A 114,205-nucleotide genomic window follows, 5' to 3' on the forward strand; every position below is an offset into this window, starting at 1 on the left:
CGTGAAGAGATGGAGGGCTAAGGCCGCGGTCATGAAACAGAAGCCGCTTGAGCAAGATCAGATCCGAATGGTGATTGGCAATACGTTGCCGTACATTAAGAATGAGTTGAGATATACGCCGTTCACAGATTTCAATCAGATGTATAGTTGTGCCTTGACTGTCGAAGGCGATGGGGAGCCGAAGAAAGCTTATACCAAGTGGACAAAGTCTGGATATAATGCCGGAGGGCCTAGCGCGAGTGCGGAATCTGCGACAGTGAAAGTGGTTGATCTTAATGCTATCGAAAAGAGGCGGTTCGCCAAATTCGATCAGACTTACGCAAAGGTTTTTGAACGTCTGCAGAAGAAGGGGTTGTTGAAAGCCCTTACCCCGTATAACAAAGCTCAACCTACTCCGCAGATTCAGGCTAGAGGGTATTGTGAATTCCACAGCAGCTATGGACATACGATTGAGAATTGCGAGAGGCTGAAACACGAAATCCAAGATTTGATTGAGGAGAAGAAGATAGCTGATCCTTCGTCAGCAAACCCTTCCGTTAGGCGCAATCCATTGCCTAATCATAGGGTGAGCGTGATCGGAGTTGGTTTGATGGAAACTGTAGTGATGGAATCTTTTGAGGAAGATGTAGAGGAGTTGTTGGACTCCGTCGAAAGAAGCAGTGTGGGAAATGGTTTGTATGTGTCCTTCTTGGGTGAGGAACAAGAGGACGAACCAATGGAGGAAGGATCAGATGGTGGAGCACCATATGACGAGGATAGTGCCGAAGAGACCGGAGAAGGGTCGTCTCGGACTATCGTGCCTAATTTAGGTTTGTTCAGTGGAGGAAGGGATCCCGAAGTGCACTTGCGTGAGTATATGCACGACATGTTTATTGAATCCTTCGGGGTAGATGAAATTGCTCAGTGGTTCCACCATTCACTGGTAGGTGAGCCTTTGCAATGGTTCCATTCATTGCCCGACTCTTGCAAGCACGATTGGGATCGGTTGTCGGATTTGTTTCTTGAAAAGTATCAGAGAGCTGAGGATAGAACCGCAGAGCACTTTGCAATGCAGATTGGACCCATCAAGCGTCCATTGCCAAGGGTGAGCAAGTATAACGGCAATAAGGACCCTATGGAGCATCTTCACTTCTATTTGTCAGCTATGACAGCCTTGAGTTTCAAAGAGGAAGAGATCACTAGCTTGTTTTGTAATTCATTGATGGGTGAACCGCTGATGTGGTACATGTCGCTGCCGATGTATGTTAAGACCGATTGGGCAGCTATGACGAAGAGATTTATTAAGGGATATATGGTATGGATGCTAGCAAAGCAAACTCCTGATTCCCCGTCTTACCAAACACCTGATGCGGTGTTAGCAATGCCTAGGTATGGTGGATACCGGGATCCTGTAGAGCATGCGAGGATATTCCGCGATCATATGTATAACGCTGGATTCCCATAGTGTGAGTTGCATGAACATTTTTCGGAAACCTTGATGGGAGAAGCCTTATTGTGGCATCAGGTTCTGTCAGAGGAAGAGATGTGTCATTGGATACCGCTCCGAAATGCCTTTGTGGCGAGATATGAAATGTACATTCCATGGACGGAATCCCTGGATGATCTGGACAGGATTAGGCAATTCCCCGAGGAACATTTTGTAGATTATACTAGAAGGTGGAGGCACCGTTATGAGCAGTGTAATGAGGCAATGAGCGATAAGGTGCAGCTTATGTGCATACAACGAGGTGCTATTCCGTTGGCCGCAAGGAGGATGAGCCGGGTGTCCCTCCGTGACTATGATGAGTTGATAGGTTGGGCCTTGTATGGATCGGCGGATCCCTTTTTCCTGAATCCGAGTGTTCCTCACGTCATGGATTTGATGGTCGTAGACATTTGGGCGAGTTCCTCGGACGAGGAGGATGCTAATCGAAGGGTTCCTATTAACATCTGGGACGAATCAGATGATGAGCCGGAAGTTGCGGTGATGACGAGATCAGGTCGTGTGGCCGAGGGAAAGGCACCAATGGTAGAGATTGAGATCGGAGAAGGTTCGGCTCCTAAGCCCGACGACTAAGTTCTTGAACAGTTGAAGAAGACGCAAGCTAAGTCTACGGTCTGGGAAGTTTTATGCCATTCTAGGTACCATCGGGAAAATCTGATGAAAGAGTTGCAGAATTTGGTTATTTCCACCGATACCGAGCCGACAGCGCTAGTAGGGGCAATTATGGCTCGAAAGAAGACTGAAATTACATTTACCGACGAGGATCTCCCAGAAGAGGGGAAGGCTCACAACAAGCCATTGTATATCCGAGCGGAAATTAACGGGAAGAAGACTAGCTGTGTTATGGTCGATGATGGATCGGCCATTAATGTTTGTCCTTTGAAGCTCTTGTCCAAGTTAGGGGTGGAGAGAGGAGATTTGACAGCTTCTGAAACAGTGATCAGAGCATACGATGACAGCCGTAGGCATATTGAAGGAGTTTTCAAGGCCAAGTTGAAAGTGGGGCCGCACGAGGAAGAAACTGAGTTCACAGTGTTGGATATCCCAGTAACTTTTGCTGTGTTGTTGGGACGCCCTTGGTTCCACAAGCTGGGAGGTGTGCCCTCCACGCTCCACCAAATGATTAAGTTCCCCTTCGGGGAGGAGATAGTTACAATTAGAGCTGAAAAACTGAGCTCTGTGGCAGCATTGGGAATTGAGCCTCAACTTTTCTCCGGATTCCAAGTCTCTGGGATTTACGAGTCGAGCATGACCACCGATGTGGTGAAGATGATGAAAGGAGGTTTCATCCCGGGAATGGGCTTAGGAGCACGCCATCAAGGGTTATCGGAGTTTCCGGATTTTAAGAGTCAGAAAACCCGGAGGGGTTTGGGATATGAGCAGGGGAGTCCATCCAACATGAGTGCAGAAGGAAAAATAGGCTTGAGGAAGCATTTTGTAAGCGAGGGGCATGGAAAGCCATATTCGGGAACCTCCGAGTCGTGGACTAGCACGGAAGGAAAGATTCTGCCAGGGTTTGAAATCTTCAATGATGTCGCCGACTGGGGCAAAGGAAAGGCAAGCTGCTTTGTCGAGGAGATCATGATGCTGGATTCAAATGCCGAGGAGTAGGTCATTACCATTGAAGCAACTGCAGGAGCGAGAGATGAGCCTAGTACCTCCAAAGTTCATGAGAAGTCCGAAGATATTGAGGATGAAAATTGTATTACTGCTTTGTTTGAGTCAGATGATGTAATCACCCACGCTATCAATGAAATGAATTCTGATTTTGCTTACTTGCTTGATGTTGATCATGATCATTCCATGCATTCTCATTCATATAACATGCCTACATTTGAAATCAATACGATAGAAATGTCAACTTTCAATCTTGGTACGGATGAAAATCCTAAACTTATACAAATTGCTCAAGAATTAACTATTGAAGAGAGAAAAGAATTTGAGAGAATAATTAAAAAATACGAAATTGTATTCGCTTGGACATACGAAGACATGCCTGAAATCGATCAATCAATCGTAACTCATCGCATTCCAACATATCTCGAGGCGAGGCCCGTAAAGCAGAAGCTCCGACGTATGAGACCCGAATGGGCAGATAAGATAAGAGAGGAGGTGAAGAAGCAGTTAGAAGCAGGATTCATCGAAGTGATCGACTATCCCCCTTGGGTCGCAAATGTAGTGCCCATCGCGAAAAAGGATGGCAAAGTAAGGATGTGCGTGGATTACAGAGATCTTAACAAGGCATGCCCCAAGGATGAGTTCGCCTTGCCTCATATCGATGTATTGATCGACAGTGCAACATCAAGCGTCTTACACACAAATGTGGATGGTTTCATGGGCTACATGCAAGTTCAGATGGCCGAATAGCACAAAGCGAAAACGTCGTTCACAACAGAGTGGGGAACATACTGTTACAGAGTGATGCCATTTGGTTTGAAAAATGCCGGGGCAACCTACCAGCGAATGGCCACAGCCCTGTTCCATGACATGATACACAAGGAGGTAGAAGTCTACGTGGATGACATGATGGTCAAATCAGAGACAAGAGAAGGGCATTTTGCCGCACTCGAGAAGTTTTTGGCCCGAATTGCAGAATTCAAGCTAAGGTTAAACCCGAAGAAGTGCTTTTTCGACGTTTCGTCGGGGAAAATCTTAGGCTATGTAATCGGAAATAAGGGAATCGAGGTGGATCCCGATAAAGTGAAGGCTATAAAGGAAATGCCGGCGCCAAGAAATGAGAAGGAAGTGAGAGGGTTTCTGGGGTAGGTTCAGTATATCAGCCGGTTCATAGCAAGACTCACCGCAATCTGCGAGCCAATCTTTAAGTTGCTAAGGAAAGACCAACCCGTCGTTTGGAATGATAAGTGTCAACAAGCGTTAGAGAGTGTCCGAAGTTACTTGTCTAATCCGCCAGTGTTGAGACCGCCTAAACTGGGAAAGCCACTTCTCCTCTATGTAGCAATTGAGGAGCGATCTATCGGAGCAATGTTGGCTCAAGAGGGAGACACCGGTGTGGAGCACGCGGTGTATTATTTGAGTAAGAAGTTCATGGAGTATGAGCTCAAATACAACATGATCGAAAAGACATGTGTGGCAGTGGTGTGGTTGACGAAGAAACTGCGGCACTATTTCCAATCGTATAAAGTGATCATTATTTCCCGGATGGACCCCGTGAAGTATCTATACCGAACTCCATCCTTGACGGGGAAGTTAGCCAGATGGTTGTTGCTTTTGTCCGAGTTTGACATTGAATATGTGACGAAGAAGGTTATCAAAGGAAGGGCCGTGGCAGAGTTTCTGGCTAACCAACCCCTGAATGCAGAAGAGGAAGAAGTAAGCTATGATTTCCCTGATGAACATTTGAATGCAATCGAAGTCATACCATGGAAAATGTTCTTCGACGGAGCGGTTAATTCGAGTGGAGCCGGAGTAGGAGTGCTACTTATCTCACCGGAAGGAGAAAGAATCCCGATGGCGAAGAAGTTATCCTTCCCCCTTACCAACAATATGGCCGAATACGAAGCATGCATTTATGGTTTGGAGTCATTAGCAGCATTGGGAGCGTCATATGTCGAAATTTGGGGTGACTCCAAGTTGATCATCGAACAGGCACAAGGAAACTGGGAAGTGAGAGAAGAAAGGCTACGTCCATATCTAGATCAGCTAGAAGGGTTGGCACGAAGATTCAAGGAATGTCGTTTCTATCATATTCCTCGAGCACAGAACCAGGCGGCGGATGCCTTGGCCACTTTGGTGTCAGTTTGGGACAACCCCCGGAACCTTGCTTCGAAACCATTGGTATTGAGAAGATCTCACAAACCGTGCTACGAAGACGTAATGCTGTTAGGGGCAGATGAAAAACCGTGGTATTTCGATATCGTGAACTTCATGAAAGATGGAACATATCCGGCAGAGTCAGAACCTAGGGATCAAGCTGTGATTAGAAGGCTAGCTCGTCAGTTCGTCATCCATAACGACTTGCTTTACAAAAGGCACATTGACGGATTACAACTAAGATGCTTGGATGCGGGGGAAGCCCGCGAGGCGATGGAATCAGTACATTCGGGAATTTGTGGAGCCCATATGGGAGGAGCTGTACTAGCTAAGAAAATTATCAGACAATGCTTCTATTGGCTCACCATGGAAAGAGATTGTAGCGAGTATGCGAAGAAATGTCACGATTGTCAAATCCACGGCGATTACAGTCATCTTCCGGCCATGGGACTACATGTGCTAGCACCTATTTGGCCATTCGCTGCCTGGGGCATTGACATCATCGGCGAAGTAAGGCCTAATGCTTCAAATGGACATAAGTTTATGGCAGTCGCCATCGATTATTTCACCAAATGGGTAGAAGCAGAGTCGTTTAGCAAACTGGGATCCAAGCAGATGAGAAAGTTTATTGAAAAACACTTGATCACCAGGTTCGGAGTACCTCATCACATGATCACGGATAACGGAGTCCAGTTTCAGGGGGAAGTAAGGAATCTTTTCCGAGAATATGGCATTGAACATCACAGGTCTTCTCCGTACCGTCCACAGGCTAATGGGGCAGTAGAAGCAGCTAATAAGAACCTTAAAAGGATCCTCGTAAAGACGGTAGAATCACATCGGAACTGGCATGAGCACCTCCCACTCGCGTTGTGGGCTTATCGCACGACAGTCAGAACCTCGACTGGGGCAACACCATTCTCTTTGGTGTATGGCACAGAAGCAGTTTTGCCGATTGAGATTGAAAAGCGATCGTTGAGAATCGCAGTGGAAGCAGAAATTCCCGAGGCGGAATGGGTGAAGAAGCGATATGAGCAGTTGGCTCTAGTTGATGAGAAAAGGATGGAAGCCCTTTACCATGTACAATTATATCAAAGAAGGATGGCTCGGGCTTTCAATAAAAAAGTCAAGACCAGCCCTATCAAAGAAGGAGATTTGGTGCTGAAACAGATCCGTGTGACGCACACCGACCCGAGGGGGAAGTTCAGGCCTAACTGGGAAGGACCATTCGTCGTAAAGAAGATACTAAGCAAAGGAGCGGTGAAGTTAACCACAATGGACGACATGGAGTTCTCCGAACCTACCAATCTGGATAGGCTTAAGAAATACTTTTCGTAAAAAAAAAAAAAAAAAAAAGAGAGAAAAAATAAAGAAAAATTCCCGATAGGTTGAAAACCAGCAAAGGGCGACCTATGCAACAATAAGGGAAATCCCAATGGTGAAAACCCGAAAGGGCACTTATTTAAAAATTCCGGGATAGTAAAAGGAGAGGAAAAAATCGCCAGGATCCGAAAACCGAAAGGCGGGTCCTGGTAACAATAGTTATAACTTGAGCAATTACCAAAAACAATGTATAAGAGACTAAGTATTTCTGTTGTTTGTAAATAAATAAAGGCATGAATATATTTGACGAGAATGATTGGAATCATCACAATCTACTGAATGCATGGTAATATGAATCACGAGTTATACATTTCCTATCCTACTTTTCACAAAAAGCCTACCTACTATCCACCCCACTCCCTATACATCAGCTATACATCGGAGAAACCCTAATAAAAGCTACAAAGCAACAATGAAAGCTACGAGCCTAATACGGAGGGAAGTCCCAATAGTTCTCAAAATCTCTCAGGTGAGATGCCCGCTCCGCAGATAGTGTCTCCTCGGCAGCACGCGCTCTCTCATCAGAAGCTCGCGCTCTCTCATCAGAAACCCGTGCTCTCTCATCAGCAGCTCGTGCTCTCTCCTTTGCAGCAAGGCGTCTGATCGACTCATCACGCGCCCTCTCCTCGACGGCAAGGCGACCCTCAGTCTCCTGTCGCATCACCCCCGACCAGTGGTCGTTCCTCTCTTGATACACACGACCAACTCGGGCATCAGCTTCCCGCACTAGCTCACTCTGTCTTCGCTCATGGGCATGAAGATCACTCTACAAACAAAAAAAAAAAAAAAAAAAAGAAAAAGGAAAAAATTAAGAGGCAGCATAGCCAAAAACATAAATCATACATACATGCATACATTTCACTACACTAAAGTACAATGATGATACATACCAGGTGGTCGGTGCAGCGCAAGCTGAGGCAATCTCGTAGGAAGCCGGATAGATCCACGTAGTCTGTACAGGTCTCCCTAGTGGTCAGTGAAGCGTCCGAGGGATCAAACGGGATCCTCGAGGAGAAGATAGGAGGGGCCGCCTCAAATCCCGCATAAGGTGTCCCAGACTCGTCATAGCGGATCGTAGCATAATCCCTCCCGTAGCCTGGTATAGGCACGCCTATGGACGATCTCTCCGGTCGGGCTGCGCTAGAGGACTCGCCGATGAAGTAGGGCTGCTCGCGCGCTGGTGTCTGAGTCTGAGTGCCATCGAAAAAATCAGATAAGTGGGCACTCCTCCAAGATCCCTCCTGCAAAAAAAAAAAAAAAAAACACACAATAAAACCTCCGAGCATATCATGAATAAAATGAAAAGAGGGCGGAATCACTTACCGGAACCTCCGCCTGACCAAAGATGGCCTCGACCGCCTCTCTCGAAAACACGTCCGCCACTGGATCTACCTCCATCGCTGCCGCCGGGGCATCCCTCGCGCTCAGTAAAGTAGACAAATAAGGCTCGCGGCCCCCGGCATGAATCCAGACCTCTCTACCGACAAAATGGCGGGTCAGATCTCGACGAATAGTCGATAAGGGCAGAGTCCGTACAGCAAACATGGAAACGGGAATCTCCCCCGGCATCCAGTGAACATCACTCACTCCGGTGATGCCTCGATCTCCCAAATACCACGCCCGCACACAAGGGCCGGTGAGCACGCACTACTGCTCCTGGATCATCGATGCGTATGCATAATCAGGGCCGAAGTCCAGATCATCCCAACTGAACTTAATCTAAAGAAAAATTCACAAGGAGAAAGTCAGAGGGACTCAAGCAAAAATCTAGCTTGATTAGGCAAAATCTACCTGTCCCAGGGTCAGCGAGTCGATCCAATCCAGAAGCCGCGACACTGTCCGACTCCTCTCAGCGCTCAAGTCGAAGTCCCTCCATCGAGTCATAAATGGCGGCCTCGGCACTCTCGGTCGAGGTCGAGACCGGCTAGGAAGGATGTGTCTCTCGTATGCCCACACCTGCGGTAAAAACAAGGACTAGGAGTGTGAAAAATGCGAAAAAGATAAGACGGATAAGTCAAGAAGGCGCCACGTACCAATAGGGCAAAGGTATAACCGCCGAAGTCCTTGCGCTTCCGGCAAGTCAGATCCAAGAATTTGTAAAGAAAGGCTAAGCCTGCCCCTGCCCAATCATAAGAAGCCGCTGCATCCAGATCACTAAGTGCCTGAATGAGACCTGCGTGTACCTTCCCGCCCTTCATGCGGAAGATCGTCTCACTCAGAGCATATACTAAGAAACTACGAACCGCCAGGTCGGTAGCGTCAGTCTCGCAGAAATCACGTCTGCTCAAGAGGCTCGCGGTAGAGACAAACTTCGCCGGAGTAGACTTGGCGCATAGACGAACTCCCGGTCCAATCAAGGCGGCAAGCCTAGCAGGGTCGACCCGTGGTCGCACCATACCAAAGTGGAAAGGGACGGGAGTGTTGCTCCCTCGCAATCCTGTCAACAGCAAAAAATCTCGAGGCGAGATGGTCATCTCCCCAAAGGAAAGGTGGAAGGTGTGGGTCGAGTCAACCCACCGCTCGCATAAGGCCCGTAGGCCGAAAGGATCACACACCCCGTTGGTGCGGGGCAGCGCTGCAATAAAGGGCTCGAAGCCCAACTCGCGCACGTGGGCTCTCACCGCGGCACCTAGCCTATCATACCATGAGAGAACCTCGGCGGTGGTCCCCGAAATCTCAATGAACTAAAAAGGAACAAGACAAGAAAATTTAAATACAGCTCCTAAAGCAGGCAATTGAAAAGAACGCGTTAAGACCAGGTATTCTTCCATTTTCTAACCTAGAGACATCCGGTCAGTTAGGACCAATTTTCTGCAAAAAAATCTCTCATGTATGGTCCTTCACGTAAGGTTGAGTCAATTCTTTGATCCACTCTCGTCTGCGGCGACGAGGAGCGTAGATTAGGTTTTACTATTCACGTGCACTATTCACGTGCATTAGCTAAGTTTTTACTATTCACGTGTCACTATTCACGTGCATTAGCTAAGTTTTTACTATTCACGTGGTCACTATTCACGTGCATTAGCTAAGTTTTTACTATTCACGTTGTCAATATTCACGTGCACTATTCACGTGCATTAGCTAAGTTTTTACTATCCACGTTGTCACTATTCACGTGCTCTATTCACGTTTTTACTATTCACGCGGACTATTCACGTTTTTACTATTCACATCATTTTTACTGTTGACATGCATAAATTCGTAGTGTACTATTCACATGCATATAGCGCGCATTCTTACAAAAACAAACAGGTGTTACGTGTAAATAAAGGAATTCACGTTTTCTAGTTAAAGTCCTCTAAAGCAGCCTAAGAGTTAGCATGCAAATCATGTTCGTATAGGAATGTTAAAGCTTAGAGTTCAAATCAAATAAAAGTGAGAAACCACTTACCTCGTTGCAGCGTGTCCTGCTCAAGTGTGTCGTAGGATCGTGGAAGGTATCCACTCTATCCAGGTTTACGTAAACCTCGTCCATGCCTCTGGTGCCATCCCATTCGTCTAAATCCATCCCGAGAATAATCTAAATTGAAGTCTAGTGAGAGAAAGAGGAGATAGAAGGTGTGGGGTTGAAATGAAACCCCACCACCTTATATAAGAAAAGGGAATGGCATTCCCATAAATAGTGAAAAAAGTACGATTTGACATAAAGGTAAAAAGTAAATAATTAATTGCCAGGTGCACAGACCTCCGATTTGCAGTCCGTTTCAGCCTGCATTTCTCCCAGACAGTGACTAACATTGTCAAAACATCAATTCCAGACAACAGCTAATTTTTACAGAACAGTGACACCAGTCGAAATACAGACGACAGTCAACAGAAAAACAATCAGTAGTCTATTTTATTTCGGACTCAGACGTGTGCCCATCGAATCGTCGAGATGATAGTTCTAGTGAGAAAGTACAGACAACCGTGTGGTAAGAAAATCCAGAAACAGAACCCGCTTTTTTTGGCCATTTGACTCACGGTCGCAGACCGAAGTTGCTTTTGAGCCATTTGACTCTCGGTCGCAGACCGGAGTTGCTTTTGAGCAATTTTACTCACGGTCGCCGACCGGAGTTGCTTTTGAGCCATCTGACTCACGGTCGCAGACCGGAGTTGCTTTTGAGCCATCTGACTCACGGTCGCAGACCGGAGTTGCTTTTGAGCCATCTGACTCACGGTCGCAGATCGGAGTTGCTTTTGAGCCATCTGACTCATGGTCGCAGACCGGAGTTGCTTTTGAGCCATATTTACCTAAGATCGTAGACTAGGGTAGCGGTTTAGCCATTATCCCCACAGTCGTAAATCAGGGTAGCTGTTTAGCCATTATCCCCGTAATCTTGAAATAGGGTAGCTTTTTAGCCATTATCCCCGTGATCTTGAAATAGGGTAGCTGTTTAGCCATTATCCCCGCGATCTTGAAATAGGGTAACGGTTTAGCCATTATCCCAGCAGTCGTAAATCAGGGTAGCTATTTAGCCATTATCCCCGCAATCTTGAAATAGGGTAGCTGTTTAGCCATTATCCCCGCGGTCGTAAACTAGGGCAGCTATTTAGCCATTATCCCCGCGGTCGTGAACTAGGGTGCAGCCCGAAGCAGAGTCTGATGCAGTCAGAGAGCAAAGCCGGAGCGCGCAGCGCAAAGGTCAGGTATGTTTCCTCCTACTCGTTACGTGTCTTTTACTTTTATATGTTTTACATTGCATGTGTTACGTTAGCAAAAACGTTTTCGAACCACACACATCACTGTCAAAATAAAAAAGTAGGGGCAACTGTAGACACCGAGTCGGAGGACCTATGACGAAAACCTGAAACAAGACGGTCGAAGCGATTGATTCCGAAAGTTTTGAAAAATATATAGAGAATAATAAGCTGGGGAAAATTAACGGCACGGCGCGGGCACACAACGGCATCCCGCACGCGGACGACGATGGTCGAACGCCCGCTTGACGGCTCGAGACGTGCGCGCGGCGTCCGTCGGACGCACCGCGAGTGGCACGCTCTCGACGCCCGAGCAATGCCTGGGACCGCTGGCGGTACGCGCCCTTGTGGGCCGTTGAGCACACGTGCCTGGCAGCGCGGAGCGCGCGTTCGGCGGCCGCGACCACGGAGCTGCGCAGAACGCGCGTTCGGCGACCACGGAGTGCACGCGTCCGACGGCGCGGGGCACGCCCCGAGGGTCGCCGGGCGGGCACCCAACCGCGTCGGGCGAACGCCCAACGCATCAGGCGGACGCCCGACGAGGGTTGGGCGCGGGCGCCCAACCTCGCGTTGGGCGCTCGCCCAACGCCGTTGGGCGATCGCCCAACGAAAGTTGGGCGATCGCCCAACATTGTTGGGCGGCCGCCCAACATTGTTGGGCGGCCGCCCAACAAGGTTGGGCGGTAGCCCAACACTAGGTTGGGCGACCGCCCAACCACAATGGGCGACGCCCAAATTTTTTTGGGCGTCGCCCATTGTTCCGGGATCCGTTTCCCTATATAAGGGCACGGATCCCAAGGTGAAAGGGAGGCCTTTTTTTGGGAGAGGAAAACTTTCTCACTCTAAACATTTTTAGAGAGAGAGAGTGGATTTTTTTTGAGAAAAATATTTTTTTTCTCAAAAATTCCAAATTTCCTAAGTTCAATTTTTACTAAATTTTCATTAAAAAACGGAAGCTCGCGGTTCGTGGAATCAATCGGCTTCGACTGTCAGATACCGAATTAAAGGTATTATCCGAGGACTAGACTCTTTATTTAATTTATTTCTCTCCTTCTATTTATTTTTTTTATGTTATAGTTTTTTATTCCTTTAGTCATTTATTTATTTTGTCACGTCTTATTTAGTTAGCATATTTATTTAATTTTCGTTTCGTGTTAAATAAAATTCGGTTTTGTTTTAAAATAAAAACCTCGTTTTGACATCCCAATACGAACCGTGATCCGATAAAAAGGTAGTTCGGGTGTCGAAAATGTTGTAATTATAAGTTTTTTAATTTAAAAGAAATTTCCAAATAATGTTTTAAAATAAAAACATCGTTTTAGGAACTTCCGTTTTCGACTATGATCCATTTTCGGTAGTTCGGAAGTCCAAAACGATTGAATTAGATTTAATTTAAGGCTTTTGAACAAATCTGGAAAATATTAGAGTGCTGCTGTAATTTGCCAATTCTGTCACTAAAGGCTGTTTACCGACGGATTTTCCGTCGGTAAATCTGCCAAAATGTCAAAAATGCCATTTCAGTCCCTTTTTCTTAACTTTTAGACTTTTAATCCTTAGTATATATATATATATGATTATGTAATACATGTTTTCCAACTTATTTTAGAACTTTAGTATATATATCTATTTTAGAATATTTGTATATCTCTCTTTATTCTATTTTGTAATATAAGTATAAATATATATATATGTATTTCCCTTTTTTATTAACTTATGTTATATTTAAATATTAGTTACTTGATATTTTGAGAGATAATGAATAGACATTAGCATATGGTATTTTTGATATTTAAACTATATTAATTATGTATATATATGTATAGTTTTTTAGAATATTTGGGTTAATTTAGTGATTATTGAGTTAAATTATTTTTAGATAAGTATTACTTTCTTAGTTATAGGATTCACTTATTATTCTCACATTTCAAAGTATAAGATATATTGTGTTTATTATCTTCATATACATATAGTGATTTTTGGTTAAATCTTATTTTCTTATCTTCCTTTTTTTTGATTTAAATGTATACATATATATATATATGGTCTAAAACCCTTTTTCTTTATTCTTTTGGCCCATTCATGGGTCCATGTTTCAAAAGGGCTTCATTTGAGTGTAAATGTTAGTTTATTGTAATTATAATAGTTAAAGAGTCCATTAAAGTAAGTGGGGAAAATAAATCACCAAAAAGAGAGTTTTCAATTGAATTATTTAAACTAATGTTTTTTTTAGATTTGTAATGTAAATAAATGGAGTCATTCTTGTTAATATTTCAAATCGTCTTCAAAATACCAAGTTTTAAAACCCTAATCCGTTCCAAAGGCGGATTAAAGGATCATTGTAATTAAAATCGTTTTCTTTGCGAATAATAGAGTTTTGAACCATTTTCTTAAAGAATTTGTACAAAATAAAATTGACTTGTATGTTTAACCATGTTTTCTTATTAAAAGGCTTTTACTTTAACGTTTTCAATTACTCGAGTCGTTCCAACGGCGATTCGGGTAAGCTTCATCGAACGGGGTTTTAAAACGCACCTAAATCGTTCCAACGGCGATTAAGGTGCGAACCATGTAATAAACATCGTTTTGGAGAAATAAGTTAATGTAGAATAAGCACACGACATAATATTTAACACGGTTGTAAATAAACCATTTCTTTCTTCCCCCTCTCTGTGTATGTACAAACATCAATGGGTGATTCTTTACTGGTGTGGCTTTTCAATATCATATGCTCAAAACGGTTTCTAAAAAGAGAAAGAAAAGGGTTTCAAATGAATTTTAAACTTGAAAAAGTATACGATTAGTCCGTTATCGCCTAACATGCTGAGTAGGAGGCCGGTGGTTCATAACCGGGCGATGTCGGGGTGCCTAGTAGCCTTTCTCCGGAAAGGAGCTAGCCTTCTCGGCTCGTACCTAAGTTTCCCGAACCCACACCGGTCTCCCGCAAGGGATCGGTGTTCATTTTCCCATTCGTGGGTGGCGACTCTTCCATATCTCCGAGCTCCGGTCCTGCCGAGCAGCTTGATTCCACGATTGGTTGCTTTCGGCGCCAATCACCGCTTACGTCGCCGTGAGGTTGTCCACCCTCCCGGTCCGTCCGGGAGATTAGACCGCGGCACCTCGTCTAACAATAACAAGAGTACCTTCCTCTATACCTCTACTCACTCCTATATCTACCGCTGAGTACTATAACCGAGTACTCAGCCTCTCATTTCTATTCTTCTAGAAATGATAAAGTGTTTGCCCTAAACAACAATTGCTAAGACACTTTAGATGATTGAAAATCACTCTAGACTTTTACACAATAATATAGAAATTGGTGTAAGGTATTTGCTTTGCTTTTCTCACAGAAACTTCAAGTATGAATTTGGTCAGCGTTTTGACTAATTGAAGATCTGCATCGATTGAAGCAAATGGATGGCCTTTATATAGTGACACTTGAGGCACCTGGTCATTTCGAATTTCGAAATAACCGTTGGAGGGAAACAGCTTCATGTCGTTGTCACTCTGGGCGTGCTCAGCGTCGTTGGCCAATAGGATTCTTACATCTTCTGTCTTCGTCAGTCCATGGCAGAATGTTTCAACATTTAAGCAAAAGTCCACGAGACAGCTTCCTGCGCCTTCTGAACTTTTCCCAAAGTAGAAATACTTTGTCTAGAAGTTGAACATTGTTTGCCGCTGTCCAGGCTGCAATGTCGTCCAACTCAGCAACTTCTACTTGAAGCTTTTGCTTTGAAGACTTCTTGATCCTTCTTATGTTGAGTCATCGTTTTGCTTGATACGACTTCGTTTTGAACTCTTGGGCCGAATGGTCTTGATGTGTTGACTTGGGCTTGACTTCCACTTTAAGGGCCTTTGGGCTTTGTAATCTTAATGTCCTGTAAACAATTAAACTCAACATTGAACAAACACATTAGTGTAATAAATCAAAGCATTTAAATTTAATGTGTTAGAATATTTTTATCATTACTTAAATACTTTTGTCAAATCAAAATCATGTGGAAAGGTGTTTCAACAAACTCCCCCATTTTGATGTTGGCAAAAATATTCACCTCAAGAACTCAGTATTGAGCTCCCCCATGATTGTTGACCTTATCTTACTTAGTATACTCCCCCGCAAGGGTTGAGCGGCTGACTTAGATTTACTTTAAATATTTCAATTAAGTTTAAGGTCAGTTTTTCAGAATTAGGTCAGCTCATGGAACATATTCTATTTAACTCAGTTTATGCGGAAGATTTATATATCAGAGAGCGCTGAGTATTTCTTTGTTCAATGGTTTAAGAAGACATGTAAAAGCGGTCAACACAGCATGCAGTCATAAAGCAATGTAGACAAGTAGCACCGTTGATTTAGTGAAGATGCGATTAACTATTCAATACAAAACCTAAGTAAGCATCACATAAGATTGGTTAATTAAAAAGGATAGATGCATCAAAGTTTTGTATTCAGGTCAGCACAACAAAAGTACACAAGGAAAGGACTACAAGTTTTAGCAAAAAATAAATCTAGTCAGTCCTAGTAAGTAAAGCTAAAGCTATTTCTTCTTGTAGTTGAGTTGTGCTTCATGCTCTTTAGCTTTACCCTTTCCCTTTTGTCTTTGCTGACTACCTGAAGCTTATTCTGAATGCTGGGTTCCTTGAGCTTGTACTTTCTCCCCCATTTTGCCACCATCAGCAGGAGGAGCAATGAAAGTGTCTTCAATGGCAGCTTTAGTTAGCCGTTTAGAGAATGCCTTCAGCTTGTGTGTGCTTGTATTTATGCCATCAAAGATGGGAACACCATCATCCAAAATAGGGCGAGGAATCCTGACATCAGCAGCACTCAGCATACTTAGAACATATGCTTGACCCTTTGCAATCCAGTGTATGCTGTCCGTGAGCATTGCAAAAGCTTGATGAAACATCTTTAGCAAAGATGAATCAAAATACTCACGCTGAGCGTTGGTATGGCGCACGTGGTTGAAAGTTACTCGAGAGTACTTCAGAATCTCATTGGTTTTGAGCTGGTCAGTTACCATCTCTTCCCTGCTTAAGTTTAGCAGACGCACAGCCTCGCTAATTTGCTCAATGGAGCATTGGGAGGAGGAAGAGAGTTGGTGATTGGTTTTCTCTTGCTCAGTATGAAGCTGGCTGAAGAGATGATGTACTTCGGCAGAAGTGGCATATGCTGAGTTCGCAGCTGACAATTGATGAATCTGCCCTTGCAGTGAGTTCATGTGGTGTACCATGGTCAGCTGGAGTTTGGCCAGCTTTGTTATAGAGTCCTACATGGGCTGTTGAGATTGTAATGAAGTCATGACACTCAGAAGATCCTTCAGACCTTTGATCTCAGTAAGAAGCTGAGTGACAGACGAAAGCTGAGTAGGCTCAACATTAGTAGACCCATCGGCATTGGTGTTTGATTGATGAAGATCCTGGATAAGAGCTTGAGCTGAGTCAACGATTCTTTGACCAGACTCAGAGGCATTGAGATAGCTAAAGGATTCATCATTTGTTGACCCAGATGCCGGAGGAGGAGTAGAACCGAATAGAGGCGTTGTTTGGTTCTGCTCAACATTTGAAGTGCCAGCATTATTAGTGGCTGGTCTTGAATTAGGATCTCCAGTAGAAACTGACTGGATTGGATTCTGCACTTGGAGTTGTGGAAGTGGAGGATCGGCAGAATGTGTTACTTGCTCAGGGTCATGCTGAAGCTAACTAGTTTGTGGAAGCTGAGTAAGTTCGGTGTTCACCTAAGCAGGTAATTCCTTGGCTTGCTCAACGTGTTGAGGAGCGGAATCTTCGAGCACTTGCTCGGCATTACTTTGGTTTGGGGAAGCGGTTAAGTCGGCATGTTCCTTCGGCTGAGAAACAGAGGCTTGATTTTCTTGTTGCTCTTGTTGAGGCTCAGGAGGGTTTGCGAAGAATTTAAGATGCACATCAGTAAGGTCAGAGATCTCATCCCTCAGCGGTGAGTCACCCATTAAGTCAATGACGGGTGCTCGAAATGCCTTCTTCTTCCTTAGTCTCTTTAGCTTTGGAGGAGTAGGGTCACAAGGAATGGACTCAATAGAGTCAGTAGGTGAAGCTTCCCTTTGAACAGCGGGAGTATTTGCTGTTTGCTCAGTTTCTTCTTCCTCAACCAACTCAGTGTTGATTGGTTCAAGGTGCTCATCATCAGCTGTTTCCTCAGTATCAGCTGTCTCCTCAGTGTCATCCTGACCACTTTCTTCTTCAGCAGACTTATCATCCAGTTCTTCTTCCTCAAACTATTCATCCGGTTCTTCTTCCTCAACAAACTGACCACCCAATTGGTCTTGTTCTTCCTGGTCATCCATCTGTTGCTCAGTGTCAATGCTTTGACTCTGTGCATAATGTGAGTTAGGAGGAACGACGACATCAGTCGGAAGTGCATCTATAGGTCTTAACTCAAAATTGAGCTTCTTCTTCTTCCTTAATGGTTGCTCATCATCCTCTCTTTCTTCTGCCTCAGGCTCAGCTTGCCTAGGTCTTTTCTCAGCTGACCTAGATCCACCATGTCCTTGTTGAATCTGAGGCTTAGTTCCTCCGCATACAGATTTGAGCTTCTTTGGGGCAGAAGCAGCAGCTTTAGAGGTGCTCTGGACAACCTTCCTCTTTCTTTGAGTTCTTCCCTTTCGAGTCACCGCCCCCTTAGCGTTCTGGACAGCTTCCCCTTTTCCTTTCTTCGGCACAATAGGTTGATCATATGCCAAACCGAATAGGGCAGCAACTGTAATCTCGGTTCCCCAAGTGTGGATTTCTGCAGCCATGTCCACATTGTGATCCTTGAGGATTCGCGTGATAAAAGAGCCTAACCTAAGGGTTCCTGTACTTCGTAGAAACCCACCGATTATGAAGACGGGCATGTTTATCGGTGTGTAGGTCATCATGTGCCATATAAAACACTGCTCAAAATTGGTTGCTGAGTTGGTGTAGTTGATTTTAGGGAAAAGGAAATTAGTCAGTATGTAATGGGCCATCTTTTGATGCTGACCCATGGAGGTACTCGAGATTTCATCTACATGACCAGCAGGTTTACAGAAGGTGTGAACGTAGTCAGTTTTATCTTGGTCACCTGATTTACGAAGTATAGCTCCTTCGTTTTTCAGTTTGAACAGTGAGGCAAGATATGCAGGGTTGATGAAGATGTCCTTTCCTCGAACATGAGAAGCCAGGTAGTTCCGGTTATCATCGGCGATCTTTAGGTTGGCGTAGAATTCTCTTACCAACTCAGGGTAAGTAGCATCATTAACTGAGAACAGCTCGGTCCAACCATTATTCTTGATCCAGTCACAAAAGGGTTGCTCGGCTTCCACGAATCCCCTTGAAAACCATCGCGAGTGATCAATCTTACACCCCTTCACACTCTCGAAAACCTGAGAGTAGGTGCGTTCCACAACTTTCTTGCCCTTGTCCTTTTGCTGTTGTCTTCCCTTCGAAGAGGTGGCTTGGACAGCTTGAGCTTTCTTGCTCGGCGTTGTGATCTTAGCGTGGTCATGCTGGGTAAAAGATTTGGGAATTTCATCGGAGCGGTTATCGGATAAACCGGCACCGAAGATATTCAGAGAAGCGTTCGTCATATTTTCAGAGAAGTTTTGGGAAGTTTGGGGAATTTTTAGAGAGAGTAATTGGAATGCCAAAGTTTTCTAAGCGTAAAGAGATAAAAGTGGGAATTCATCCACTATTTATAGAGGTATTCAGTTGATCTAAAGCGTTGGGTTGTCAATTTGACCTCGAGATTCTCAATCGACAAAGATTCTGGCATTTATGACACATACGGCGCATGTGTTTTCTAATTATAGCGCATACGTCATCCTAGGTGGCTACTTAATTCGCGTGCTTGCATTAAATTTTGCAACGGATCCTTACTCAGTGTTAAGAATTTCAAGCGTTTAAACTTCTGAGTAGTCAGTGTTATGCAAAGAAGTAGTTCTTATGCTTAGTAGCTCAGCTTAAGATAAACACTCAGCATATATATATCTACTCAGCAAGCAATAGCATAAATCATTCAGCATGGTAATTCACTCAGCATTCATACTATACTTGGAATTTATTGAAGAGGATTAAACATACCAATGGCTTCTCTAAGTATGTTGAATTGCTCACGAGCCAGTGGCTTTGTGAAGATATCAGCAAGCTGCTCATCCGTTGGGACATAGGTCAGCTTGATCTCTCCCTTGAGTACGTGATCTCTGATGAAGTGATGTCTTATGCTGACATGCTTCATCCTGCTGTGCTGGATTGGGTTCTTTGATAAGTCAATGGCACTTTTGTTGTCACATTTGACTTCAATTGTTTTGGTACGAACGCCATAATCTTCAAGCTGTTGCTTAATCCATAGGACTTGAGCAACACAGCTTTCAGCAGCAACGTACTCAGCTTCAGTGGTTGATAGGGCTACTAACGCCTGCTTCTTGCTGAACCAGGATACAAGACAGCTCCCAAGGAAGTGGCATCCTCCTGAGGTACTTTTTCGTTCAAGCTTGTCTCGTCCGTAGTCAGCGTTAGTGTATCCAATGAGTGTGAAATCATGAGTGTTGGGATACCATAAACCTGCATTCACTGAGCCTTGCAAATATCTAAGGATTCTTTTTACAGTTATATTATGAGATTCCTTAGGGTTAGATTGATATTTAGCACAATAACATACTGAGAACTGAATGTCTGGCCTACTAGCAGTTAAGTAAAGTAGAGAACCAATCATACCTCGGTACAACCTGCTGTCTACTGACTTACCATTCTCATCAGCGCAGAGGACAGTGTCAGTGCCCATTGGGGTAGATATTGACTTACAATTCTCAAGTTTATACTTCTTCAATATCTCCTTAACATACTTAGTTTGACTGATGAAGATGCCATTTTCCCCTTGTTTGATTTGAAGTCCAAGGAAGAAATTGAGTTCTCCCATCATTGACATTTCAAACTCAGTCTGCATCTGCTTACTAAATTCCTTGCACATTGACTCGTTAGTGGCACCAAAAATAATGTCATCAACATATTTTTGAGCCAGCAAGGTATCTTTACCCTTCCTCTTAATGAATAAGGTTGTATCAGTTTTACCTCTGACATAATTTCTAGTCAGCAGGAAACTGGTCAGCCTCTCATACCAAGCACGTGGTGCTTGCTTGAGACCATACAGAGCCTTTTGAGCTTATAAACGTGGTTTGGGAATTTAGGATCCTCAAACCCTGGAGGCTGATTAACATAAACTTCCTCGTTTATAACTCCATTAAGAAATGCACTCTTAACATCCATTTGAAACAGTTTAAAGTTCATATAGCTTGCATATGCACATAAAATTCTAATAGCCTCTAGCCTTGCCACTGGGGCAAAGGTCTCACCGTAGTCAATACCTTCTTGCTGACTGTAGCCCTGAGCTACAAGTCTTGCTTTGTTTCTGACCACGTTCCCTTATTCATCCAGCTTGTTGCGGAAGACCCATCTTGTTCCTATGGTCTTCTGGCTTCTTGGTTTTGGCACTAGATCCCATACTTCATTTCATCTGAACTGATCAAGTTCTTCTTGCATTGCATTCATCCAGAATTCATCATACTCAGCTTCAGTGAAATTCTTTGGTTCCTGGATAGAGACGAATGCTACGTTGCTGAGGTATCTCCTGAGTTGATTCCTTGTCATCAGAGTGTTCTCAGTGGCATCAGGAATGGCACTCTCTGAGTGACCTCTTGGTATCCTAATCTCCTTTGGTAGATTGATGTCTTGCGCTGGTTGTGTTTCAACAATCTCTGCAGGTGTAGATTGTTCAGTGAAAGTAATTTGAGTTTCACTTTTACCTTTGGTCAACCCTTGAGGAAATGACTCAGCGGCAGTTTCTTGGTCAGCGGGTGCTGAGTGTGGATCATCCTCGGCCAGCGGCTGGTATCTTCCTGCAGGGTTAGTTTCATCGAACTCAACGTGTACTGACTCTTCTAAGACCTGAGTTCATTTATTGAAAACTCTGCATGCTTTGCTGTTTGTTGAGTAGCCTAAAAAGATAGCTTCATCAACTTTTGAGTCAAACTTAGCTAGGCTGTCTTTGGTATTTAAGATAAAACATTTACAACCAAAGGCACGAAAGTATCCAATGTTGGGCTTTCGTCCTTTCCAAAGTTCGTAGGGGGTCTTCTTTAGTATAGGTCTAACTAGAGCCCTATTAAGAATGTAGCACGCTGTGTTAACAGCTTCTCCCCAAAAGTACTTTGGAAGCCTATGCTCACTCAGCATTGTCCTGGCTATTTCAACCAAGGTTCTGTTTTTCCTTTCAACAACCCCATTTTGTTGAGGCGTTCTAGGAGCAGAAAAATTATAGTCAATGTCGTTGGTTTCACAGAATTCAACAAACTGTTGGTTCTTGAATTCTCCACCATTATCACTTCGGATGTGAGCTAACTTAAGGTCTTTGTCATTTTCAAGTTTTCTTACCAAATTTGAAAACGTCTCAAAGGTTTCATCATTGCTACTTAGCAAGATGATCTAAGTGTACCGAGAAAAGTCATCTACAATGACCAAGGAAAATATTCTTCCACCCAAGCTCAGCGGCTGGACTGGACCGAAGAGATCCAAGTGTAGTAACTCTAATGGACGCTTAGTTGAGACAATGTTTTTACTATGAAAAGATTGTTTGGTTTGTTTTCCAGCTTGGCAAGCATGGCATAATTGATCTTTTTCAAACTTAAGTTCTGGCAGTCCCTCAACCAATTGCTTTCTTGCTAATTTGGCCAGAAGGTCCATGCTTACATGACCAAGTCTCCTGTGCCATAGCTAGGAATTTTCTTCCTTTGATACTAAGCATACAGTTTTTGAAAACTTCTTTTCTAAGTTCAGCATAAAGACATTATCAATACGAGGTGCAGTTAAAATTAACTCATTTGTTTTACCTTCGAATATTTTACATCCAGTGTCATCAAATATAACTTTTCTCCCATTGTCACATAGCTAAGCTACGCTGAGTAAGTTATATTTGAGTCCGCTGACTAGGGAGACTGACTCAATAGTAGGATTACCACCAATGGTTCCTGGCCCTACTATCTTACCCTTCTTGTTGTCTCCAAAACTTACACTTCCTCCTCGTTTACGCACAAACGTGATGAACTGAGTTTCATCACCAGTCATATGCCTCGAGCATGCGCTGTCAATGTACCACATCTTTGACTTCTCAGCACACCTCAGGCTTCACCTCGAAGTTCTTCATTGATATCTCGTGGGTCAGCAGCGAGCCAATGAGTTCACCATACTTGTAGGTGGTTAAGTCTTGAGCTTCCTCAACAGCAGTTTTCTTTGCTTGCCAGCTTTTAGGAAGACTTCTAAGAATCTTCTTGACTTGCTCTTCCTTAGTGAAGATCTTTCCAAGTCTCTTGAGATCGTTGATTATGTTTGTGAACCTTGCGTTCATGTCAGAGATTCCTTCATTATCATCTCAAACAGCTCGTACAACCTCATATGCTGGTTGACCTTGGATTCCTTCACCTTGTTGGTTCCTTCATAGTTGACCTCCAGCTTCTTCCAAATCTCCTACGCTGACTCACAACCTGAAATCGTGTTGTATTCTGCAGCATCTAAAGCACAGTGAAGCATGTTTATAGCCGAAGCATGATTTTGTAGCTTCTTGAGATCATCCTCTATCCATCTAGTCTCAGCTTTGACAACCGTTTGGCCATCGATAGTTTCAACAGGAACAAATGGGCCTTGGACTATAGATAGCCATGCACTCATATTTGTTGCCTGAATGAAATTTTTCATTCTATTCTTCCAGAAGGTATAGTTAGACCCAAAGAATAGAGGAGGCCGAGTTATGGACAGACCCTCAGGTAAAATCTGAGTTGTCAGATTTCCTGGGAGAAACCGAGTGCTATTCTCAGCCATAGTGGGGATCAGCTGAAGGTAGTTAAACCTTGCACAGTGAGCTTTTATGCTCTGATACCACTTGTTGGTCCCTTATAACGTGACAAGTTAGTTCCAAGGGGGGGGATAAGAACTATTTAAAAATTTTGTCTGTTAAGGCTGACTTCTTTTCTTATGAAAAGGTTTACACAACGTCACTAAGTAAATTCAAGACACAAGCTTAGTCAACATGTGACTAAGTCTGCTTCTTTACTTGAGTCAGAAAATAGCACCTTGAGTCTATTCCTGAACTCAGCTTCTTAGTAGACTTAACTCAACGTGAGTTCTTTACTTAGTCAGTTTTATAGCAAGCAATATATATTAAAAGAGTTTAAGAGTTAGAAAGATATTACTCAGCAGACTTATCCTGGTTCGGCCTCTCCGCCTACGTCCAGTCTCCGGAACTCGTTCCGAGCTTTTTGAATTCTCTACTGAGCTCTTTAAAGGTAGAGCACGAAACCTTTTACAGATAGAAGCTGAGTATAACAAGAGTACCTTCCTCTATACATCTACTCACTCCTATATCTACCGCTGAGTACTATAACCGAGTACTCAGCCTCTCCTTTCTATTCTTCTAGAAATGATAAAGTGTTTGCCCTAAACAACAATTGCTAAGACACTTTAGATGATTGAAAATCACTTTAGACTTTTACACAATAATATAGAAATTGGTGTAAGGTTTTTGCTTTGCTTTTCTCACAGAAACTTCAAGTATGAATTTGGTCAGCGTTTTGACTAATTGAATATCTGCATCGATTGAAGCAAATGGATGGCCTTTATATAGTGACACTTGAGGCACATGGTCATTTCGAATTTCGAAATAACCGTTGGAGGGAAACGGCTTCGTTTCGTTGTCACTCTGGGCGTGCTCAGCGTCGTTGGCTAATAGGATTCTTGCATCTTCTGTCTTCGTCAGTCCACGGCAGAATGTTTCGACATTTAAGGAAAAGTCCACGAGACAGCTTCCTGCGCCTTCTGAACTTTTCCCAAAGTAGAAATACTTTGTCTAGAAGTTGAACATTGTCTGCCGCTGTCCAGGCTGCATTGTCGTCCAACTCAGCAACTTCTACTTGAAGCTTTTGCTTTGACTTCTCGATCCTTCTTATGCTGAGTCGTCATTTTGCTTGATACGACTTCGTTTTGAACTCTTAGGCCGAATGGTCTTGATGTGTTGACTTGGGCTTGACTTCCACTTTAAGGGCCTTTGGGCTTTTTAATCTTAATGTCTTGTAAACAATTAAACTCAACATTGAACAAACACATTAGTGTAATAAATCAAAGCATTTAAATTTAATGTGTTAGAATATTTTTATCATTACTTAAATACTTTTGTCAAATCAAAATCATGTGGAAAGGTGTTTCAACACATCTGACATCTACAAGAAGACAAACCTGGCGTCTGACGAAAATAGAAGACATGATTGGCATGTGGCACTGAGTGCTGACCAAATGATGATGAAAGAAGAACGTTTCCCCACAACGGCTATGTTGGGATGCAAATAATTGATGCCTCAAACATCACAATAGAAAGGACACTTCATACTTGAATCATTACAAGACAGACAAGCAAAATCTTCATCAAGTCAATTCATTTGAAAAATCCAAAATAGAAGCTGTCTGAGAAGAAAAAGCAAGCTCTTACACCAACTCCTATTCTTGTGTAAAAGTCTAGATTGATTTATTCATCTAAAGTGTTCTTTGTTGTATCAAGAACAATTTCTTATCATTTGTAAAAGGTTAGAAAAGAGAGGCTGAGTACTCGGTTATAGTACTTAGTGGTAGAGAAAGGCTAAGTACTCGGTTATAGTACTTAGTGGTAGAGAAAGGCTGAGTACTCGGTTATAGTACTCAGTGGTAGAGATAGGATTAAGTAGACGAATAGAGGACGGTACTCTTGCATACTCAGTTGCTATTGTAAACGGTTTGTGCTCTACCTTTAAAGAGCTCAGTAGAGGATTCAAAAAGCTCGGAAGCGGGGACTGGACGTAGGCGGAGAAACCGAACCAGGATAAGTCTGCTGAGTAACTTCTAACCCTTTATCTTTTGATATATATATTTATTGCTTGCTAAATATCACTCAACAAAACAATAATCTGTATATGCTGTGTTGAGTAAATCTGAATGCTGTGCTGTGTAATCTGAGTGTTGAGTTGGAAACTGACTTAAGTGTTGCTTCCTAACTCACGATAGAAACAGCTCTAGTCAGCAGCTGACTAAAGCTGTCTCAATCATACTCAGCGGTGCTGACCTAAAAACTGAGTTAAAACCTTAAACATCAAAATAAGTCAACATTATTAACTTAAAAGTTATAATAGTTCCTAACCCCCCCTTGGAACTAACACTATCACGTTACACGGGCCCAACAGAAACAAACCCATAGAATTGTATTATGCTCAACTTTCGAGATTAATGGCAGGCTTTTTTGGAGATGGAGTACAAGATGGAATACAAGATCAAATGCCAGTGAGACTTTTTTAGAGATAGAGTACAAGATCAAATGTAAGTGAAATTTACTGCTATGATTTCAGTTACGAAAGGGTCTAATACACCCATATATGAAAGATCAAGGGCTCAATGTGTCTAAATGAAAGATCGAGGGCTTAATGCACCAAATAATGAAAGATCAGGGACTCCATGTGTCTAAATGAATGATCGAGGGCTTAATGCACTAAACAATGAAAGACCAGGAACCTCAGGATGCTTTTTGCCTTTGTGATAAGATTTGATTTCCACCACCAACATATAATGTTCTAATGTTCTAATGTTTCTAATTTACATTACTCATAATCTTTTAAATTGATTCTCATCTGAAACCCTAAAAAAGATCCAAATAATTTATTAGAGTCAAAGTACAGTAATGCTCATCTAGACCATGAATGACCAAATGAATTTGATCATTCACCGTTAGATCTAGACTTATTAAATTTATATCTTACGATGATTTAAATCTCCACCACATAATCTTAATAAGTTTAGATCTAACGGTAAATGACCAAATTCATTTGATCATTCAGGTCTAGCTAAGCATTACTTGGTCAAAGTAATATCAACTACTTATGGAACATGTATGCATTGACATTCCTAACCACAATTATCATTTTATAATAAAAAAATATCATAATCCTCAAAGTATCTACAATATCTTATTTAGGTTTTCCCTAAAAGAAGAAATAAAATCTAATAGATTAGACAAGGGAGAAAAAATAATAGAAGAATGATGGACAACCAAAAATGGAATAAAAATTGACAAATAATAGCACCCTCGAGCCCTCAAAAGACAATTGAGGATTCTTCCATAAAATCTTAGGTAAAAGGGAGCAGGTAATGCTTTGTCTTCTTATGTAAACTTCTCATTTTTTAGCTTATTTTCAAGATTGATTTGATTTGAACCCTTTTCTGTGCCCACCAAATTATGCTACCAAAATTAGAAATAATAATGCCAAAAATTGAGTCTGTAATTAGACTATAAATGTCATTTTAGAGGAATATGCTCTCTAATCATATGATCATCTAATAGTGAGACCTATCAACTAAGTCATGCCTCTATACACAGATTCCACCATAGTAATTCTTTCACCAACAATAAGGATTTCCACTCTCAACTACACCAGATGGTGCCAGGTTTCACCTTTGTACTAGCATTTCCGTGTTTCGTATCCGTTTGCATATCCGTTTCCATTACCATTACCTAACCATATTTTTCTAGAAATAACAGTTCCCGGTGTCCGTTTCTGTATCCATACAATATAACCAGTGTAGGGATGGCAACGGGTAGTGTACCCGCGGGTACCCGGCACTATCCGACCCTAATGGGACTATCCGTACCCTGTATAAAAAGGTATGAGATGGGTATGGGATCAAAACCATTACCCGTTAGGGTAATGGGACAGATATGGGAATACCCCCTAGGGTACCCGGTACCCGTCATAAAAAAAATTATATCAATAAATATCATTGTTTTTTAGATGTAAGACGTGAAATTTAAACCCTAACCATTTATTTTTCAACAATTGAGTGATACCACTAAGCTACTTTATTCTTATTAATTAAGGTTCAATTTATTCAATTTTTAGATTGATGATTTATTAAATTTATAGTTTGTTAAATTTGTAATATTTTTTTTTATTTATTGATTCTTAACGGGTAAGGGTACCCGCGAATTAATTGGGAAGGGTATGGGATGCAAAAATTATACCCGTTAGGGTAATGGGACGGGTACGGGTAATTAAAAAATAAAAGGGTAAGGGTTTGGGAATGGCATTACCCGCGGGTACCCTACCCGTTGCCATCCCAGTGGCGAAAACAAGATTGTTCGGTTGGGAGCTGATTTTACACGTGTTGTGTATTTTTTTTTCTAAATCGAACTTGTTCTAATTTTTTCCGTATATGTACGTGTTATAATTTGAGTGATCAAAAACCAATTTTTAAATATCAATGTAAAACTTCTCAAAAGTAAACTACATTATGTTTAAGATTCTTAACATGTAAATTTTTTTGTATCTAATAGAAAAAATCAAATTTAGGGAGAGCCTAATACGCAAAAAAAAAAAAAAAAAAAAAAAGATTTGGATTTAAGTAGGGTCTAGTAGGCCAAAAAATTAGAATTTTGGATATAGAGAGAGTAACAATAATAATAAAAAAAATTAGAACTTTGAATTTAGAGAGGACCTAACAGGACATTGACCAATTTTGGGATGCTAATTCAGCATCCGATCTAAATTTCTTGAAGACAAAAGACCAAAACTACCATAACCTCAAATTTTATGGAGACAAAAGGACCGAAACTACCCATAGTTATGTGGATCCGAAGCTGGAGGGGCTCAAACCCCTGCCCCTCCTCCTCTGAACATAGCTAAACATCCATTTTATTCAAAACTAGGCAAGACTATAATCTCAGCATCAAAAGAAAATCAATTCAGTTTAATTACTAATGAAATAAAAATTTCAGCTAAGTGAATCAATTTCTTTCTACAAAGATAATGTATAAATTTTGTCATGTAGTTATTGAAAAATAACAGGCTTAGTCTTTACATACAAAACAATATAATTTTAAGTTTAGTGCTTATTAGATGCTGCAATTTCAAGCATGTTGATAGAAGATAGGCTTTTTCATTAAAAGATGTGTGATTTCAATTTTTATTGGATGGTTAGAATGATGGAAGTTGGAAATTGTTACAACACGAAATTGCATATAAAAAAACTCATATTCCATTTATGTGACTTGAAATTACATCGTCTGGTAAATGTCAGACTTAATATTAATTGTGTACATAGAAGTCAAATCCATTCTCACTCAATAAGAGCATCTCCAACACTCCCAAAAGGAGTGCTAGAAATGATGATATGAAATCATTAATTTAATATATATTTTTTTAGTTTTTAATTAAATATAATATTTTATAAAAGTAAATATAAGTATATTTTAATTTTAGCATTTATTTATATATATAATTATTTTATATTTGAATCGTTTGTATCATTCATAATGTATATTTAATATTTTTTGGAAAACTAAATAAAATAATTAATGTATAATAATTCTAAATCATTAAAAATTTGGATATTGCAAATTAATAAATAGAATAGAATTCCTAAAATTAGAAACATATAAATTAACATTAATTAAAAATAATACATGTAATTAAAAATAAAATACAATCCAATTGATAATTAAAAATAATATAAAACAATAATAATTTTACATATTACAATGAGACAAATGAGACAAATATTTTATTCTCTTTAGTAAAACATTTTCCTAAGCAGCCCTACTCGATTACTTCTTACCATTTTGAAAACGGTAATCATCTACTACTTCTTCCTGTTTTCCGGTATTGTAACCAAACATCGAAAAATATGTTATTTTTCAAAAAAAAAATTCTCTTATCTAATATTTTCTGACAAACAAACGGACATATATATTAGCATGAACCAAATAAATAGGACATTCAACTTGTTTATGTTTGAGATAAGAAACTCGATAGTATTTTGCTAATCGACAAGATTCATACTCCGATTATTCTATGTGTAAGACTTCATTCATGGTTAAGACTATGACGAAGCTTTTGAAGTATTTTCCGAAGGAGGATGACCAAATTAATAGTAAAAATGAAGAGAGAATGAGAAGTATCGACACATGTTTTGAAAAGAAACATGAAGCCAAAATCAAGAGGGAGAAATACCAACCCATACCATCTATGAAGCACCGACTCGGATGCGGCCACGGCAAACGACATTTTTAGAAAATATAAGACACAGGTGCGGCGAGACACGACAAATTCTATATAATTAATTCTATATATTAGATGTAAAATATATATAAAAAAAACTTGTTAAATCACAAATAAGTCATTCTCTAATAGCAAGGATGAAATCGCAAAGATTTTGGTGCGGATGAAATCAGACAAGACAACGACAAGAAAGAAGATGAAATCACAGGAGAGTGGCTAAGAATCGTAAATCGCTAAACAAATCGAAGAAGGAATAGAAAGAAGCCCTAAGTGTTTATAATCGTGATATACATGTGAGAATTATATGTAGTTTAGGTTTTTTTTTTTTTGTCAAATTTTGTAATTGAACCATAGGTTTTAAAAGATTTAAAAAAAAACCCTAAACTTTTACATATTTTCACCATTAACCGAGTCCCTACCGTGTCACTACCGAGTCCCATCAGTGTCCCATGTCACCGCTGTGTCCCTGCCGAGTCCCCGAATCCAGCAAGTCCGACACGGCCACGACGACCCCGGGAAAGAGTCCGTGCTTCATAGCATACCATTGTTTTGAAAATAAATATGAAGCCAAAATCAAGAACATACAACCCATCGTTTATTGTCCCCCTACTAAGAACCTATTTCGTTTCAAGATCCTAAAAAATATAATAATAGAAAAGGAAAGAGGCACAAGAAAGGTTTTTGATAAGTTTACTAACGGATAACAAATTAGTGCAAGCTATGGTTACTTTGTTTTTCACAATGTAACCATTACTTTGTTTGTTTTCATCCACACTGATGACGGAGCCCCTTCTGTGGGTGTTCTTCCCATTGCCATTTGATGAGGGAACGCAACCTAGGATTGTGAGAAAAAGCAAATCGATTAGACTTGATCTTTGAGGATTCAATGCTTCAATTTGAATCGTGGTGCTTAAGGAATGCTCCTCTTGGTAAAATGCTGTGTTCGATTGAGTGAATAAGGGATTTAAAATCGATGGAATTGACCAGTTTTGGAATCAAGACAAGGATAACCCATATATGAAAAATGCCTGTTTCCTCACGTCCGCGATCATAACGAAAGCGAGAAATGGAAATCTCCTGTTCACAAAAATGTAACATTTCTTCAACATCTTTCACCAAATACATCGCTTGGCCGATGGAGATGTACAAGTCTTCGAATATCATTCTATAATTCGGCCAAAAAATAAACCAGAGATTATTGTCCAGGTAGACGAGGAACAAGAGAAAGAAAGTACTCCAATCCTTGATGTAATCATGTATCGACCTGGTTTGTTGAATCGTTGAAATTTGTTCATAGCAATTTTGAATCTCTAGTCTGTTGAATCGTCGAAGACGCTCATGTATAAACAACTCTCATGTCAAGCAATCAGACACCTCATTTACTACAATGAACCAATGTTGAACAACTTCAGTCATACTCAATTGTGCAAAACGGATTTGCATTTCCATTGAAGTTCCATGAATTTTCAAATACATCTCTACCTTAGACAATATTGTAAAAAATATAATCAGAGATTAGTCAGATTTGTGTTTTGTTTTTTTTATGTTCTAATTGTTGTTTCGAATAATCAATAATATAAGTTTTTCTCTTTTCAAGTTCCGTGTTTATATATATTTCCTGTTCGGTTTGGTCGAGTCCTTCAACAATAAGCAACAAGATACAATTTTCTTGTCAGTCGTAGAGTCCATTTTACAATTAACTCAATCACCCAATTAATATCAATCCCAATATTAATCAAGATCAGAAAATCAAAATCTCTCCCAAGAAATTTGAACGGTTCAGACCCAAATTATAGTATGAAATTGGCAGCAGCCACAAAATAAAGTTCCACAATAGTAAACCAGCATAGCAGCAACAAAATCCACTGCTATCAACTCAAAGATTAAGCTCGAGCTGATCGCAGTCACAAAAAAAAAAAAAAAAAAATTTAAGAGATCGAAAATGAAGTTGGAGTTATTGAAACCACACCACCCGGAAAATGGAGAAGACGAAAAAAAAGAGCAAGGGAATCAATGCTGGAAACCAGCGAGCCCAAGCAAATGCCAGAAAGCGACTAGTAAAACCCAATAAAAGAAAATGTCAACTAGAACTGAACAAAAATGTAATACTGACCCAAATTTCCAATTCTATAACCCTGATTTGGAAGCTCTCATATCATAATTAAATCAAAAGGATGGAAACTTTATAGCATATTTCTATAATAAATTAATAGACGTATATATACATGAGATTGTCTACTAAACTAGGAAGAAATAATTTGACTTTAATCTAATTCCTATGATTAAGCAAAATAGGCTCTATATATATGTAACAATCCATAAATGAGTATTGCTAGGACTCAAACTCTAAACCTGCTGGTTTAGGAGACTTCGATATTTTCTCAAAAAACAATTTAATACCGAGGCTTCGAAAAAGATATTATTTCTAAAACACAGTAATGATGACGAGCGATCCTTGAACTAAAACTCAATGAAAAATATGGCCCACACTAGATCAATTTGAAAAAAGAAAACATAGTTAATAGGGTAAATTTCAAATAAAACCCCTGTGATTTCACTAATTTTCAGATAAAGGACTGTGGTTTACTTTTTGTCAAAACGAGGATTGAGGTTTCGCACTTGGATTAATGCTATTAAAACCATTTTTAACGACCTGAAAATGAAATTTTTCAAGAATTAAAATTGTTCAATGTCATATTTCCTATGGAACTGCATTTTCGATTTTCGAAAATCATCTTTTTTGGAACTTTCTCTCTCTAAACATTAACTTTCTCTCTCTTTACCAAACTTCATCTAAATAACCTCAAAATAAAAAAGTTGAAGAATTAAAGTTGCTTAGAATATTAGTAGTTCTTAAAATATGTCATTTTTGAAGTCGTCAAACGTGATTTTAATAGTATCAATTGAAAAAGTCTTTATTTTGCTAAAGTTGAAAACCTCAATCCTCGTTTTGATAAAAAGTAAACCATAGTCCTTTATCTGAAAATTAGTGAAACCACAGGGGTTTTATTTGAAATTACCCTAGTTAATATGAGAAGTAATTTTATAATATGCCAGCACATCATGTTGTTCATGCAGATTCAACATATACAAGTTCAAGGACCACTTGTTCCCTAAACAGGAGTTAAGCTAGCATCGTCCGGAGTATGGGTGCTAGGAAGACAGGCCAGGTAGTGATAAGAACGTATCAGAATTCATGGCATACCTAGACTTGCATTTAGTTCCAACTTCATGAAATGTATGTATGCTTATTGTCATGGAACCGATTGAACTAAAAGCTCGAACTGATAGTTAAGGCCCAATCATAGATCTTATATTAATCTCCGACACACCCCCACACGCAAATGCCCATTGGGCTTGCAGCGTGCACAACACAGGCCCATCCTGCCATGTGTTTTAATTCCACAAATTAATGAGGTTGTCGGGACTCGAACCCTCGACCGTTTGGTCCTAGAGGCTCTGATACCATGTCATGGAACCGATTGAACTAAAAGCTCGAACCGATAGTTAAGGCCCAATCATAGATCTTATATTAATCTCCGACACTTATGTAAGGGAATATTGTACAATTGTGCTTTCGGGTAACTGTTTGACAGTGGGTGAATAGAGTTTTGTACATTCATCTCGAGGTCTTGTTCTTTTAGAAAGATAATAATAAAAGGCTATTATTGGATCTCACCTGTCAGCTTAAGCTTTTAGGTCAATTAGTCCTTGACATGATACCAAAGCCTCTAGAATCAAGTGATCGATGGTTCAAATCCTGACATAGTAAGATGAGTCTGTGTTATACAATTTTCAAGCCGAAGGGAATTCATGTACAGGGTGTCAGACATAATAATACAAAGCTATTTTTTTGACCTTACCTGTCAGCTTAAACTTTTAGGTCATTGGTTCCTTGACAGAAAGTAAATGTGTTTGTAAAACAACATTTTTTTAATTCCAATAATGCACGAACAAGAAATCATTTCATAAGTTATTGCTGTCATGTTTTGCTCACAAATATTAACATATTTGGTTTAACTCAGGACATGTTAAGCAATTCAACAGAACTTTAGAAACATATCTGGAGAATTTTTTTTTTTTTTTGCCATTATACAACACTAACCAGATAATGAACAATGTTTTATGCACTTTCTAAACAAGGGATAAATTAGAGCCTATGTTGCACGGAAACTCTTCTTCATTAGCGTTTCCCCAGTATCCGTTTCCGTTTCCGTGCAACATAGATTAGAACTATGGAAGCAAAAAAAAAATTACTGACCTTCAACATCGAGTTGGAAATATGGAGAGTCATCCAGCTTTTGGCAAGCCCCATGTGAATCACACACTTGAATAATGAATCTGAGACTATGAGTATTAGGAAGAACAGAAAGACCCGAAAAGTAAAATGCTGCAACTTTTGCCACTCCAAAATATGAGCAAGTGCCTTTTACTTGGCCACCTAGATTTCCTTCATCTCGATTTTCCAGTTTCTCTAAATAGATATTGTACTTTGGAAACAAAAATTTGTTTCCATCTTTCAACTGCCAAATGAGCTTCACTGAAACAATTTTCGATCCCCCAATTGCTGAGCTGATACTGATATTTTGAGCTTCTACCAGCCATGCGTCTGATGGGGGGAAAGATGAGTTCCCTTCAGAATTTTTAATTGCAATGTGGCCAAGGATAGCAAAATACTTCGGAGGACAGCAAGATTGCGAATTGTCCTGAGAATATGACATGTATTCTGATCTCAATCCGTCGTGTTCAGGCTGTCGCCTGTAGCATACGGCTCGAATCTCTGTTAATATGTGGTTATTCATTGCAATGCTACCATTGTGTATGACCCATTCCGGATCTGCTTCTAGTTCGCTTACTTGATGCGTCGTAATCACTTTACTGAATGAGTTAGAGAGTTGGTTTGCACCCTTGGGTGCAACAAGTACCCATGTTCTCTTGTTCTGGCTAGAAGAGAACTGAAGAGAAAGGCCTAGTAGTGACTCCCCGTTTGATTTCACCTGCATTAATCCATTTGCCACAATGGAAAAAGATGAAAGCATCAAAACAAGACTGGAACAAATTGAGTCATTACTTTATTGCTATGTCTCTGAATATTAAATGCCTTATTAAATCCCCTGAACCAATTGCACTTGTCCCTTTTGATCCTTATTGTTTCATAGCTTTGAATTAAGCCATCTAATTATTATGAATGTTAACATCAAAACACTTTTTTTTGCATTAATCCCTTGGAGTGTATGAATATTAACAATAACTCTTATTTGTAAGGGCTTGATACAAACAAAAACACAAAATCCAAGGTCCAAATAAAAAACAAAAGAATGTCAACAATGAGCCCCTATTATTTCATTGTTCTGCATCAAGCCCTTGAATCATTGTAAATGTTAACTATGGGCGTCAGGGGCGGAACTAGGGGGGGGGGGGGTTGGCCGGGGCTCGAGCCCCGGCTGGCCGCCCGAGAATTGAGGAAAAAAAAATTTTAGTAACGGTGTCTCGTAATATTTGGGAGAGAATTATATTGAATCTATGTAGTATTATTTCAATATATAAAGGTAGATGAGATGGTTAAGTATGCTTGCTTTTGTTTAAGAGGTCTTGTGTTCGATTCCCTTCGGTCTCATTTTTTTAAAATTTTTTTATTTATTTTAATTTTATTTTTCAATAATTATAAAAACATGTTACCATTATTAATTTAAATGAACTCTTTATTTTTATTTTTATTTTCATAACACTTTTGAATTCATTTTTAATATGTCTTTACAAAAAAAACAAACATATTTAATATTCATTTTTATTATGTCATTACCATTAAAAAAAGTAAACATGTTTAATTTTCTATTAGTTCAATGCTAGTTTCTAAAAAAAATGATAACATTTTTACAGTTTTAATGCGTTGGAGGCTAAAAAAATTTTGCCGAGCCCTAACGGGCTGGACTTTGAAAATTTACCGTCAATTGCACAGTTAATTTTGAATTTTTTTTTTTACGTTTTGAAATTTTTTTTATTGATATGTTTGAGCCCCGGGTCATCCGGGGTCCTGGTTCCGCCACTGATGGGCGTGTTAAACATCCCACATTGCTAAATGAGGAAGCTATATAGCTCCTTAAATATGTGAGGCAATCCTCGCCCTTTGAGGTACCTTTTGGGGTGAGTTAGACATTTGTTTACAACTATAAACCTTTGTTTACGAGGGCTCAATACCCCCAAAAGAAAAGGAAAAAAAAAACTCAAGGTCCAGTTACATCAGAAGAAAACAATAGGGGCATGCATATAAAAAAAATAGAGGCTTAAGAGATAAAAGTCACAAGTGTCAGGGGTCAAATAATTGATTTGTTTTTTGGAAATTAATGTACATAGACAAATTATAAGCTGGATGCTTTAAGTCCAAGTTACAATACCTATAATATCTATCAGTTGAATGATTAAAATGACAATTAAGTTTATTTGAGGGGTAGACTTGCAGGTATATAACATAATTATGTCTCTGTATTTTGATGTCTATTGAGTAGAGATGGCTTACAGAATAAGTAATGTGGAGAGGTTGATCGCCCAAGTCGAACTCTCCATGAAAGAGCCTTTTACTGAAATAAGAATCATCTTCAAGAAATCCTCTAAATGTGATGTTTCCTCCTCCGCTATAAGATGCTTCTTTCGCACTACATTTATAAATTTGTGTTACAGTCAGCAAGAAGAATAAGCTTATAATAAGTTTCAATGAACCATTTGCCCCAAAAGCTTAAGCTAGTAGTTAAGGCCCTCGCACACCAATGCCTCTTGGGCTTGAAGAGTGTACAATTCATATCCATCTTACCATGTGTTGAAATTCCATTAAAAGAAATGGAGTTGTTAGGATTTGAACCCTTGACCACTTGGTCCAAGAGGCTCTGACACTATGTGAACAAAGGCCTAACTACCTCAAAAGGTAGCCTCACATATCTCAAAAGGTAGCCTCACATATATAAGGAGTCATATAGCTCTCTAATTCGCCCATATACTTGGCACAATTTGTTATGGAAGCCCCTTCAACCCTTTTTTTTCTAAAATTTGGTCCCTTGTACTTTAATTTTTCGCAAAATCTGCTCCTTAATTAACGGTTATAGAATGCATGTACTGTGATGCAACTGGATGATACAATTCGACCACAAGACTTTTGACAATACATGTGATACATTGCTAATAAACAGTTAGCCAATTGTCAAAGTCTGAGAAAAAATGAAGTACAAGGACCAAATTTATAAATTATGCCAAGTATAAGGGTCAAACTATATGTTTTGCCCATGTATGCGTGATATTACACTAAATAGTGGAAATGAGCAAGCAACTATATGACTCAATTTAAAGTCCATAGAAATCAATTATGAGCATGAAAACTTACTCAACAAGGACTTGAATAGTTTCAGTTGGGTCATTAGTGAACTCAAGGCAGGGCTGCGACAAAGATGAAAGAAAAAGATTATATGGCATGACAGTAGCCCAGTCTAAGAAGTACAAAAGATGGTTCGCTCAAGCAAAATGCAGACTGATCTCAACAGTGTTTGTGGAGCTTAATCGAGCTCATTTACTACAGAGTTAATTTGTTGCAGTGATATACAGTACTAAAGAGAAAGCATACGGATTTTATTGAAAAAAAGAAGCATATGGACAAAGAAACAAGGCTAAAGTATATAGTTTTAAGTGCAGATACATGATTATTGAACTAATTATTTTAAAAATCCAATGCTAGAAAGTCGACGTTTTCTGTTACATATCTGCTATTTCAAAGCACAGAACTTTTTTATCAGATGATATGATAAAAACAGGGTAAAATACACCCATGACCCCTCAAATTTGGTGTTACTAACATAATGACCCTGAACTTCAGAATCGGACATAAAAGTCCCTGAACTTTGACACATACTAACTTAAAATTCCAAATGACCGTTGATCAATGTGATCATTGTTTGACCACGTGAAATGCCAGTAAATCACTCTCCTTTACTAATATGATGGCCGGTCAAGGAGTGTAATCAACCGGTATTTACATTGATCAATGGTCATTTGGACTTTTATGTTAGAACATGTCAAAGTTCAGGGTTCGGTTTTGAAGTTTAGGAAAGATAGTACTTCCAAAGTTGAGGAGCCATGGGGTGTATTTCACACTATAAAAACATCAGCCATGTAGACTCACCACAAATGCATGGAACGGGTAGAACTAGAATATGATTACGTATTATGATTTTATGATAATACAGAATAGCATCCGAAACTCTAATAAGAAAAGTAGCACATGAGCGCAGTATTGTCTGCACATAAAAAAGGTTCAGATGGAATCATTTTAAAGTGATGGTGGACATTTCGAGAAAATACTAGTTCCATAATAACTTATAATTGCATCATGAAAATGCCAAAAAGAAAAAACATTCAACCAAAATTTTGTGACCACCAACACTAGAGACAAAACACAGTCAATTTGTTAGTAAAATGACAGGCATTTTGGTGCAAACCTGAAACTCTTGGCAAGACAAGTTGTTCCAAGGAGTGTCCTTCAATTGTCCTCCCTCAACTGAAATATGATAGCCATGACCCTGAACAATACAAAACACATATGCTCATTATTTGTGATATAAATGCAGGAGCTATATACATATGCAACCCCTTGTACTCTCTAGTACCATGAAATTTAGAAGGTTGTAAACTGCTAAGGCAAAAAAGTTGATAAAACCTTCAGCTCAAGTTAACTACATCAGCTCCTTCTTTGACAGGATGAGTTTAAAGAGATCTCCGTAAATTCACAGCCATCAGATATTATAAAAAAAAATTCCACCTTTTAAGGAAGTAATAATGTCAAGTCAATACAATGAGCATATAAATCATAACTAGTACTCATATGTTGATAAGCCTCAGACGTCGAAAAAAGCAAGAGATGGTGAGTTTAATAAGCTGGTCAGCAAAAACAGAAATTCATTGGAAGAACCTGAAGACACGAGCTTTCTCTCACACAAGGATATATTCTCTCACATAAGGATATATGCAATAAGTAACATATATTCTTATTTGGAAAGAAACTACTTCATTATACAATTTCTGCTACAGTCTGAAAGAGGACTCCAGGAAAGCTGATTTAGTTCCTCTTGGAAAAAAATGTATTAGATTGAAAACTATGTCGCACAGAAACGGAAACTGAAACGGACACTGGGAAACGTTATTTCTAAAAAATATAGCTAGGAAACGGAAATGGAAAAGAAACGGAATCAGACATGAAAACCTAGTGAAGAAGAGTTTCCCTCCAACATAGATTGAAAATGAATCATGTGAAGTTATTTATCAAAGATTTTATTACAGGAAAGAGTTGAAATAGTTGCTACCTTGTCAAAATTTGAATAAAATGGTAGCATTTTAGGATAATAGTTCATTATTCCCCATGACTTTTCAACAAGGTTCCACCAACTGCAGAAAGAAAAAGAAGATAAATGCATGATAATGCAACTCAGTGAACAAATTGTATAGAATTACAAGGGGCTATACGTACAAAGAAAATACTAATATACTTTTATATAGAATAAACGTAAGAAAATTTCCATTCAAGAATTTAGCTCTAAGCTTCAAGGAATCATCTAAAGCATATATTATTGTCATTTAATGACTTCAGGTAACCAAAAAGGCTGTTAAGCATAGAATATAAAGAAAAAGAAAGGTGCTAACATGACAAAAGAGACATACATTTACAAACATTTCAAAGCTGAAGAATTCACAGGGCAAAAAAAAAGCTATTTTGATCCTGTATCTATAACTTGTGAACAAGATTTCTTGAACCAAGGCCGTACTTCTAGAAGAGTATAATCAAATCCAAATCATCTTCAGATAAAAGTACAAAAGCACCCTGAATTTGGCAGTTTGAGACAAATAACTTCAAATCAACTTTTGAGACTAGATAACCCTTCATCTTTTACTTTTGGTCAATTTAGACCAACTCAGGAGTTCACTCAGTATTTAGTAAGTACTGAGTCAGGTGAATCAATTTGTCCGTTGGACTAAATTGACCAAAAAATGGAACATGGAGGTTTATTTGGTCAAATAAAGTAATCCAGACTTATTTATCCTGACCTACCATGTTGAGGCTACTTTTGTGCTATTATCCAATCATCTAATACAACAATTTGGCAGCAATATATTGTGAAAGGTAATCCGTTGAAATTTTATATATATCCTTACCATATATTGTGAAAGGTAATCCGTTGAAATTTTATATATATCCTTACCATGGAATTATAAACACAAAAAGGAAAAACTCATAACAGCTAGGGAAACAGGGCCCTGAAATATATCAAGGAGACTCTAAACATTAAAGTAGTGCAGACAACACAAGTCATCCTTCCTTATCCAGAATAATCATAAATAAAAGCAGCATGTGAAGTTTTCCAATGCAAAATCAAGTGATGAATAAAGGGAACACTTTTCATAAGTACACAACTTTGAGGAGAGACTTGGAAGGATCAAAATTGCATCAGAAATTCTGCAGTATATCCACGTTTAGTCATGTTAAAAGAAATTTACTCACTGACATGATATGAAAAATATAACAAAAGCATTACCTATTTTGAGCAGTCTGAAAATCAGGCGGCTGCTTAGTCTCATAGACCCAGCCAGGAGCAAACATGGCAGCGGAGACATCTTCATTCTTTAGCAACTCAAGTGCAACACTTGTCTGATGCCAAAAAATTACTATAGTTAAGAAACAAATGGGTAAAAACTATAAATTCGTTCCAGCGCTAACATTTTTCAAGTGTTCATTAAACAAAAATAACTACATCAATAAGTGTACAAAAATGTAAAAGCTAAAATGTAAATTCATCCTTAACCTATAAATAAAAAATTCATGGTCACAGACTAGGAATTCATTATAATGACACTGCTGGAAAAATATAGAATAAGACCAACATATTATGACTCCATTGAATCGGTAGATTAGTAAAAAAAATATTATATGAAAAGTATGACATGCACTTCCCTGGACAGTCTGCATGCATCGATTCAAATTCAGGTTAGGATGGAATGGAACATCCCCACATTCTGAATCTACAAGGAGAATATGATGGATGCATAATGGGAACTCACTTCAGCTTGACATTTTGCTACAATTTTACAGTGATGCCCCGGTTTTTTACTTCTCTTGGCTTGTAATTAGAGGATATTTTCGTATTTTGTCTTGGGCATGGGGAAGACTTCTCATTCCCAATTATTTGCAACAAACCTTTTATCAAATTGAAATTAAAACCCTTCTTTGGCAGCAGCAATCAATCTTTCATGGAGTCCAAGGAATTTTAGCTTTGGAGTGAGTTATCTTTGCAGATTTTGGGTTCAAATCTTCGCCAATCCTTTCATTGAGCTTCCAGCTGTATAATCATGATCGAGGTGGTAATGAAAAGAAGACAGCATCTTCTAGGAAGGTTTCCAAGTCCACGCCCAAGTACTTATTACTTCTTGGGTTGTAATTGCTATCTTATTAGGTTCAGCCATTGTAGCTGTTCGGAACCCCCAAACCATTCTTCTACCCTTTCCCGGGAGTCGATGGCTATTCATAGCTATTACCTTGACACCAAAGAAGAGTTCAGGCTAGCTTCCCCATTCCACATGACTGCCATAAGAGGTATGAAATATCTTCTTAATTAAAGCAAGCAATTGCCCTTCGAATTTCTAAGGGGTTTCGAAGAAAAAAATTATTTATCTGTCCATAAACCGACTTAATGAATTCCATTCGGTTATTCCTTCTTAGAGTCTTAATAACCATACGAACCATGAATTTTTTTTTTGAAAGAACTGTTCAACGTTACTAACTTCTTGGCAAAGAAGGATCTTTCTCGGTGAATATGAAATAGAAAGCCGAATAAAAGCAACCGAAAACTGGCCTTTTGATCGAAGGTTATCCCACCTTTCCCTGTAAGGGAGGGATGAAAGCTTGCGAAATGCCTTTCATTCTTACTCTTGAGTAAACTGGCTTTGGATACAGGTGCGAGTCTATGCGAAAAGGTTTGGGTCGATGGGGGGCAGGTGGACTTATCCCCGGTTTCCCTTCGGTGTCTCCAGAATTACTACCATCCGAATGGCCTTATGGCGATACACCTGAAATAAGGTGTCATTTTCTACCCTCTGTCGGATTGGTGGAGCTGAATTTAGGACCTTGTCTCGGTTATCACACTTCCGCTCGGTTACAACGAACCGGCGGAAGGCGATGTGGGACCGAACCTTCCTACCACTTGATTTGTGGCTGGGAAGGGGCAGACCGCTTAATCCGTATCTTAAGGGATTCTTGGTGGAGTATCTCCGCAAGGAGACGAAGCCGGTTGACCTGAAGGTTGTACCTGAACATTTGTTCGTGCAACCGGGGATGAGAGACTGATTAGAATATTCCTTACTCGGGGGTTGGATGAGTCAATGGCTGCGCTTGGTGCGTTGGTACGCTGCCACTGCGCTACGCCCTGATGTCACTATAGAGGAACTGCTGGAAACAGCACCAACAACCCATTGGTCGGTTAGGCAGCGAGATGAGACTCTCGTTCGCTTTGGCCGATTGTGGAAGTGTTTCGATTTGGTGTTGTCTCTTGGTTTGGATTAAAGACCCGGGTTGCTCCCGGCACCCCTATTTTGGGGCTACCTCTGTGGTGGCGTGCGAGTCGTAACATGCTGTAGAAAAGATAGCTTCCATAATAAGGACTGTTTTACCCACTCCAGCCCCGCCGAATAGTCCGATTTTTCCTCCACGGCTTTATAGAAGAGACACACAATCGAGAAGTTAAAGAAGAAAATGGCATAAAAAAGGAAAAGGAAGTTTTGGCAGTAAATATCATAAAGTTTCTGCTCTTTAAGTTGATGTGAATTTGCTTCTTTAGCTTCATTGGTTGTCTTTTAATTTTTTTATTTCTTTTCATCTGGGTGCCTGTGCAGGTAAAGGTTGCTGGACACAATGAACAAAACAATAAGTGAGAAGCAACCTGAAGTAGACAACTGCGACTTAAGAGGATATTCCAATGGTAATGGTTAAGTCTGTGTTGTAATAAATTTTTGGAACTCATTGCAGTTTTGTTCATCATTACACTGTCAAATCATAACCATCAATGAAGAGAAGGCACACTTAAGAACTTCAAAAGAAAGTACACCAAACAATAGTTCCAAACAATAGTTCTTAAAAATACAAAAAATGAAGGGTATCTGTTATATGCCAACGGAAATTATATCGCCATGCAAATTGAAGGAATGCATGTGAAATCAGTAACATAAATTGGAGCACAAAACCCCAGATAAGGATGAAGAGAACCAATGTCTAGAATATAATAGATACGAATAAAGATTCTTTAGAAGTAAGACGTACATTCCATTGTCCACCGCCAAAAGTATTCCTTCCAAATACATCTATGCCCATGTAGACATCATGCTTCCTATTACCAGAAACAGAAGCTGACAATTTCGGATAGCTATTCTGCACCCAAAAAAAAAAGATAAATCTAGTATGCAATTAAACTGGATTTAATAAAACAACTCATACATAGGAGAAAAATGAAAAACAGTACCTTCCATGTATAATTTACAAATATTCCGTCACATATATCAAAGAAAGGTTTATTGTTCTCATTTAGTTGGTCTTGCCACTTAAGCTGTCCATAGACTGTAATAGCATCATACCTGAAAGCTGAAATGATGGTAACAATTCCAATAAACTTTCAGATTGTTCTGCAGTTTGCTAGAAGGTAAATCCTAACTCTCACCATATTACTAAAGATCCAGGCAAAGACAAATGCATGATCTGGGTTAGATGACGGACAAATTCTTTCAAATTAGCAATTTGCGCCACATCCAGTTTAATCTCCATATTGATCTGCAAATAGCAATTCCTATATAAATTTGCTTCAAGTGTGAGCATAGACTCCATAAACCTCAGAAATATAATGAAGAAAAACATGTCACACAATTTCTCTCATGAAGAAATGTAGATACTGCTAAAAGAAAATGATTTATCTATTATATCACTTTACTATATCACATGAAGAAAAAATTTCTCGAAACCAAGCAGGACACTTTACAATTGTCAATTTTCATCTGAGCAATTACAAGGTCTCTCTCTCTCTCTCTTTCCTCCTTATTGTGCACCATGACACACAATCATATAGCGTATATGCAAGGAAAGCAAACCCATTTAGCTTGGACTAAGGCTGATCTGAGTTGAATTTTCTTAACCTATTGCTTTCTCTTTTCTACCTTATAGAAATAGAACAGCAAATTCCAAGAAGAAGCGGAGTTTGCTTAAATGAAGCTTCACATATCAGCATATGATATTGATACCGGAACGCCCCCAAAAACTTGTAAAGTTACAGCTCTAATGTAAAATTCAAATTGAAAAGATTAAAACATAGCAAACTACATACCAGCCATCCATCAAAACCCAAAGCCACGGAAAGTTCAGCCAGCCGCTCAGCGTATTTTCGAGCAGACTCCTCTGTCTCAAGTAATTTGTTGCAAGTTTGCCTCCCTTCCTCCCACTCAGCGAGAAAAGTTCCCAACACCTTATAGACCCAAATTAGGCACAACAAATTAAAATACCAAAAGTGGACAAAGTTAATTTCATAATTGTTGGAAATATCTGGCAGGTCCGATCCCATACATTTGATATGACTACTATGTGAAAAAAAGTACATTCTCTGCATCAACAAGAGAAAAAACAGAAACTCCAACTCATAGTTACCACTCTATGAATCGAAGTTCCATTTGGAAGTATTTATGCCGTGAAACTAATTTGATAGTTGTGCCAATTTACCTTTGATGTGATTATGTGAATTGATTCATCTTTATGATATTCCATATCATTACTTATGTATTAATCATGTAAATTCTACAATAATAAACACGAAACTCAAACCATCTTACAGTACAAAAAACCCCCAAATTACTTCCAGCAGTAGAACTTCAAAAACAAGGGTTTGAGAAGAAAAAAGATGTACCTTAACACCATGTCTATGAGCAGCATTAGTCCAGCTCGGAGGAGGCAAGGAAACCAAATTATGAGAAAAGTAAACAAAAACATCAATCAAATACCAATGCCAAATAGCATAAGCATCAGGATTAGACCCACCCTGAACCCACTTATCATCGCCGTAACCTCCTTGCATATCATGGCAAACAAGAAGTCTACGCCTGTTGGGCAAGGAAACAGCTGAAGTTGGAAGAGGAACAGATGATTTGTTAAAGGGGAAGTGAAAGGAATCGAAGTAAGCTCGAGAGTCGAGCTCTTCTAGTGTCTTGATTGGGTATGAGATTGGAATTGACGGTTCTAATGGGTCAAACGGAGTGGAATCAAGTTCGGTGGAATCAGACATGGATGAAGAGGGGAATAAGGATTGGATTTTTTTGCGGATTTGAGTGATGAAATTGTAGAGAGCGACCAGGATTTGGCGGTTTATATGAGCTCGAAGGAAAGCTATAAGCATATCAGAAGCAGCTCTGCAACTGAAGTAGCAGTTTGATTCTCAGCGCACAGCGTATTTTAGCAGTTAAAATTGCATAAATTATTATTACTTTTTAGGGTAATTAATTTATTAGTCCCTATATTTTGACAAAACACACTATTTAGTCCCAGTATTTTTAAAAACATGGTCCCTAACATTTTTCTCAGTGAACTGTTTAGTCCTTCATCTGTTTGTTAGATTTTTTTACCGTTTATGACTTCGGAAATGATAAAATTACCCTTTACTATTTACCTTCAAACTGCAGAATAGGAAATCCAATTTAGAATAAGAAGCTATTTGTATGGAAAACAAGAAAAAGAATAGACCCAATGCTTACGAATTTGAACGATTAAGAAGAAAATCAAGAAGAAGAACATTCAAAGTTGATTTCAGATGTATTAGAGTTTAAAGGAAAAGAAGAACGCAAATCCAAATTGACTTAACAGAATCTTCATGAGAGTCTAACGGCAGGGACTAAACAATTCATCAAGAAAAACGTTAGGGACTAAACAGTTCACTGAGAAAAATATTAGAAACTTTACCGTGTGTTTTTAAAAATATAAAAACTAAATAGTGTTTTTTATCAAAATATAGTGACTAATAAATTAATTACCCTACTTTTTATAATATGAATGGATAAATGAAAGAGATAGCTTTTTATATATAAATAATGAAAGAGATAGCTACTATCCATAAGATATACGAAAAAAACTCAAATATTTTAGGATAAATATTTTTTTTTTCCTTCACACCGTCCACGCCCGCACGCAGCCTCGAGGGACCCCGAAGCTATGAGACGGGCGAGCTGGTTGTAATAATATGGATGGATCAGTTTTTTTCATGGGCTCAACCGGACCTAGGATGGTGGAAGTGCAATGTGGACGGATCAGTTTATGCCGAAGCAAATCAGTGCGGACTTGGGGCGATTATTAGAAATTCGGAGGGCAAGTTCGTGTCGTCATATAGTTCACACAATTGCAATGCATGTCTTGTCCTATGCTAGCTGTTTTTATTCGGTTTCTACTCCAATTTGGTTAGAAACGATTCTTTGTAAGGATTCTTCGATTAGTTGATTAATATGATTTTCTCTTCAAAAAAAATTAATTTTTTCAAAACTTAGAATAAATATAATACTCAAATGTTTTAGGGATAAGGTGTAAAAATACCTCTAATGTTTACAGTCACGAGCAATTTTATTCTTAACATAAAAAATGGTGCAATTTTACCCCTAAAGTTGTCAAGTTGGGCCAATTTAAGAAATAATTCATCAAACTATTCCAATGTGAGTTATTTTTATCACTCATTAGTAACCGATCATAAACATATGGTTAGACGTTAAAAAAATTAAAAAAATATATTGTCTATTGTACAAGTGGGAAAAAAAATCAAAACGTTTCGCCGAATTTATAAATATTAATCCCTGATTTTATTATTAAATTACAAAAAAAATGTGAATTTTTTTAAAACAAACTAATATGCAATTTGTGCATAATAAGGAATAAAATATCTGTGTTTTATAATAAAGTCTGAAATTGATTCAACTTGCAAACATTGTGGGTAAAATCGCTCTCGGCTGCTAACCTTAGGATAAAATTGCACAATTTTAAACGTTCTGGATAAAATTGTTCCTACTAGTAAATGTTAGGGGTAACTATTTATTCCTACCTATATGTTTAACTAACACACTTTTAATGTTTAACTTTTATTTTATTCAACAATTCATATCTAAAATATTTTAATTATTAAATAGTTTATTATTAAAATATTACTTAAGAACTAAATAATATATCATATTATAAAACAGTGTGTAATTAAAAATACAGATACTAATAAATTATTTATCAAATATTTTATACACATCTTCTCCTTCAATTGTATATTAATTAATTATGTTTTTTAACATTTCAGAATACATTTAGAAACATTGAAATGAAAGTGTTAAAAAACACATTAAAAACCAAGTTAAATACTCAATATTGAATCGAAAAACTAAATTAAAATTTTTTGGAAAACTGAAACCGTTTATATTTTAGAAAAAAAAATTAACTTTCTAAAATGACTTATATAATGAAACAGATGGAATATAAATTTATTATTTTAAAGGTGGAGTTATATATAGGTTGTACTTGAAATTTGATGTTTAAGTCTAAACTATATTTCTCAAAAAAAAAAAAAAAAAAAAGTCTAAACCATCTAAATAATAGTGAACCGGGCTGGTTTGAACCGGTATGTTTAAGTATAAACCTCTTAAGCTCGTCCAACCTAATCCATAAAACATATATACATATATAAGACATGCCCAAAATTATATTATTTAGAGATTTTTTTTTGTATAATGAGCCGTTTGCTCATAAGGCCAACGTGATTCGTACAATAAAAGTAAATTTGATATTTCCCAATAACATGACGAAGTAAAATTAACCCTTATTCCTTCGGGGTCTCTTGCACCCCCAACCACTGAAATCCACCTTGAAAAAGATGGTTCCAGTAGCCCTCCGTTTGGAAAGAAGGTTTAGAGATACTGTAATCGCACCTTTAGACTCTCTTCCTAGACTCCTCCTCCACCGGGATTCGAAATTTCGTATTTACGAAATCATGCATCTCTAAAATAATTGACAAGATTATGATTGAAACACAACAAAATGATGATAACATGACCAAACAAATAATTTCCCTCTCCAGTTTGCCAATTCTTCTTACCATCTCAACAATCACATTTTTAGCAATTTCTTGAAGAGAATCATCAAACCACATCAACTTCTGCATAAAATATTATTCAAATTATTAGAATCTATGCTCCAATGTAAAAAGAAAATGAACAACACAACGTTAACAAGATTCAGGGCGTGTTTGGTTCAGCTGTTAGCTAATAATTTTTGTTGTTGTTGTTAGCTGTTTACGGTTGCAATAAACTGTTAATTATTAGTATTTCGTAAAATTATATATTAAAATATTGTTGTTAGTATTTAAAATGTCTAACATGGACATGTTTTAAATTAATCAACAAATAAATTATAAAATAAAAAATATATTACACAAATTAATAAAAAATAATGTTAAAGAAGAAACATAATAAGAAGGATAATTTTGTCAATAACAAATAACTACAAACAACTATTCAAGAAAAGCTCAAAAAATGAGCTTTTTGTGAAAAGCTCCAAAACACCTACTCAGTAATGTGTCTACATCATCAAGAGCGGGATTAATAACCCGATCCAGGAGCGGAGCTACAGGGGTCACGTCATGGAGGGCCTATCAATCCCTCAACTCAGGGAGAACATAACGAAAAATAACATTTACTACGGAAAGTTCTTCCTAAACATACATTACCGTCGGTACTTTCGTCAAGAAGGATATGTGACGAATTTGACTGTATGAATTAGCGATGGAATATTCCGTCACGGATTCTCAATGCAAAAAATGCTTCGTTACTCTGTTTCTGACCACGTACTGACGGAAATATCTGTGAAACGTAAATCTTGTCGGGACTTCCGCCGAGAAGAATATGTGACAAATTCAGCTGTGCAATAGAATATTCCGTGTCGTATTCTTTAATGCAAAAAAATGTCTTTTCTTTTATATTTTTGTCCACTTACCCCCGAGTTTTTTTTAAATCCTAAAATTACCACGTACAGTAGCGAGAAAATAGAAATTTTCAGGGTGAAGAATATAACATCCCCAGCATACAAAAAAGTGTAATTTTACTTTTATTGTCGCTCGTGGTGCCGTACTTGGACGAGACAGGGGATTTTTTAGCTAAAAACCGAAACGATTGAATTTCGACAAAGATTGATAGTAGAAATCAAGAGTGTAATTAAGAAAAAAACATGCACAATCTAGCTCAATCTACCAATTTTAATCCAATACGACGAAAACTACAAACGAAACGAAATCAAGAGTTTCGACCAGATTACCTGATGATCCTTGTGCTTGATGTATCTTCTTCCTAAAGTTGCATCAGTTCCACATTTCTTGGATGAGTCGGATATAGCAATAGCTACTTGATGAGAGGCTGTTAGATAGCTAAGTCGTTAGTGAATGACTCAACGTGTATGAAAATTATAGATTAGAGAATTAAATCTCTGGTCGGTAAGTTTTACGCACATTGAACCTTTCACCAACGGCTTAATTAGCTATGAAGTCGTCGTGAAAAGCTCAATGTGTCAGATAATCATTAAAACCCTAAAATTCAGGAGATTAATCATATGATAGTTCAGCTCATCTATGTTGCACGGAAATAACGTTTTCTTAGCGTTTCCGCATTCCATTACCGTTTCCTAGCTATATGTTTTTTAGAAATAACGTTTCCAGTATCCGTTTCTGTTTCAGATTTTGTTTCCATTTCCGTGCAACATAGCAGCTCATAAGAGGAGAAACAGGCAACGAAAATCGGTGATCATCACCTTCAACATCGAGTTGCAAAAATGGCGAATCGTCGCGTTTTTGGAAAACGCCATCGATGCTGCAAGCTTGAATGATGAACTTGAGACTAGAAGTAGTTGAAGGATCAGTAGAAAAATCAGAAACATAAAAAGCTTCAACATATGCTGCACCAACATATTCCTGAACCCCTTTTACTCTTCGTCCTGAATTCGCAACAGCTTTTTTCGGAATCTTTTCGACGAAAATGTTGTACTTAGAGAATTCGAATTTACTTCCGTCCTTCAAATTCCACACAATTTTCACATTAAGAAGCTTAGAACCCGGAGGACCCGAATTCCATTTAACATTCTGAGCTTCAACTAGCCATGAATTTGGGGAAGGAAAATTCGGGTTTTGTTTCGAGTTCTTGATCCTGATATCACCAATTGCTGCATAATAGTCTGATGGATTCGGAGCTGAGTCGTGTGATAAGTATCCTAATCTCGGGTTTCGAGTTTCAGGCTTCGGTCTGTAACATACAGCATGAATTTCTGTTAATGTGTAACCATTCATTTCAATGCTACTTTCTTGTATGATCCATCCTGGAGCTGCGGTTTCAGGGCTTCCAATGCTGCGTGGTGCGATCACTTTACCGAAGTTGTTCGATGATTTGTTCATCTCGTGGGGTGCAATCAGTACGGATGTATTTTCATTCGAGGCGGAAGAGAAGTGAAAAGTTAGGCCCATCAGCGAACCAGGGTCCGATTTTACCTGCATTGTTGTTCAGAGTTAAGAGTAAGCAAAACCGAACTTGCAAACATTAAGTATTTGTTTGGTTTCGGTGTCTTGATTACTGTTAGTTGTTTGTTGTTGCTGGTAACCGATAGATGTTAGCTGAATGTTCTTTAAAATTAGTTATCCATTGTTCTCAATCATAATCAAACACTCCAAAATATTTATATCGGTGTTCACTAAAGTACTTTTTGAGATAATAAAATCACGAAAGTAACAAATTTATGTTAATAAATCACTATGGTTGGATCGGAAGATTTACTCCATCGGAAAGCTGACGTGGCGACCACATCAGTCACAAATCCAAACGTAACTTGATTTTATTTATTTGTTTTCCAATCCATTTCCAATGCATTTTAAGGTTTTTGGTCACCTTCAGGTTGGATTTTGACGCGTCGCTAACACGGTCACCACGTCATCTTTTTTTCGGTGGAGTAAGTCGTTAGATCCAGTCATGGTGATTATATTGAAGCGGATATGATACTTTAGTGACTTTTCAAAAACGATTTTAGTGACCACTGATGCAAATACTCTCTACTTTAGTAACAGTAAGTGCTTTAACCCGCAAAAGGAGCTATAAAAAGGAGAACCAAAAGCGAAAAGAATCTAGAGAAAGAGAAGAGAATGCTTACAGAATATGTAATGTAGAGAGGCAATTCACCAAGAAGTAAATTTCCTTGGAAGAGTCTCGTTGTAAATTCATCGTGTCCTTGTAAAGTTCCCTTGAATACGATGTTTCCTCCGCCGCTATAAGATGCTTCCTTAAAGCTACAATTTTCCGGGGCATGTGTGGTTCAGATTGTGGACATAAGTATGTAACGTTTAGTCCGACCTGCTAATTTGAAAGTGTTTTTTGTACTATAATCATCCGTTTAGGTTATTATATCCGGTGGCGGACAGAAAGGGTGTATGGGTTCGTTGCATTCCCGACCATGGAAATCCAATCTAGGCAGGTGGTTCCAGGCAACCCTCTGCCCAAAAAGAAGGTCTAGAGATACTTTAATTACAACCCGAGTTTTAACATCAAATGTAACAACTATCACTGAAGTATTGCATTTGTATGTCGGTGGTTACTAATTCAATTTTGTATCAGTAAATTCATTAAAATTTAATTCTCGTGTCATTGAAGTCGCGATTTAAGAAAAATTAAAGCTATAACCGAAAAGTTGATGTAGAGAGTCAATTCAAAAAGTCCTACTTATCAGCTCATCGCCACATAAGATTCTTTATCAAAATTTATGTAATGCCTGTTGCCACGTGGCAATAAGAAAATAAAAATAAATTACTCTAGTGAATAACAATGCACAAATACAATGCTTTAGTGATCACAGATGCATTTAACTATTTTTATTTTTATTTTTTCATACTGTTATGTGGCGTAAATGTTGATGAAGAATCTTATATGATGATGAGCTGACAATGACAAGTAAGACTTTGGATTGACTCATCAGCTTTCCGATTGATTTTTTACTCAAATCTAGCCACACCGTTACACCAAAATGAAACTTTAGTGATTTTAGTGACACAAATAACCACCGCGCACAAATGCAAAATTTTAGTGATTGTTGGTGCATTGTCGACAGATTTAGAATCCTGACTCGGCCACTATCGAAATTTAAGCGTAGAACCAATCGTAATCGTACTATAGAGAATTAATTGGCATGTCATATGATACATACTCTACAGAAACTTGAATGGAATCCGGCTTTGGGGTATCTTTAAATTCAAGAAAGGGCTGCACAAAAAGGAAGAGAGAATGAAAAACTTGGTAATTATGAAGCATGCTAGCTAAAATATGTATCGAGTCGAGCCGAGTTGAGCCTTGACCTGCTCATGCTCGCTCGTTGAAAAAATGATAAGCTCGAACTCAACATTTTATTCGTGAACTGCTCATGAGCATCTCGTTTATTTGTTCACGAGCTTTGCTCGGAAGCAACTCATTAATTTTGTTCATAAACTTTGCGCAGAACAACTCATTAATTATGTTCATTTGAAATTTCTTTAACACAAAACTACATAGTTTTGAAACCTACGGAACTAAAGTTTTACACAAAACTACGTAGTTTTACATTTCCTCTTTATAGAAGTAATATAATTAAAAAAAACAACCGAATCAAGCTTGCTCACGAGTCTATTCATGAACATTATAATCAAACTACTTCATGAACCTATGATCAAACCTGCTCGCGAGTTTCGTCGTGCTCAAGCTCGGTTCGATTATAAATCGATATGAACACGGTTAAACTTTTATCGAGCTAAACATGGATACTTGCCCTGGGAAGTGTGATAGATCTATTTTTGTGTGTACCTGATAGGCCTGGGAAGAAATGTTAGTCCAAGGAGAGTTTGAAACTTGCCCTCCTTCCACAGAAATATGAAATCCATGCCCCTAAATAATATCAAACTATTTCATACTTTTTTTCTTGGTTAAGTGCAAATTCATACAATTGAAATTTTATAATTAACGGAAACTTTTATAATTTGAGACCCGCGCGTCGAACGGGCTTATTGATTTTCAATCAAAAGGACAACAGAATAAACAAAAGTCAAACGAGTATAAAAGTGTTATATCACAATTTTATTCCATTTCTGATAATTCGATGAGCATTTATATAATTAACACTACAGGAAAAATGTGGATCGCAGACAGAATAATCCGTCGGTGATATGCAGAAATCCATGGTGATCAACATTTCCGACGGATTACTGACTGATCAAGATCCGCCGGTAAAAACCCGTATGAGCCCCATAATGACTACAGTTTTTCATTCCGTTGGAGATTTATTTCGACCGACTTGGATTGGACAATTCCACTGGTGAATTCAATACAATGACCGATTATTTTGACCTAAGTTTGGCTGGTGACTATTACTGAGGGATGCTTTCGGCCAATATTTCCACCAATGAGACTTGTGGCCCCTTTCTCAATTATTCCATTTCTGATAATTCGATGACCATTTATATAATTAATACTACAGGAAAAATGCAGATCACTGACAGAATAATCCGTCGGTTATATGCAGAAATCCGTGGAGATCAATATTTCCGACGGATTAGAGACTGATCGAGATCTGCCAGTAAAACCCCGTACGAATTCAATACACTGACAGTGACCAACTTGGGTTGGACAATTCCACCGGTGAATTCTGTAACACCCTGGTCCAATACCATGTAGATATTGTCTGCTCTGGCCCAATTCCAACACATTGGGCCTCACAGCTTTAAAACGCGTCTACATGTATTGGATTCACATCTTACTAATAAGCCCCAATCACTCCCTCTCCATTTCCGACTCAAATTTGTCTGGTGAGACTCGTGGCCCCTTTCTCAATTAAAATCTATTATATGCTAAAAGTCGAACTCAAGATCGAGATTCTTACTACTCAATCCACCCTTAATTGGTTTGAATCCTTAATCTTACCTCAACCAAAACTTGATTAATTTATGTGATAAGGGTCAAATTTAAAAGGGAAGTGTAAATTTAACTGTAACGTACGAAATGATCTTGTTTGAAAATATTAGAGTTAAATTTGCATCATTTCATACGTTAAGACTACATTTGTACTTTCTTTAAAACGTTAAGGTTAAATTTGATCTTCATGTAATTTATTAGCATAAATTAGACATAGTTGAATTACCTGATCAAAGTTAGAGTAGAATGGAAGTGCATTAGGATAGAATTTTACTAGTCCCCATGATTTTTCAACAAGTCCCCACCACCTAATATTTGTTTGAAACCTCAAGAAATTTCAAAAATGCAAAAAAAAAAAAAAAAAAAAAAACTAAGTAAAAAGAAAGAGTTGAAGGAGAGAACATACTTGTTTTGAGCAGTTTGAAAATCTGGTGGTTGATCAGTTTCATACACCCATCCAGGAGCAAATATGGCTGTTGATACTTCACTCTTTTTGCACACATCAAGTGCCACATTTGTCTGAAATAATTCAATTCATTCTTCTTATTCATACATCTTTTCCGGGTCACTGAACTTTACCTATGAAGCACGGACACGGATGCGGACACGGGTGCGGATACGGCAAACGGCATTTTTAGAAAATATGAGACACGGATGCGGCGGGGACACGACAAATTTTATATAATTAATTTATATATATTAGATATAAAAATATCAGTTTGATTTTATATAATTAATTTATATATATTAGCTATAAAAATACCAGTTTTTGAAGTTAAAAAGAAGCCATGACTAAGGGAGATACTGAACAAGAGATAGAAGAATCAAAATCCCAAAAAAAGAAATCGGTATCCCTAAAAAAGAAATTGAAACAGAAGAAATCGAAAGCAAAAGAAACAGGAAGAGAAGTCGAATTATAAAAAAACAGGGAGGAGAAGGAAATCGGAATCAAAAGAAACAGGAAGAGAAGAAATCGCAATTGCAGATGATGAAGACAGCAAATCGCAATCGCAGGAGAAGACCTAAATGCGCGATGTTACGATGTACAGGTAAGTAAAAATAGGATTTTTTGGTAATTGGTCCATATATTTTTAAAGATTTAAAAAAAACCCTAAAACTTTTCCTATTTTTATAATTTGCCGTGTCCCCAGCCGTGTCCCATCCGTGTCCGATGCTCCGGCCGTGTCCCCGCCGTGTCCGGCCGTGTCCGGCCGTGTCCCCGCCGAGTCCCCGAGTCCGGCGAGTCCGACTCGGCCACGGCAACCCCGGGGAAGTGTCCGTGCTTCATAGAACTTTACTCATTTTCACAGTATGTCACTAAACTTCAAAATCTAACATAAAAGTTGCTTAACTTTAACTAACACCTCAAAATGACCATTAACGACCTCAAAATAGAAATGTTCAAGAATTAAAGTTGTTCAGAACACATTTACCATAACAGGGGTAATTCCAACGGCCTCAGTGTGTCGAAACCATCCATGATAGGTAGAGGTGGCAAAAGTACACACGGCCCGATTACACGACACGAAATCGATACGCAATTTTAGTGTTTGGGTTTAGCTTAATAGGTAATGTGTCATTTATAGGTTGACAAGAAACTGACGCGCAAATTTTTGTATTGGGTTAGGGTTGACATGTGAATCCGAAAACGACACGAAATGACACGAATATTGAAAATTATTGTTATATTTTCTCGTGTTTTTTATGTCACTTTATTAATAAAGATAATAAAATATTACTTGCAAATATTGATTCGGACCTCCTAAATTGTTATAAACACATTACATAACCCTCTAACATGATATTAACGAACTTTTCAATGGTCAGTGTTAACATACTAATCTAAAAACGACATAAAATATTTAAAAATAGTATAATATCTTCTTATATTTTTACAAGTTATCATTAATATATATGTATAACAGAATTACATGTGACCCGAAAACACGACACGAAATCGATATTATCCCAAGCAGGTTAACATGATTGTGACACGAAAGTTTTTGGATTGCGTTTGGGTTTACTCTTTTTGACACGAACCCCAAATGATACGACTCGAACACGATAATTGTCAGATCTAATGATAGGGGTGGTTTCGGCGGTTGGGGTATGGCCCTACAACCCCCTGTCTCCGCTTCTAGGTTTGAGGATGAAATGCTCTTAAACTCGACGGAATAGTTGTGTTTTTTTTAAATGTCCAATACGTGATAAAAATCCAGGATATTTTCTTTGATGGAAATTTGAATCATCTCCGGCAGATCATCCGGGATCCTTTTTTACTTTATCAAAAAATTTGTTATCAAATATTTGAGTCCGGATCATCCGAGTGTCTGGTTCGGCCACTAAATAACGATAAATGTATTTTTATACCTTAATTTATTAGAAATAAACATCTAAGAGTAATATGAAACTCACATTCCATTGTCCACCACCATAAGTGCCTCTTCCCCATACATCAACTCCCATATAAACATCAAATTTTCTATCACCTGCTACAACTGCTGACTGTTTCGGATAGTCTTCCTACAAAAGGAAAATGAAACGATAATTTTAGGTGTGATAATTTCTGATACAATAATACGATTTACAATCATAATTTTTATTTTCAATCTTATATACGGGTTAAAGTGTAATTGAGTCCTAAACTTGACTCTAAAAGTTGATCGTTCCTTTAAATATAGTGTCTTGTTAGTCTTCTGAACTTGCTTCAAATGATATGATTAATTGCTTAAGTCTAGGGATGACAACGGGTAGGATCATTGGCGAATACAGGATTACTCGGTTGGAGGGTCCGATTTTACACGTGCGTTCGTAAAAAAAAAAAAAAAATGCTAAATCGAACTTGCTCAATTTTTTTTTGTATATATTCGTGTGATAATTTGAATGGTCATGAACCAATTTTTTTATTATTAATGTAAAATTTCTCAAATTTAAGCTAGATTTCATTTAATAGTCCTAACATGTAAAAAAAAATTGGATTTAGAGAGGGCTGAACAGGTAAAAAAATTAAAACTTTTGATTTCAGATGGCCTACCAGGTAAAAAAAAAATTAATATTTTAGATTTAAGGTTGCGTAACAGGCAAAAAAAAATGAGAAATTTGGATTTAGGGAGGAAGACCTAACCGGCCAAAAAACATAGAAATTTGGATTTATAGAAAATTAGGAATTTAGAATTAGAGAGGCCTAACATGCAAAAAAAAATTAAAAATTTGGATTTAGTGAGTATCTAATAGGCCCAAAATATTGAAATTTTGAATTTTGGACAAGACTAACACGTAATGGGCCATTTTGGGGGCTAATTCAATACCCCGTTTTTTTTTTTTTTTTTTTTTGAGACAGGGAGGGCCGAAACTACCCGGGGTCAAAGTAGTTCCGGCAGCCCATTAGAGGCGAATAGTGTCAGGTACCCGCTTGACATCCCTACTTAAGTCCAAATGACGGAACAAAATTGGTTTTGGACAAATTGAAATATATACAATTTTAAGCAAGTTCAAGAACAAATAGATCAATGTAAGTAAGTTCAGTGAAGTGCAAATTTATTTCTAATGTCTTTCAGGAACGTTAATTTTATCTCTAATTCTAAATTAGTTTGTTCAAATTTTCTGTTAAATTGAAATAAAATTGACCTTGCTTTAAAAAACGTTACAAAGTTAAAATTTTATATTAAAGGTAAATTTAGTACTTGCGCCAAACTTAAACGAAAAATTACCTCCCACCAGTAATTTGCAAAAATTCCATCACAAATATCAAAGAAAGGTTTGTTCTGATCATTCAGTTGATTCTGATACGAGAGTTCTCCTGTAATTGTCACACTATCATACCTAGCAAATTCACAATTTCATACCATTAACTAAAAGAAAATATGATTTAAACTAAGGGTAAATTACACCTATGGCCACTGAACTTTATTTATTTTCATGGTGTAGTCACTAAACTTCAAACCGTAACATAAAAACTACTCAATTTTACACTTTCTAACATTATGGTTACTAAACTTCAATCAACGTCTCAAAATGACCGTTGCCGACCTCAAAATAAACAATTATAAGAATTGATGATATTTTAAACAATTTTGATTCTTCAAACTTTTTGTTTTGAGATCATTTAGGTGTTGTTTGGTTAAGAGAAAAAATGAATTTTTAGTGAGAGAAAGCTTCAGAAATTGCGACGTTAGTTAAAGTTTAGTGACTATAATATTAGAAATTATAAAGTTTAGTGACTTTTGTGTTATATTTTTTATAGTCATACCGTGAAAATGAGTAAAGTCGATAATTATGGATGTAATTTACTCTTTAAATTAATTTATGGTATCTTGTATTCCATTGTACTTGTGATTGATAAAGAGTGAATTTGTTCATTTTAAAAGCTAAAATTGATACTTTCTAAAAAAAAAAAAAGAAAAAAAAAAACTGAAGATTTAAGTTAAAGACAAAGTAGGCCCTAAAATTTCACTGAATATTTTTAAGAGACTCTTAATCCACTTTCTAAAATCAGTGGTGGAGCCACGACTCCATTGTTTGAGTGACTAATTTTAGCCTGTTTGGAAAAAAAAAATTGACATTCAACACATGCGTAGAAGGACTAAAAACGACGTCATTTTGAGTAACGGACCAAAATGACGTGGTTTCATGGGACTCAATTGAAAAGGAAATTAAATAGAGAAAGAAGATGGGCTCCCAGCCATGACAGATAAGGCTGAGTCATGCTGGAATAACCCCTTCCTGGGTTTTCCGGAGGACCGGAGGTTCGACCAACCCTCCCTAGCTCCGCTTCTGCTTTAAAATAATATATAAATTAACTCTTAATCAAGTATCAAAATACATATCATCTCCAATAATACTCCTTACACGTATTTCTTATTTATTTTTTTAATCATTAAAATTAGTATGTATTGTTATATTTACCAATAGTAGATAAGAATCCTCGATAAAAAAAATATTAATAAAAAAATGAAATAAAGAGGAGATTAGAGATGTTTTCCATTAATTGAGACTCTCAGTGATTTAAGGAGTGATTAAAATTCTCATCAAATTGGTTTTTAACCAAAATTTCTCAAATTTTAATTTAAAACCCAAAAAAAGAGTCTTGTGCTCTTACCATATAACCAAAGATCCAGGTACGGATGAGTGCATAACTTGAGTTAGATGGCTCACAAACTCTTTCAAATTAGGAATCTGCTCAACATCTAATGCAACCTCCATATTCATCTGCAATGGTGAAAAATATAATAATTGTGTAAAATATTAAAATAAATTTTCTAATTTCGCGTATTCGTAAAAACGCTTACGTAGTTTAGGTGTCCATTTATTTCTATTTTTCGGAACTATTTTTGACCATTTAATTCTAAACAGTAGGTAAAAAGTGTGGTAAATTTTTAAAAAGACTGCTTTTAGCAAAAAAAAAAAAAAAAACAACAACAAATGGCTAACATCAACAGTAAACAGCAAATAGGAATAAATGAACCAAACAGGCCCTAAAAATTTATAAATATAGACTTCCGTTACTACAATCGTCCAAATTTCACTGCAATTTCAAGAGTTCCTTTTAACAAGACATTACATTAGAAATCAATTTTGTATTTTATTTTGCATTTAACTAATTCCTATATTTTTATTTGATCATTTCACGTTCTTTTTTATAAATATATCCGAATCTTATACTTTTATATTTATTTTGTCAAATTCAATCACTAATTTAAAAATAAAATTAACTAAATTCTGAAAGTTTTTTAAATTATGAAATTATTGGAATTTCATTTTTAAAATTTGGAAACTTATAAATATTTAACTTATTCATGATAGTTATGTAATTAACCCTTCTTTTAATCCTATTTGTACCTCTCCTAACATTAAAAAATTTGAACAAAAAATGATAAAATGAGTCGAATTTTCCTTGTGTACTAACGGTTTTAATGAAAATCTCCGTTTTTTTCCAAACTGATGAAACCTCAAGTTTGCGTTTGTAAATTTTTAAAATACGATTGTTTTTGTAACTGATTATAGATTTTAAAAAAAAATTTACCAGCCAGCCATCAAATCCCAAATTAGCAGCAAGCTCTGCCAGCCTTTCAGCATATAATTGAGCAGATTCCTTAGTTGCAAACACTTCATCACATACTTTTCTCCCTTCAGTTCCTTCTGTAATGAAAGTTCCTAACATCTTCACAAAAAAAAAAAAAAAAAAAAAAAATATTAAAATGAATAAATAAATATATTATATAAGGCACAACTAGGGCAGTAATCGAGCCGATCCGAGTTTTGGCTTGCTTAAGCTCGGCTCGTCAAAAAATTGACGAGTTCGAGTTCAACATTTTGTTCATGAGCTGATCTGTTCGTAAACTTGTTAACGAGCTTTTCACGAGGTACTTCTTAATTCAATTCATGAACTTTGTTTGCAAACAACTCATTAAGGATATTGCTACTTACCGCCCCCAATTACCTCTTACCGCTCCCATTTGGACAATTTTGCCCTTTTGGAAGAAAAAAAAGCCAATTTTGGTCTAGGTGGGTGTCAGATCCGCCAAGCCCATTGGCTGGGCAGATCTGGCACCCACCTAGACCAAACTTGGGCCTAGGCACAATTCTAGACTTTTTAGCGACGGAAAATATAAAATTCTTTAATTTTTTGTGACGAAAAATGCTAATCGTCACAAAAAAATATGCATTATGTTCATGATTTTTTGAGAAAAAAAATGTAAATTTTATTGTTTCCGACTCATAATCATCCATTTTCGGGATTCGGATTGTCGCATATCAATTATTTTCATAATTTCAATTATTATTGTTCGAGTTTGTGATTTTAGAGAAAGAATTTTTAGTTTTTTATCAAAATTGTGAGAAAGGCAAAAAAGTCCAAATGGGGAGGTAACTAGGAATTTGGGAGGGGTATTGAGCAATTCACCTCATTAATTATATTGATTTGAAATTTCTTTAACACAAAACTATATAGTTTTGAAACCTACAAAAGTACGTTGTTTCACACTTCCCCTCTATATAAATATTATTATTAACATAATAATCGAAACAAGGTTAATCACGAGCGTGTTCATGAACATTATAATCGAGTTTGCTCATAAACCTATAATCAAGCCTGTTCGCGAGCTTTCGTGCCGAGTTTCGCCGTGCTCAAGCTCGGCTCGTTTATAAATCGAGTCGAACACGGTCGAGATTTTATCGAATCCGTTCATGAGCGGCTCAACTCATTTACAGCTCTAGGCATAACACTCATTTAGCTTCCTAAACTAAGACTTCAAAGTCAATTTAGGATCTTAAACTATCAAAATCATCAATCCGGCCCTTGAACTAATTGATGCCACATCAAAAATCATTCAATTGAACAGTTTCAGAAACTCTTTCCACAAACTCATTTTAAACCAACACAAATATCATTACAGTCCATGTCAAATAGTCACAGTTTCTTATTTTAGTAAGATATGAACTTAATTGATAATTTTTGCTTAATTATTGATATAATTGATGATTTTGATAGTTTAAATTTTTAATTAACTTTGAAACTTTAATTTAGGGAGCAAAATAGGTATTATGCCATTATATAATAAAAAGTAATTTATAAAAAGTAATCAATTTAGTAAATCAACTTGGTTCACGAAGTAAATCTGTTCAAAATTAAATAATTCTTTAAATAGAGTAGATTACATCTATGTCCCTGAATTTTTATCTTACTTTTATTATACCTCCTAAATTTCAAAATTTCAAAATTGAATATTACAACCCCTTAACTTTGCAATCTATCATCATAATAACTCTTTTTACCATTCAAATTAGACCTCAGCATGGGCCGGATCCGTCGGGCTTTTGATAAAACATGATAAGCCCAAGTCCAGCCTAAGCCTACACTAATTAGAGTTGGGTTCGGGCGGGCTCGGACCTAAAAAAGAATCCCAAGCCCACCCGCCCAAGCCCATATCTATATTAAAAAAAAATCAATTAAAATAAAATATTAATTTTTTAATAAAAAATAATAAACATAATAGTTAATATAAGGCATTTAAATAAATATTAAATTTATAAATGTATATATAGATAACGGGGCGGGGCGGGCCAGGCCCGATGGGTATTTATATAGCCCAAACCTGCCCATTTTCTAGGCGGGCTTATTCGAGTTTGGGCCGGACTGGGCTGACTCTAATTTTATGTGTCCATGCCCGACTAAATGGGCCTGGGCTCGGACCGGGTGGGCGGGCGGGCTCATCGACCCATGGCGAGGTCTAATTCAAATCATAGATAATGATCATAAAATAGAAAAATTAAAAAAAATTAAAGTAGTTAATAACTACTTTTCCAATGGAACCGTTATTTTTAATTTCAATTCATTTTTAAAGCTTTCTGTTTTTAAACAACAGTTTTCTCTTATCTAAATCAAACAACATGCAAACAATATCAAAATGAAAATGTTAAAAAATTAAAATTGTTTAGATTATTATTTTTATTAACTTTATAATTGAAAGTTATTTACTATTGGAATGATTTGCTTAATAGTAAAAATAGCAAAAGGATAAAGTTAAAAAATGAAAATATTCAATAATTAAAGTTGTTCAGAACGACATTTACCATGAAACCGAATTTTTTATTTTCTAAAATCACATAAAGTTTTCTCTTTCTAAAAATTCATTGTCTTTTAACCAAACAACACATAAATGGCCTCAAAACGAAAATTTTTAAGAATTAAAGTTGCTTAAAATATCATTAATTCTTGAAAGATTTTGGTTCGAAGCCGTCAACAATCATTTTGAGGCGTTGATAAGTTTAACAGCCATAAGTGTAATAAAAATATAAAATTACGTTTTGAAATTTAGTGTATGAAAATGGATAAATTTTAATGGACGGTTTGATTTAGAAATAGGAAGTTACCCAAACCGGATATAATATCATTTTCTCCTATCTAAATCTAACCCATTGGACGAGGATCTGAACGGTTTGCGACTCGTAAACATGTCTAATAGATTGCAAGAGTCAAAATCTAAAGCAAGAAATTAACATATACATACCTTGACTCCATGTGTATGAGCAGCATTAGTCCAAGAAGGAGGAGGCAAAGTAACTAAATAATGAGCAAAATAAACAAAAACATCAATCAAATACCAATGCCAAATTGCATAAGCATTCTCATTAATTCCTCCTTGAATCCACTTATCATCATCTGTATAACCTCCTTTAAAATCATGGCACACAAGGGTCCTCCCCCTGTTTTCTGAACTTGAGCTCCTAAGAGGGACAGATGACTTGTTAAACGGGTAGTGAAACGACTCGAAATAGGCGCGAGACGCGAGTTCTTCGAGTGTTTTTATCGGGTAGGAGATCGGAATCGAAGGCTGCAATGGATCAAATGGAGGAGGAGGAGGATCATGTTTTGAGGATTGAGTTTGAGGTTTATTTGTTGAACACATAATATTGTTGTGTTATAAAATGAAGAATAAGAAAAGATTAAGAGGTAATTAAGAAGTTGGGGATTTGTTTTAAGACATATGAAAGGATAGATAGGCTGGATTTCAGCATTGAAAATGGTGATATTTTTTAGGAAATTTCATGATAAGATTGCTAAAAAAGACAAAGGATGAGCAGCTGTTTAATTAATTTTATATATATATATATATATTTTTTCTCATATTGTTTTAGATTTCACCAATTTTGGATAGGAAATAAGATAAATGTTACCAAATAAGAGCAGTAAAAATAAGCATTTTAGATAGTTCAGCAGATATATATTACTTCTTCTGTTCTATTATATAAAGTTCAGTTTGTTTTACCTATTGTTTGATGTTTACTGTTATAGTTTACTGTTTGCCGTTGGAAAAAGATATTTTTTCAAAATGCAGGGATTCTAGATTTTTCAGGTGTAAAGGCAAACAGTAAGCACTAATCAAACATCTAAAATTTTCCCTTTTAAAATAAAAAGGCAAACAGAAGTATGAAAATGAGCAACCAAACACTCCAAAGTTTTTCACACAAATTAAGAAATATATTTGATATATGATCAATTTAATGATATATATATAGTCAAATTAATAGATGAGAAATAACTCTGACAATGTTAAAAAATATATATGAATACATTAAAAATGAAAATAAAAATTCATTTAGATTAAAAAAAATTAAACTAAAATTTTTTAGAAAACTTATATTAAAAAATTAATTTTTTAAAAGGATTTATATAATGAAATAGATGAAAAATTAATAAATAAGTAACTTTAGATATTTTATGGGGGCAAAGAGTGGAATTTTTGTAACCCAACAAAAAAGGCAAAGACTTGAAAGAAGACTTTGATGATTACAATGAATGTGAGAGGAGACTAATAAGAAGTCTTTGGATTTGGAAAATTCATTATGAATGTCTATTCCAAGATGTGAAATTTGTCTATGCTTTTATATTACGAGAATTGCATTATTATCCCTATTTTTTAATTTAGGGGTTGTTTGGTTGAGTTGTTAATTGATAGTCGTTATTAGTAATTAGTTGTTTTTGTTTTTATTAACTATTTGTTATTAGTCGATTAATTATTTTTGGGTTAAGGTGCAAAAATATCCCTAACAAGCAATTTTACCCTTAACGTTTAAAATGGTGCAATTTTACCCCTAACGTTGGAAGCCAAGAGCAATTTTATCCCTAATGTTGATAAATTGGATCAATTCCAGACACTATTATAAAACACAGATATTTTTGTTCATTATTCTGCACCAATTGCATAATAATTCGTTCTAAAAAAAGGATTTCATGTTTTTTATAATATAATAATAGATTTTGGGATTAATATTTATAAATTCGGTGGATTTTTTGATTTTTTTTTGTCTAATCTGTACAAAAAGACAGTATATTTTTTATTTTTTTTATTTTTTTCACATCCCAACGAATGTTTGTGATTTGTTACTGATAAAATGACACACATATGAAGTGTAGATAACAAGATTCATGACCGAGAAGACAGTTTGATGAATTATTTCTCAAATTGACCCAATTTATTAACGTTAGGGGTAAAATTGCTATTGGCTTCCAACGTTAGGGGTAAAATTGCATCATTTTAGACGTTAGGGGTAAAATTGCTCCTGGCCCAAAACATTAGGGGTATTTTTGCACCTTAACCCATTATTTTTGTTTGGTAAAATTGCGATCAACGGTTGGTGTTAGTATTTAAAATATATAATATGAGCATATTTTAATTCTTGGAATTTTCTAATTTGATTGTCAATCTAAAAGTTCTTAATTTTGCTAACGGCGAGGACCTATCCTCTTTTTTATCTCCTCAATTAGATAATAACCCAAATTTAGTTTGGAGAAGTATTTGGTGTTCCTTGCAGGTCATTAAGGATGGAGTGAGATGGAGAATTGGACGGGGTGATCAGATTTCCATTTGGAAAGATCCTTGGCTCATTAATGATGAGAAGAGAATGATCGAGTCAGCTTGCACGGAAGAAAATCAGTTTGCGATTGTGTCAGATCTCTTTATTCCAGGTACCCGTCTTTGGGATAGGGGAAAGATTGAGCGATGGTTCGACCCGAGGGAAAGGGGGTGTATTCTTAACATGGTGGTGTCGTTCAACAATAGATATGCTAGAGTGTGCTGGCAGAAGGCGGGGCTTACGGGTCCAGGGGTCGAGTGGGAGTGGGTGGAAGATTGAGCTCTGGAAATGGTTAAGACGACTTCTGCAGATTTGGTGGTTAAGATAGTTGCTTTGCTTTGGGCTATTAGGGAAAATAGAAATATGACTCTTTGGAATTCCCAAGATGAAGGCGTTGAGGGGGTGGTTCGGCGGGCAAATGTGATGGTGGCGGAATGGCAGACGGCTAATACTAGAGTCGACATGAAGGGGAGGAGACATAGAAGTGCGGTTAAGGGTCAATGGCAGAGGCCGCCGATGGGATTTGCTAAGTGCAATGTGGATGCATCTTTGTTCGCAGACGTGGAGCGGTATGGCATATGGGCGGTCCTCAGAGATCATTCAGGTAAGTTTTTGGCTTGCTTTAGTAGTGTTGGGGCGGGTGTTATTTCTGTCCCTCTTGCTGAAGCTATTGCAATTAAGAGTGCTTTGGATTGGTGTAAGTCTAAGCACTTTAGTAATGTGATCATTGAGAGCGATGCGAAGGTTGTTACAGACAAATTACTTGGTACTGCTTCAGATCGCTCAGAGGTGGGAGTGGTTATTGATGATATCAGACAGATTCTACTTAGACGTCCAGATTATTCTATGACCTTCATCTCGAGATTAGCGAACAGAGCGGCTCATATTATGGCTAGGCATACTCAGTCCAATGCTAGTTTTTGGTGATTTTTCTATCTCTGATTTCTTGGTTTCTATATTTTGTAATGAATATTCTTTGATTTCTTAATACTATTTTGTTTGGTTTCAAAAAAATATTATAGAAATATAAATAATATTAACGAATAAATAAATATGTTTGAAAATTAAAAAGATATTTTTATCAGCATCAAATATATATAAACAACTTTGCACAAAAAATATTTTATTTGAAGTTTTTCATAAAAAACTTCAAAATGTTGCAGTTCCATAAAAATTGTTCAACGCTGATATTGTATGAACTTAACCAATATTTCTTATAGTTTGAAACACTAACGACTCTTCCAAAAAAACTGAAACAAACAGCTCTTATTATTTTGTTCATTAAATTTGAAATTGTTTTATTTTTTTTAAAGGAGTATGTGTAAGTTCATTTTTTTCAATTGGGTCCCTTTTATTATAACATGGTGTGAAGTAAACATGGGCTCAATTCAATCAAAACTTTAAAATTTAATTGCTCAATTTATATATAAAAAGAAAGTATAAGATATTTTTAGAGAATTAAAATTAGGCAAAGACTTGAAAGAAGACTTTGACAATCACAATAATTGATAATCTCACTCAACTATATATACATATATTTAATTGAAACCACATGGTTGTTGAGATTTAATTTAAGATTTTATTATTAGTTTACTTATTTATTATTACATAATTAAATCACAACTCTTTGTGTTTAGGATTAAATTATTAGATTTATCAACATGATCTCCCATTATCAAGATCTGATCAATATTGGGATTTTGGAGAGGGAAGGAATAAAATAAAAACTAATGATTGAAGATAAAGTATGGAGAGGATTAGAAATACAAAATTCTAAGATAAAAAATAAACGTTAAGTTTTTTTATATAATTTGTCTAATTTCTCGGTTCAAATCTCATTAGACACTTGAATCCTCTCGCAATTAAAACTTTTTATATAAACACAAGTTTGATGCTTTATTTATTTGCAAAATATATTATTTCATTAAATTTGTCCAAATTTATATACATGGCGGCCAACATTGCGTTTCTATAAAAACATTTTAAAGAAAAAACATATTAAAATGACTAAATTCCCTTAAAACGGTTTTATTAAAAAAAACAAAATCTTTACAAGTAGGTTTAATATATTATCCGCTTCTGAACTTGTTTAAAATATTTGATTGGATCCTTAAACTTTCAAAATATTCTAATAGCTCTCAACTTGCTTAAAATATTATGATAACCCCCTTAACTTATTTAAAATGTAAACAATTAATTACTCGGTTGTAAAATAAAAAGTAAGTTGTATACGGAAAGTGTTTTGTACGTATTTTGAAATGTTATTAGATAATTCACAGAATCGATTAGAACATACTAAAAGGGAAGTTCTTACCTATCCAAATGTAAAACTTGTTCGCGAACTCATACTCCGAACTTGGTCATTTACTTTTACAAAGCGCGTGTAATACACCTTTTGTATGCAACTTACTTTTTTTTGTAACAGGTGAATTGATGGACTGAAAGTTTAGAGAATCAATCATGCTTTTTGAACAACTTAAGGAAGAAATGATATATTAATCCTTACAAAGAAAAAAAAGAAAGCTAAACTTTCATAGTTAAATTTGCAAACATTTAAACCATAATAACATATTTGTAAATATTTTAAACTATAAAGTTTATTTTTATACCTATTCTGACAGAATTTAATGGACTACTAACGGAAGTTTCTGTCGGTAATCAACTTTTTCTTGTAGTACTAGCCATAGCCAGATCAAAGCAACATAGCATAAAAAGGGAAAGTAGAAACATAAGTTTTTAATCACTGATCTTTAACATTCAATTGAAAAAACGGTGAATCGTCGAGCTTCTGACAAATGCCATCGACGGTACAAGCCTGAATGACGAACTTGAGAGTACAAGTAGTTGAGGGAATGGAAATATCGGTAACATAAAAAGCTTCAACATATGTTGCACCGATATATTCTCGAATCCTTTTGAGTGACCCCGAATTTCTAGCATCATTTTTCGAGTTCTTTTCGACATAAACAATGTACTTAGAGAACTCAAATTTACTTCCATCCTTCAACTTCCAAGTGAGTTTAGCACTAACAAGCTTAGAACCATGTGACCCTAAACTCCACTTGATATTCTGAGCCTCGATTAGCCATGAACTCGGGGAAGGAAACCCCGAATTTCCTCCTTCGGAGTTCTCAATTCGGATATGATCTTGCCTAACTTTTCCATTTTCAAGCATAGGCCTAAAACGTACAGCACGAATTCCAATCAATGTGAATCCATTCATTTCGATGGTACCCTCCTCTATGATCCATCCCGGAGGCTTGTTAACACTGCGTGGCACGATCACTTTATCGAACTTTTTCGATGATTCGTTAGTCTTGGAGGGTACAATTAGTATGGATGTTGTTTCATTCGAAGGCGAAGAGAAATGAAAAGATACACTTAGCGGTGAACCTTCATTCGCTCTTACCTGCACCGCAGTTGAGGCTTTTATCAATAAGCGAAAATGGAATCATAAATATCGAGAAAAAAAGCGAAAAGCGTAACGGAAGAGAAGATTGCTTACACAATATGTAATGTAGAGAGGCATTTCATCAAGAAGTAAATTCCCCTTAAACATTCTTGTTGAGAAACCTTTGTTGCTTTGCAAAATTCCCTTGAATGCGATGTTTATTCCGTCGCGAAAAGATGCTTCCTTGAAGCTAGATTTTTCAAAATATACGCAGAATTCGGGTTTTTTTATTAGTGAGTGAAAAACATTATACAAAACACGCAAGGGGTCAATAGATGAAAACGTATTAAAATTACAGGTTTTTTGGGATTAAGCATCAGAAAGGTCATGTAAGACGCAGATTCCGTCGCTAATACAAATATCGTTACAAATTCGACTTAATTTAGCGACGAAAATTCCGCCGGTGTTAATTTCTTTTTATTTTTTTCCTAAGTCGGGGTTGAACGAATTGGCTTAAGTTAGTCGTATTTAGTTTTTGTGAAATCTAATTAAAGTTCGTATTTTTGTTTGGACCGACCGAATTTTATGACAGTGAATTTACGGATGCCAGTAATTTTGAGTATGTATGAAATGTTAACAAAAACGGGTTCGTTTAGATAGCCAATATACTTTCTATATGATACTTACTCCATAGAGACTTCAATGGAATATGATTTCGGGTTATTCCGAGGTGAATTTGAAAGTTGTTCCCCTTCAACAAAACCATGATGGCCACGACCCTGAACAACAAAAAGATTGTTCGAGGGTTAAATAATTTATTTCTCAAAGTGTAGATACGAGGCCAAATTAGTTCGTGAAGTTAAAAAAACTCGCTTTAGTCATCAACTCGTTAATTTATAACCAAACTCATCGATTTCTATAACAAACAATATAACGGATTAAATCCCAATTCAGTGTTTCCACTCGAGGGTCTTATCTATATATAATATAAAACAGTAACGATGGGGCTGAGGTGTCACTTCCTCCTTTTTTACTGATAAAAAATATAATATAATATATAATTTATTAATTTTAAATATATTATTATATTTATCTATAAAAAGATTATTTTATCTATACTATATCTAAGAGTTCTACAAAATTTAAATTAATCCCTAAAATCTCTCTAATTCTCCGTATATCTATCTATATATATATATATATATATATATATATATATATATATATATATATATATATATATATATATATATATATATATATATAATATAAAACAGTAACGATTGAGCTGAGGTGTCACTTCCTCTTTTTTTACTGATAAAAAAATATAATATAATATATAATTTATTAATTTTAATTATATTATTATATTTATCTATAAAAAGATTATTTTATCTATACTATATCTAAGAGTTCTATAAAATTTAAATTAATCCATAAAAGCTCTCTAATTCTCTGCATATCTATATATAATATAAAACAGTAACGATGGAGCTGAGGTGTCACTTACTCATTTTTTATATAGATAAAAAAAATATAATATCTATATATAATATAAAACAGTAACGATGGAGTTGAGGTGTCACTTCCTTATTTTTTATATAGATAAAAAAATATAATATAATATATAATATATTAATTTAAATTATATTATTATATTTATCTATAAAAAGATTATTTAAAGTAAATGTGAAAATAAAATAATAATATTTAATTTATATAGCACCTTTATATCATTAATTGTAATTATTAAATTATATTTTTGTTAATATTTATATGTTAAGATGAATCCGTGCATCGCACGGGCCAAAAACTAGTTAGTACTTAAATCACTACAAGAAAATGCGTTATCACGACAATATTTTCATGTTTCGTCTGTGATTTCCAGCGGATTACCTTCAACAAAAAATATACTTCTTTTGAATTATTATCTCAACAAAAAATAGAAAATGTGTATATATTCAGACATATATATAAATGCATAATGAGTAATTTGATTTGGTTTAGATTTTTTTATATTTTTTTTCCAAATGGAACCGAAAATTTACCTAAAATTATAACTGATTTCAAATCGAAAACTTAAAAGAAAAACGAGTTGAGTCAGTTTGGTTCAGTAATTCGGTTTTTACCTAATAATGCACATTGCAGGGTCCATTTGTTCTGGAGTAAATTTCAGCTATCAATTTGATATTTGAATTTGTTATTTCTGTCGAATCAACCCAAAATGTCAAGTGTTACTAATAGAAACTAACATATATCAAAAGAAGTCATTAATCATGTGTTGACACATGTCACTTTATGATCAGTGCATCACATCATCCGTGTGCCCGAATCAATAATTTGATACCATGTTACATCTCAACCAATAAAATATAACATTTACTTTTTAGTTAATTATTGACATAAGATTTAGACCATAAAAAATAAATTTCCAACTTTAAATTATAAACCTTAGACTCCAAAATATATGTCGTAGTCCATGCAAAATTAGGGATTTATACCGACGGAAATAGAAAAAAGTTAAGCGAAATTCGTACCGGAAGTCCATGTCTATGGGCAGCAATAGTCCAAGGAGGGGGCAAAGTAACTAAATAACGAGCAAAATAAACAAGAAGATCAATCAAATACCAATGCCAAATTGCATAAATATTCTCATTCTTTCCTCCTTGAATCCACTTATCATGGCACACAAGAATTATAGGCCAATTTGCTAAAGTATAGCTTCTAAGAGGAGCAAAAGACTTGTTAAACGGGTAACGAAAGGACTCCAAATAGGCTCGAGTTGCGAGTTTTTCGAGGGTTTTTATCGGGTAGGAGATCGGAATCGAGGGCTGCAACGGATCAAATGGAGGCGGGTGAAGTTTAGAGGATTGAATTTGAGCTTCATAGTTTGTTATAGGCATGGTGTAAGGGAATTCAGGTGAGTGTTAGTGAATTAGTGTATGCTATGCTATATATAGGGAGCTAAACTCGTTTTCAATGTAAGCTCGTTTTTGTAGTTTTAGTGCAGAAAAGTATGAAAAATAAGCTATAAATATGAAACAATAAAAACATGTCCAGTGAGAAACTCATTTTCTTGAAATTTAATGTTTCAGTTACCAATATCAGTGTCAATTCAAGTTGGTTGGCATAGCGTAATTGTGTTATGTCCTGCAAGTTCATCAACAGCACCACCATTAGTATGATATTGTCCGCTTTAGACCAAGCTCGCACGGATTTGTTTTTGGGCTCCTTCCCAAAAGAACTCATACTAATGTAATTGGTGAATTTATTTATAAACTATGTAACTCCCTTATATCTTTCCGATGTGGGACTTGAGATGTATACCCAACAATCCTCCCCTCAGACCAACGACCACAAGCCTCCCCTTCAGCGATAATCTGTCTAATCCTCTTGTACCGCTGCCAACCCGCGAAACGCGCTGCCTGACCACCACAATATCAGGAAGACTTTCGACACAAGGCACCAAGCACAGATTTCCCATCGCGAGGTCACACTGAGAGCCTCCCACATCTCCTTAGATCTCATGCACCATGACTCCGAGCATTGTATGCATGTTCCCCAGTCGAACCATCGGCTCTGATACCATTTGTAGGACCCATGAGTTCACCAACAGCTCCACCATTAGTATGATATTGTCCGCTTTGAACCAAGCCCACACCGATTTGTTTTTGGGCTCCTTCCCAAAAGGCCTCATACTAATGTAGTTGGTGAATTTCTTTATAAACTATGTAACTCTCTTATATCTTTCTGATGTGGGACTTAGGATGTATACCCAACAAAATGTATTCAAAATAATACCCGTGTTGAACGAGTTGTGGCAATCGAATTGTCTCTATAGATAGTGTTAGCATGTCAAAAACTTCAAATAAAGTAGAAACAGTCAAACTTATCATAGTAGAAGATCGATAAAAAAAATTAATAAAGAAAAGTTAAAAGAAAGTAAAGAAGGGGTCATCTTCTGGCTAAAAGCCAGAAGACAACCTCAAAACCTGAATGAAGAAGTTAAAAGTTTCTTAACGGCTAGTGCAAAGTAAAGGATGGACTTAGCTAGAAGAAAACCTCAAAACATGGATGAAAGATGTTAAAAGTTTCTTAGCGGCTAAGGCTTTCCTCTCCTTCCTTTCTATCAGCTGCATCGTACTCCTCTTGGCACCATCCCCCTGCTACAGTCTAAAATGCAACACAGATGCAGCTTTATTTTCTTCTCGGGTCATGCTCGTCGTGGTGTTGCGGGACCATTATGGTATCTTCTTGGCAGCTCAAATGCCCCAAATCACATGTCTTCCTCCTGTCATCGAATGCGTGGGCTTTGCTTCGTACCCTGCATTGGGTTTCCTCTCTACGGCTGCATAATGTCATTTTCAAATTTGATGCAAAGCTTGTCATCAATGTTGTCCATCCGATTTAATGATGTTATTTCTCACTATCGAGAGCTTTTTTCTCAAAACGACTTACTCTGTCCAATTTGTGAGGCGACAAGCTAACGTTTTAACACACGCTTTTGTACAATCTTCTCATTTAATGTCTATCCCACAGTCTATAGTCATATCCCGAGATTTGTTTTGTCTATTATGTTGAACTTCTGCCCGATTAAGGCTCGTTAATCTTATTTCTTTTCAAAAAAAAAATTAATTTTATTGAATTAAAGATAAACCTTAAGTTATTTTATTGGCAGAAATTGAAATTTAGTGACCATATTATAACATTGGAAAAAATAAATAAAAGTCCATACATTTAAAACCAAGATTCAAGCTATAATCTCAAAACACAAATCATTGTATGTTTTACTTCATCTTTTATACTGGTAATTGCCCATCTTGGCACTAACTGCTACAAAATTGCATACTTTAGTACATTTGCCATAACCAACATCAAACCCCGGTTGGTATCCCGCCGGACTACCAACGCTACTTTACTTCTACAGGTTCAAACTGTATCGAAAGTTCAATACGTTTGGTTCAACAGTGGTTTGATAACTCCAATCCTTCCACCTCCAGTTCAAATTTCTTAGAAACGCAGTTTGATCATATGTTACTCTTCAGACAAACTCCACGTCAGCTCCAACTCCCTTTCTCACATCCCGGAACCCTTGCCGTCGAGTCGAAACAGACATCGAATGACGCTATTTATAAACTGAACATTTGCAGATGATTCACTTTTACTATAACAAATCCTCAGTCCCTGTTAACTTGGCATATTCAGTTTCATCAATAGTCCCCTTCTTTAGCTTTTTCAGTAACCGATATTCCCGAGCCAACTCGTCATCGTCTTCAACGCTCTGAGCAGCTCGTCTTTGTTTAGCTGTTTTTTTCCTCGTAGCAGCAGGTGCTGTAGTTGAGGTCTTGCTGGGCTTCTTCAGCTTTGGTTCTTGCTCTTTTGCTTCTTTCTTAATCTTCAAGTTCTTCTTTCTTTGCTTCTCCCGAGATTTATCCCTGTTACAGTCATTATTAAAGGTACGGCTGTCAATTTCAACACGATTTACAGAGACAACACAACTGGAAATATATGAATTTATAAATATATACTCCAATTCTATTATTAAATCTTAAAAAATATGAAATCTTTTTTTTCTTGTCATCTAAACTTCACATGTGCGTCATTTTATCACTCATTCGTAACAGATCACAAACATATGATAAGATGTGAAAAAGATTTTTTTTTAATTAAAAAAATATTAATTTATAAATATTAATCTCCAATTCTATTATTAAATCATAAAAAATATAAAATCTTTTTTTTTTTTCAAAGCCAACTGATATACAATTTGTGAAGAACAAGGAACAAAATATTATGTTTTACAATAATGTGTGAAATGGACCCAACTTGCCAACTTTAGGTGTAAAATTGCTCATGGTTACCAACGTTATGGGTAAAGTTGCACCATTTTAGACATTAGGGGTAAAATTGCTTTAAAAGGTAGAGGTATTTTTACACCTTATCCCTTTTTAAAATAATGGAAGCTTAAAAATCAAATCCACTACATGTAAACCAGCCTAGTTGAATGCCCGGGTGGACAAAATTTTACCAGTTCTGGACAATGCAATAAATTATGCTTCTCCAGACCGGTTTACCTACCAGGTCCGGTGAGCGGGTTTTGACAACATTGGTTGTAACAACATATACATGGAGGGGACCAGAAGGAGTTCTTACTTGAACTTGATGTCCTCCAATTTGACATCTTCAGCTGGAGTGAAACCAACAGTTGAAAGTGAATGGTTCTTTACCTCGGACATTGAAGGAAGTTGCAATAAGCCATACCCCATACCCAACTTCCCAACTTCAAGTTCTTTCCATCTGAAAGATTAAGCATACAATATTATTCAATCGACCGTGCTAAAAGGTCCGAAATTAAGTGAGAAATTTTAATTCCAGAACAAGCCTGATCAGTTACCTGAAAATGTACGAGCAATGATGCTCTTTATACGCACGAATAAACGAAACAAACGCTCTCAGTCCTTTCTCCATAACATCTCGATCTTTCCTCGCAGCAGAACGTATCTGAAAATGATGTGATTTCACAATCAGATAAAAGAAATGAAAAGACAATGCAAGTATGAACATTGCACTTACCAGAGGAACAACATCAGGAGCATTATCTGTACTTTTCCTCTCTTCAAGAGGAATACGTCTTATGCGAAGAAATTCTACATAAGCTTCCTCCTGCATAAGTATAAGCGAACTGATGATTTTTTTCGTAGTGTGGAATCAATCATGAATAAATGAACACTGAAACGTCAAGGAGCAGTAGAGTAGATGAACTTATTGACTAAGTTAGAAATAATGACCATATTCACATAAAAAGAGATGTAAGAGGTGAACCTTTGGTAGCAGGAAAACAATGGCAATTCCTTGTCTACCCAACCGAGCAGTTCGGCCAACTCTATGAACGAAAACATTTGGATCTTGAGGTGGATCATACTGGCAAAAAAAAAATCAGCACAATCAAATATTAAATATATGGAGAAGATCAATAACTCATCATTCGGGTAAAATACATCCATGGCCCCTAAACTTCATCTCGTGACACAAAAGTCCTTGAACTTTACAATTAACATTGAAGTTCAAATCAGCGAAATTACATTAAAAAATCAGCGAAATCATGAAGTCAAGGGTCATAATGTTAGCAGCAATATAGTTCAGGGGTCATAATGTTAGTAGCATTATAATTCAGTATTTACAAAATAACAAGGTCATCCTGCTACCTGCACTATACAATCAACACCAGGAATATCAAGTCCACGAGCTGCAACATCCGTACATAGAAGAATGCCACTTGTGAGAGATGTAAATGAAGCCAATGCTTTCTCTCTCATAGTCTATCATCCAAAAATAAGTTAAAGGGTCAGTATGCACAATGATTAATGGGATAAGGTCCAAATTTGCCGAACGTTTTTGGAGAAGTGTAGATATATCCCTAACACATGAAATGGTAAAATTTTGTCCTCAATGTATCCAATGTGGATCAATTTTGGGTCTAAACAATTGTTCTCGATGGTGGGGGGTGTACCGACACCTCGTGCCCCCTTGCCTATGTCTCTGGACCCAGATAAGAGTAATGTTTTTTGGATTCTGTCACCTGGACCCAAAATTGCTCCAAGTTGGTAACGATTTCTTACATTAGGGATATATATGCACTTTCTCCAAAAACGTTAGGGACAAACTTGGACGTTATCACATGATTAATTCATGACATCAACATAATCAAATCCTAAAATGTACCTGTTTCATCTTCCCATGAAGGGGAATTAAAGAGAAACCCTTTAAAGCAGGAAGCTGTTGAAGGACAACCCCCCAGTAATCAACACAAGCACAAGTCATAAAGTATCTGCAAATGTAACAAAGTCATATAATCTCATTAGCCTTTGAGATCGATCGAGTTTCCCATCCATCACAAAATAAAGATGTTAAACTCACACTATAATTTTTTTAGACTTGTTCTTAACGAGGATATCGACAAGCTGTGATGGTTTGTTATCTGCTTCGCATTCCAAATACTGCATAAACATGAGAGGAAGGGAAAAAATCAACAGCCAACTAAGGAGCACTGCAAGAGATACCATATTTAGCACATTGAGAAGAATGCCTTCAGAGCAGATAAACCTATGTAAAAGATTTTTGCCCAAATGTTTAATATCTTATATGTGTAATAATATGAATCAGAACAAATATTTATAACAAACTGGTGCAATTTCAACACAATATTCTTCTGTGCAATGTGCAACACTGTCCTTTGATCTCTAACGGCTAACCTAAAAGAACCATGAAGCATGTATTATAAAGTTAATCTAACCTATACCTCGAGTTGGAGACCTGATGGCGTTCGTGAAGATGGTACTTGTGACGATTCTGAGTCATTTGATTTTGATTCAGCTCGAACTTCAACCCTCACAGGATTCCTCAATCCTGCTTTAGATAGCTCTTCAACTGCCTCAGTTTGAGTAGCTGAGAAAAGACCAGTCCTCCGAAGCTTTGGCAAACGAGATATAATGGCACTTATCTGCTTCTGGAATCCCATATCCAATAACCTATCAGCCTCATCCAGAATTAAGACCTGTTTTACCAATGAACATAAAAAAACCAATAAGCTTTACCGTAGTTATTAAAGGAGCAAGGGGGTCTTGGAGCCTAGGTGCAAGGTTCAGGCTCGCTCATGAGACACACGAGGCACACTAAAGAAAAGTAAATACGAAATCATAAATAACAACAATTAACATTTCTAAAATGCAACAAATAGTCAAATACTAAATCATATCCAATTATCCATCAGCTTAATCATAAAATGCATGAAATAAATTCCAAATTAACTACTAACTCTTCCATATTCATAATTCATAATATAAATTCTAAATCTAAAGATTAAAGTTCAACCAAATTCTAAGTTAATTAACTCTAATAACTACTTTTCATCAAAACTAAAGTCTCCATTTCGATATTTCTAAACTCTTCAAACTGGAGCAGTTTTTTTTTTGTTGTTCTTTGAGATATTCCTACCATTCAAATCTTCTTCCCTTTTCTATTTACTATTTCTTTTTATTCTAATTTACTTTCAGTTGATCATATAGATAGGAAAGGTTGAGATTAAAACATTGTGTAGCTTCTAAATGTGCGCCTAGGCGCACCTCAGTCAAGGTGTTAGGCTCAGAAACGCACACTCAGGTGCAGGCCTTGCAAACAGAGCCTGCCTTTTGGCTTCTTAGGCAACATGTCTGGAGCCTAGCGCCTTTTGAGACTGAGGCACATCTTTGATAATTATGGCCCCAAAGCAAGGGGATGGTTACATTTCCTCTTTTAAATGAGGTAAACGAGTAAATTCTATCCCTTATCGGATAGAACCCATCTTTAGCTGCCGTATATGTTACATAACAACTCAAAATTCAATTACATATCTCAAAATTGATTGAGTGGCTAAAAGAATTACCTCAAGGTCGCGAAAGTCCAAGTCATCAACTCGTTCCATTATGTCAAATAGCCTTCCAGGGGTTCCAATCAATAAATTAGCTCCTTCCTCCTCTAGTTTCTGCACATCAGCTTTCACCTCCACACCACCAACAAGAAGCATGGACTTAATATTTGATAAGGTTGCAATAAAAGGTTGAGCCACATTATATATTTGAGAGGAAAGCTCCCTGGTAGGGGAAAGAATTATTCCCATCACCTGCAAACAAACCAATGAATAATATGCACAGAAAAAATCTAACCAACACAACTCTGAATAATTTAACAGCATAAAGTCCAAATTTTCCCCAAACATTTTTGAGGAAGTGCATATATACCCCTAACTTAAGAAATGGTAGAATTTTGTCCATCAACATTTTCAACATGAGCCAATTTTCACCCCAGTGGTGGCAGAGCCGCCCTTTGACTCGCTATATGAGCTGGGCTCGAAAAGAAAATTTATCCCTACTTAGGCAAAAATGACAAGGTTTTGGCTGAGACAAAATAAATAAGATGCACAATTGGGGTTGCAATCTGTACCCCGCATACGAAGATAGAGGGATGGGCAAGGGTTCCTATAAGGGGTGGTCTCCAACAGCCCGGGATGTGCCGGAACCGTCTCCCTGCCTCGATCTCTATGCCCATTTAAGGGTCCCATTTTATAGGTTCTGTTACCTGGGTCTAAAATTGCTTCATACTTTATCTGAACCTAAAATTGATCCTAGGTGGGAATGTTAATGAAATTCTTTTATCATTTCTCACATTAGGGGAAATTTGGACCTTATTCTTTATTTTAGTGCTAAACCATTAAATTAGACAGGTTTGAGCAAACAACTACTGAGCTGAAGTCACTAGAGCAATCAGTAATTAGATACTAAATTAAGCTAGAACAAACTTCTGCAACGTGTTTCCAGGTGGAAAAACGATTAAAAAATCGAAACTCTTGCTGAGTTCCTTAGTTTTTCTTCGCCAACCAATAAGCAGAACGGGAAAGATAAAAGGAGCACCTGGTGGGGTTTGGGCGGAGACGAGGCTCGGCGGAGAATCTCAACAAGTGGAACAACGAAAGCAAGGGTTTTTCCAGAGCCGGTAGCAGCGTCGACGGCGACATCCTTATAGCTGCAAAGCAGTGGAATTGTGGCTGCTTGAACCGGCGTGCAAAACTCGAAACCGGCTTGTGTAAGGGCATCAAGGACGGACTCCGATAGCGGCGGTTGTAGATCGGAGAAGCGCGTATTGGTTAGCGCTCTATTTGGGTTCTCCGTATCTGTGGAGTTCATTGTTTCAGTTACCCGCCGCTTCTGCTCTGGTTTTTGCTGAAGGGAAAATGTATTTGAATTCACCCACACGGCGTCGTTTTTGTGCCCTAGTTTTGAATTTCCTTATGGAAGGAATTGGAAATCGGTTTGGAATAACAATATAAACACCCTTTGCCGGTAAAATGCACCTCAATTTAGGTTAACTTTTATTTTAATAAAAGGGTTAAGGTGCAAAAATACCCCTAACGTTTTGGGTCAGGAGTAATTTTACCTTTAACGTTTAAAATGGTGCAATTTTGCCCCTAACATTTGTAGCCAAGAGCAATTTTACCCCTAACGTTTGTAATTTGGGTCAATTTCAGACACTATTATAAAACACAGATATTTTTGTTCATTATTTTGCACCAATTTCATATCAATTCATTCTAAAAAAAGGATTTCATGTTTTTTTGTAATTTAATTATAGAATTGGAGATTAATATTTATAAATTCGGTGAATTTTTTGAATTTTTTTTGTCTAATTCGTACAAAAGACAGTATACTTTTTTTTTTCACATCCCAACATATGTTTATGATTTGTTACTGATAAAATGACGCACATTTGAAGTGTAGATGATAAGATTCATGATCGAGAACACAATTTGATGAATTAAAACTAAAATTCATCCAATTTATCAACGTTAGGGGCAAAATTGCTCTTGGCTACAAACGTTTGGGGTAAAATTGCACCATTTTAGACGTTAGGGATAAAATTGCTCCTGACCCAAAATGTTAGGAGTATTTTTTCACCTTAACCCTTAATAAAATCACTAAATTTCTTCAAAAAAAATAAAAAAATAAAATCACTAAATTTATAAAGAATGTTAACTTTTATTTTAATAAAATTATTTTAATCTAGCTATATAGTGACCAGCTTGAATTATATAATTTTGGACCATACGAATTGTGTTATATTCTTTTATATTCTCTCGCATTTCAATTGTTTTCTTTTGAGAGTTTTAGATTTGATCATAATCACTTGTTCTTTTTAGTAAAAGATTGGGAGAGAGAACATTAGAACTCCTAGACATCATAACTAGATTGGCACCTCTAAAACTCAACAATGAACTCTAAGATCCGAGACGTTGTTTAAAAACAAATTAATATAAAAATTAAACAAAACGAAACTGCCCGTTTTTGAAGTAATCATCATAAATAAAAGGATTATAAAAATAAGGATGAGTAACCATCAATGCAACTGTAAATTTTATTGACCATAACGAACGAGAGAGTAAGTTACATGATTGCCTTTCCTTGAAGATATGTGAAACCGTAAAATTCATAGAGTAAATGTGGCACAAACAAAGCAATCAGTCCTGTATAACCTCCTATATGTAAGAAAAATTATCAACTTGACCGGTCCTTAAGAAGTTATATTGATTTGATTCAATTAACTTTCAAAATTACCGAAGTTATTAATGATCATGTTTTTTCAATAGATTGAGAATATTAACTAAGATACGTGTCTGCATATAAGTTTGTCCAATCTATTGATATGATTCTATGAATTTTCCTAAGTAGTTTCTAATGTTGATCATCACCCTTTCTGACATGGAACCAATTGGGAGATCAGAAACTTGAATCCCAAAATTAGCTATGTCCAGTTGAATCAAATGTAAGATTTTGTCCTTTATTCAATCTCTCCACGAGTAAAGGTGTTGTTCGAAGGTCTGTGGCCCTTTTTTTTATTACTCTTTCTCGTTCGAGTGGGTGGAAGAAGTCAAACTCATACAAATTTGAACTCAATTCACAAATTCAATATCATTTGAAGAGTCTCCACAAATGTGTCATCATGTTTTTCATTATTTCACTTTTTATGTTTTTCTATTTGTTAGAAAACTTCCTCACCGTACTCCAATAGGGAGGCTGAGACACTTCCGGTACTTCATCATTCTAAAAGAACAAATCAAAATCAGTTTATTCGTCTAGTGTCACTCGAGTGGTTTAATCATCGAGAGAATTCTTAATTGCGTCGAGTGGCTAAAACATTGATAGAATTTATAGTTGCGTGAGATAAGGATACTAGAAAAGCACATATATTTTATAGTATATTTGAAAAAAACATAAATTAATTTTTATATCTAAAAAATCTTCATATGTTTAAATTTTTTTTTTTGTCGAACTGAATGAAAGGAAAAAACAGAAAAAAGAGCAGGGGCAGCTAAACTAGAAGCCTGGGAAAAGAGATGCCTGTCAGGTCTTCATGAAGAATCTGCAGAATACCAGCAGGAGCAGAAAGAAGAACCTCAACACCAAGGGGAGCTTCATGAGCCAAAAATAGCAAGGAGATCAGCACATCTATTCCCTTCTCTGTGAATGTGGTTGAGTTTGGACCAAATGAACTGCGATAGCAAATTCCGAATGTGGCCGATTAAGACACGGGATGGATGATGGTTCGAGCAACCATTAATTATAAAATTCACAGCTTCGAGACAGTCAGATTCAATCCAGATTTTGTCAAAACTTTACTGTAAGGCCAAGTTTAAACCAGTAGCAATTTCCCAAAGCTCGGCTTCAAACGAATTACCTCGGCCAATCTTATGTAAAAAACCCGCTAATCCAAGTGCCATTCCCATCTCGAAACAGCCCTCCTGCAGCTATATGGTCGTTGTTATCGCGTCTGGAGCCATCTGTGTTCAGTTTAATAGTAGTGTTTGAAGGTTTCTCCCATCCTATCCATACCTCTGATTTTCTCCTCCCCCCAGTTTCATTAAACGGCATCAGCCAGCTAGTTTCATTTTCTCTCAGCCGACGCTTGATGAAGCCGTGTTTGTCATTAGGCACGGCAAAATCTTTTTGGAATATCAGTTTATTCCGCCATTCCCAAAGAGTTGCAGCAATGATGACGAAAGTATGTCTCCAATTTTGGATGCCATAACTAGAGTCCAGACGCACGATACATTTTGTAAACCAGTTCTCCTCAGTCAAATCAAAGAAATCCTGCCAATAGGTATTAGAAATAAAACTTCTCCAAACATCAGCACTCAGATGACAATCCCGTAATGCATGTGTCAGAGTTTCCACTGCACCATTACATCTAGAGCAAGTCCCAACATCTACCAGATGCCTCCGACAGCGCTCCGCATTTGTCAAGAGCCGATCATGAAGGTTAAGCCAAGCAAAAGTCTTAAAACGCTGAGGCACTTTTAGAGTCCAAGCAAGCTTGAATCTGTTATTGTTCATAACAGTAGACTCATTATTAATCAAGGCATTATAGGCTGACTTACAAGAGAACTCTCCAAAGGCTGAAAAACGCCAGCGAGGAATATCATGAAACCCCGAGTCACGAGAAACCAGGACACAATGGAGTCGCATAGCAGTTTCTTCGTCAAAGAAGGCTTCCAAAATCTCCCAGCGCCAATGACCATCACTATTAATAAATTCCTTTACTTTGTGATTGGATAATTCATCCGGAATAGGAATCACAGCATGGTCTCTAAGCCTGTAATTACCGAGCCATATATCATCCCAGCAGGAGACCAGACTGCCATCTCCAATATTCCAGGCTAAACCATTAAAAAATTCATTAAAAACAGAGTTCAGACTTCGCCAAAGGAACGAGCGATTTCTGACAGCTTTCCTATCTCCCCCAAAGATAACGTCCTTTCTATATTTAGTTGCCAGGACAGTAACCCAAAGTTGATTTGGTTCCTTCCAAATTTTCCATAAAAGTTTCATCAGCAGAATTTTATTGTTATCCTTAGCCTTTCGGATACCCACCCCTCCCAAGTCTTTCGGGTTACAAACTGTGTCTCATGGGATAAGGTGAATTTTATGATCCTCACCATTGCTACCCCAGACAAAGCCCCTATTTAACTTATCCATATGAGAGGGATTTTGCTTTCCAGGAGCTAAGTTTGGCCTGCATTTTATTAACAGTGTCGGCAAATGTAGTCATGTAGACTCGACCATGAAGAAGAGGGACTCCCAAGTATTTACCAAGGCATTTGGTAAGCGAGATATGTTTAAATTTAATATTTTGTTTTTTTTACATTTCATAAATTAATTTTATATCTTAAAAACTTACCCATCATATTGTAATCGGCTCGTTAAAAAGATAATGAACTCAAGCTCAACATTTTGTTCGCGAACTTTTCACGAATTGTTCATGAATTTATTAATAAGGTTGTTTATAATTCTGCCCGCGAGGATCTCATTGATTCAGTTCATGAACTTAATTGGTGAATAACTCATTAATTGTATTGATTTGAAGTTACTTTAACATAGTTTTGAATTCTACACAATTAAAATTTATTTTTACACAAAACTGATGTTATTTTACATTTCTCCCTTTATCAAAATATTATCATAAAAAATAATCGAACCAAGCTTATTCATAAGCATGTTCATAAACATTATAATCGATCTTGCTCACGAGCTTGTTCACGAACCTATGATCGAGCCAGCTCGCGAGCTTTCGAGCCGAGTTTTACTGTTTTCAAGTTCATTTCATTTATAAATCGAACCGAACAAGATCAACTTTTTTTTTTATCTAGTCGAACTGAACTACTTATGAGCGGCACGGCTCGTTTAGAGCCTACTTTCCTACTATGTCGTTTGGAACTCGATCTTAACCCGCCTAACAAATATTCCATCCAACGACATGTCGTCGTCTTGCTGGTAATACCACTTCTCTACTGCGAAACTGCATATATCGATCGAAGAAAGAAAATTGTTAAACATCAACTGAGCTTCTCCGAAAACGATGCGCACTTTAGCAGCTCAATTCAAAACTGTAACCCTTTTACTCTACAATGCTTAGATTCTTAGTCGAATTTCGATTCCTTTCTCATAATTTCCCCTTCTCAATTTGCAGTATATTTCTCGAATCAAATCTCCTAACCCGCAATCCCGCAATTTCTCATCTTACAGTAAAGGCACAGGTCTTCTCTCTATCTCTTTCTTCGCTTCAACATTAGGGATTTTATAGAACTTGTATTAATCGTCTAATTAAGCTTTGCAATTTGCAGATGAGCTCTCACTTGAAGAGGATGCTGAAAGGAAAGTTGGATGGGTACTGAAACTCATCTTCGCCGGAACAGCTGGCGCTGTTGGTTATCAGTTCTTTCCCTACATGGGTATCTTCAATTGAATGTTTCATATGCTCAATTTTTTGTTGGGTTAGCTGATTCAAAAGGAATTGAAGAGGTGTATGCAATTATTTTTCCCCTTTTCAGGAGATACTCTGGTGCATCAGTCAATTTCGCTTTTGCAGGTTAAGGATCCTTTCTTTAGAAGAACTGGTGCTTCTAGAATAGCCCGTTTTGCTGCTGATGGTAATGCTTTTTTCCCCCCTTTAGTTAGGAATAGTTGCAGTTCTTAATATATGCTTTTTACTGGTGGATTTTGAGCTTTTGCTGGTTTCATTGACTTTCTGTCATAATTTATAAGTGTAAGGCAAAGCATTCTGCAAAACATTGCTATTTATCTCTCTGTTGAATCAAATCCTCTCTTGTTTTTTGTTACTTGTGGATGCATATGGTTGAATGTTTGCAATATTCCAGTTTGTTGGTAAAAGATAAATTGGTGTGGGTTAAATTGAAGAATTATATTACCTTCAGAACTTGAGTTATTGTTAGATATCCCACATTGCCTAAATTGGGAGCTATATGGTCATTATATATGTGAGACAATTCTCGTTTTGGACTTTTGTTTACGTGGTATTAGAGCCTTGTATTCAATGTTGCCATGAATATTTGCTTCATGCTAAAAAATGGTTGTTGTATTAGATATCCCACATTGCTTAATTAGGGAGCTATATGGCTCTTCTTATATGTGTGAATAAATCCTTATCCTTGAGGTACATTTTGGGATGAATTAAACCTTTATTTAGATGGTATCAAAACCTTATATTTCAATTTTGGGTCACCCATGAATATTTGGTTCACGCTTCATATGGTTTTGAGAGCGAGTAAGGTGTATTAATGTCAAATATTATTATGAAGTAGGCCTTAATTATCAGTTTTAATTTTTTAGTTTAATTGGTTTCATGACATGGTTTCAGAACCTCGTAAACCAAGTGGTCGAGGTTCGAATCCTGACAACCCCATTTGTTGATGTAATTTCAACACATGATAAGACGGGCTTGTGGTTTACACGCTTCAAGTCAAGTAGGCATTCGCGTGTGGCATGCTGCAGCAGATATTAATAAGCCTTAACTATCAGCTTAAGCTTTTAGTTCAATTGGTTCCATGACATATAGAAAGAGAGCTATATGGCTTGAGACAATCTTCCTCCTTTGAAGTACCTTTTGGGGTGAGTTAGCTCTTTTGTTTACATGGTATTAAGTTAGGTCTTTCTTTATACGATATCAAAGCCTTGTACTAAATATTGGATCACCCATGAATATTTGATTCACACTCCACGTGGCACATGGTTCTCGGTGTGAGTAGGATGTGTTAGATATCTTAAATTACTTAATTAGAGAGCTATATGACTCCTATATATGTGAGGCAAATCATTTCCTCCTTCAAATTACCTTTTGGGGTGAGTTAGGTTAGGTCTATATTTAGTATTTACATGGTATCAAAGCCTTATATTCAATATTGGTTCACATATGGATATATGTTTAACACTCATAATGCTTGATTGGAGAACTATATCTCTTTATAAATTATATATATGAGACAATCCTCTCATTTGAAGTACCTTTTGGGATGAATTAGGACTTTGTTTACAATTATAAGTATGTAAATATTTTCTGAGATTAGTAGCACATTTTTCTTCTTTCCTATTGTTTATGATGATTGTTTTGTTGACAAAATTCTGAAATTTAAGCTCTACATCTTCTTCATTCCCAGATGAAAAAAGAATGAAAATTGTGGAGTTGGGTGGGGCTCAAGACTTGGTGACCATGTTGGAGGATGCTAAGGATGATAGAACTCGAATAGCAGCTCTAAAGGCTCTTGCTGCACTCTCACACTCAGGTTAATCTCCATGTTTCTCCTTTGGTTTTTTCTGTCTAAACAATTTTTGTAGTGGTGTGACGTAGGGGAAGAATCGGTTTTGCTAGCAATTTGTTGGTTCGGCTGAATGCTAGAAAGTTAGGATTCTATAAATCTATTGATTCTACGAATTTAGGAAGAAAAGAGAGAAATTTATCTTTGAATTGTTATCCAATCTCAAAATACAGCAAATCTTTTGCAAAAGATGTTTAAACCTTATTTATAGCTAGGGCAAGAAAAGAAATAAGCAAAAGACATTATTAACCTTACTAATGGCAAAACGGTGATTAAACTGATTTAAATCATAACCAAAACGCAATAAACAAAACTTGGGTAAAAAGTTTCAATAGTCATTAAAGTAGGGGCTTTATGCATCATTGGTGAGTAAAGTAGTTTTTGACCCAATAAAGTTACTAAAATAGCAATTTATGTTAATAAAGTCACTATGGTAGGATCCGACGATTTGAATCACTAAAAAGCTGTTGTGACTACTACCATGTCAACAAAACCTTATGTCGCCACATGGAAATTAAAATTTTATTTTTTTAATTGCCATGTGTCACCATGTGGCTGTCACGTGGCAATACGTGTTAGATATATTATGAGGTGGTGTTAACATGGAAATCATGTCTGCTTTTTTGGTGGTTTAGATAATCGGATTCACCCATAGTGACTTTTATCGACACAAATTTGTTGCTTTAGTGATTTATTGGGTCAAAAACTACTTTAATGACTACGGGTGCACACAACCCCTACTATATTCACCATAGAAACCTTGATTTGGGCTAGATGAATATTCAAACCAAAGAATATTCTTGAGAGTGAAAAAACTTTGCCCTATTTCAGCACATTATTGGTGGAGAATAGATTTAGATTCCTCATGTAAAAGCGTGCAATATTAGCACTAATGTTTTGTACGTGAAGGAATTTTAGACTCCATTAACGGCAGATCCAACGGAAGTCAAATTTCGGTTAATTTGGTTCTACACTATGAAGCACGGACTCTTCCTCGGGGTCGCCGTGGCCGAGTCGGACTCACCGGACTCGGGGACTCGGCGGGGACTTGGCGGGACTCGGCCGGACACGGCCGGAAAATGGGACACGGATGGGGACACGGGAGGACACGGATGGGGACACGGCGGGACACGGGGGGACACGGCTGGGCTAAAAAAAAGTTAAAAATTAGGGTTTTTTTAAAATTTTTTTATAAAATTGAAGGATCAATTATGCAATTTGTCAAAAATCCTAAATTATAATCTCTATCGCACGAATTAGAATTAGGTCTTCTCTCCTTCCTGCGCAAATCGCGATTTCAACCCCTGTGCTGCGTACATCGCAGTTCTCCTAACATCACGATTTCGTTTTTGTTTGGGAATAATCAGAAACAATTTCTTCTCTCCTAACATCACGATTCCGATTTGTGATTTAGCATGTTTTTTATATATTTTTATATCTAATATATATAAAATTAATTATATAAAATTTGCCGTGTCCCCGCCGCACCCGTGTCTCATATTTTCTAAAAATTCCGTTTGCCGTGTCCGCACCCGCGTCCGCACCCGTGTCCGTGCTTCATAGGTTCTACATCTGCATCATATAAGGTACAAATTAGCGGCTTAATATATCCCTAGCCCCTTATACTTGTCCGAAAAAAGTCAACTGTCCCTATACTTTTAAAATGTTCAATTTACCCCTGAACTTGTTCAAATTGACCTATTAACCCCTGAAATCCACGTGACGAAGTGAGGAGAGATTTTGGAAAAGTTGAAATGTGTAACTTTAACCAAGTTCAGGAGGCTAATAGGTACCTTTCAGAGAGTCAATTGGTTACTTTAAACAAGTTCAGGGGTAGCTAGAACTTTTTCAAAGTACATGGGGCGGTTGACTTTTTTGGACAAGTATAAAGGGCTAAAGATGTATTAAGCCAAAATTAGCTCTTTGGTTATTGGGGAGAGTCTAGATTTAGACTCCACGTATAAACACGGAACCAAATTAATGGAAAATGGGGTTCTGTTGGATATGTCGTTAATGGAGAGTCTAAAATTGCTCCATCTACAAAATGTTAGTGCTAACATTGCACGGTTTTGAACGTGGAGTCCAAATTTCCAATAACCATATGTCTAAATTTTAATTTATCCCTATTACCATGAAAAATAACCACAAGGGCCAGTTTTGCCTTTATAGTTATCTGAGGAAGATAAATTTTACCGTAAAACGGCCCAACGTGGCCTTCGTGTTAGCAACTCTAGCTCAGTTTTATCGTTTTCCAAGTAAACACCGATGAAAATTGTGGACAGATGAGATATCTGCCAAGTTCAGAGAGTCAATTGAATAATCTGAATAAGTACAGAGACACGTCCGATGTGTTGAGTTTTTTTTTAAAATTACCGAAACGTGAGTTTCGGTTTTTGGTTTCCAGAAATCCGTGCAGCATAGGCTTAATGTAGTTTGTGGAATTGCAGATAAGGCTGTTGGAGCTTTACATAAAGCTGGGGCAGTGAGTATAATAAAGTCAACCCCAGATTCTTTGGAGGAAGAGGAAATGAATAATTATAAATCAAGCCTTCTAAAGAGATTTCAAGATATGAAATGTATGTGAGAATTCATCTTAATATGATATTTTTGGCCACTGTAATAAAATAAGTTTAATAAAGTCTTCTTTTTGTTTTGTTTTGTTTTGTTTTCTTAGCTCATTTTTGTTGTTTTACTTTTACATAATAGATATAATTTGTTTTCAAAATTGTTCCTAATGGGACTCCACGGGAGAGTCTATGCTACAATCTGGTTTTGGATATTTTATTTAAATATTCGATCCGGTTTAAAAATTTTCAATAGTAACAGAGGAATTTAAAAATCTTTAAAATTGTATTTGATGCAACTCAATGATACAATTCCTTTTGGTTATAAAAAAAGTAATTCAGTTTTTATTTTTTTTATTAGAATATTTAGGTCCTATTTGGTAAAGAGTTTTTAGGGTAAAATTAGAGGTTTGAGCCACTTTAGAGGGTTTTACTAGTTAAACCTCTAATAGTGGTGTCTGGTGAATAACGGTTTGAAAGAAAATTTTGGTTCCGGAAAGCTAATTTTAAAAAAACTGGTTTTATAAGTCTTTTCAATTAGCTTATTGCTCTATTTTTGTAATGACATTTTTACTTCTAATCATTACCTTTTAACTCCAAATAAATGTTTTATCATGTTTTTATTGTCATTTTTTATGAATATTTGTTAGCAAGCTGTTAAATTTTATCAAATAAATTTACACAATTAGGTTAAATCAGCTAACTAAAAATGTAATTAGATAATTAATTAACAACTAATTGTCAAACATGACTTTAACTGGTTTGAATTTTCAAAATATTTAATAATTATAAATAATTATTTTGGAAGGAAAATCAATTGATATTTATCACTTACCAACAATAACACAAAAAATTAAGATAAATATGTCAAAAAATTTGCTCCGAAGAATTTTTATTTTATTTTGTTTTGATATATATGTAGAAAAAGTAACGATAAAATACATCTATTATCCTTTGACATGTGTAGTGAAAATAAAATATATAAGATTTGTTTTGAATTTTTTTATTTATTTTTGATTTGTTATTAATAAGTGATAAAATATCTATATTATTTGTTACTAATATAATTTTATTTTGATACAGTTTTTTCTCAAAATAAAAATAAAAATATACAAGATATTTTATTGGAACTTTTTATTTTCTCTCCATGTGTATACATGTATGTTTCATCTATTATTCATTATTCATGAGTTATATTATTGTCAACAAATCAATTAAACTAAATGTTTAAGTTGATAGTTAAGGTTGAACAATAGTTTTATTATTAAACTCTCTCACGCGACTGCAACCTGAACTTGAAACGCATACGACACGAACTCGTCTTACTATGTGTTGAAATTTAATCATAAATCGGATTGCTGAAATTCAAACCCCGATAATAGCTTTATTATTATCACTAACAAACTCTCTCACGCGAATGAGCCCTAAACTTGAAATGTATACAACACAAACTCGTCTTACCATGTGTTGAAATTTAATCATAAACTGGATTGCCAGGATTCAAACCTCGACCACGTAGTCCAAGAGACTCTGATACATGTTAAAGAACCAATTGAACTAAAAGTTTAAATCGATAGCTAATACTCGGAATAGTTTTTATTATTATCCCTGACAATCATATTTGTATCCCTAATTACTACCATGTACCCAAACAAATGTTGTTTTGTTCCTTTATAAAAGAAATAAACTAATAACATGATAAACATATCCATATAGCTGCATTTTAGTGGTAAATGTCAATTAATAAATCTAAATTATATTATATTTTTCAAAATTATATTTCTATTCAAAATTATATGCATTAAAATTAACAGTTAGACTAATAAATATTATTGGAAACTTTGAGAAGAATATAAAAATATTAGGTTTTTGTTTTATTAAAATTTTAAATTATAAATTAATTGGTATATATTAGAAAATTTATTATATAATATCCAAGATACTGTTAGCAATTCTAAAGTTTTTGATTCAACATTTAGGATCATAATTGAATATCTCATTTTTATTAGTAAAAACCTAAGAATAATTTCATTGTTTAAATATATATTTATGTTTATAAAGAACTCTTTTTATCATTTATCGATATAATTATACTTAGTATCTATTTGGTTCAACTGTTGGCTAATATTGATTAGTTGTTTATCGTTAGCTGATTAATTATTAGTGTTTGGTAAAATTATGATCAACAATTAGTACGTCAAATGTCTAATGTGGACATATTTTCAATTAATCAATAAATAAATTATAAAAATAAAAATTATAATACACAAATTAATAAAAATAATCTAAATAATAAAATAATAATTTATTGAACAGAGTAAAACCTTGTTCTTTTGGCAATAATATTATAGAAATATAATTAACGTTAAAGAAATATGTTTTGTAAAAATAATGATATTTTTATCGACATCAAATAAATACTAACAACTATTAATGAAAAGCTCCAAGACGCTACGCTTTCTATATTTTATAAAAAAATTAAAAGATGCTATGAACAATACCCCTTTATTAAAGTGAATGGGCTTTTTATAGAAACTGAAGGATCCTATTAAAGAAGAATTGGAGCTTACAAATTCTCTATTATTTTTCTTTCCATAATTATTCAAATATTTATCTGATTGCTCCTAGTTCAAAAATTTAATGTAAATAATTGAAATTCAGCAACCATAATATAATACGCTGTAATTCAATCATGAATGTATTTTACCCCTAATTATCGATTAATAACAGGTTCATTGTTCAAATTCGGTTGATTGATTTAAGTGGGTTGCTATTTACCGCAAAGGTTATACTTTCCACCGTACCCTTTTGACATTTATGCCCTCCTCACAATTTCAAACCAATAACCAAAAACTCTCAAATCCTCTCTAGCTTTTGAAATTTTTCATAAAACAAGACCTAAAACGACATGCCGCCAAAGGAAGGAAGGGGAAAAGGCTTAATGAATCTTCCGATAAGTTTTTTTTTTAAAAAAATATGTCCGAAATCACGGGTTCCCCGCCTCCGAAATCGGAGGCGGAACCCGTTTTTTTTTTTGCCTAAACGGAACTCCGACGCCGTTGCCACCACGGACGGAACGGACGAACTGTTCATTCCACCGTGGTGGCAACGGCGTCGGCCATACTTTCCACTGTAAAGTGGAAAGTATGGCGCACTCGTTCCACCATCAGGTGGAACGAGTGGCGCACCCGTTCCACCGTAAGGTGCCTCGTTCCACCTGATGGTGGAACGAGCGGCACATCCGTTTAGGCTTATTCCTTTAAAAAAAATTCAAAATTAAAAAAATGAATTTTTAATTTAAATTTATATCGTAAGATTACTTCGTGTTCGAAATCATGGTCTTCGGGAATACTCGGGTCCATTTTCGTCAAATTCGGGTTTTTAGGCTTGGGAGAGAAAGAGAGAAAAAAAAAATTGAGTTTTTGAAAAAAATAAAATGAGAAGGGCATAAATGTCAAAAAGGATGCGGTGGATGAAAAAAAAGTTGCGGTATATAGCAATACCCTTGATTTAATTGCAGAGGGACAAATCAGGAGTTGATAATAATATTTACCAATATGCATATTTACCAGAAGCAAGTATGAAAATAAGTTGAAAATAACTGTGTTTAACATACTAGACAGGAAGCAGAAAGCTTCAGCATTCATTGGGCAATACATTATATACACCAAAAAACAGCAGTATTAGCAACTAATTAACTAGCATATTTGAACTCCGTACTGTCTCAGGTCATGCACAAGGACAAAAGGCGAAAAAGGCGAAGCAGAATTATTGCAAGAAACCCGTCAAATGAAATCCGCATCACCGAAAGGCTCAAGGTCTGGATGAGTGCCCCTGCCAGGCCTCCGCGGGTTTCTGCAACAAACACACAGAAACTCAAAACAGACAACTATTTGCAGAATCGCAGAAAACTGCATAAGAGCACAAATAATAATAGATGCAGAGAAGATTATACATAAACTGGTGAATTCAACCATCCTGAATTAAAATTCTGGGTCTCATGTATTTACATAGAAATTTACACAGCTCCTTGCAAAAACTGATTACTGCCATTTGTTCAGCACAACTCCAAACTTGCATATCAGAACTTTGAAATTTACATAGTAATTCACTTGGAATTGAATCGAGTTGGATTGGTCCAGCGTTCTCGTATTGCCATTAAATTAAGCCCTTAAATGTGTGTACTCTAGCATATGCTTTCTTTTGCAACGTAATTGATACAACGGACGCATATCAACCAATAACTAAAGCCTATGTTTTGTGAGGGTAGCGAGATCAAAGCAATAGGTTGGGCAACTACGAGTTAAATCTCATTTTACTTTTGCAAGGAAAAACTAAAATACAAACAAAAATTTTGGCAGAAATTTTGATGAAACAACATGGGGAACATACAATAGAACATGCAATAATTTACAGAGTTTCAATGACTCATGTTTTTGAATCTCTGTCAAGCATGGGGAATTGGCCTTCAAATCAAATCGTTCATAATGAGAATCTTACAACTCTCTTCCAAAGCTAGTTAAATTTAATTCCTTTAAAACATTCCAAAGTTCAATTTGAAACCCTTGGCATGTATGCCATTTACTATGCACACCAAATACCATCAATGCAAGAAAAATCAAAATTCAGAGTCATGTAGACCAGGTTTTTGGAAATTTTACTGTATTTAAGAAAAATACGAAAAATCAGAGATGTGGAGAAAAAAGGTGATCTCAATTCTATACTTCTTGTTGGGGACACAGTAGAATTTTCCAAATTTAAGTTATGAAAAAATCATATACCTGACAAATCGATTAGGCTCAAAACCAGGAACTCCAGGTGGGCCATAGGGATCAAACCGAGCACCAGGAGGAACACCCCTGATTCAATAAATTAGGTATTATTAATATTATTGCGGAAACAACATAATAACCAGGAGTTGGAGGAAAAGGAGAAACTCACAGTGGTCCACCAGGGAAATTTTGTGGGTCTCCACGAAGCCATCGAGGATCATTAGGCCCTGTGTACAAATTGAATAAATCAGCGATGCCAAAAAGAAACACACATGGCTTTCTATCTTCTTCTTATTTTAATAAAAATAACTGCAAAATTTATGAAAGTTCATATGGATAAAAAGTGGATACCCATTAGCATGCCCCCACCACCAAAGCCACCCCTGAAACATAAAATACAGTTCAAATTGGGATCTGAACTGATGAAACAAGATAACCTTTTCTAATAACTAAAAGTATGAGATGGAAGTACCTAGCTGGATACATTCCAGCACCAGGACCAGGTGCAAGATCATCACCGATAAAAGCAGGAATAGGAGGAAACAATACCCTAAATCGACCCAGCAACATTATATTAGTTGTCACAAACTAAAGGAACTGAATCTAGCAGCATATTCAATAGCAGGAACAGAGCAACCAAACAGCAGCAAATGAGGGATGGAAAAATCCAAAAATAACAATGAAAATTTGTATTGATATTTGATAGCATATATCAAGTGCTCTTTAAACAACTAGTCAAGTACACAATAGCTTTTGGTATTGATAAGCATCTATACAATTAAGAATACTTGTTAATCATGAAAGCCAAACTACTCATCTTACTCGCAGATCATCACAAGTAAAACAAGATTGCAAGAGCTGGTGAGAATAAAAAAAGCCCTCCCTTTCAGTAAAATTGTGAAAAGTAAAAATGCATGCAAAAAGAAAAGAAAAGAAAAAAAAAAACTCTTCTTGTAGAACCACAAAGATTTGAGATTTAACATGGAACTGAATACCGAAAATATAATAATGTCTTTCACGAATGATAAATTATCACTGCAACCTGCCAGCAAAAGAATAGTGTAATAGTCCACATATTTTGCCTCCTTGGTGTTTTCAGTTAAGTTTAATTATCGTCTAAGAAAATGTGTAATTTCTTTCCTTCTTGTTCAATTTTAAATTCTTTAGCATAGGTAATGAATGCTGGTATAAGAATACTAGTTGGATAAAATAGCTATGCAGGAATACATAATCAGCTACAAAACCAAGTAATAAACATACCCTGGATGATCATTTTGAGGATCTCTTGGTTCAGTAGTCCTAATAGATGTTTCATTCCTGCCATGCCTTGACGAGTCACTTGATTCTGATCTGCAGCACACCAAAGATATGAATACATAAAATGCATATGGTAAGTGATTTTACAAACAAGAGCGAAAAAACAAGTTCATCCGGACTAAACAAACACCTTGGTTGTTGATTGCCAGATGAACTATCTTTCGAAGAACCATGCAATTTAGTAAAAATGTGATCATCCAGGTCCTTAACAAGCTTATCCAAATTCTTGAACTGCGTTGAAACATTTGATCCTCCGCCTTCCTCCCCTACAAAATCCCCAATACTGCAAAAATCACCCAAAACAAACAGTAAACACAGAGCGCAACAATTCTAACCAAATCCACAGCAAAAATAAGAAGGAAGAGGAGGAAAACCCTACGGGATTTCAAGATGGACCTGCTCTGCCGTCCCATCAGCCAAAGCATCAACAAGCAACTTATCGTTCATCACTAAACACTTCACTAGAACCTTCTTCGAGTCTTTCTCCGGATTCATATAAACAAACGCGTATTCACTATCGCAATCATTCCAGTGATCAAACCCTACCTCATCTACACAACATAGAAATTTGAGTTGGAAATGAAAATCAAAATCAGGAGAAAGAAATAGAAGAGAGAAGAGAAAGGAGGAAGTACCAGTAGAGGAAGAGTACAAGGCATTTTCAGCAAAAGCAGGGGGGCCAGTCGCAGTAAGAACGTAGCCGGAAGAAAGGAAAGACGCGTTCACTACAAAAGCTATTTTATCGGAATTGTTTCGGAAGGATGGCCTTGCGGCCCTAATAACCGCCATTACAGAGTTCTTGTTAGCCATGATTTCTCTTCTCAGTTGATTTCGCCGACGATCGGTTTGCTAGCTTTGTGTCCGAGTAAATTAAGAAAGAGAATCAAAACACTATACAATTGAAATTGCAGTTCTGGAGTGAACTCGATGAATCTGGTTCCTGATTATGACTCTCTTTGTTCGGTTTAAATTTCTTGTTCAATAAGAAAAATAAATAAATGCTATAAGTTACTAAAGGTTCAAAATAGCACCTATAGAATTAATTTAGGCTCAACGTTTACGATTAACAAAATATGATATGTTATTTGTTAAATTTATCAACTCAGCGTCATGTCATATAAAGTACTAAACTAGGCCTAAAGTGACGACCCGCAAAGAGAGCCTGTTAAGAACAGATTCTTGGTAGAACAAATATAAGCTTAACCTTTACATAATAATACGAATTTAAGTTTAACGTTTATAAAATATATCCAATTTAAGCTAAACGTCACAATTAATCATATTGTATTTTTTCCCTTTTAACTTTGTACGTGATCTTTTTATTATTGTACACAACTAAGACTTTATATTTGTTTTTATCAATGATTTCATGACTCCTAAATTCCATGGCTTATAAAATAAATATAAGGACTTAATGGGTAAGAATACAAATTAATTATATTATAATAAATATGGGGATAGAACTAAATAAAAAGATCACATACAAAGTTAAGAGGGAAAAAATATAATATGATTAATTGTGACGTTTAGCTTAAATTTGATATATTTTATAAACGTTCAGCTTAAATTCGTATTATTTTGTAAACGTTAAACCTATATTGGTACTATTTTGTATGTGAGGCTTAAATTGATACTTTCTATAAACCTTAGGTTTATTTTGGTACCTTATGTGACGTGGTGTTGAGTTGGCAGACTTAACGGATGACGTGTCACATTCTGTTAGTAATTCCTAAATTGATGTTATGTTGTAAACGTTAAGCCAAAATTGATATTATATTGTAAACGTTAAGGGACTGTTTGGTTCAGTTGTTAGCTAATACCGGTTGCGGTTGCTGTTATCTGTTTGTAGTTGCAGTAAGCTGTTAGCAGTTGTTGTTAGCTGTTTGTTATTACTGTTTAATTACTAGTGTTTGGTAAAATTATATTGAACTGTTGTTGTTCGGATTTAAAATGTCTACAATGGACATGTTTTAAATTAATCAACGATTAAATTATAAAAGGGAAAATGTGAAAAAATGTCCATAACGTTTACAATTAGGAATAATTTTATTCTTAACATCTAAAACTGTGCAATTTTACTTCTAATATTAGAAAGTTGGGTCGATTTTTGTGATTTAATAATAAAATTGAAAATTAATATTATAAATTTGGTAAAATATTTGAATTTTTTTTGTACAACTCGTACAAAAGACAATATATATATATATATATATATATATATATATAAATATAAAGTTATGTCTAATCATATGTTTGTAATCTGTTACTAACGATGATAAAATGGTGCACATGTGAAGTGTAAATAACAATATTAATGACTAAAAAAACAGTTTAATAAATTATTTCTCAAATTGACCTAACTTGTCAATGTTAGGGGTAAAATTGCTTTTGGATGCCAATATTAGGGGTATAAATGCACAATTTTAAACGTTAAGGGTAAAATTACTCCTAGCTATAAATGTTATGGGTATTTTTGCACCTTATCCTATTATAAAATAAAAAAAATGTGTTACACAAATTAATAAAACTAATCTATATAAAAAATAAAAAATTTATTTAATGCAACAAAACTTTATTCTTCCGGTAATTATATTGTAGAAATATAAATAATGTTAAAGAATAAACACATTTTGTGCAAAAAGAAGGATAATTTTGTCAATAACAAATAACTACAAACAGTTGTTTATGAAAAGCTTCAAATATGAGCTTTTCGTGAAACGCTCCAAAATCCTGTAGTTTCCAGAGAAAATGCTAAACGCTGCGGTTATATAAACTTAACCAAACGCTATATTTTATGCGGTTTGGAGTGAAACGATAAACTCTCATCCGAAAAGCTAAAACAAACACTCACTAAGCCTATATTGGTGTTATTTTGAATATTGAGCCTAAATTGATACTTCTCCAAAAACCTTAAACCTATTTTGGTACTTTATTCCTAAATTAAATTTATGGATACGTTACAAATTATTTCAAATAAAACTGGTAGTCTCAAAAAAAATTAATTTTTTAAATTTGTAATCACTTTAAAATGAAATTTTTAAAAAATTAAATAATATGTTAAATAATTTTAATTATACAATTTTTTAGGTTTGACGGTATTTAGGTGTTGTTTCTGAAGATAGAAAATTAATGTTTAGAAAAAGAAAATTAAATGATAGTTTTAAGAAATAAAAAATGTAATTCCATAATAAAAATAATATTATAATAATTTTAATTTTTAAAACTTTTTATTTTGAGATTATTATTGGTAAATTTTGAAAAAATAAAATTTTTATCAATACAAGTGCAGATCTTTAAAAAAATATTAAACTATAAAGTTTTAATTGAAATTAATTTTTTTAAAACAAAATTTATCTATATAACAGCAGAACTCAAAACCTCTAAATAATATATGTGTCAAGCTACATATTTTTTATCTAGGTTGACTAACCGACTATATAATCAATTTGCATTTAATTTGAGGGCAAAGTATAAAAAAAAAAATTATGGTTTGCCTTATTTGTAAATAGATGTATGTGATTTAAAAGTTTATAAATACAGGTATATGGTATGTTTATTTTACAAAAAAAAAAGTATTTAAAATTAACTTTTAAGTAATTGATGACAATCAATAGCATTTTTTAATTTTTTTTTCAATTACATTTATATATTGATAAAACACAGATCCTAAAACCAAAATAAGGTACGTTGATCCTTTAATCTCAAACGATGTATTGCACGAGTCTTAGAAAAAGTTAAACAACCAAAATCGGGATATACGGTTCTAATATTAGAAAAGACAAGTTGTATAGTTGAGCAAACAATAACTTCATTTTTTAATCTATTTTTTAATATGTAACAACATTATAAGATGTGTAGAATACGTTTTCAGCATTTAACTTACTTTTTTGCGATCGAGTGATCAATTGATTATATTTTGCGCAAGTTCAAGGGGCTAACTGAACATTTTATGCAAGTTGAGGGGGCTACTAGAACACTTTAAAAGTTCAGAGGACCAAATCAACCTTTTTGGACAAGTTCAAGAAGAAAATGATGTATTAGGTCTAAAAAATATAATTTTATTTTTATATATATAAATAACTTATAAAATATAAAATCTAACACCTAAAAAAATATATTTTTATTTTTATATATATAATTTTTAGTTCATTAGTCTTTAATTTCTTCAATTGTAACTTTTATACAAGAGCATTACAATTTGAAAACCAATTAAACAAAAATATAAAAAAATTAAATATTACGAATTTTTGGTTATTTGGTCGGTAACCGAACCGAAAATTTTTGGTTAAATAAAATTCGACTACCAATCTTATTCAGTTCAGTTTGATTATGAAAATAACACAAACTTCGGTTCGGTTAACCGAAAATTCGATTCGATTAGTAACCGAACCGAACCGAACCGATGCTCGTCCCTAATTTTGAGTATCCATTTATTTTGAAAAGAAAGGGACGCCCTACAAAGAAAAACGCTATGTTGGCCAATATATACATATATATATATTTTTTTTATGAAAATGCTTATAGTTTCATTAGATACGAAAAGAACAATTACAACAAGAAATGAAAAAGGTAAAAACCCTTATAAAATCCACAATGGGACCAAAACGACTACGAAGAGCATAAAAAGCCATTAAAGGTATAAAACACATAGAAAAACAAAAGTACATATACTTCATGGAAATCAAAATCCGCAGAAAAGCAACTGCAATCGAATCTTCATCATTTAGGCCATTCCGAACATTCGGATCTGAGTCCTTTTTTTCATTACAACCACGTAGATATATGGATCCACGTATAAAATAAATCGTTTCCGCTCTTGCTAAATCCGAAAAGGGTATAAATAGCAGAATAATTGAGGGAAGATACAATTCAAACGGATCAAAGAAATCCAATAAAATATATAAACACTGATTAAAGAAAATACAATAAAAAACAGTAAACCTAACCCGTTAAGAGGAGGAAGAAGGAATTTCTTTCTTCTTCCTTAAAGTAGATCTATAAAAGAGAGAAAGGCTTGAAGACAAATAGAAGAAAAGAAATAGAAGAGAAGAAAGGGAAGAGAAGGATGGCCGGCGGTATTTGTTTGTTGGCCAATATATATTAAAATCTAACTTATTTACCCATGAAATGGATCAACCATTTTAACTTACTTTTGTTCATATTTTGGACACTTTATTCTGAAAAAAACGGACTCTATCATTGACATCCTCTTTGTCGAGTATTGTAGTCGAAATTGGATTTATGTTGGTGCGGAGTTTATTCCACATTTCATTCTTCATTCCACGAATAACCCAAGTACTCACATGTTTGTGTTTTTGACTTTTTAAGCTCCTCGAAAAGCTTAATACAGTAAGTCTCTATATAGGAATACTATATATAAGAATAACCTCTATTTTGTTATAAAAAAACCCGGTCTCAACTTGGTAATAACCTCTATGACCAAACTCTATTTAGTAATAACATTCCAATTGTTATACAAATAGTTCTGTCCCAAGTGTATTCCTATATAGAGGTTTTACTGTATCCACAAATATTGGCCAATTAGTATTTTTCAGGAATTTCAGCATTTTACTATGTCCAATAGGGATGATGTTTGAAGTGGTATACGATAAGACCGAGGGATACTTAGAGCAACTCTAGTGGTTGTTAAAAGGACCAATTTATAATTTTCCGGAGACTCGCAACCACTAGAGTTGCTAAGAAGGAACTCTCCAGAGTCGAGACTCGCTGAATCTAGCAAGTCTCCAGCAAAAAGAAAGCTCAATTGCATGAGAGAGTGATATGCACATTATATTATTTTGTCAAATGGTGGATATCAAACACAAAGTTGGACGTGTGATTCTTTAAAATTTGTATCAAATAGTTGGTTTTCTTGTGGTCCCTCCATTCTTTTTTTTCCACTATCCAATTAATTAATTTTTGTTACAAAATACAAATTAAATTGGTTTCACAGGAAATATAACTTTTTATTTTTTAATTTATATATATATAATAAATTCCTATAAATATATTTGTTTTAATTCAAAAGAAACTATTAATTTTCAATTTTTTTTTAAGAAGGGTTTGCTAAGTTGAATACTGATGGCTTCTGCCTTATCAATGGCAGAATTGCTGCTGGAGGAGTTCTTCGGGATGCTGGTGGCAATTGGATGGCGGGGTTTACCCATAACTTGGGGACGGGCTCCTCCTTTTCTGCGGAGCTCTGGGGTATCTTGTCAGGTATTAAACTCGCCATTCGCATGGGTGTTAAAAAGCTCTCGGTGAAATCTGATAATCTGGAGGCTATTAACAAGATTTCAGATAGCCAGACTGTTTGTCTGAAGAGCCAGAATCTCATCAAAGCTATTTTGAGGCTTCGTCCTGCCTTTGAGTATCTTAATTTCTCCCATATTTTTAGGGAGCAAAACCGCGTGGCGGATCGCTTAGCAGCTGCTGGGCATGGGAGAATGTTAGGTGTTTCTACCCTATCTGTTCCTCCTTCTTTTCTTTTGCCTTCTCTCCTAGATGATAGGATTGGAGTCAGCCTTCCTAGACTGATCCCGGTGTAGGGTTTTTGTTGGTTTTGTTTTTTTCCTTTCCTTTCTTACCAAAAAAATTTTCAATATTTTTCTAATTTTTTAATGGATCGTCTTCATAAACACAGTTAATTTAATAGATTTAATTTGTTCGTTTTTAAATGTATATTTATACATTACAAAATAAATCAATTGATTAAAAATAAAATATTATATGTCGTGTGGGACCCATTAAATGGTAGTGATAGTGACTAACCACTAGAGAGTATTTTTTATAGAAGGTGTTTTGATGAGAGAGTTGTTAGAAATTGATGATATGGAATGGTTGGAGGATGTGCAACCCTCCAACCATTAGAGTTGCTCTTAGTGCACAATATCCAGTACTTGCTCGAACACTCCGGAGCCCATGAGTCGAAGCTGGTATTCCTTTTCAACAACTCGAGCCCTGGCAGGCCGCCGGAGAATTGAGAATTTTTTTTTTAATAATGGTGTCTGGTAATATTTTAGAGAGAATTATATTGACTCTATGTAGTATTATTATAATGTTTAAAGGTAGATGAGATGGTTAAGAATGTTTACTTCTATTTGAAAGGTATATGTTCAACTCCCTCTAACCTCATTTTCTTTTAAAAAGTTTTTATTCATTTTAATTTTATTTTTCAATAATTATAAAAACATGTTACCATTATTAATTTAAATGGACTTTTTATTTTGATAACACTTTTGAATTCATTTTTAATATGTTTTTACCATTAAAAAAAAAAGTAAACATATTTAATATTCATTTTCATTATATCTTTACCATTAAAAAAAGTAAACATGTTTAGTTCAATGCTAGTTTCTAAAAAATGATAACATTTTTACAGTTTTAATGTGTTGGAGGCTAAAAAAATTTTGCCCAGCCCTAACGGACTGGGTTTTGAAAATTTTCCGTCAACCACACGGTTAAAATTAGCCCCCTAAATTATTGTGTTAAAAATTATTGAATTTTACATGATATAATATTTTTATCGTTATAAAAATTTATTATTAAATTTTTAAGCTCCGACTTTGTTTAGGTTCTGGTTCCGCCATTGGTCATTCCATGAATAACCCAAGTACTCGAAATCTTTGTCTTCTTGCATCTTTAAGGTGCTCGAAAGGTTAACGTCCAGACATAAAAGCCAATTAGTATCTTTCAAGACTTTCCTAAAGTTCAGCATAAAAAGAAAGGCTTGAGAGAGAAAGAAAGGTTAAATTGAGAAAGTGAGAATTTGAAAAGTCTTAAAATTCAGCACAAAAAGAAAGGCTTGAGAAGGAAAGAAATGTTAGAGTGAGAATTTGAGGGTGTCCTTGGGTTTTTGCTGAATCAAACACTGGTTCTAGGGTTTCTAATCATCTTATGAGCCACAAGTGAGGATATTAAGAGTTTTCTTAAGGTTTCTCAAACATTGAAAGTTAGTGAAATTTTTGGAAATTGAATGAACTAAAAAGCTCGAACTAATAGTTGAGGCCAATCATATATCTTATACTAATCTTCGACACAGCCCCACACGCAAATGTCCCTTAGACTTGCATCATGCACAACACAGGTTCATCCCGCCTTGTGTTTTTAATTCCACAAATTAATGAGGTTGCCAGGACTCGAATCCTCGACCGTTTGGTCCTAGAGGCTCTGATACCATGTCATGGAACCGATTGAACTAAAAGCTCGAGCTAATAGTTAAGGCTTAATCATATATCTTATATTAACCTCCGACGCAAATCAGCCATTTGACTCTATTCTGGTCTTATTAAAGTTCAAACTCAACAAGTTCGGGTCACCTTGCTCAGGTTTTTGTCGAGATTTTGTTCATCTGTGTTAGTAAATCCACCAATATATAAAGCTGGATAATAGCCCAAAAGGTAACATCTAAAGGGTTTTAAAGTCTTACCTTTTATGTGATTCACTATTTAATCTCCCTAGGTAGCCGATCAGTTAATAGTTTAGAAACCCAAAAATCCTCTTTCATCCGTTTCTGATCGGGTTTAGTCGTAGATTCTAATTTCAGTAAATTTTTATTCCAGTAGGCATATTTAGGAATGTAATTTCTCAACACGTAAAATTCAGTCAATTATGGGATAAGAGGTATTTTAGGAATTATTAAATTAATCAGTTTGAAGATTTGATTAAATCTTACGTAATCAAGTCTAACGTCGTAGAAATAATCTGAAAGACATGTATCAATATCCCACAACTAACGTTTTCTATTTTGCAGATTTAATAGATTTATTTAGGACTAGATCAAATGTATATGATTTTGATATCAAATTAGAATGTAATTCATAATTCTGAATTTATTAATAATTTTCTGCAATCTGAATGTATATGAACTGAAAACGGATTAAAAATATTTGGTATTTAAAATATTCAAGTCTACAATTTTATTAATCAAACTCTTAACTCATTTAATTCACGAACCTAACTCCAAAGAGATGTCATAATCTGAGCTCATATGTCATCTAATTGTATGGCGACCCTAACATCAAATCAGCCTAAAAACATAATAAAAAAAGACTAATAATACACGCACTGGAAAGGACCCGCCACACGACATTCTAAGACAATGTTAAGTGACTGTGTCCATTACTCTAAACGGACCTTTCAAAAAGTTTCGGACGATCACAAGTAGCATTACTTCAGTGAAGACAGAATTAGACCTCAGTGGCACTTTTGATATAAGTAAGAAAAAGTTGAGAGACCATATAAAAGATGATTTAAAGGTAATGTCAAGGGAACCACAACATATCACTTGGCGGATATGGCTTTAAAAAAGGGAAATGATCAATTCATAGCAGATTTTACAAGACAATGTCTGAAAAGGCTGGTTTTAAAAAAGGACCCAATGTCTAAAGAGTCTACATATAACAACATTGTGTCCAACATAGTAAATTAGAAAAATATAAAAATAATTAAATTAACTCAAAAAATTAAAATACATATAGATTTTATTCTTACACAACTTATACACTATACTCATAGAACTATTATTTAATTGTGATGAAAACCTCCACTATTAACACCACCTATCATAGTTAAATTAACTCAAAAAATTAAAATACATTTAGATTTTATTTTTTATACAGCTTATACACTAAACTCATAGAACTATTATTTAATTACGATGAAAAACCCCACTACTATTAACACCACCTATCATTGTTAAATTAACTCAAAAAAATTAAAATACATGTAGGTTTTATTTTTTATACAGCTTATACAAAAGACTCATAGAACTATTATTTAATTATGATGAAATCCTCTCCTACTGTTGTCACCACTACCAGCTACCTCCACTACTACATTCACCACACCTACTTTAACTCACAACACATCATAACAATAACAAATAAAGAATCAAAATTAATAATTTACTGAATAGCAGAAAAAATTCAAAATTCAAAGTAGTGTTATAAAATTACCGAATTATAATGTGATTATAACCATACTTATATGTAGATTAATAAATATGTGTAAATATGTATATAGAGATTAAATATAATACTAATATTATGAAGAAGTTAGATTGAGAGAACGATTATAATAGCATAAAAGTTTAATCTTGGCGTGTATTACAAATGGGGATATAAGTCTATTTATAGTAGTAGACTTACAAAATGAATGGTCCTAATTACGTTTATCTTTAACCATAACATGTGTATATTTAATACATGTTTAGTTGTTGGTGGACATCCATTTAATTTGATGGACATTCATTTAATATGGTGGACATCGGGTAAATTACATACGTGGTGTACAACTTTTACCTGTTATCACACTTTGGTGTACAACCTTCAATTTTGCACACTAAAGTGTACAACCTTTTAGTGACCTCCCACTAAAGTGTACAACCAGTAATTATGACCGGTCAACGCGGGTCAAACTGCCAAATCATCACTTTTCAACTCATTTCTTTAAAAAAAAATGGGACCCATTAAATATATAATTACTCTCCCACCCTTAAATAATTATCTTCATATTTATATATCTAACTCATCTCTCTCCTCCATTTTTATGCTTCTTTCTCTCTCTTTTCTTTTGTATCACCCTCTCTCCTCCATTTTCACACTTCTTTCTCTCTCTTTCATTTGTATCAACCTCTCTCTCTAAACTAAATATCCATAGCTAAATATGAAAAAGCCAAAAAAAAAATTAATCACATGAAGGTTTCGTGAAAGGAAATTACGGGAGAGAATCATCCACAAAGTGTGAAACCCATTCACGCTCAGCCAAATCATCAGCCTGCTGTTACAAAATCAATATTCCTTAATTAATTCATCTCATCCAAAATCAATATTCCTTAACCAATTCATCTCAATTATAATCAATACTCCAAAATCATTGACGGAAACATAATTACAAAACTTACAGGAACAACAAGTTCACTGGCGAGAAAGGAATCGGAAAAAGTGCTGAAGTTAGAATGGTTATCATCGTCGATGCGGTCCTGAGAGGAAACAGAAAGAGAATCCTTCTCCTCTTCCTCGTCTTCCTCTTCTAGAAGAATTATGTGTTTATCACCAAAAGCGTTATTGTTACCGATCAACAGAGAAATCGTCCGTTCCGACTCTGATATTATTCGAATTATAAGACAACAAATCGTCGAAAAGAGACTGTTAAGTGGATTTGAAAGCAGAATGAGGCAAATACTCTCTTATTAAACTTGATTTCAAAGCTGTTGAAACATATTTTTATTTTGGCTTTTTCATATTTAGCAAAAAAAAAATTCAACAGGAGGGGATATTTTTTAGGCTTTTTCAGCAGGAGGCAAAAAAATTTTGGCTTTTCATATTTAGCCATGGATATTTAGTTTAGAGAGAGGGGATATTTTATTTAGAGAGAGAGGGTGATATAAATGAAAGAGAGAGAAAGAAGTGTGAAAATGGAGGAGAGGGTGATACAAAAGAAAAGAGAGGGAAAGAAGCATAAAAATGGAGGAGAGAGATGAGTTAGATATATAAATATGAATATAATTATTTAAGGGTGGGAGGGTAATTATATATTTAGTGGGTCCCATTTTTTTTTAAAAAAATGAGTTGAAAAGTGATGATTTGCCAGTTTGACCCGCGTTGACCGGTCATAATTACCGGCTGTACACTTTAGTGGGAGGTCACTAAAAGGTTGTACACTTTAGTGTGCAAAATTGAAGGTTGTACACCAAAATGTGATAATAGGTAAAGGTTGTACACCACATATGTAATTTACCCGGTGGACATCCATTAAATAATTATTAACTACTAAGTATAATTATTCATAACACTCCCCCTTGGATGTCTATCCATGCGAATAGGGCACTGTGACATTAAAAACCTTACCAAGTAAAATCCAGTGGGACAAAATCATTGGTTAAGAGAAAAAGAGTACATTGTTTACTCCCCTTATTCGCAGTGTTACTAAAGATCTATGAGACGATGCATTCCAATGCCATAAACCAACTTCTTAAAAGTTGTAGAAGGTAATGTCTTTGTGAACAAATCTTCCAGATTATCATTTGATCGAATTTGCTGAATATTGATTTCACCGTTTTGAAAATCGTGAGTAAAGAAAAATTTTGGTGAAATGTGCTTCATTCTATCTCCTTTAATGTAGCCTTCCTTCAGTTGAGCAATGCAAATTGCATTATCTTTATATATTGTAGTCGGTGTTCCTCCATCTGATGATCTACCACATGACTCTTGTATGTGCTTGGTTAACAATCTTAGCCAAACATATTCTTGGCTTGCTTCATGAATAGCTATTAACTCAGCATGATTTGAAGAAGTAGATGTAATAGTTTGCTTCGTAGAGCGCCAAGATATAGTTGTACTTCCATATGTGAATAAATATCCTGTTTACGATCCAACTTTGTGTGGATCGGATAAGTAACCCGTATCCTCATAGCCTACTAATTTAGGTTTAGATTCATATGCATAAAATAAACCTAAATCAATAGTTCATTGAAGATAGTGGAATATATGCTTAATTCCATTCAATGTCTTCGTGTAGGTGCAGAGTTGTATCTAGATAACAAATTGACAGAAAAAGTAATATCGGGCCTCATATTATTAGCAAGATACATTAGTGCACATATTGCACTAAGATATGGTACTTCAGGACCAAGAATCTCTTCCTTATCTTTCTAAGGTCGAAAAGGATCTTTAATTACATCAAGTGATCGAACAACCATTGGGCTACTCAATGGATGTGCTTTTTCCATGTAAAATCTTTTAAAGATCTTTTCTGTGTAAGTCGATTGGTGAATAAAAATTCTCTTTTCTAGGTGACCAATTTATAAGTCAAGACAAAATTTTATCTTTCCAAGATCTTTCATCTCAAATTCCTTTTTCAAATAATCCACTTATTTTGAAATCTCTTTAGGAGTTCCAATAATATTCAAATCATCTACATAAATAAAAATGATGGAAAATCTAGTTCCCGATCTCTTTATGAAAACACATGGACAATTTTATCATTCTTACAACCCTCTTTCAACAAATATTCACTAAGACGATTATACCACATGCGCCCAGATTGTTTCAGTCCATACAAGGACCTCTGTAACTTTATCGAATAAAGTTCTCTTTTTTCACATTTTTCTTGTAGTTTAAATCCTTCAGGGATTTTCATGTAGATATCATTATCAAGTGAGCCATATAGATAAGATGTAACTACATCCATTAAGCGCATGCTCAATCTTTCTTGTACTACCAAGCTAATGAGATATCGAAAAGTTATTTCATCCCCAACAAGACAATATGTCTCCTCATAATCAATCTCGAGTCTTTGGGAAAAACCTTGTGCAACAAGTCTTGCTTTATATCTCATAACTTCATTTTTCTCATTTCTCTTTCTAATAAATACCCATTTGTATCCTACGAGTTTAACACCTTCTGGTGTTTGGACTACCGGTCCAAAAACCTCGCGTTTGTTAAGAGAATTCAATTCTGCCTGGATTGCATCTTTCCATTTTACCAATCATCTCTAATTTGACATTCTTGAATAGATTGTGGTTCATGATCCATATTTTCATCTATAATGTTCATTGCCACATTATATGCAAAAATATGATCCACAATTGTTTCCTTTCTATCACATCTCTTTTCAGAACTAACATAATTTATTAAAATCTCTTCCTTTGTAACAACTTCAAGTGTTTGCTCAATTTCAGGTGTTTGCACTTCTTGAGGAAGTGTGTTTATGTTAGTATTTATATCTTCAATAGATTCATTCTTATCATTGACCAATTTTCTTTTTCTAGGATTTTTATCCTTTGAACCAATAGGTCGTCCACGCTTCAGGCGTGCTTGAGAATGATTATCATATTTTTCTTCAAGAATTTCAATATGAATTGGTGCATTAACTGCTGGTATATGCGATTTTGTTACTCGTTTTGGATCAGCAAGTGCATCCGCCAACTGATTTGCTAAATTTTGAAGATGAATTATTTTCTGAACTTCTTGTTCACAATCCTTTGTTTTAGGATCCATATGAGAAAGTGATGAAGCTTTCCATGTTATTGTATTTTTCACATTTTTATTTTCTCCACCTAATTTAGGGAATGTCGATTCATCAAAATGACAATCTGCAAAGCGTGCAGTAAACATATCTCCCGTTAATGGCTCAAGGTATTTAATTATTGAGGGAGATTCATATCCAACATAAATTCCTAATCTCCTTTGAGGACCCATCTTAGTACGATGTGGTGGAGCAATAGGAACATATACTACACATCCAAAAATTCTCAGATGAGAAATATTAGGCTCATGACCAACCTAATTGTAATGGGGATTACTCATGATAGCTTATCGGTCTAATAGATATAAGTGATGATGCATGTAAAATTGCATATCCCCACACAAATATAGGAAGATTAGTTCGCATGAGTAATGGTCTAGCGATCAATTGTAGACGTTTAATAAAAGCAAAAAGCATCCTGAGGCCCCTGATCTTTCATTGTTTGGTGCATTAAGCCCTCGATCTTTCATTTAGACACATTGAGTCCTTGATCTTTTATATATGGGTGTATTAGACCCTTCCGTAAATCAATTCATATATGGGTGTATTAAGGACTTGTTTGGTTCAACTGTTAGCTAATAGATGTTGCTGTTGTTGTTAGTTATTTGCGGTTGTAGTAAACTGTTTGTTGTCGTTGTTGGTTGTTTGTTATTAGTTGTTTAATTATTAGTGTTCACTCCAAACCGAAGGAAATATAGCGTTTGGTTAGGTTTATATAACCGCAGCGTTTAGTATTTGCTCTGGACACTGCAACATTTTGGAGATTTTCACGAAAAACTCTTTTTTAGAGCTTTTCATGGACAGCTGTTTGTAGTTACTTGTTATTGACAAAATTATCCTTTTTATCTCCACAAAATGTGTTTCCTTTTTAACATTATTTTTATTTCTGGAACAAAATTATCGAAAAACAAGGTTTTGTTGCGTTCAATAAATTTTTTTTATTAATTTGTATAATGCATTTTTTATTTTATAATTTATTTGTTGATTAATTTAAAACATGTCCATATTAGAAACAAATACTAACAGCAACAGTTCAGTGTAATTTTACCAAACACTAATAATTAAACAACTAATAACAAACAACCAACAACAACAATAAACAGCTTACTATAACCGCAAACAGCTAACAGTAACAACAACATCTATTAGCTAACAGTTGAACCAAACAGACCCTTAATACACTCATATATGAATTGATTTACAAAATGGTAGTGCACCCATATATGAAAGATCAATGGCTCAATGTGTCTAAATGAAAGATCGAGGGCTTAATACACCAAACAATGAAAGATCAGGGGCTCAATGTGTCTAAATAAAAGATCGAGAGCTTAATGCACCAAACAATGAAAGATCAGGGGCCTTAGGATGCTTTTTGCCTTTAATAAATGATTCTGCTAGACCATTTTGTGTATGAACACAGGCTACATGATGTTCAACACTTATCCCTAGTGACATACAATAATCATTAAATGTTTGGGATGTGAATTCATCGGCATTATCAGGACAAATTGTCTTAATTGGATAATCAGGAAACTCTGCTCTTAATCTAATGATTTGAGCAAGTAATCTTGCAAAAGCTATATTTTGTGATGATAATAAACATACATGTGACCATCGAGTAGAAGCATCAATTAAAACCATAAAATACCTAAATGGTCCATATAGTGGATGAATTGGTCCAGATGTTCTAAAAATGTTGGTGATTCAATTCCAATCTTACCCTTCAAGAGCCTTATAATTAATTTGTCTTGCGAACAAGTAGCACAAAAATATTCATTGCTTTGAAGAATCTTCTAGCTCTTCAATGGATGCCCATGCATTTTCTATAATTTTTCTCATCATTATAAAACCAATATGACCCAGTCTATCATACCAAATCTTATAAGTATCTGAATCGGTAAATTTCTGATTTACTGTAAGATTTGCTTCAATCACATTAATGAATGTGAAATATAAACCAGAGGATAAAGTATTAAATTTTTTCATCATACATTTCTTCCCTGAAATTATATTTGTAACATAAAGACATTCTTGATTTCCTCCATTTAGATTCTCAATATGATATCCATTTCTCCGAATATATTTGAAATTTAGCAAATTTCTATGAGATTTTGGAGGAAATAATGCAGTATTTATAATAAACTTTGTTCCTCTTGGTAGGACCACACTGGCTCTGCCGGAGCCTTCAATTAATTTTGTGTTACCAGAAATTGTAGTAGTATTATATTGGTTCCGCTAGAACCTTCAATTAATTTTTGTGCTACTATATTGTAGTAACAACTGCTTATCCATTTCTCAAAGAAAAATATTTTGCATTTGTATGCTATACATAGTTCAATACATATAAGATCTGTATATATTCATATAATTGGAACTCAAGCCGATTTGTTTCCACATAAAATTTCAACCCGTCTAGAATCCAAATAATTACAAGTTAAAATAATAGATTATGATGAGAATAATCATGTTTGATAAGGATCAAACTAGAATTTATGCATAATTAAATAGATAATGAATAATTTCTTATTAACACTCGTTAAACGAATAAATCAAAGTTATAAACTATTTTAGTATAAGATATAAATTATTATTTTTTGCAAGGATTAGTACATTATTCCTCTCTGCAAAAAATAACAATAGTAAGTGACTGAAAGATACTTGACAACTTCAACAAAAGAATAAATTTTATTTTATTTTACTTACTTCTATTGTTTCCTTCCTTCCTATCGAGGATCAAGGACAATCTCGGAAAGAAAATAAGCGAATATTATGAGGATGACGACAAAAAGAAGTATCTCTGTGTATAGGAGGCAACTGATTTCATCAATGGGTTCTCGTTTTATCGGATTTGCCATTTTTCTTTTGGTGGAGAGGATGGGAGATGGTGAATATGCAACTGGATTAATGTAGGCGTGGATAAGGAGATATATAAGTATCATTATATAGTGTGTCAGTTTTAGGGTTGAATATGGTACGACGTATTTGATATATACATAAATTAGGGTAGAATGATGACGATATGCTGACATTATAATGACGTATTTGATACGTCTAAAGAATATATAAATGGTGTTATATATACGGTGTATATATACAAGGTATATGGACAATATAATACAAAGAATTGCATTAGAAACAAAATTATAATATGTAATAAATAAAAATTAATTTAGCACTTGAGATTAACTGGAAGAATAAACTTATGCTAAAATTAATCAATCGAGCAAATTCGTGTTGAAATTAATATATAGAACAAACTCGTGTTGATAACATGTTATAAAATTACCGAATTATAGTGTGATTATAACCACACTTATATATACATTAATAAATGTGTAAATATATATAGAGAGATTAAATATAATACTAATATTATAAAGAACTTAGATTGAGAGAAAGATTATAATAACATGAAAGCTTAATCTTGGTGTATATTACAAATTGGAATACAAAACTATTTATAATAATAGACTTACAAAATGAATGATCCTAATTACACTTATTTTTAACCATAGTATGTGTATATTTAATACATAATTAGTTGTTAGTGAACATCCATTTAATTTGATGGACATTCATTTAATAATTATTAACTACTAATTATAATTATTCCTAACAAATAGGAAATAATATATTAGAAAATAAAAGAAAAACTCTTGAAACAAAGCAACATGAGACTTTCAAGAAATAGATATAACAACAAAATTCTATTGAAAGGAAGTTTAATAAGTATTAGAAGTTTATTGTTTCTTCTCATTTATTTGAAATCCCAAAACTCAATCACCTCCACACCTTGATCACCTCTCGCCCGACGAGGCTAGACAATCACCCTTAGCACATTGCCAACTTACAAGGCACTGATGATGCAACAGAATGATCACCTCTCACTTAAGGTGACCGGAGAAATCGCCTTTCAGCGTTATGTCCCTATTCTCTACAATTCACCCTTCCTTTTGGGACTAAGCCATTCTCTAACAACCATTGTTAAGACTAGCCATTCTCCAACAATAATTCACAACTATTTAGAGCTAAATCATTCTATAACAAATTCCTTCCATACTAAAGTCACCAAGGGATATTTAAAATGAAATTAACACTTCAAAATAACGATCACTTGCTTCAAAAATTGAATTAACATCCGACATGAGAAACAAACTATGTTTTATGTAGGTTGACAGATTAACTACCATTCATTGACTCTGCTCTCATTTGAAGCTCCATAAATTATTTGATAATTGCAAAACATCGGAACAACAAAAACCTTCTTAGGCTTGTCCAATAACGCTTATGGATGCCAATAAAGCAAGTCTACAAAAAAAAAAGACATAATTAGTACAAAAAGGTTGATAATCTATTTTATTTTTAAAATTATCACTCACCATACACTATCTTGGCATATATGTCTAGTTTATAGAGACTGTCTTCAGTTTCGCGGACAGACCCACGATCATCCTCCCGTCTTCAGTTTCACAATCCAACCCACGATCATCCCCCCATCTTCAGTTTCACAGTCCGACCCACGATCATCCCCCCGTCTTCAGTTTCACGGACAGACCCACAATCATCCCCCCATCTTCAGTTTCACGGTCCGACCCACGATCATCCCCCCGTCTTCAGTTTCACAGACAGACCCACCATCCCGCCGACGTCAGTTTCACGGACAGACGGGTAGATTTCTTGAACCCTACTTTCATTGTTCTTTATATCCTCCTCCCAAAGTGCATCGTAGTCCCGTTCTGAGGATCCTGTACAAACAGGAGACAAGAGATTAAACAGACAACAAATTAAGCAAACAACAGATTAAGCATGGAAATTACCAGTTATCTTTAACTCCTGTTTCAAAATGTCCGTTGCTTGATGCTGATTTCTTAATTGGGTGGCAATTGCATCATTCATTTCAAATTGCCAGCGTCCATTGTACGGGACATTCAGTACCCGATTCCACAGATGGAATGAGAAGATGCACGATTGCCCGACCACACTCTGATTTTTAAACGGTGCTGTGAAAGACATAATATGAAAATGGAAGTGAGAAATAATATTATAGAATGAAGAATATTAAACTTAAATAAAATTATCAAGACAACTTATAGTTGACATCATAAATGTGGCAAGACAAGTTCCCAAAAGCATGTTCTTCCTAAACTATACTATGTGACTGAGTAATATCATACTAGTTATATCAAAAGTTGTATGGGATTTGGTATAAAGGATGCTATTGCAAAAATGAACGAGAAGTTCAGAATTTGGTAAACATTACACAAGCACTAATAGAACTTCATATGGTAGGAGATTCACCTTTTGCATTGAAAGTTTTCAGTGCTAGAAATTAAAAGAGAGAATTCAAACCCCAACTTTTGGATCCAATCTAATCTCAATTAGATAGACACAAGAAACATAGTGTAGACATTAATACATATAAAAATAGATTTATGACATTGTTTGCTCTTTAAAATTAAATTAAACCTATCAAGTCTTTCAACTAAGAGAAATGCATTTGCAGAAAAGAAAAAAAAGAGCAACAAGAGGGCAAATTATTAGAACTCCAACAGGAGACTAATGTAAAGTATATTTCAGATTAGAATATAATCAGAAAATCATGTTGGCGATGTTGTATCAAAAGTGA

The 114,205-nt window shown here is 35.8% G+C and overlaps 6 protein-coding genes across 8 annotated transcripts; 1 reads left to right on the forward strand and 5 right to left on the reverse strand.

Moving 5' to 3' along the window:
* Window positions 1–28,898: 28,898 nt before the first annotated feature.
* On the reverse strand, window positions 28,899–44,926 carry LOC136226086 (cytosolic endo-beta-N-acetylglucosaminidase 1-like). 3 transcript variants are annotated; one of them, XR_010687579.1, is made up of 13 exons: window positions 44,388–44,925; window positions 43,815–43,952; window positions 43,158–43,267; window positions 42,963–43,074; window positions 42,764–42,871; window positions 39,990–40,102; window positions 38,763–38,844; window positions 37,902–37,982; window positions 36,794–36,846; window positions 35,939–36,074; window positions 33,683–34,418; window positions 33,101–33,181; window positions 28,899–29,012 (listed from the first exon to the last, which is right to left on the reverse strand). XR_010687579.1 is itself a non-coding variant. In XM_066014384.1 (12 exons), exons 1-12 carry the CDS (start codon window positions 44,871–44,873, stop codon window positions 28,996–28,998), a joined length of 2,172 nt encoding a protein of 723 aa, XP_065870456.1. In that variant the 5' UTR covers window positions 44,874–44,926; the 3' UTR covers window positions 28,922–28,995. The 3 variants fall into 3 exon arrangements, 2 of the variants coding, with proteins under 2 accessions (XP_065870456.1, XP_065870455.1); XM_066014384.1 differs by lacking the exon at window positions 33,101–33,181 and having other exon boundaries at window positions 28,922–29,012; window positions 44,388–44,926; XM_066014383.1 differs by lacking the exon at window positions 28,899–29,012 and having other exon boundaries at window positions 29,515–33,181.
* A 2,252-nt stretch (window positions 44,927–47,178) lies between these two features.
* On the reverse strand, window positions 47,179–63,021 carry LOC136226344 (cytosolic endo-beta-N-acetylglucosaminidase 1-like). The gene is made up of 13 exons (XM_066014789.1): window positions 62,466–63,021; window positions 59,480–59,617; window positions 58,556–58,665; window positions 57,168–57,279; window positions 55,873–55,980; window positions 53,864–53,976; window positions 53,684–53,765; window positions 52,354–52,434; window positions 51,725–51,780; window positions 50,678–50,813; window positions 49,295–50,024; window positions 48,806–48,903; window positions 47,179–47,651 (listed from the first exon to the last, which is right to left on the reverse strand). Exons 1-13 carry the CDS (start codon window positions 62,862–62,864, stop codon window positions 47,427–47,429), a joined length of 2,388 nt encoding a protein of 795 aa, XP_065870861.1. The 5' UTR covers window positions 62,865–63,021; the 3' UTR covers window positions 47,179–47,426.
* Window positions 63,022–67,426: 4,405 nt separating this feature from the next.
* On the reverse strand, window positions 67,427–71,112 carry LOC136227539 (cytosolic endo-beta-N-acetylglucosaminidase 1-like). Its single transcript, XM_066016233.1, has 4 exons — window positions 70,741–71,112; window positions 68,891–68,982; window positions 68,318–68,453; window positions 67,427–68,221 (listed from the first exon to the last, which is right to left on the reverse strand). Exons 1-4 carry the CDS (start codon window positions 71,104–71,106, stop codon window positions 67,553–67,555), a joined length of 1,263 nt encoding a protein of 420 aa, XP_065872305.1. The 5' UTR covers window positions 71,107–71,112; the 3' UTR covers window positions 67,427–67,552.
* A 1,772-nt stretch (window positions 71,113–72,884) lies between these two features.
* LOC136227419 (DEAD-box ATP-dependent RNA helicase 18) lies at window positions 72,885–79,008 on the reverse strand. The gene is made up of 11 exons (XM_066016080.1): window positions 78,649–79,008; window positions 77,625–77,861; window positions 76,503–76,757; window positions 76,121–76,200; window positions 75,926–76,031; window positions 75,409–75,522; window positions 75,026–75,124; window positions 74,777–74,866; window positions 74,598–74,704; window positions 74,357–74,500; window positions 72,885–73,638 (listed from the first exon to the last, which is right to left on the reverse strand). Exons 1-11 carry the CDS (start codon window positions 78,919–78,921, stop codon window positions 73,368–73,370), a joined length of 1,776 nt encoding a protein of 591 aa, XP_065872152.1. The 5' UTR covers window positions 78,922–79,008; the 3' UTR covers window positions 72,885–73,367.
* A 4,527-nt stretch (window positions 79,009–83,535) lies between these two features.
* Window positions 83,536–88,556, forward strand: LOC136225495 (uncharacterized). The gene is made up of 6 exons (XM_066013538.1): window positions 83,536–83,674; window positions 83,756–83,822; window positions 83,910–84,017; window positions 84,117–84,215; window positions 85,740–85,865; window positions 88,346–88,556. Exons 1-6 carry the CDS (start codon window positions 83,645–83,647, stop codon window positions 88,480–88,482), a joined length of 567 nt encoding a protein of 188 aa, XP_065869610.1. The 5' UTR covers window positions 83,536–83,644; the 3' UTR covers window positions 88,483–88,556.
* Window positions 88,557–91,998: 3,442 nt separating this feature from the next.
* LOC136227653 (probable proteasome inhibitor) lies at window positions 91,999–95,540 on the reverse strand. The gene is made up of 9 exons (XM_066016373.1): window positions 95,187–95,540; window positions 94,931–95,102; window positions 94,682–94,834; window positions 94,495–94,584; window positions 93,707–93,784; window positions 93,586–93,617; window positions 93,404–93,461; window positions 93,244–93,321; window positions 91,999–92,317 (listed from the first exon to the last, which is right to left on the reverse strand). Exons 1-9 carry the CDS (start codon window positions 95,359–95,361, stop codon window positions 92,248–92,250), a joined length of 906 nt encoding a protein of 301 aa, XP_065872445.1. The 5' UTR covers window positions 95,362–95,540; the 3' UTR covers window positions 91,999–92,247.
* Window positions 95,541–114,205: the final 18,665 nt, after the last annotated feature.

The sequence above is a fragment of the Euphorbia lathyris genome, chromosome 4 (assembly GCF_963576675.1).
Source record: "Euphorbia lathyris chromosome 4, ddEupLath1.1, whole genome shotgun sequence".
In the NCBI taxonomy this organism is placed as follows: domain Eukaryota; kingdom Viridiplantae; phylum Streptophyta; class Magnoliopsida; order Malpighiales; family Euphorbiaceae; genus Euphorbia; species Euphorbia lathyris.

Excerpts from the sequence above, each read along its gene's own strand:
- LOC136226086 (XM_066014383.1), bottom strand. The coding sequence starts at position 44,873 with ATGCTTATAGCTTTCCTTCGAGCTCATATAAACCGCCAAATCCTGGTC. Across the intron at positions 43,075-43,157 it reads CCTGGATCTTTAGTAATATG|GTATGATGCTATTACAGTCT; the intron begins GTGAGAGTTAGG and ends TTCAGCTTTCAG. Across the intron at positions 38,845-39,989 it reads TTTCAGACTGCTCAAAATAG|TTGGTGGAACCTTGTTGAAA; the intron begins GTAATGCTTTTG and ends TTCTTTCTGCAG.
- LOC136226344 (XM_066014789.1), bottom strand. The coding sequence starts at position 62,864 with ATGTGTTCAACAAATAAACCTCAAACTCAATCCTCAAAACATGATCCT. Across the intron at positions 59,618-62,465 it reads CTCATACACATGGAGTCAAG|ATGTTAGGAACTTTCATTAC; the intron begins GTATGTATATGT and ends TTTTTTGTGAAG. Across the intron at positions 52,435-53,683 it reads TCTACTCTAACTTTGATCAG|GGGCATGGATTTCATATTTC; the intron begins GTAATTCAACTA and ends GATATTATTTAG.
- LOC136227539 (XM_066016233.1), bottom strand. The coding sequence starts at position 71,106 with ATGCCTATAACAAACTATGAAGCTCAAATTCAATCCTCTAAACTTCAC. Across the intron at positions 68,454-68,890 it reads TCCATTGAAGTCTCTATGGA|CTTCAAGGAAGCATCTTTTC; the intron begins GTAAGTATCATA and ends TGAAAAATCTAG. Across the intron at positions 68,222-68,317 it reads CTCTCTACATTACATATTGT|GTAAGAGCGAATGAAGGTTC; the intron begins GTAAGCAATCTT and ends ACTGCGGTGCAG.
- LOC136227419 (XM_066016080.1), bottom strand. The coding sequence starts at position 78,921 with ATGAACTCCACAGATACGGAGAACCCAAATAGAGCGCTAACCAATACG. Across the intron at positions 77,862-78,648 it reads CTCCGCCCAAACCCCACCAG|GTGATGGGAATAATTCTTTC; the intron begins GTGCTCCTTTTA and ends GTTTGTTTGCAG. Across the intron at positions 75,523-75,925 it reads TTCATGGGAAGATGAAACAG|ACTATGAGAGAGAAAGCATT; the intron begins GTACATTTTAGG and ends TTTGGATGATAG.
- LOC136225495 (XM_066013538.1), top strand. The coding sequence starts at position 83,645 with ATGCGCACTTTAGCAGCTCAATTCAAAACT. Across the intron at positions 84,018-84,116 it reads TCAGTTCTTTCCCTACATGG|GAGATACTCTGGTGCATCAG; the intron begins GTATCTTCAATT and ends TCCCCTTTTCAG. Across the intron at positions 85,866-88,345 it reads TGCTGCACTCTCACACTCAG|ATAAGGCTGTTGGAGCTTTA; the intron begins GTTAATCTCCAT and ends GTGGAATTGCAG.
- LOC136227653 (XM_066016373.1), bottom strand. The coding sequence starts at position 95,361 with ATGGCTAACAAGAACTCTGTAATGGCGGTTATTAGGGCCGCAAGGCCA. Across the intron at positions 95,103-95,186 it reads CTTGTACTCTTCCTCTACTG|ATGAGGTAGGGTTTGATCAC; the intron begins GTACTTCCTCCT and ends TATGTTGTGTAG. Across the intron at positions 93,785-94,494 it reads CCTCAAAATGATCATCCAGG|GGTATTGTTTCCTCCTATTC; the intron begins GTATGTTTATTA and ends GGGTCGATTTAG.